The 122475-nt window shown below is 46.3% G+C and overlaps 1 protein-coding gene across 1 annotated transcript; it reads right to left on the bottom strand.

Annotated features, from left to right (window-relative positions):
* Positions 1 to 1553: 1553 nt before the first annotated feature.
* Positions 1554 to 121915, bottom strand: LOC120858571 (voltage-dependent calcium channel gamma-2 subunit). Its single transcript, XM_040234714.1, has 4 exons — positions 120506 to 121915; positions 21882 to 21965; positions 3618 to 3758; positions 1554 to 2255 (listed from the first exon to the last, which is right to left on the bottom strand). Exons 1-4 carry the CDS (start codon positions 120714 to 120716, stop codon positions 1720 to 1722), a joined length of 972 nt encoding a protein of 323 aa, XP_040090648.1. The 5' UTR covers positions 120717 to 121915; the 3' UTR covers positions 1554 to 1719.
* Positions 121916 to 122475: the final 560 nt, after the last annotated feature.

Genomic DNA, 122475 nt, shown 5'->3' with positions numbered 1-122475 from the left:
GGGGAACGGGATGGAAGGGTTTGGACTGAGTGTGTGACCCCATGAGTGATTCCACTGCTGGGCTTCGAGGACTGTGAGTGTGTGTGTGAGTGTAGGAATGGGTGTGCTATCTCCCTTGTGTGGAGCAGATCTCAGTGATGGTTCTCTCTCTTTCATATGAGCAGCACTTTCCCGAAGGAAGGAAAGACATCTTTTGTCACAGCCCCTTTGGCTCCCTGGGGCCTCTCCCCTTCCCCTCCTGTTTGAAGCCCAGCTCTCATCTCTCACAACAGCTTGTTTGTTTTTTAAAATGGATTTGTATGTTGTTTTCTGTTTTCTCTTTACAAGTTCCCTGCTAAATTTTAAGCCCCCCACCCCACCCCATTTTTTTTGTTTGTTTTCACAGTTTAAAGCTGGAAAAGAATTAAAAGAAAAATACTATCTGATTTTCTTGCAAGTAAATCCACTTATTATATATTTACATTTATTTATAGTCTGTGGTTTTTTTATTAAAAAAAAAATCACCACTTGTTTTTCCTTTTTCTTTTGTAAAAAGAAACCTTTTTGCAGTGTCATTGTTGGACCCGCTGGGCCCTGAGGGGGCTTCAGCGAGTCCAAGGACCCCCAAAGGGTCAGTGAGCCCCCTTCCCAAGGGTTTGGGGGCTGATGAGTCTGGGGGTCCACCATCGCCCCAGGGTCATTGCGTGGCCCTGAGGTGAGGGGTGAGGAGGGAGAGATGCTTTATATCCCCCCGGGGGGTGGGCATCTCCTGACCCCAAGGACAGGAGCTTGGGGCAGTGACCCCAAGAGGCTCACCCTGAGGATTCCGGGGTTTTCCAGGCATCTCAGCAAGCCACTAGCAGCCATCCCCTCTCCTTCCCTTCCCTCAAGGCCTAGGAAGTCATCACAGTGGGTTAAGGACCATAAGGACTGGGAACCCCAGGGCTGGGCAAGCCCCAGATGCACCCCCCTCCAGGCACCTTTCGGACAGGAGGGACCAAGGACTCTTGGGTCACCTGGAGGCCTACAATTGCCCCATCAATGCTGGGTGGAGCCGGCTCGCAAGCCACCGAGCTTGCCCAGCGTTCCTGGGGCACCCATCCTGAGGCTCCAGGGACCTGGCAGTGACCAAGAGGCTAACCTGGCCCCGGGGCCCCTGAGTCTCCACCTCCCCCACTCTCCCAGGGAGGCGGAGCCCGCTTGGGGTTAAAGGGAACAGAAAAGTAACTCTCCCTGCATTAAAAAAAAAGTAACATAAACCCCTGATAAACGCAAAGAACGTTTCCCTTCCTTTCTGCTCCTTCTCATTTTTTTTTTTTTGCTTTAATATTATCTTGGTTCCCTTGTATGTTTTCATTTAAATTGGTTTTTATTAAATGTTAAAATAATGGTACATGGGAAATCATGCATTTTCATTTAGATTTATTTTCTATTTTAAATTTTTATCCTCTCTTGCTTTTTTTTAAAGTTTGTTTTTCCTTCCCTCGTTTATATTTTTGCACATTTATTGTTTTGCCTCTTTGTTCCTCTTATATGTTGTTCTTTTTTTTTTTTTAATTTACTTGTTATGTTTTTTTTTTTTTTTTTTTTTTTTTTTTTTTTTTTTTTGCTTGCCTTTTGGAAGGTTTGTCCCCCCTGGTATGGTTTGGTGTCCCCCCCCACCCTTCACCCCCGGGCCCATCCCGCGGGCCGCGCCCCTCCTCCCGGCTTTGGGCGGCGCTGGCGAGGCCCCCGTGGGCTTCATACGGGGGTGGTCCTGCGGTTGGCTGTGTTGGAGTGGAGAGAGTCTTTGTTCTCCTTCTGGATACAGTTGTGAACTTGGAGGAAGCTGTTATCCCTGTCGGAGTTGTAGGTGGCGGTGGGCGTGGTGGCGGCCTTCAGGGGGTCCCTGCTGAGGGTGTACATGGAGATCTCCGTGGACGGCAAGGTGTTGAAGCCCTTGATGCCCACGGGGGAGGCGTCCCTGGAGTGTGAGGGCTCGGTGGAGCGCGAGCTGGAGCGGCTGCGGCGCTGGTAGCGGTAGCGGTAACTGGGGATGCGGGTGATGGCGGAGGCCTGGAGGTAGTCCGTGGCGCGGGCTGTGGCCCGCAGCTGTTTGTGCCGGTCGATAAACATGTGCACGGCCAGCACCCCGACCATCTCGGCGATGATGAAGGACAGGGCCCCGAAGTAGAAGGACCAGCCGTAGGAGTAACTATTCTTTTTGGAGTCGCTCTTGGAGGGGTCTCCGGCATTGGCAGATATGTACACTATAATGCCAATGATGTTACTCAGACCTGCGGGCGGGACGGGCGTGGAGGGGAGGCAGGGTGGAGGGGAAAGCAGAAGTAATGACGGTTAGTATCCAAGCAGGATGCCAGGCCCTGGGCAGGATGGCGGGAGGCGGACACCTGGATGTGCTTTCCCTGGTCCAGAGTTTTTGTGGAGAATGGATGGGCTGATATAGTGGGAAGTTGCAAGCATCACCTTACTGTCCTATCATTCTGTTTGGAGAGAGCCAGAAAGGGAAGAGCTGAAGGAATCACAGATATGGCAAGAAGGGAGAGAACAGCAGGACATTCTACAATATACTGAGTAATGATATTACTTATTGAGCATTTACTACCTGCTTTCACAGCTGAGTGCTTTGCAAAGGGTTTGCAGATGAGAAAACAGATTGCAGAGAGGTTAAGCAAGTTGCTTAAGGCTGCACTGGGATTTGAAGCTGTTGTAGCAGGGTGTTAGGGCTTCCCCGGTGGCTCAGTTTTAAAGAATCTGCCTGCCAATGCCTGCCACTGCAGTTCAATCACTGGGTCAGGAAGATCCTTTGGAGAAGGAAATGGCAACCCACTCCAGTATTCTTGCCTGGAAAATCCCATGGACAGAGGAGCCTGATGGGCTACAGTCCATGGGGTATGAAAGAGTCGGACACAACTTAGAGTCTAAATAAGAAGCACAAGCAAGGGGTTAAGTCTGGCTCCTGGAGCCACACTGCCTATATGCAAAGCCTTTGGCAAGGTAACCATCATCTAAGTTTCCATATCTGTGAAGTAGATATAATAATAGGGCTTACTTCTTTTAGGTTGGGAGAAGATGAATACATAGGAATACGTATGAGTTACTACTACATGTGAGTTAATACACATGAAAGCTGTTAAGAGTCTTCATGTAGTAAGTGCTGCTTAAACGTTAGTTGTTCTTATTAAATGGCTCATGCTACCACCCATGTTCTTCTGGCATCTGAAGCCAGTGTGACTTGTCACGTAGCTGTACTGAGAAATGTGGTTTTGAGTGCCTGCCTGCTCCCACCTGGGTAGGACAGGGAGGGAAGAGGGTGATGAGGACAGACCCAGCATCCTGAGAGGGTCTTGGGAGTGGGGTCTTCTTTCAGGAGGTGGGGGAAAGGTGAGTCACTGGGCTAAAGGTCGGGGTGTGGGGACAATCCCGGTGGACTCAGTGGAGGGCTCAGGCCTGGCTATGGCACAGGAGCCCAGCACAGCCTGCCTTCTGTGCGACTTGGCCTGTTGGAAGGTCCAGAAATCCCTCTCCTCTCTCCCCTCCTTTCTTTGCCAGGCCCCTCCAGTCACCAGGCCCCCCAACCTCAGCCTCCTCCCTGTTGGTGGGCCTAGCCTCGGGCCCCCTGGTGCAGCAGCTCTTACCTGCAGACACGAAGAAGATGCCGGCACTCAGAATGATGTTGTGTCGAGTCTTATAGAACTCGCTGGCTGCAATGCAGAGTCCGCCCATGAAGAGCAGAATCACACTCAGGATCGGGAAGATGCTCGAGGCCCTCACAGCCCCTGGAGAACACAGTGGGTGGGGAGAGAGAATGCCATGGCTGTGAGATGAGGCGTGGTGTGCCAGAGGGAGGAGAGGGAGGAGCTCACAGGGGCGGGGGCTGGGTGAGTTTTATGGACGCAGGACCAGAGTGGAGGTTGCTTAGCAATACTAGGGAGGGAGAGGGAGCACGCCACCGCTCAATTCACAGGGGCTCCCCGCTTCTGCAAGGATGAAACCCCAGCACTTCATGAGACTCACATGGCCCTGTGAGACCTGGTCTCTCCCCAGCCCCACCTTCCCTCCTGTCCAGCCACAACAAACTTCCCATGACATATTATTGCATGTTTCTGACTTTTGCCATACTGAGCTTTCTTCCTAGAATGTCTTTCTTGCTCTTTTTCACTCAGCCAACTTCTATTCATCCATCAAAACCCAGCTCAAAGTCCCCTCCTCCATGACGCCTTTCCTGATTTCTTTAGGCAAACTTATTAGCTTTCTCCTCTGCACTTTGGGGCACTTGGGGCACAGAGAAAGGCGGTGTGTTATAGTGGTTAGAGCTGGGTGGTTGGACTCTGCCTTTAGCATTTATTAGCTGTATAAGTTTGGGTAAGTCATCTCATTTCTTCATGCCTCAATTTCCTCACCTGTAAAATTGGCATGGTGATAGTTCCTGCCTCTTAACATTATTGTGAGGATTAAATGAGTTAATTCTGATAATGTACTTAAGATAGGTCTCTGAAGCCATATAGTAAACATTTGCTCAGGTAGTTATTATAGTAAATAGTTGTTTATATATATGCATCCACCATAGGTCATGGGATCCCATGAGAGAGAGGATTGTAGCTGTTTTTTTTTTTTTTTTTTTTTTTTAGTTCTCTCTCTTCATTTGTTCTGTCCTCAACACCTAATTCAAAGCCAGAGATACAGAAAGCCCCCGATACAAGCTTGCCTTGTGAATCAATGTGGAGAGGTGGTCCAGAAAGAGGAAGAAACTGACACATTGCAAAGAAAACAGAAGAGAATAAAAGCAAAAAGCAAATTAAAAAAACCTCTCAAGACAAGTTAAGAAGGAAGGATGAACAAACAGGCAGGAGAAAAAAAGAATATTTTAATGAACATTTTACCCTAGCATGGAGGAGAATGAGAGAGAGGCACAGATGGCTGGGGCGGGGGAGGGGAGGTGGTTGGGGGTACATGAGGGGGGCTGTGTCTGAAAGATGCCCCAGAAGCATGGAGTCTTTGGCAGTGTGTCTGGAAAGTAAAATATTTTTTTCTATCCAGATTCAAATAGGCAGAGAGTGACCTGAGGATCTCCGACCCCATGTCCTGGCCTGTGTGGACCAGGCAGGAGGCAGAGGTATCTGGTGGCTAGTATAAGGAAAAGGATGTCTTCCTGACACGTTGGGGTGGCTTGAATGGCAACCTAGGAAGGTAAATCCTTTTAGACTGAGAACCCTTTGGCTCGGCCCGGAGGGTGGTAGGGGGTGTATGCTTTGGAGGGGAAGTGCCTGCCCTACTGGCCCATCCCTGTTCCTTCTGGTGGCAGCATGACCACAAAGGATCTGTGAAGAAGAGAATTTTTCTATAGAACTTGAGGAATTTTTCTAAGAAAAAGTTTTAGGCCATTTACTGTGACATGTGATGTAAAACCCTTCTTTCCCTGGTGGATCTTCAGTTTACATTGCTCGTGATGCTCTTGAATGAGTGGATTATTTTGGGGGGACTTGAAGAAGGGTGGAGTTCTGTATTGCAAGTTGGGGGCACCTGAGCTGCTCATTTTGAAACAGGGGTAAGAGGGTGATGGGCAGCTGAGTTACTCTGCAGTCTAGTAGCCCTCTCCCCCGGTGGGCAAGGACTGGGCTGCCTCCTCTCCAAACCTGAGTGGATGCTTTCTTCCTGCAGATGTTTTCTGAGATGATATCTCTATCCCCAATTGGATTGACACCCCCCACCCCCACCATACAGGAACACATGCCCAGATGCGCCCATTCACAGCTACCTGGAGGCTCATCTCCATAAGTACATGAGGATGGCAAGAGCGTTTCGAAGACCCAGCTCACAAGAGATAGGATGGATTAAACAAACACACCGCGTTGGGTCTGACATACATGGTACAATTTAATCCTCATAATACCTTTGCAGGGTGTATTTTTTGCCCCAATTTATAGATGAGAAAACTGAGTTTCAGAGAGGTGATGTAGCTTGCTCAAAACCACCCAGTTAGTAAGTCAGGATTCAAGCCCAGATCAGTCCAACTTTTGGATACCCTGGATTCTTCCTCTGGGGTTTTTAAAGAGCCCAGGAAGCATCTTGCAGGATCCAGAGACCTGGGTTCTGCTCCCAGCTCTGCCCTTCCTTGCTCTGTGGCTGAGGCAGGTACCTTGCCCCCTCTGGTTTCCCCATGTTTAACATGGTGTGGACCATTAGATGATTTCTAATACTTTTCCTTCTCTGTGTGGCTATGATTTCTGACCAGCTGGAAACAGGGACAACAGTATAAAGAAAGATAGAGAGGCTGGGGTGACTTCCAAAGGGCAGCAGCGGCTGCTCAGATGAGCAGCGGGGAGGAAGGTCTCTGGCCTTTTCCCTGCAAGGAAGCAGGTTCTTCCTGCCCGCAGTGTGCTGCATTTGGCAGGCCAGGTCTGCATCCTCAGAGCTCACGCCTCACGGCAGCCCTGGGCCTGACGTTTCCGGTTCAGCCAGTCGGCTGTGGGAGCCTGGATGCCCCAACTCAACTTTCCTGGCAGCAGAGAGAGCACCAGCTGCGGAGGGAGATGAGATGCTGTGTGTGTGTGCATGCATGTGCGTGCACACGCGCGCGTGTGTGTGTGTGTACTGGGTTGGGGGAGTGGGCAGGCTGGAGGGAGACATTTGCTGTGTTGCAGCCAACGTGGAGAAAACAGGATCACTTCACAAGGTAACAAAGCAGCAAGCAGGCAACAAACAGAAGCCTCTTTACTCCAGCAGAGCCAACTCAGACACCAGCTTCCCTTGGAAGAGGCCTCTTTACCCAGAAAAAAGGTGATAGGGGCAGCTGGGAAACAGTACCAGCCTAGGAAGACTGAAGTCCTCAGGACCCAGATCCAGGTTGGCAGAAAGCCGGTTTCGAGCTGGCAGGGACCCCCACACTGAAACAGTCTTCTGAAGGAGGTCATTCTGGCTGGGCAATGTCACAGAGGAATTTTGGAGTTAGCCACACCTAAGTTCAGAGCCTGGCTTTGCCACTTAGTAACTGTAATCTTGGGCAAGGATCTTACCTCTCTAGAGTCTCAGTTTCCTTGTCCTGTAAATGGGACAGGAAATCTCCTGTTCATAGGAACATGTAAGGCCTTGCTGCTCAAATGGTAGTCAAGTACCAGCAATGAGGGCATCATGAAAGGAGCTTAGCAGAAATGCAGATTCTCAGGCCCCGCCCCATCTAGTTCAATTGTACTGAATTAAAGTCTGCATTTTGGATAAACAACAGGGTCCTACTGTAGAGCACAGGGATCTATATCTGATACCCTGTGATAAACCATAATGGAAAAGAATATGGGGAATTTTCTGGTTCTCTAGAGGTTAAGACTCAAGTGCCCTCACTGCCAGGGCCCAGGTTTGATCCCTGATTGTCAGACTAAGATCCCATAAGCTGTACAGCATGGCCGAAAAAGAGAAAAGAACATGAAAAAGCGTATATATGTATATATATAAAACTGAGTCACTTTGCTGTACAGAAATTAAGTGTTGTAAGTAAACTATACTTCAATAAAAATACATAAAAGAATTCACATTTTAAAAATATCTTTGTAACAAGACTAGTATGTGTCTGAATGTTTGAGACAGGCTATTGCAAGGACTAAATTGGATAATAACTGTTTTGTTTCTGATACTAGGAGGGCAGTAAAGGGTAGCGATTTTTGTTGTTTTTAATGTCCTTTTTCTTTCATGCCAGACACAGTTTCCTTATGAATTATCCTGACTTCCTAGTAACCTATATTACTGTATTAATAGCAATAGCATTGCTCAGTTCAGTTCAGTCGTTCAGTCGTGTCTGACTCTTTGCGACCCCATGAACCGCAGCACACCAGGCCTCCTGTCCATCACCAACTCCCAGAGTCTGCCCAGACGCATGTCCATCGAGTCGGTGATGCCATCCAACCATCTTATCCTCTGTCGTTCCCTTCTCCTCCTGCCCTCAATCTTTCCCAGCGTCAGGGTCTTTTCAAATGAGTCAGCTCTTTGCATCAGGTGGCCAAAATATTGGCGTTTCAGCTTCAACATCAGTCCTTCCAATGAATGTTCAGGACTGACCTCCTTTAGGATGGACTGGTTGGATCTCCGTGCAGTCCAAGGGACTCTCAAGAGTCTTCTCCAACACCACAGTTCAAAAGCATCAATTCTTCAGCACTGAGCCTTCTTCACAGTCCAACTCTCACATCCATACATGACTACTGGAAAAACCATAGCCTTGATTGGACAGACCTTTGTTGGCAAAGTAACGTTTCTGCTTTTTAATATGCTGTCTAGATTGGTCATAACTTTCCTTCCAAGGAGTAAGCATCTTTTAATTTCACGGCTGCAATCACCATTTGCAGCAATCTTAGAGCCCAGAAAAATAGTCAGCCACTGTTTCCACTATTTCCCCATCTATTTGCCATGAAGTGATGAGACCAGATGCCATGATCTTCGTTTTCTGAATGTTGAGCTTTAAGCCAACTTTTTCACTCTCCTCTTTCACTTTCATCAAGAGGCTTTTTAGTTCCTCTTCACTTTCTGCCATAAGGGTGGTATCATCTGCATATCTGAGGTTATTGATGTTTCTCCCAGCAATCTTGATTCCAGCTTGTGCTTCTGCCAGCCCAGCGTTTCTCATGATGTACTCTGCATATAAGTTAAATAAGCAGGGTGACAATATACAGCCTTGACGTACTCCTTTCCCTATTTGGAACCAGTCTGTTGTTCCATGTCTAGTTCTAACTGTTGCTTCCTGACCTGCCTACAGGTTTCTCAAGAGGCAGGTCAAGTGGTCTGGTATTCCCATCTCTTTCAGAATTTTCCACAGTTTATTGTGATCCACACAGTCAAAGGCTTTGGCATAGTCAATAAAGCAGAAATAGATGTTTTTCTGGAATTCTCTTGCTTTTTCGATGATCCAGCAGATGTTGGCAATTTGATCTCTGGTTCCTCTGCCTTTTCTAAAACCAGCTTGAACATCTGGAAGTTCACAGTTCACATATTGCTGAAGCCTGGCTTGGAGAATTTTGAGCATTACTTTACTAGTGTGTGAGATGAGTGCAATTGTGTGCATTGGCTGCGACAGCGCACGAGCGTGGCAGCTGCAAAGGCACACTAGCACGGCTGAGAGGAGCTATCCTGGGCCCGAGGTCAGGGGCAGCTGCCGAGAGGAGCTGACCGCATCAGAGGTAAGGAGCAGAGGCTGTGCTTTGCTGGAGTAGCCGTGAAGGGAGAGCTCACGTCCAAGGTAAGGGAAACCCAAGTAAGACGGTAGGTGTTGCAAGAGGGCATCAGAGGGCAGACACACTGAAACCATAATCACAGAAAACTAGTCAATCTAATCACACTAGGACCACAGCCTGGTCTAATTCAATGAAACTAAGCCACGCCCTGTGGGGCCACCCAAGATGGGCAGGTCATGGTGGAGAGGTCTGACAGCATGTGGTCCACTGGAGAAGGGAATGGCAAACCACTTCAGTATTCTTGCCTTGAGAACCCCATGAACAGTATGAAAAGGTAAAATGATAAGATACTGAAAGAGGAACTCCCCAGGTCGGTAGGTGCCCAATATGCTACTGGAGATCAGTCGAGAAATAACTCCAGAAAGAATGAAGGGATGGAGCCAAAGCAAAAACAACACCCAGTTGTGAATGGGACTGGTGATGGAAGCAGGGTTCGATGCTGTAAAGAGCAATATTGCATAGGAACCTGGAATGTCAGGTCCATGAATCAAGGCAAACTGGAAGTGGTCAAACAGGAGATGGCAAGAATGAACATCGACATTCTAGGAATCAGTGAACTAAGATGGACTGGAATGGGTGAATTTAACTCAGATGACCGTTATATCTATTACTGTGGGCAGGAATCCCTTAGAAGAAATGGAGTAGCCATCATAGTCAACAAATGAGTCTGAAATGCAGTACTTGGCTGCAATCTCAAAAACAACAGAATGATCTCTGTTCGTTTCCAAGGCAAACCATTCAATATCATGGTAATCCAAGTCTATGCTCTGACCAGTAATGCTGAAGAAGCTGAAGTTGTACAGTTCTACAAAGACCTTCAAGACCTTCTAGAACTAATACCCCCAAAAGATGTCCTTTTCATTATAGGGTACTGGAGTGCAAAAGTAGGAAGTCAAGAAACACCTGGAGTAACAGCCAAATTTGGCCTTGGAATGCGGAATGAAGCAGGGCAAAGACTAATAGAGTTCTGCCAAGAGAATGCACTGGTCATAGCAAACACCCTCTTCCAACAACACAAAAGAAAACTCTAAACATGGACATCACCAGATGGTTGACATCGAATTCAGATTGATTATATTCTTTGCAGCCAGAGATGGAGAAGCTCTGTACAGTCAGCAAAAACAAGACTGGGAGCTGACTGTGGCTAGGATCATGAACTCCTTATTGCCAAATTCAGACCAAAATTGAAGAAAGTGGAGAAAACCACTAGACCATTCAGGTATGACCTAAATCAAATCCCTTATTACTATATAGTGGAAGTGACAAATAGATTTAAGGGACTAGATCTGATAGACAGAGTGCCTGATGAACTATGGATGGAGGTACATGACATTGTACAGGAGACAGAAATCAAGACCATCCCCAAGAAAAAGTGCAAAAAAGCAAAATAGCTGTTTGAGGAGGCCTTACAAATAGCTGTGAAAAGAAGAGAAGTGAAAAGCAAAGGAGAAAAGGAAAGATATATCCGTTTGGATGCAGATTTCCAAAGAATAGCAAGAAGAGATAAAACCTTCCTCAGTGATCAATGCAAAGAAATAGAGGAAAACAATAGAATGGGAAAGACTAGAGATCTCTTCAAGAAAATTAGAGATACCAAGGGAACATTTCATGCAAAGATGGGCTCGATAAAGGACAGAAATGGTACGGACCTAACAGAAGCAGACGATATTAAGACGAGGTGGCAAGAATACACAGAAGAACTGTACAAAAAAGATCTTCACGATCCAGATAATGACGATGGTGTGATCACTCACCTAGATCCAGACATCCTGGAATGTGAAGTCAAGTGGGCCTTGGGAAACATCACTACGAACAAAGCTAGTGGAGGTGATGGAATTCCAGTTGAGCTATTTCAAATCCTGAAAGATGATGGTGTGAAAGTGCTGCACTCAATATGCCAGCAAATTTGGAAAACTCAGCAGTGGCCACAGGACTGGAAGAGGTCAGTTTTCATTCCAATCCCAAAGAAAGGCAATGCCAAAGAATAGCATTAGTATTAATGCTAAAACTTATCATGAGAGAAGAGAATATCTTATTTAGTCAATGCACAGGTATTTATTGATCTACAAGTAAGCGGATGAAACTGCACAACACCATTTTTGGGGTTCTTCCTACATGCCAGGCCCTACTAAGTACCTCCCATGGGTGAACCCACTTAAACCTTCTACCAACCCCATGAAGGTATGAGTCTTGGTTGCATATTATAAATAATCTCCAGGAATTGGCAACATGTTTCGGTAAAGGGACACATAGTCAAGGTTTCTGGCTTTGCAGCCATAAAGTCCCTGTTGCAACTACTCAACTCTGCCCTTGTAGCATGAGAATAGCCATCAGGAACATGTGAATCAATGAGTGTGGCTGTGTTCCAATAAAACTTTACTTAGAAAAACGGTGGGCCAGATTTGGTCTGCCTATTACAATGTGGCCTGAGAACATAGTGACCTGTACTAGGGAAAAGCTGTGTGGTCCAGAGTGGAGGGATGTTTTTCTTTTGACTATGTGGCCATCACCATGCTTGGTTCCAGGCTGGGCATAGGTTTATGGGTGGAAAATCAGGCCTGGTCCATGTCTTCATTGAGTTTAAGTTCTCTTGAACGACATATGGCACAGATGAACATGTAATTAACAATTCAGATGAAGTGCTATGCAAGAAAATTACCCATATGGTACCATGAGGGCAAGTAGTAGGATAACGTACTGCAAGGAGATCAAACCAGTCAATCCTCAAGGAAATTGGCCCTTCATTTGGAAGGGCTGATGCTGAAGCTGAAACTCCAATATTTTGGCCACCTGATGTGAAGAACTGACTCCTTGGAAAAGACCCTGATGCTGGGAAAGATTGAAGGCAGGAGGAGAAGGGGACAACAGAGGATGAGATGGTTGGATGGCATCACTGACTCAATGGACAAGAGTTTGAGCAAGCTCTGGGAGTTGGTGATGGACAGGGAAGCCTGGTGTGTAGCAGTCCATGGGGTTGCAGAGAGTCGGACACGACTGAGCTGAACTGAGTGTCACCTGCAGATGGCTGATGCTGACTGAAGGATCAGTGTGTGCTGGGGACACACACACTGTGGACCTGTGTGAACCTTTAGTTCTCATTTACAACTCCATAATTACTCCCATCACACACAGACTAAAACTGAGGCACAGAGAGATTAAGCCTTTTGTTCAAGCCCATGCAGGGAGGAAATGGAGGAGCTGGGTTTGTGAACCTAGGGAGTCTGACTCTAGGCTGTGCACCAAACCACTGCACCCCTGGCTGTCAGAGCACCCTTATAGCTGACATGGGCGTTGGAGAGGGCTTTCCTGAGATCGATGGACAAAGGGAAGCTAAGTGGGCAGAATAGAGGCAGGGCATTCTAGGGAGAGGATGCAACACAAGCAAGGGCTGGAAGACGCGTGGCTCGTCTGGGAACTTGAAAGGGCTGGTCACAGAGAGCTAGGGCAGGGCCTTGGGGAGCTCTAAGGGGGCTGAAGCAACCGGGCCCAGGCCACCCAGGGACTCACAGATAGCCTTTAAAGGTCTTAAAGCTAGCAGGGCTGTCACAGTCTGATTTGGATTTTAATTAAAATATATATATATATTTTTTTGGCTACACCCAGGGCATGTGGGATCCTACTTCCCCAACCAGAGATTGAACCCGTGCCCCCAGCATTGGGAGCGCAGAGTCTTAATCACTGGACCACTAGGGAAGTCCTGATTTGCATTTTCAGAAGCAAATGATTTAAGAAGGGTCTAGGGTTGCTGTAGGGCACCAGGAGGAGGACTGTTGCTCACCACATAAGTGATGGTGGTGCTTGGACCAGAGCAGATACAAAGAGTCTAGCAGAGGAGGGTGCATTTGAAGGGTGTTCAGGAGGTGAAGTAAAGCGTTGTGATGAATGGATATGTGTGGAGAAAAGGGTGGTGGTAAGGATAACTTGTGGGTCTCGGGTTTGCTGGCTGGTTGGATAAAACCACTGATGGGGCTTGGAGAGGATCAAGAGGTAAGGAAGAAAATCAAGGTTTGTTTGGGACACATGAAGGCTGAGGTGCTCTGGGGACATGCATGGTGGGCATGGAGTGGGAGGTGGATGTGTAAGACTAGGGCACAGAGGCTCAGTGCAGGCTGAAGCTGCAAGTGGGGAGTCAGACTCAGAGGTGAGCACAGCAGAGCCTGAGCATGGAAGAGTAGGGGGTTTACCTAGAGGCTTGGGGAGACCCCATATTTAGTGACTGGTTTGGGAAGACCTTGTGCCAATCTCCTGGTGTTGCTGAGGCCTCTACTTCCTTGTCTGTACAATGGGACTGAAAACTGGAAATCTGTCTACCCTATAGGGTGCCTGCTAAGTCACTTCAGTAATGTCTGCCTCTGCGTGACCCTATGGACTGTAGCCCACCAGGCTCCGTCTATGGAATTTTCCAGGCAAGAATACTGGGTGGGTTGCCATTTCCTCCTCCAGGGGATTTTCCCAACCCAGGGATTGAACCCTCCTCTCTTACATCTCCTGCAGTGACAGGTGGGTTCTTTACCACTAGCACCACCTGGGAAGCCCCACCTTACAGGGTGACAGTAATTAAATTGGAAGAAGACTGTGGAAGCTTTTGAAAATACAGAGCCTTGGGTAAACTAGGAACAGTGTATTATTGTTTTCTATGCTGGTGATGGAAATGAGGAGTGTCATAAGCACCCAGAAGGGAATATCATCAGCCTTTCGGAGCGGGTAGGCTCAGCCATAAATCCCTCACTCACTCTTTCTTTGGCCACGTTCTGTAGACAGATCATCTCCAATCCAGTGCTCTGTGGGCCCGGCACCCATGGTGTCCTGCTGTGGTGGGCACAGCTGGAGGACACATAGATGGCTGCACTCGGGGATCCTGCTTCCACACTCAGTCTGGCAGGGGAGGAGGGGAGTGGTGTGTAGGGTGGAGGGAGGTGGGCAGACCTCTGCCTAGTGCCCACTCTTTGCCTGGCTTGTCCTGAGGCCTGATTGTGGGCTTTCCCTTCTCTGGGTCTCAGGTCTGGCTCTGAGTAGGTGGGACCAGATGACTTGTAAGGTTTCATCCATCCCTGGTGGACCTGTGCCCTGCAGACCTCCATCAGGGACCACTCAGCCAGGCTGGCCGGGTGCTGCTCGTGCCTTTCATCAAAATAGTCATCATGATCAGGTATAGGGGAAGCCGGGGCTCCTTATTTTCTTGGCATGGTGTTAAACTCTTTATGCCTGTTATTCCCTTTGGAATTTGATGTGTTCTAACAGCACAAAGATGTGCTGAGTTGGGCGGAGCTTCTGGGCTCTGGGGCATCTCTCGGCCTCTCCTCCTGCACACTGAGCTGGATGAGGAGCCAGTGACTGTGAAAGGGAATCAGCTGCTGTAGATGCAGGTGAGAGTGAGCGTGAGAGAGTGAGTGTGTGAGGAAGAGTGACAGGAGAGAGGAGGAGCGGAGGGAAGAGGCAGGGGGACGGAGGGATGCAGGGAAAGCCACTCAGAGCGGTGGCTAGGGGCGTGGGCTCCTGCTGTGGGCTGCTTGGGGTCCCATCCTGCACTCCCCTGGCCTCCCACTGGCGGTGTGGCCTCTGTGTCTCACTTTTCTCATCTGTATAATGGAGACACCAACAGTGCCTACTTCTTCGGGTTGTTGTGAGATAAATGAGGGTAACTTATGGTGTCTCAGGCCAAGGGTTCCATGAAAGTTTGCTATATCTACTGACATAGGAAAGAGATTTCAGACCCCAGCGAGCTTCCTCTGGGAGGGCCACCTGTGCAGGTGCTGGAGGCTTTCTGAATTTCTGTGGTCTCTGGGGTCGGAGATGGGCTCAGGAGAGACGGCCTGAATGCATCCCATGTTGCCCCCACCCCACGAGGCTCAGTGGCCACCTCTGCTGCAGGACACACCCAGCTCCCAGGGCCACAATAAGGGGCAATGAGTCAACGCGTCTGAAGCTATGAGAACCGTGTCTGGTACCCACAAGCCCCAGGAAATGTTAGTTCTTACATGGCAAAGAGTATTATTGCTGTTTTTCACGGGCCTGGGGTTACCTAGACTGATGTTTATTAAAGTACAGGTCGTGGAGTCAGTGTGGTGAGAGTGGCATTGGGCACTTTAATAAACGAACCAGAACAGAACAGAAACTATCCCCGTGGGTGGAGGGCGTGAGGCGGAGGCGCTAATCATGAGGCATTTGCTCTGGCTGCCTGGATGTGAGTTAGTAGGGGCTCTAACTTAGATGTTCCCGACTGCAGGATGTGGTCATCACACCGCGGTGACCTCTGGAGGGGAAGTCCCGCATGACAATTTTGCTGAAAAGGGCTGCACTTCCTGGGCAGTAGACAAGAACATTTGGCCTGGATAACCAGGGAGGCAGGTGGTGTCCCAGGGCTTCCCAGGTGGCTCAGATGGTAAAGAATCTGCCTGCAATGCAGGAGACCCAGGTTCGATCCCTGGGTCGGGAAAATCCCCTGGAGGAGGAAATGGCAACCCACTCCAGTATTCTTGTCTGGAGAATCCCATGGACAGAGGAGTCTGGAGGGCTGCTATAGTCCATGGGGTGGCAAAAGAGTCACCTCACAGCTGAAGTGACTTAGCAGGCACCCTTTATGGTAGACAGAGTTCTGATTTTCAGTCCCATTTTACAGACAAGAAAGTGGAGAATCCCATGGACAAAGGAGACTGGTGGGCTATAGTCAATGGGGTCACAGAGAGTCAGACATGACTGAGTGACTGAACACGTGCAGGTGGCGTCCCAGGAACTGTGCTGGGCTGGGGCTGGCCACTGTCCCTCTCTGGGCCTCAGTGTCTTCCTCGTCTGTGAAATGGGCGCGTGGGGCTGGGTGGCCCTCGTGGCATGTCTGCTTTCAGCATTTCTGGAGATGGAAGGCTGCCTCCCTGAACTCTGAAGCTCTAGAGGGCAAGGAGAGGCAGTGGGCTTCCCTCAGCACTCCCCTGGGTTAGCCGGGGAGCCCAAACAAAGCACCACCCTAACCTTTGTCTCGTGGTATCCTCAGAATTGCCCCTCACCCCTACCTGGGACTGGTATACATTGAGGTTCAGAGAAGGTGAGTATCTGGCCCAAGGTCACAGAGCAGAGCTCATCTTAAATTCAGGCCCTTTCATTCCAAGTCCCAAGCTCAGGCCTTGACACCTGGTATCCCCCACAACCACGTGCCCCCACCCCCTGCCCCCTGGTCCTCAGGGCCTGGTGGGACTGGCAGAGGGAGATGGAGAAGGGGGAACAGGGGAGAGTGCGGGCTTTTCTGAGGCTGGGATGGGTGGCTTTGGCTCAGCTGGAGCCCCTCCAGCCTCATTCTGGGAAGAGGAGGAATGTGCTAGGCGGCTCTAGGGAGGGTGGTTCCTTGTATATTCATTCAGCAAATCTCTCCCGGGCCTGACTGAGGACAGGCCCTGCACTGGGTGGGGTGGGGTGGTTGGGCGTGGGTGGGAGCAAACTCTATTTGCAGCTACTCCCTTCAGTGTCCTCAAGCTGTTTCAGCATCCAGTGGGAAAGAAGACTGTAACAGAGTGGTCACCTCCCTGCGACCCAGCCTCCTCCACATCTCCGGCCTCAGAAGGGCTGCACTGTCCACCATCTCCCAGACAGGACACCTAGACGTCGCCTGAGTCTTTTCTCTCTCACCTCCCCACTCTACCTTGATGCAAGATGCCAGTAATTCCTGCTGGCTCCAGAACTAGTCCGCCTTCTCATCCACCTCCCTCACTTCCTCCCTGATCTGAGCACCATGTATTTCAAGCCTAGGTCATGGCTGTCATCTCTTGCTGGTCTCCCTGTTCCTGCTGAGACCCCAGAGTCAGTTCTGCAGGAGAAGCGGAGCAGTGCCATTAGCCTGGACCTCAGTCCTTTCTGCTCAGAACCTTCTCGCGGTCTCATCTCAGAGTGAAGCTGAGGCCCCCAAGCCCTAGTCTGGCTTCCCATCCACAGCTCACACCCTCAGACTCATTATGTGGCCACCTCCCATCTCCTGGACACAACACACACACACACTCACACTCACACACACACACTCTCACACACCATGAAGAGACCCATGTGCACACAAGCAGACCCACACATACATACAGGCACTTATATTCAGACTGACAGACGCTCAGATGCACAGACACGCAGGCATCAAAAGACACAGCAGCCAGCACACGCTCATGCCCCTGGGCACAAGACACACACAGACACACCAACACACACTAAGAGTCATCGGAAGTCACACCCTGGCCACCACCACCTCTTCTTCACCAGCTTGAGGTAAGGAGCTTTGGCAAGAAGAGAGAAGGCTACTGTTTTAAGGACAACTGGACTATATGAGGATCTTTTACTTTTATCCAGTTTGTTTCACTTTTTCTCTTTCATATTCAGTGCCCCCATTTCATTGTGCTTTCCAATTTCTCCATCTCTTCTTTTTTTTCATGTTCTTTCTCAAGCCTTTATCAAGCATAGTAGAAAAACTTTTGTATACATATATATAAATATAATATATATATTTTAGAAAACTTATGAATTTTTGCCTAACTAAAAAATTTGACATTTTGATTCTACTTGTTTGACTTATGTATGAATAGAATGCTAGATTTCTAATTAAAAAATAGATATGTAACAAACAAAAAAGGTTTACTATATAGTACAGGGAACTATCGTTGATATTTTATAATAACCTATAATGGAAAATAATATAAAAAATAATATATGTGTATATAACTGAATCCCTTTGTTGTGCACCTGAAACATTGTTAGTCAACTAGACTTCAATAAAATATATATATATATATTTTTTTTTTTTTTAAAAGAAGAAGAGAGAGGGCTAAGGAGGTGCCACACAGCAGACCCAGCTGACAGCCCCATGGAGCTGCTTGGAAAAAACCGACTGGTTACCATGACTTTGTGGGTAAGTTAGTGATAGGTGGGCAGGGCCTGTATTAGCCACACCTTTGTGGGGCCCAGAAGTCCAGTGACTCAGGGTGATGACTGGGACCAGTTAAGGCTGTCCCTCCTTGAACTCTGTGGCTGTGGAGAAGCTGGGGACCCCGTTGAATCCCCACGGAGACTGGGCAGTAAGAGCATTCATTCATTCACTCATTCATTTGTCCCGTCAGATATTAATTCGGTGCTTTCCTTCTGCCCCATCCTTCAAGAGGCGTTGAACTTGCCTGAAGCTTGGTCTGCTGGCTTGAGAACAAGTGAGTCCCACTTTCTCTGCTCTGTGCCCCTGGCCAGTCATGCCCTCCTGGCATCCTCCGCCTCCCTCTCTGCTCCAGATCCTCCATCCAACTGGTGGATCAAGGATGGCAGGGGTTACCCAGGCTACCTCACTGGCCACCTGTCCTCAGCTCCTTCCCCGGGGCTCCTCCTCCACCTGGCCTCCGAACCTTGGGGTCCTGGGGCTCAGATCCTGCACCTCTTCTCTCTCTGCACCACTTTCTTGGTGCTGTCATCAAGTCTCATGGTGCTAAATATTGTACCCCTTCCAACCTCTCTCAGACTCCTGTCTCGGGCCAGGTCCCACCCTGTGAGTCTCAGACTCTATGTCACCTCCCCAAAGGGTCTGTGGGCCTCTTGTACTTATTGTGGCCGATACTGAGCATCCATCCTTCCCCATCCCAACCTGCTCCCTCCATGGGCACAAACCTTGGAGTCATCCTTTATCCTTTCCTGTCCCTGGAAATCCACGTGCAACCTTTCAGAAGCTCCTATATACAGACCCTTGGGAATATTTTCAGGCTCTGACCCCTTCCCACCTCCTTCACTGCCACCACCTGCATTCAAGCTGCTGTCATCTCTTGCCTGGATGATTGATCATAACAGGCTCCTTGCTTTTTGCTTGTTTCCTCCATCAGGGTGTAACTTTCATGAAGGCGCTGACTTTATTTTGTCCACACTTGAGTCCCCATACCATCTACAGTGCCTTATGCATAGTGATAGTGAATATCTCCTGAGTGAATGAATGGATGGATGAATGCTTCTAGAGTCCAAGTCTCTGCATTGGTGCCACCTTCTCTAGGGAACACTTCTGGAATGATGGCCTCCAGTCTGGGTTAGGCACCAGGCTTCCTCAGCACCCCGGATCACCTTCTTTCCCTGCTTGAGGGATCTAGGTTAGGTTCTTGGGCCTGTCAACTCAAGTGGTAGGTGAGCTGAAGGTTTAACAGACTAAAACAGGGCAGGGCGGGGTAAGTTGACTCAGGCCCCACCCACCTGAGTGCAGCCCTGCCCATCTCCCTGGACCAAAAACCCATCTTCAGGAGAGGCTCCTCCCACCTTCCTGGGCACCAGCTCTGCCCACCACACTAGGGCAGGCAATCTTTCTAGAAGGATGTCTTTTGTCTTCTAGTTTCTCTAGCCAATCAGGTTAGAGGTTGATAGAGAATGATGGGAACTCACATCTTCCAGCTTTAAAAAATTACTTTTGTTGTCTAACCCCAGACTAGCATATTACAGATCAGAGGTCAACAAACTGCCAGATGAGGCCTGTTGCCTATTTTTGCAAGTGAAGTTGTTTCACTGGAGCAAACACAGCCATGCTCAGTTGCTTCTGGGTTTGCTTTTGTGCTACAAGGCCAAGGTTGAGTAGTTGAGACAGAGACTTTATGGTCCACAAAGCCTGGAATATCTCTTTTAGGAAAAGGTTTGCCAATTTGTTATAGATGCTCAAAAAATATTTTTGGATTAAGTCAACTCAAGTCAGACTCTCAGAAACCTCCGCTGCTAATTTGCATTCAAGTCTTCTGTCCAGAGACATCAAAATGAAACAAACACTAAACAATTTTCTTTAAAATTCGGGAAATAAAGGTATAGAGTAGGTAGGAATAGCTGCTGAAGAATCCTGTCTTTCCTTTCAAGTAGCGTTTATTGGGCACCTTCTATCTTCCAGGAACTGTTCTTGGTAGAGCAATGAATGAGACAAGGGTCCTCCCCCAACACTGGGCATCTGGCTGATAAAGTATCGCCCCCTTGCTGGGCTCAGCCAGCGTGGCTTTGTGCGCAGACTCCTGCTTGGCTCCCCCTTCCATCTTCTCTCTCGGGTGCATCTCTGCAGGACCCTGCCTCCCAAGTCCTGCTGTTTCTCTGAGGGTCCTCCTACTAGGCTGTGCTCTGCCTGCAGCCATGGATGGTGCCTCATTCATTCCTCTGGAACTCTCCAGCACTCAGTGCAGACTCTGACATACAGAAGGTGCTCAATTTGTTTCTATGCCCTCACCAGGCTCCTTTGAGAGCCCTAGACCTGGTAATAGGGGCTTCCCTGGTGGCTCAGATGGTAAAGAATCTGCCTGCAATGAGAGAGACCCGGATTCAATCCGCAGGTTGGGAAGATCCCCTGGAAGAGGGCATGGCAACCCACTCCAGTATTCTTGCCTGGAGAATCCCGTGGACACAGGAGCCTGGTGGGCTATGGTTGATGGAGTGGTTGATGGGGTCGAAAAGAATCGGACAAGACTGAGCAACTGACACTTTCACTTTCAGACCTCATAATGCAGAGGACGAACAAACGATCCTTCAGGAATTCCATCTGAGAGCAGTGTCGTGCAGGAATTCATAAAGGGAAAGGACGAGCCTAGTAAGATATTGCCCCTTCTCCTTTAAAAAGAGACCTATGAGTGACCTGATGTCCCCTTCCTTTTTCTTGCCGCCTGGTTGGCTTCATGTTCCATGGGCTTTGAAATGAAACCCAGATTTCAGGCTGACCTGAGAGCTGGGTTTGACGCAAGGAGTAATTATTGAAAGTGACAGGGGTGATCCATATAATAAAATGCTTCCTACATTTTTCATAGAAATGATCCAATACTAACCACTGCTGTGGAGGATGGGAGGGAGGCTTTGGCTGGGGAAGGGCACTTGGGAGCAGAGGGGGTGAGGGCAGGGGCAGGGAGGGGTGCTCCTGGGAGGAGAGCACACTGCTTTCGGAAGTGCTTTCTGAGAGCTTCGTACAGAGCTTTCAGCTACTTCTGCTGGGGCGGCTTTGCGGTCCCATGCATTAAGGACCCTCAGCCTCTCTCCTGGAAATCCTTTTCTCCTGGAACATTTTACCTTGTTAGTTTTCGCTGCTTCTTGAGAGATTTTCTTTGGGTCTCAAAATGCTTTCTCTTGATACTATGTCTCAGGTGGATTTAAGATCACAGCTATTACATCAGGATTTAACTTTGACTTGATTTGTGGGGAAAGAAAAAAAAACAATAATCTCATTGTTTCAGTAGAAGTTCCAGTCTGGCACTGCCTGGTGAGTCTCCTCATTGGATTGTTCAAGAAATATCTACGGAGTACTTTCTATGTGCCGGGCACTGGGCTGGGAATATAATGATGAGTGACATAGGTAGAGTTCTATCAGAGTTCTAGTTGAACTGGCAACACTATGAGGGAGCTGCTTGATCAAACAGACATGGACGCAACAGCATGATAAAGATGCTAGGCTCTGGGAACCCCTTCAGGGGCATAGAGGACTTCTTGGAGGAGGTGTTGTTTCACCGGAAACCTGGAAAATGTGTAGGAACTTGCCAACAAAGAGGGGAGGAAGGGCGTTGCGGGTAGCAGGAAATAGCACACCTGAACGTTTGGCCATGGCAAGGGGGGAAGACAGAAGGCTCAGCTTTTTCCTGCCCTTTGCAGTGACAGAGACCTCTAGATAGTTCTGGCCTTTGGCTCTTAAAGGATGGAAGGGCAGGACCCATCACCAGGAGAGAAATAAAAAAAATTGCATCCACTCACGGAGGAAATATTCTGCTGTGTCAGCTTCATAATCTGCATCCTCTGGGAAGTGATCGATTTGCTTGCAGAGACCTTTGAAGTTCCCTGGAAAACAAGGGAAGAAAGTGCTCGTGAGACATCCAAATCTCCAGGGACTCAGCGCCCACTGGCCTCTTCCTGACTTCTTGTTCTTCTGAAGCTGGCTCAGTCCTCTCCCTCACCTCCCCCCTCCCCCCCAAGGAAGGTATCGCTTTGTCTGTTTGGACATCTGCCCAGTGAATCAAAACACACACACCCGCGGTGCTGCAGAGAGGATCTAAGGCTTAAGACTTCAAAACCCAGCCTTCCATCTCTGCATCGAGGCTTCTGAGGATTAGCTGAGGCTTGGCGGGCGGTGGAGTTTGAATCTGGGCTGGGGACTGCCACAGAGGAGACTAGTGAATACCAGCGTGCCTGCCTCTGTGCCCTAGCTCGGCTGGGAGTCACCTCATGTTTTACATGCGAGAAAGTTGATTGTTTTCCAAAGAGGGCAGACCCCAGACCGAGGCTGGCAAACATTCCCACAGCTCTTTAGATGAGTTTGCAAAGCATTTTCCCATCTGCAATTGCATGGAATTCACTATACGAAGCCCATGAAAGTTCTGCAATACTCCTAGGGTTGAACACCCCACCCAGGCCTGGGTCACTAGCCAGACTTGTGGAGTATGACACAACCTGTGAGAGGAGTAATAGCATCTCCATTTTATAAATGAAGAAACTGAGGCTCAGGGAGACTGGATACAAGTGTGCTTATATAACTATTTTAGGTATTTCAAGCTATTACAGTATATAGGTAATTCTGTACTACATATTACAGAGAAGATGGTTGATCCTTACCCTACAACTCTCCCTTAACTGTCTCTGCAAATTCAAATGACTGAATAAGTGCTCATGGCCAGGAAATGATGGAATCTGGGCTCAAACAAAGACCTTTTGGTTCTAAAACTTTCCTTGGTGATTGCTGAGAAGGTGAGAGCCAGCTCAGATGAGAACCCTAGCCCGCTGTCCAGCAGGTCCCCAGCAGTGATCCCTAAATGAATGAGTGAACTACTGAACGCGATCTTCATAAACACTCATGTGGAGAATAGAATTTACAAGCATGGCTGCTTCATGACAACAGAGACTTTTGTCTGTTTCATTCACCATTTTGTCCTGAGCACCAGCACAGGCATGATGGATGTTGCCTGACTTTCTCTGAATGACTGGACACTCGAAACTGTGCAAGGAGATACGGCGACAGTGGGTGAATGGTATGTTCTGCAGCTGGCCTGCCTGGGTTTCATTCAGCTTCACGGAGATGCCTCAGCTTCCTCATCAGAAAGCAGAGATTGGAGTGATTCTTCCTTTGTCGATTGTTGTGGGGATGACATGAGCTAACACGTCTAAAGTGCTCAGAGCAGTGCCTGGCACATTAGTAAATGTGCTGGGGGAACTGAGTGAGAGAGAAATGAACCTTGCTACATTTAGCCCCTGACATTCAGGATTTTCCTGTGATAGAAGCTAATGCCACCTAATTAATACAGTGTTTAATATGTGTGAACAATTTATTTTCTTGTAAGATCCTGAGCCTTGTAGCCCATAAAGTAGGTTTTATTATGTATGATAGGTATTATTTAAGAATATTAAGTCATTATTACACATATACACAGCTGGATATACAGGATGTGCTCAGTTGCTCAGTCATGTCCAACTCTTTGCAACCGCATGGACTGCAGCCCATCAGGCTCCTCTGTCCACAGGGATTCTCCAGGCAAGAACACTAGAGTGGGTTGCCATGACTCCTCCAGGGGGTTTTCCCAACCCAGGGAACGAACCCAGGTCTCCCGCATTGTGGGCGGTAATTGTGTTTCTAGCTATTATGATATGTATAGGTAACACTGGGGATCCTAGGTGGTGCTAGTGGTAAAGAACCCGCCTGCCAAGGCAGGAGATAAAGGAGACATGGGTTCGATCCCTGGGTCAGGAAGATCCCCCAGAGGAAAGCATGACAACCCACTCCAACATTCTTGCCTGGAGCATCCCATGGACAGAGGATCGTGGCGGGCTACAGTCCATAGGATTGCAGAGTCGGACATGACTGACGCGACTTAGCATGCACACAGGTAGTTCTGTACTACATATAACAGAGAAAATGGTTGATCCTTACCTTACAACCCCCACCTCCCCTTAACTGTATTTCTGCCAAATTTGCTTCCTTTCCCAACTTCTGCAAGAAGAGAGATTCCCCAGAGCATACGGGGACTCCAGGTAGACAGAGTTTGGCTCAGAATGCTCCCAGTGGGGCAGGTGTCTTCTCTGTGTGTGCTGGACCATGTCTTCTGTTGCTTGGCACCCTCCCCACCCCATACCTTGCTGTGTCCCCCTCCTCTGTGGTCTTGAACACGTGCCCACCCTGTTCTCAGCATCTTGATGCATTAACCAGAGGCTTCCCCTCCCTCTCCTGACTTATCCCCCATCCAACCACAGACTCTTTTTTCCTGGGAAGAGTCTTCATTCCTACTTCTAAGAGGATAACATTTACCTCCCCATTGGTAAAACTACAAATCAGTATATTTGAAAACCACTTTGCAAAGCACTTTCCTTTTCTCTCAATTCAGTCTGACAAGTATTTTGTCAGCACCAACTTGGTGCCAGGCATCTTTATAAGGAATCTGTGCAGGAGGTGAGGCGCTGAGAATGGTACTGAAGTGCCCCAAGGCTCCTGACAAATTGGGGACTGTGCTCAGCCCCCAACCACAGGTGGTGCCTCCATGTCTCTCTTCGGACTTCTAGTGCAGCTGATCCCCACGCAGCCTGGCCCCAGCCCCTGCCTCCATCATCTTTGGACCACTGGGTCCCAGCACAGTGCCCCGCACAGGAAAAGGGCTCCAGAGATGCTTGTAGAGAGGCTGTGTCAAAGAATCAGCAGCCCAGACCTCTCCTGTGAGGTCCAGACCTGGGGATCCAACTGTCTATTTGATGTCTCTTGGTGGATGTTCTAAAAGCATTGTACACTCAGCAGGTCCAAACCGGAACTCATGATCTGTCCCTGAAGCCTGGTCTTCTGGAGGCAACAAATAGGTCAGCCAAGGCCTCTCTGTTGCTGCCTCATGCAAGCCTGAGCCCAGCCATCATTGCCAACATTGCTGCCTCTTCCCTGCAGGCTCCATCCATCACAACATCCTGTCTGTATTGGCTCTCAGAATCTTTCAAACCCATCGATTTTTTTCCCCAACAAGAGCAATACCCACTGCCAGGCCACCCTCCTTGCTTTTCTAGATGACTGCGGTAGCCTCCCCACTGGCCATTTGGTACCCACTCTTATCCATCTTTACAAAATAATCATAGTGAAACTTTGACAATGCAAATCTGTTCAAGCCACCTTCAGTTTGAAGTGCTCAACAGCTTCTTGATGTTCTTAGGGAAAATTTCAACATCTTTAACAGGGCGGACCGCTGCCTGGCCTAACCTCCGTCTCAGCGCACGTGCAGTCTCAGCTGTCCTTCCCGCCACGCTCACTCCTTCTCTGGGGCCTTTGCACTTGCTGGTCTAGCCTCCTGTGCCCCGACCGTCTCCTTTGTTGTCCCTCCCTCAACGTCTCTGTGTCCTCCCACACTGTGCTAGTCTGGGATCTGCCACTACTCTGGCTGCCCTGTGGTCAGGGGAGGTCTCAAGGCATGAGTGATGCCGGCAGGAATGTTCTAGCAGAGAGGGAATGCTTGATAGCCCGGGGAGGGGTGGGACAATACAGGAGCACTGTGAGGGTACAAGTGCAAGGCTGGCCTCACGTGGATAGTGGTGCATCCACGGCACCGTGGGGACGGGGCGGTGTGGATACGGATGCAGGGGATGGGAGGGCATGGTGGAAGCTTGTGGCACTTCTCTTTTGGTTGCTTCTATTTTCTGAATGAAATGGGAAACATAATTGCCAACTGAGAGTGAGGAAAGGGAGGAAGGAAGTGAACATTTTCTCCATGAAAGTGGAGAAGGTATGGGCCAGGCTTGAGACATGAAGTATATGTGTTGGTGGCCTGACAGTTCCTCCTGAGGTTCTGTGCTTTTTTCTGAACACATTTAGGATATGGGGGCAGTGCAGTGATAATAAAGAAGTTTTGCAAGGGGAAATGAGAGCCTTGAAGATGAGTGCAGTGGCCAGCCATTGGAAGTTGACAGTGACCCAATGAGAGCATCATCAAAGCTGATCCTCTTACAATTATAAGAGAAGTTGCTGGAGAGCTCAACACTGACCATTCTATGGTTGTTCAGCATTTGAAACAAATTGGGGCGGTGGGTGCCTCATGAGCTGATCATAAATCAAAAAAATCATCTTCTCTTATTCTGTGCAACAACAACGCACCAATTCTCTATTGGATTGTGATGTGTGATGAAAAGTGGATTTTGTATGATGACCAGTGACAGCCAGCTCAGTGGCTAGATGGAGAAGAAGCTCCAAAGTACTTCCTGAAGCTAAACTTGTACCAAAAAAGGTCATGGTCACTGCTTAGTGGTTTGCTGCCTGTGTCGTCTACTACAGTTTTCTGAATCCTGACGACATGGTTACATCTGAGAAGTATGCTCAGCAAATCCATAAGATGCACTGAAAACCTCAACATCTACAGCTGGCACTGATCCACAGAAAGAGCCCAATTCTTTACACAATGCCCGATCACACATCACACAACCAAGCCTTCAAAAGTTGAATGAACTGGGCTACAAGTTTTGCTTCTTTCTCTATGTTCACCTGACCTTTCACAAACTGACTACCACTTCTTCAAGCATCTCAGCTTTTTGAAGTGAAAATGCTTCCACAACCAGCAGGAGGCAGAAACTGCTTTCCAGGAGTTGGTCGAATCCTGAGGCATGGATTTTTATGCTACAGGAATAAACAAACTTATTTCTCATTGGCAAAAATGTGCTGATTTTAATGGTTCTTATTTTGATTAATAAAGATGTGCTTGAGCCTAGTAAAATGATTTAAAATTCACAGTCTAAAACTGCAATTACTTTTTCACCAACTATAATATACAAGATAATATAATACTAGCCTATAATATACGAGATAAAACCAAATAACTTCTATATAAAGACAAAACTAAATGTTCACTTTTATTTCCTATATACATCAAATACATATTATAAAACTGCTTACCAAGTTAAACATTGACGTGCAAATGATTCATCCAATTATTCTAATAGGCCCCAAATCAATGGTTGGTTTTTAGAAATTATTGGTGTGATCTTTTGATGATGAGTCTTTTACAAGCTAAATGATGGCCCTGTCTGGATGGAGATTTGACACAGGGAACCACACCAGATGCTTCTTGCCCTTCTCTGTTAGAGTAAGAGTCATTCTGTGTCAGTGACAGAGAGTTTTCTACTAACTTCTGCTGCTGCTGTTGCTGGTAAGTCGTTTCAGTCGTGTCCAACTCTGTGCGACCCCATAGACGGCAGCCCACCAGGCTCCCCCGTCGCTGAGATTTTCCAGGCAAGAACACTGGAGTGGGTTGCCATTTCCTCTCCAACACGTGAAAGTGAAAAGTGAAAGTGAAGTCGCTCAGTCGTGTCTGACTCTTTGCGACCCACGGACTGCAGCCTACCAGGCTCCTCTGTCCATGGGCTTTTCCAGGCAAGAGTACTGGAGTGGGTGCCATCGCCTTCTCCACTAACCTCTGAGGGACAGAAAACTAAGATCATGGCATCTGGTCCCATCACTTCATGGCAAACAGATGGGGAAACAGTGGAAACAGTGACAGACTTTATTTTCTTGGGCTCCAAAACGACTGCAGGTGGTGACTGCAGCCATGAAATTGAAAGACACTTGCTCCTTGGAAGAAAAGCTATGAGCAACCTAGACAGGATATTAAAAAGCAGAGACATTACTTTACCAACAAAGTTCCATCTAGTCAAAGCGATGGTTTTTCCAGTAGTCATGTATGCATGTGAGAGTTAGACTATAAAGAAACCTGAGCTCTGAAGAATTGATGCTTTTGAACTGTGGTGCTGGAGAAGACTCTTGAGAGTCCCTTGGACTGCAAGGAGATCCAACCAGTCCATCCTAAAGGAAATCAGTCCTGAATATTCATTGGAAGGACTGATGCTGAAGCTGAAGCTCCAATACTTTGGTCATCTGATTCGAAGAACTAACTTACTGGAAGAGACCCTGATGCTGGGAAAGATTGAAGGCAGGAAGAGGAGGGGATTACAGAGGATGAGATGGGTGGATGGCATCCCTGACTCAATGGACATGAGTTTGAGCAAGCTCCAGGAGTTGGTGATGGACAGGGAGGCCTGGCATGCTACAGTCCATGGGATTACAAAGAGTCAGACATGACTGAGTGACTGAACTGAGAGACAGAAGATCAGTGGTGAGGAATGATTGAGGTAAACTGGGACCCAGGCTGTAGTGGGATTGATCCCAGTGGTCTCTGAGGTTGATGGTGATGATGAGGCTGTGAGCTCTGGTTGGAGCATAAGGGGTCTCCAGGAGCACTGGGGGCTCTGTGGCTTAGGACCCAGTCTGACTGACTAAGGCGGTATTTAGGCTCATGAAGCAGTACCCTGGTGGTACCGCATTACTATTGGTAGAATTTAAGTTTGGTAGAACATCTATGTCTGCAGACATTACTACTAACAGTGAAGAGGGGTATCATCTTGTTTTCCGGATGCCAGTCTTGAGTTTTGCTGTATTTCTTTCTGGTTGGTGGCCATCAAGTCCAGGGATTGATTCAGCTTCAGTCACAGATAGATCCAGTGCTCAAATATCTGGTGTTTCTCACCATCTCTGTTTGTCTTTCCTCTCTCCCCAGGGTAGAGATTAAGGGATGACTAAATGCCTGGCTCTGGGGTGGTGGAAGGAAACCTGACCTGATCCTTGCCTTTCAGGGATGCATAGTTTCGGGGGGAAATAGATAGCACAGAATTTACTAGAATGTAATATCTCACATCCTATATTAGAGAGATGTAAGGCATCACTCCTATCACTTCATGACAAATAGATGGGGGAACAATGGAAACAGTGAGAGACTTTATTTTCTTGGGCTTCAAAATGACTGCAGATGGTGACTGCAACCATGAAATTAAAAGACGCTTGCTCCTTGGAAGAAAAACTATGACAAACCTAGATAGCATATTAAAAAGCAGAGACATCACTTTGCCAACAAAGGTCCCTCTAGTCAAAGCTATGGTTTTTCCAGAAGTCATGTACGGATGTGAGAGTTGGACCATAATGAAAGCTGAGCACCAAAGAATTGATGCTTTAGAACTGTGGAGTTGGAAAAGACTCTTGAGAGTCCCTTGGACAGCAAGTAGAGCAAATCAGTCAATCTGGAAGGAAATTAATCCTGAATATTCATTGGAAGAACTGATGCTGAAGCTCCAATACTTTGGCCACCTGATGGGAAGAGCAGACTCATTGGAAAAGACCCTGGTGCTGGGAAAGGTTGAAGGCAAGAGGAGAAGGGGACCAGAGGAGGAGATGGTTGGATGGCATCACTGGTTCAATGGACATGGGTTTGAGCAAGCTCCAGGAGATGGTGAAGCACAGGAAATCCTGGTGTGCTGGAGTCCATGGGGTCACAAAGAGTCAGACACGACTGAGCAATTAAACAATAGCAACAAGGCTTTATGGGCTTCCTCGGTGCCTCAGTGGTAAAGAACCCATCTGCCAAGGCAGAAGACCTGAGTTTGATCGCTGAGTGGGGAAGATCCCCTGGAGGAGGAAATGACAACCCAAGTATTCTTGCCTGGAAAATGCCATTGACAAAGGGGCCTGGTGGGCCACAGTCTCTGGAGTCACAAAAGAGTTGGACACGACTTAGTGACTAAACAACAACAGTAAGAACACAAAGCCTTATGGGGGCATAGTTGTTCAGCTAACGTGTATGTTGCAAAGACTGTATGCCATGTTCTGTGTGATCTGCTGAGGGCACAGAGGAAAAAAATTGACTTTTTGTCCCCACAGAGCTTGCCATCTATGGGAGACAGGGAGGAGGTGCTGTGGGGTAGCAGGATGTGTGTTCTGACATAGCAAGGTGTGTCTGAGAACACACAGAGGGCTGCAGATTCAGGTGTGTGCATGCGTGAGTGTTGACACAGGCTTCCTGACTCAGAAGGTGGAGGAGTCAGCCAGGTGAAGCAGGTAGGCAGGGATGTGTGTGTGTGTGTGTGTGTGCTAGGGCATGTGAGGAAGCAGTGGAGGGTGAGAAGGGATTCTAGGAAGAGGCAAGTCAGGGAAGAGCAAGGTCAGAGAAGTGCTGGGCACACAGGAGGGGGCAGAGTGTCTCAGGGCACCAGGCCAGTCCTCCAGGGCAGGTCCTCCAGGGCAGAGTTGGGAGTAAGAGGGAAACCCGGAGGCAGTGCTGTGCTGGGGCTGGCTTACATCTTGGGAGCTGATTGTTAGGGTCTCTTCTTAACTCACACGAGGAGCTTGAAATCAGCCACGGTGCAAGTGTTCACACCACGGACATTGGCAAACACTACAAATTAAGGTCCTGTATCCCTGCACAGAGAGCCAGCTGGTAAACATTTACCAGCAAACCCCCGGATGCAGGGCAGTCTCATATGAGAGGTCGCCTAGTGCAAAGACATGACATCTTCATGGGATTGGAGATTTACAGAAAGATTGATCCCAACAAGAAGGTTGGATGGGTGAGGGTGAGGGCAGGAGATGGCTGGGGACCAAGCAGGGATCTGATCCTGCTGGGCTTGTGTTCCAGGCTGAAGTGAGGAGGGGGCATCTCAGCCCCCACTCCCCCCAACAAGCACTGGCTTTGAGCTTCTGGAGGATGAGGAGATGGGGGAGATTATTCCTCCATGAGGGCTTCCCAGGAGGCCTAGTGGTAAAGAACCTGCTTGCCAGTGCAGGAGACATGAGACTTGAGTTCGATCCCTGGCTTGGGAGGATCCCTTGGAGGAGAGTAGGGCAACCCACTCCAGTCTTCTTGCCTGGAGAATCCCATGGACAGAGAAACCAGGTGGGCTACAGTCCATGGGGTAGCAAAGAGTAGGACATGACTGAAGCAACTTAGCACACACACACTCCCACCATGAACTATAGAGGATTTTTCTGCCAAGGGACCAACAACTGTGAAATCTCTACTGAACCCCCACTCCAGAAGGGCCAGCGATGTTGCACCAACCCAGAGCCCAGAGACCTCAAGCCAAGCCTTGGAGGGAAGGCCAAGGGCTGAGTCCTAGGCTGCCACAGCTCTGCCTCCAGGAATTCCCTGCTTCAGTCTGAGAATTTCAGCTTGCAGGTATTAAGTAGTTTAAAAGGAGGTGTTATCAGCTTTGTAAAAAGCACATTAATATCTCACAACACCAACTGCTGTCTCATTTCTTTGAGATACAATAACCTCTTCATAAACCTGGTCATTAAGGGTTGAACAAGCGCTGTTTTATTTTTCCACATATTCAGGAGAGGCTGAAAGAGTAGCTTGGAACCTGGAGGCCTCTCGGAGGGAGCCGGCTGACGCATGGGTAGGAAGTCGGCGAAGTAATTTTTTAAGTGAAGCAAATGAAGGGTTTGGTGGGAGCTGCTGGCGATGTGTTTTAAACCTTTTCTGCTCCTGGCTTTTTGCTGTGCTGGCAGGGCCCTCCCTGATGGCAGGGATTAACGAGACCCTGGGGCGGGTGGGCGAGGCCAGCCTCTCTGGGAACCTCAGCCCCCAAGCAGTGCTGGCGCTGGCGGCTTCTGGAAGGTTTGAAATAAAACTCTCTCCCCATTCATTCATTCATTCACTGAATTGTTTCCAACGGCTGCTGCGAGCTAGGTCTTGTGCAGGCGTTGGGTGGGGTTAGACTGGAGTAAGAAGACTGCCCTGCCTGCCTGCTTTCCTGAGTCCGTCCCCAGGTGTGCCCTGAGAGCTCATCTTCCGGAAGCCCTGGGTGCAGCACTGAGCACTTTTGCACACATCTCTGGGAGGAAGAAAAAGTGAAAGTGTTAGTTGCTCAGTCGTGTTCGACTCTTTGCGACCCCAGGGACTGCAACCTGCCAGGCTCCCCTGTCCATGGGATTCTCCAGGCAAGAATACTGAAGTGGGTTGCCTTTCCCTTCTCCAGGGGCTTTTCCTGAGTCTCTTGCATTGCAGGCGGATTCTTTACCCTCTGAGCCACCAGAGACTGTCCTGCCCTGATTCTTGTCAGCTGCTTCTTTTGTTCTTTCAGTGTGATATGGGGAAGAGACTGGACTCCAGACTCAGAGAGTCCCAGCCTCAAAGCCCAGCTCTGCTAGCTACCAGCTGTGCCGCCCTGAGCAGGTCATGTGACCGCTCTGTGCCTATTTCCTTCTTTGTAAAAAGGAAATTCCTGCCCTATGGGGATGATTCTAAGGACTCAATGAGAAAGCGCCTTGTACAGTTCCTAACTCAGAGCAACACTCAACCAATGTAATCCTTCCTTCTCTCTCTTCTTCAAATGACACCTCTTCAAGAAGCCTTTCTTGATTGCCCTTAGTTGGAAAGACTCTTTTTCTCCTCTATGCCCCTCTGAAGTGCGACTAGGTTTTAATGGGCATAGGAGTCACTAGGGGATCATGTTAAACCAGTTGCTGACTCAGTGGGTCTGGAGCGGACCCTGAGACTTGGTATTTCTTGCAAGCTCAAAGGCAGTGTTGTGATTCAGGGTCCCTGGTGGACTATATTTTGGGTTGATTTTGAATACTTTGTATCTGCTTTAATCCTATTTTGTGCTCTGGTATCATTGTTCAGGGGAAAAATGGCTTCAAATCTGTAAGTTCCTCAAGGGAAGAATTTCCTTGATTCTAACGTCCATGCACATTTCTGTGAAATTGGGATGTGTCTTACAATTGATGGTTTCATTTACTGCTGTGTGTCTCTCTTCCCCCCGAAAAATCATTATTACATTGATGGTGTGTCTTACAATTAATGATAATAGCTACACAACAAGTGTTTATTGAACAAATGGACAAATAAACAAATTAATCTGTGTGTGTCTCTGTGGGTGGAGAGTATTCTATACATTTCCATTCTCCCAAACAGATGAACATTATGCCAACTATTAGGATCCCTGGAGCACCAGGATCTTCTGTAGCTCTCTTATTAAAAGCCTATTTGAGGGACTTCCCTGGTGGTCCAGTGGCTAAGACCCCATGCTTCCTAATGCAGTGTGCCTGCGTTTGGTCCCTGGTCGGGGACCTAGATCCCACCTGAAACAATGAAGATTGAAGATCGATCCCATGTGACTTGGCCCAGCCAAATAAATAAATAAATATTTAGAAAGCCTATTTGACAGTCTCAAAATATGTGTATATCCCAAACCCCAGCAATATCCCTTAGAAATTTGCCTTGGGAAACCCTTAACTGTATATATGAGGAGGTGTATATGAGAATGTTCCTAACAGCAGTGCTTGGAACAACACAACCCTGGGAACAACTCACATTTTTCTCATCAGAAGAATGATAATAACTTGGAACACATTAATATAATGAGATATGACTCAGCAATGAATGGGAGTAGATTACAGCTACACTTGTCAACACAGGTGAATTCCACACACATAATACTGTACAGCACACACACAGAAACAGACTCACAGGCATAGAACCCAAACTAATGGTTACCAAAGGGGAAGGGGGGCAGGGATAAATCAGGAGTTTGGGATTAAAATATACACACTACTGTATAGAAAATGGATTACCAACAAGGACCTACTATGTAGATAAGGAACTATATGCAATATCCCATAATAACCTATAATGGAAGAGAATGTAAAAAATACATGCATAAAAATATACAACTGAATCACTTTGTTGTATATCTGAAATGAGCACAACATTGTAAGTCAACTATATTTCAACAAAAATTTTAAAAATACTGAACACAGAAATCAAGCCATGGATAAATACATATGGTATGATTCCATTTACACAAAGTTAAACATGTACAACTGGACAATAGATTTTTAAGAACATGGGTTCAATCCCTGCTCCAGGAAAATCCCACATGCTGCATGGCAACTAAATCCAGGCATCACAGGTATCGAGCCAGCGTTCTAGAGCCCCTGAACTGCAGCTGCTGAAGCCCGCGTGCCTAGAGCCTGTGCTCCACAGCAAGAGTAGCCGCCACAGCAAGAAGCCTGAGCACCGCAAAGGAGAGTAGCCCGCACTCTCTGCAAGTAGAGAAAGCCTGAGTGCAGCAATGAAGACCCAGCATGGCCATAACTAAATAATAATAAAAAGGAAAGAAAAAGGAAATGCATGGTTGTGGTGAAACTGTAAAGTCAAGCAAGCAGTGATAAACACAGAATTCAAGAGGGTGTTGACCAGACATGAGGGAGAAGGGGTAAGGGAGGGGACAGGTCAGCTTCAGTGTGCTGGGATGCTCCATTTCTTAAGCTGGTGGCCTTCATTCTATCACTATTCTCTGTACCTCACTATGGCAGAGACTACTGGCTGTTTCCTAATGTCCTGTCTTTTCCATCTTCCCATGTTTTGCTTGGACAGGTGGCTTCCCAGAATATAGACTTTAGTTCCCAGGGGCTCTTGAAGCTAGAGGGACCATGTGACCAAGCTCTGACCAATGAGATGGAAGTGGAGGGAGTGACATCCTTCAAGGTATGGCATGTGCCCTTTTCAGCCCTTTCCTCTGGGCACATGGAATAGAGAGCTCCAGTTGCCATCTTGGACCATGACACAACCTTGAGGATGGAAAGATGCATGATGGAAGAATCAAAGACATCTGGGCCATGCCATCAATGGAGAGTCTTATCTCCCAGATGTCATATCTCCAGAGACGGGCAAGGAGAGAGAAATAAGCTATCTTTTTTAGCTAAAAAACAACCCTTGTTGCCAAAACTAATTGTAATCTGTGTAATCATGCATGTTAAAATAGTCTTTTATATGTATTTAATATTAGATACTTTTTAAAGAACCCTGATGCTGGGAAAGATTGAAGGCAGAAGGAGAAGGGGATGACAGAGGATGAGAAGGGGATGACAGAGGATGAAATGGGGATGACAGAGGATCAGATGGTTGGATGGTATCATCGACTCGATGGACATGAGTTTGAACAGGTTCTGGGAGTTGGTGATGGACAGGGAAACCTGGCATGCTACAGTCCATGGAGTCGCAAAGAGCTGAACATGACTGAGCGACTGAGCTGAAAGAACACTTAGTCCTTGTGTAGAGCAGGTTCTCACTAAGTATCTACAGAATAATTGAGCAAAAGGATGAATTAGAAATTGTCTCAGTCTTCTTCACAACCCCTTTGTTCAGGATAAACTTTGCTCCGGTTCAGTGCTGGCTGTGGCTATGACTAAGGGAAAACATGGGCAGGGGCATTGCTGAGAACTGGGGTGCAAGTCAGCCTTAGACAAGGGAGCCAGGAAGGAGGTGCAAGAGAGTGGGTTTGACCTCACACAGGAAGAGTGAATGGATCCTGGTGGAGATAAGTGAACCAGGATAGTCAGTGCTTAGAGACCGTGGACAGACCCCCAAGGTGGTGGTCAGGGCCCTACACTGGGAACTCTCTGTGTCACAGGCAGGGGTACTCTTACTGGCTGGTGGCTTATGTAGACCTGACCAAGAATGAGAACTTGGGAGGATCGAGGTTCTGAACTTCAAGGCCCCGTCATCATAACCTTGTATCTCTGTCCCCCTGGCTCCACAGTGTTGATGCTGGAGCAGGCTCCCAGGGACAGGAAAACCTCATGTCCTCAAGTACCACCATGTGACTGAAAGCCTTGCACAATGAGGTTAAGGACCCTCCACAGAGGTAAGGAGCCAACCTAAAATGTACTCCATAAAGCAGGCCTGTAGGTTTGAGTGTTGTCAAAAGCCATGAAACCGTTCTCAAAAACAATTCTTAGTTCAGCTCCTGCTGCTAGAGAGGCAGGGAGGGTCAGTGGTTAGTCTCAGAGTCTGGAGGTGGGCAACCTGGGTTCACAGCCCAGTTGTACCACAAAACCCTTCTGAACCTCAGTCTTTTCATCTGTAACATGGGAGACAGTAGACCTATCTCACTGGGGCTGTGAGGATTGCTTAAAACCCTACATTGAGAGGGTTTAGCACAGTGCTTGGCACACAGTAGGTTCTCAAAAAGTGTCAGGTGCTACTGTCTGGGGCCCATGCTGGGGGTGCAGATGGATCACCCAGTCCCTGCTCTCAAGAAGCTCCGGGGCTAGTCGGGGAGAGTAGTGATTACTTTCCGTGTCAGCATTGCTTCCAGGTGGAGGCAGGCCTGGGGAGGACAGGAAGCTGATAGGCATAGGCCCTCTGGAACAGGACTGATCAAATGGCTCTGTCAACCCCAGGAGTGGGCAGGCAATGAATAAATACTGTCGTGTGCCAACAGCTCTACATTCATCTTGAGAGCCCGGCGGCGCAGTGGAAAGATGGCTGGGTGCTTAGTGAGAGAGTGGGTGCCTGCGCCGTCTTTCGGCTGTGTCTCAACCATGTGATCTTGGGCAAGTCATTGACTTCAGGATTCATTCAGTACTTCAGCCAGTCCTCATTTCTACTGGATGCCCATTAACTATAGTGATTGAGCTGGGCACCGTGGTAGAGAGGGGGTCAGTGTAACAGGACTTCCTCAACCCCCGGAACAGTGTCTAGGAGGCACTGAGACAGAGAGTCAATGTACCTGACCCCAGGTGAAAACAACAGCAAGGGCAGGGTGGTCACAGTGGGCCCCTTGGAGAAACTGTCAGGAGCGAGGTGCTGGGTTAAACACTGTACATTCAATCCTAAAAAACAAAAAAAATCCCTCTATTATTTTCCCCACTTTAGAGGTGTGGAAATAGAGGCACCGAGAGATGAAGACATGCACTGAAGGATTCACAGTGTGAGCCAAATAGCTGGGATTTGACCCCAGGCAGTGGGGCCGAAGAGCGGATACTTTCAAACTGTGGTGCTGGAGAAGCCTCTTGAGAGTCCCTTGGACTACAAGGAGATCCAACCTGTCAATACTAAAGGAAATCAACCCTGAATATTCACTGGAAGGACTGATGCTGAAGTTGAAACTCCAATACTTTGGCCACCTTATGCGAAGAGCTGATTCATTGGAAAAGACCCTGATGCTGAGAAAGACTGAGAGCAGGAGGAGAAAGGGGCGACAGAAGATGAGATGATTGGACGGCATCATTGACTCAATGGACATGAGTTTGAGCAAACTTTAGGAGATGGTGAAGGACAGGGAATCCTGGTGTGCTGCAGTCCATGGGGTTGTAAAGAGTCAGACACGACTGAGTGACAACAGTGGGGTTCTAGTGAACCACTGAGTGATACTGTTACTGCAGAGGACAAGATGCTGGAGGGTGGGTAGAGGGGGCATCATTTCGTCTGAGTGGTGGTGAGTTGTCAGGAAGGCTTCCTGGAAGAAGCTCCATCTCAGATGAGCCACGAGGGATAAGTAGAAATTGTCAGTTGAATGAAAGGGCAAGGAGGTGCTGGGGGAAAGAGCAAAGGTTAACCAAAGAAAGAAGATGGGATCCTGCTGCCAAGAACTTTGGTCTCTCTGAAGGACAGATGGTTGGGCTGGATATAAGCATGTGTGTGTGTGTAACCAGTCTTCAGAGATAGTAGTTGTGGTTAGATTATTCAGGACCTAATAAGCCATTAGAAGTATAAACTTAGGAGCGGTGGAGAGCAACCAAGGATTTTTTAAGCAGGTGGTTGATGCGACCAGACTTGTGATTTAGGGTGATAGTCTTGGTGGCTGCATGGGGTGTGGCCTGGAGAGACAAGCCTGGAAGCCATGAGCCCAGTCCAAGCCACCAGCATCTCTTGCCTGGACCATGGCAACAGGAGTAGTCCAGGTGAGAGACGGAGGTGGCTCAGGCAGGGTGGGGACAGTGACGGTGGAGAGACCTGCGTGTGTATGAGGTCAGTTGAGATTTATTTATCTGTAATATGGGGAAATGGGCCAGTCCTGTTTCCCTGAGGGTGTAATTGAATAGATGAAATGAGATGAAATTGAGAGCTAATAAACTCACTTGGTAAATTGCAGAGCCCTGTGCAGGGGTGCAGGCTGTTTAGCCCAGGCAGCCACTGGGGATGAGACGGGGCCAGACGCAATTCTCCTTCCAGATATGCTTCCTACTCCCTGGACAAACTGCTGCTCTAACATTCATTAGTTGTGCCTCCTTGGGTTAGTCACTTCCCCTTCTCTAAGCTTCTATCTTCTCCTTCAGTCAGTCAGTTCAGTCGCTCAGTCATGTCCGACTCTTTGCGACCCCATGAATTGCAGCACGCCAGGCCTCCCTGTCCATCACCAACTCCCGGAGATCACTCAAACTCATATCTTCTCCTTATGTTGTTGCAAATATGAATAAGATAATGTGCAGAGTACTTAATATTGTGCCACCAAGGAAGTGCTAGGAAATAAAAATCTTTACAGGGCTAGCGTCTCTTCCACTACTCCGTGTACAAAGATCTTGGGGCCTGGCTGCCAGGAGGTGTCCCACAGGCACTGTTGTCTGAGGGACCCTCATTCCTGCCAGCATCTCAGGAAGTCACCAACACATTGCCTAGATGCCCCCAAGGAATGAGAAAATGTCAATGGCCTTTCCTGCTTTGCAGAATCTGCCTTAAATTTTTGACCACCAATTTTCCCCAGTCCCCTTTGGTTCATTTTCATCTGCTTAAGTACATTCAATTTCATGGCAGAGATCCAGTCCAAAGTGGTTAAATGCCACCCAAGCCACTGATCCACAAGGAAGGACATGTTTCATGGGACGAGGATCCGTATACCTGGGAATGCCCATCTAACTACATTCATGTTTCCAAGCCAAACACAAAATTTAGAAATCTTGTTTTCCATTGCCTACAGCACAAAGGGCGGATATCTTCCAAGATTCCCAGCCATGCCCAGTTGGAACCAGAGCTTCCCACCTTATCTGCTTTGACTCTTGTTTCCCAGCTATGCTGGACTCAGAAAAGCATATAGGGACTTCCCTGGTGATCCAGTGGCTAAGACTCTGTGCTCCCAATGCAGGGGGCCTGGGTTCCATCCCTGGTCAAGGAACTAGATCCCATTTGGTGTAACTATCAGTAAGATCCGGCACAGCCAAATAAATAAACAAATTAAAAAAGAAAAGAAAAGCATCTGCCCCTTCTTCTTTCCTCATCATTACTTACGCTTTCCTTCCTCACAGAATCAAACTCTCCTCTCTTCCCTGTCTGAAACAATGTCTGTTTTACTCCAGAGGGTAGCAGTATACAAGCAGGACCAGGACTAAGATCAAGTGCCTAGGGTCCAAATTTCAGGATGTGCTCACCTTCAGGGTCGTGCAGGTTCAGGGAGCATCTTCTTCAGTTTTGCAGCTTGCCCTTAGCCTGGCCCAATAAAGGGGAGATGTCAGGTCAGTACCTGGGTGGGTGTTATGTTTTCAGAACTACTTCCAAAGGTAGTGAGCTCCCTGTCATTGGAGGGGTTCAAGCAGAAGGTGGTCAGCTGCCTCTTAGGGTTGTTGAAGGGGGCACTTCTGTACTAGCTGGGAGGTGGAGTAGATGCTTCTGAGGTCTTCCATCTTTTGGAAGTTAGGATTTATTGAGCCCTCCCTGATCCCACAGCTTAGGGCTGTCTATCCTTCTTTTCAACTCTGTGTTTACCTCCAAGATCACTCATCTGGCAATTAACCACAGGCTGCCTCGTGACAGCTCTTGTATTGCTGTCTTTTCATTTCAAATTTCACGATTGTATGTGTCATTTTCTGAATAGCATTCCACATGCACTGAGGACAAGGATTGAACTGCACACTTTCTGTTCTCTCTCAGTGGATATGAGAGCCTCTCTAATGTTTATTCAAAATCCTCTCTGTGCCGATACTTCATATCTCACCTAATTCAATGATCACATCAACCCCTTGGGTAGATCTTATTAACGAGCCTAGCCTATTCTATAGATGAGAAACTGGAGGCTTCCTGAGTTATTAGTAATATTAGTTCATTAATTAATATTAGCTACTGTTTAAAATGGAAATGCAGGAATGAAGGTATCAGAGTGGGTGTGGAGCTTTGGGCAAATTGCCTAAGGGCTTTGTGCCTTGGTCTCCTCACTATAAAATGGGATAATAACATCATTGATTTCACAGGTTCTTATGAGAGTTGAATAAGTGAACATACACATAAAGCTCTTAGAAGAATGCATTTCCTGAGCTTTCCGTGCACATTACCTGTTATTATTATTGTCATCATTGTCCATAATAATAGGAAAGAGGATGAGTAGAATGTGAGTCTTAGTATTTCCAGGTGTTTGAATAGATCTGGACCAGTCATCTAGATAGGAAGACAGGCCACTCACTGCCAGAGCTGGTGAATTTTCTCAGAATTGTCCCTCTCCCCAGGAGAGAATCCTGCCCAGGAGCCATTTGTAGACTGGAGATGTGGATCTCTCATGAGTCTAACTGACAAGAATCACTGCCACAGAACTCGCACCTTTGGGGAAACTTCAAAAAAGCATTTTCAAAACTACAAAGCTGAGGGCGAGTCTTGGTCTTCATTCATTCATTCATTCATTCATTCATTCATTGAGTAAAAACATGTTGTCAGGCTTCTGTGAGCTAGGCACTCTGCTAGCAGATGAGGATGGAAGAATCAGAATCTTTGCTCTGAAGCCTTCACAGTCTGGCGGATCAGTGGACTCAGTGATCCCTGGCCCCATAAAACCAGGCTGTGTTCAGAGAGGAGTCGAGAGACAGCCAGGCTGCCTTCTACCTCTTCACTACAATCCCAGAGAGGGAAGGGGTTCTTAAGGTACAAGGAAAATTACTGCGAGAAATTGCAGCTGATCCACACAGCTCAGCGAGGAGGGAGATCAGGAGGGAGGTGGAGATGGTTGTACCAGTTGCCAGGTGTGTGTGGAAGAAATGGAGCAAGTTCTTAGGGGGACCACCCAAACCTCTGTCCCCCTCCCCGCAGCTGAGCAAGAACAGGCTCTGGAAAGACCTGCCCTGCCTGCTAGTGCCTCTGACCACGGTTGGCTGCTAAAGGAGCACTTTCGTTGCTGTTGGGAAGCCAAATGCTGTTTGCCTTTCTGTCACTTAAAACAATGTGGTGTTGTGACCCTCTGGAATCCGAAGATAAATGTTTAATAAAAGGATTCAATTTGATATAATGTCAAAACTTAATTAGAGCCACAGTGCACAGAGGGCTTTGCAGCGCCTTTAATTAGGACCCATTTCAGGGTCTGGTCTGATAAATCCCTGGCACTATGGAGGGGCTGCATGGGCTGCGATGGCACCTCTGAGCCTGAGGCCTGCCGTCTGCAGATTCTAGTTCAAGGGCACTGCTTTCTGCAGCTCTAGGAGAGGTAATGTAGGGTCTTAGCTCACTCAGTGGGTGGAAATCTACATCTGCTAGGGTTGGGGTTGGAATGCATAACCGTAGAACGATGCAAAGGAACCCTAACCTGTGTGAGCCTCAAGGCTGTAACCCCAAGTCAAGTGAGGACTCCTTAAACAGGGGAGATGTCTTCAAGCCCACTTGGACCCTGACCCTAGGGGCAGAGTAGGTCCCAGCTGCTGGACACTGGTTGACAATCATGTTTTTGATCCTAGCCAGGGCTCACATTTTGCAGATACGTACTGATACAGCTGGGCTTCCCTGGTGGCGCTAGTGATATAGAACCCACCTGCCAACTCAGGAGACGTGAAAGATGTGGGTTCATTCCCTGGGTCAGGAAGATCCCCTGGAGGAGGGCATGGCAACCCACTCCTGTATTCTTGCTGGGAGAATCCCGTGGACAGAGGAGCCAGTTGGGCTATAGTCCATAGGGTTGCAAAGAGTCAGACATGACTGAACAACTTGGCATGCACACACTGATACAGCTATACTTGTGGTCTTACTGCATGGCAAACAGATGGGGAAACAGTGGAAACAGTGGCTGACTTTATTTTTCTGGGCTCCAAAATCACTTCAGATGGTGATTGCAGCCATGAAATTAAAAGACACTTACTCCTTGGAAGGAAAGTTATGACCAACATAGACAGCACATTAAAAAGCAGAGACATTACTTTGCCAGAAAAGGTCCATCTAGTCAAGACTATGGTTTTCCCATAGTCATGTATGGATGTGAGAGTTGGACTATAAAGAAAGCTGAGCACCAAAGAATTGATGCTTTTGAACTGTGGTGTTGGAGAAGACTCTTGAGAGTCCCTTGGACTGCAAGGAGATCCAACCAGTCCATCCTAAAGGAGATCAGTCCTGGGTGTTCATTGGAGGGACTGATGTTGAAGCTGAAACTCTAGTACTTTGGCCACCTCATGCGAAGAGCTGACTCATTCGAAAAAACCCTGATGCTGGGAAAGATTGAGGGCAGGAGGAGAAGGGGACGACAGAGGATGAGATGCTTGGATGGCATCACCGACTCAATGGACATGGGTTTGGGTGGACTCCGGGAGTTGGTGATGGACAGGGAGGCCTGGTGTGCTGCGGTTCATGGGGTTGCAAAGAGTTGGACACGACTGAGCGACTGAACTGAACTGCATGTGAGTTAGTAACGTGAATGCTGTCTAAGCACCCCAACTCCCTCTTCCCCCACTGCCATGGCCACACTGGCCCCTCCTTCAGGGTCTCCTGTACTGCTCCCGCAACCAGCTACTGAAGTGTGGGAGCCTGACGCAGGGTGTCACCAAGATGCTGTTCCAGCACCATGGTCAGTAGCCATGCATAATTCTGCCCCTCCCTCCAATTCTAGCCTTAAAAGTGGCAGCAGTCTTGGTGGCAAGAGGTTATAGACCTAGTAGTAGGAGCTTCAGAGTCAGACCTCAATGAATTCTGTCGCTTCTGCACTGCCAGCTATGAGCTGTGTTAGCACTCTGAGCCTCTTCTGTGAAGGGGGTTAATAACACCTACATCAAAACATTGTTGTAAAAAAATCAAAGAATGTAAACAATGTGGGTGGGTGTAATGGTTAGCACTTTAAATTCATACTCCAGCAATCTAAGTTCAAGTATCAGTGGGATGTTTTTAAAGGATGTAGAGTGTAGAGCATAACATCTGGAGCAGATTGTCTAGGTTCAAATCTCAGCTCTGCCACTTACTAACCATGATGACTTTGGTCAAGAAATGTCACCTCTCAGTGAATTTCCTTATCTGGCAAATGATATCATGAGTATCTATGGAGTTGTTAGAAGTATAAATAAGCTAATAGGCTGAGGAGAATATCTAGTGCAGAGTAGGAACTCAGTAAATGTTACTATATTATTATTATGTAAATACATGGCACAGAATGGGTGCTGAATAAATGGTAGCAGCTTATAACCACTTTTGAAAATGGTCTTTATCAGTATACTTCATCATCTTTATCAATGTTTTATCCTGGTTTTGGTCCTCCAAACCTCACAACTTCTTAGAGGAAGAAAGGCCACCTCACGGTGATGCTTCTTTTCTCATCCTTTCCAACTGGCCTGCAACTCCCTGTTTATTTGGCTTTTGATATAATCAACACAAGCATGCAGGCTGAAAGAATGCCCTCCCCCATGGCTCCCCAATCTTCGTTTCCCCAAATGTACCATGTCCATTATCCTTCAGGCTATGCTGCAACTTAGTGGGCATCCAATAAATTTCAGATCAATGAATACTGAAGGAAATTCAGATCAAGGAAGTTTTTCATCCTAAACTTGGGAGAGGATCTTTTTTTTAAGCTTTTTATTTTGTATTGAGGTTTGGCTGATTAACAATATTGTGATAGTTTCAGGTGGGCAACAAAAGGACTCAACCATACCTAAACATGCATCCATTTCCCCCCCAATTCCCCTCCCATCCAGGCTGCCACATAACTCTGAGCAGAGTCCCATGTGCTATACACTAGGTTCTTGTTGGTTACCCATTTAATATACAGTAGGGTGTACCTGTCCATTCCGAACTCCCCAACTATCCTTTCCCCTCATCCTTCCCCCTGGCAACCATGAGTTTGTTCTCTAAGTCTGTGAGTCTCTTTCTGTTTTGTAAGTTCATTTGTATAATTTCTGTTTAGGTTCCACAAATAACAGATGTCATATGACACTTCTTCTCTGACTTACTTTACCCAGGATGACAATCTCTTGGTCCATCCATGTTTGCTGCAAATGGCAATATTTCATGGGAGAGGAAGTTTTTAACCTGTGGTTTACTGATTGCAAACATTTCATCAGCTAGACATGCAGGAATATTGTTATTTCCAAAGTGTATTTTGCTGATGGCAGCCCAAGAGATACTAGTAAGGGATACACCATGATGGTTCCATTAAGCTGGAGCAATTTTGGGCTAAATGAGGTTAAATAGGTTTCTTTACTGTAGGGCTTTTCTGAGCCTTTACTATGCTAATTGCATTGTCAGACTCACCTGTGGGAACACAGTGCACAACCTTTCAAAAAATTGTGTACGTGTTTCATCTCGGGTGCAGATTCTTTGCATTGTCCTTTGGGAAACACTGCACTAAATTAATCTTGTATTTTACACCTGTGCTTTTATGCAGAGCAGAGGGTAATGAAAAAAGTAGAGTACAAAGGTTTCCAACACCTTTTTTTTTTCCTTAAGCACTAGCGTGGGAGGAATTTTTACACATGTCCCTACAGTATGCATCTGCCTCCACTGTGCCCTGTTGGCATCATTTGACCCAGCTGAGCTCTCCTGCCCCCTGATACATCCTCTTCCCTTCATGCCTCAGACCCCAGAGTTGCCTGGTTTTCTTCCTGCTCATCTTCAGACTCGTTTACAAGCTCCTTTTCCGCTGATTATCTCATTCATTTGGTGTCCTTGGGGCCCTCCCCTTGACCCTCTTCTCTTTTCATTCTATGTAAGTTCTTATAAGAATCTCATTTCACAGCTTCAATTTTCATCTGCATACTGATGATCCATGCATCTCTATATCTAACCCAAAACTGTCTTTTTACCTCTGACTTAATGGTGCACTGGCTTCTCGCCTCCAACAAGCATCCCACAGATATCTACACCTCAACTTGAACCCTCTTCTCAGAGGCTCTCTCTGGATAAACCATGTCTTCATCCAGCTGTTTTCCCAAGCTGCAAATATCAGTCATCCTTGATTTCTACCTCTCCATCCTCACTCTCGCCTAATCGCCAATTCTTTAAAACATCTTGAATCATTCATATCTCAGTCCAGACCACTCCTGACTTTTGTGCATTATCACAGCACCCTCCACCTTGCTCACATCCAACCACTTCCAATCTACTCTCCATTCTGTAGCCACTGTGATTTGCAAAAGGCGAAATCTGGGCTGCCCTTTCTCTGCTTGAAGACCTTCAATGGCTCCCTATTCCTACAGGATGGGTCTTTTTGTCAAGGCCTCCCTGATTCAGCACAATCTGACTGCCTCTTAAATCGCTAGCCTCACCTCTCTCCAGAAGCCATAGCCCAGCTACCCTGAGCTGCTCTGCCTCCTGTGAGCCTCTCCTTGTCCTGCTCCTATCTTGAATGTCCCCATATCCTTTCTGCATCCCTTCTCTTCCCTTCAATTCCCTCTTCTCTGCCCTACCCCCATGCCTCCTATCGGTGCTTCAGCTCTCAGTTTACTCATCAATTCCTCTAGGAAGGCTTCCGTGAAGTGTGCTCCTCCTTGCACACCACCCCAGAGAATGGGCTGACCCCTCTTTCCTTTCCTACAGCCTTCCATGCTCACCCATTTGGTAGCATTTCCCACACCATCTTGACACGCTGCTTTGGCCTATTTCCTTGCCTCTTAAAAACCTGCTGTGCTTACCCTCATGTTCTTAGGTGAAAGGTTGTCTGCCCACCTTCCTGTATCGCCAGATATACCCACGCACCATCTCAGCTCTCCCCAGGGAGCCAGCAGGGTATTGAGGATAACAGGTAATAGAGACTGTGAAGCCATAATCAATTTTGCTGAGTTAGTGGAGCCAGTGAAAGGCTTGTGGAGAAGAGACTGCAACAATTGACTCAAATGAGGTTTGGGGATTTTCTATGGTTTGCAACAATCCATTTGCCCATTACCAGTTGTGATGTGGAATTGGCAGCACTGACATATGGCCTGGGTCTACTGCAAGGGAGGGAGTGGGCTCGGGTGCCTGGGGGCAGAACTGATTTCTCCTGTCCCAACTTCTCTTGTGCCTTCTCTTATTCCTGGATCAATGCCAGATTGACAGCAAGGGTCTTTGTCACTAGGCACTGTGATTTCCTGTCTCCCTCATTAAATGATGCCCACCCTTGGAGCAGGTATTGCAGAGGTTTTATTCACAATATATTCCCAGTGCACAGCAAGGGCCTTGCCTTATACCAGGTGTTCTGCAGAATGAATGAATTGAATGAATGTGTTCACAGCCATAAGCACACGGAAGTTCACGGCTTTTGGAAGTGAACACATCTGGTGTGAATCTTGGTTTTATCACTCACAACTCATTTGAGGCCCAGTTTCCTCATCCAAAAAAAGGTGTGTAATCATATCTACCTCATAGGCTCATTATAAAGGTAAAAGGAAGAAATCTGTACAAAATCCCTATCTCTGGTATATCTAGTAGGTGTCCCATAGAATGTCCATCTCTCATCCCTCTTCAGTTCAAAAGGCAGTGTGTGTGGTGGGAAGGAGATGGGCATAGGAATCAGATAAGGACTGAACTCTGTGTTCATTGCATCTCTGAGCCTGTTTGTTCACCTGTAAAATGGATTAATAGCTTCTGCTTTTGAGGCTTTCTGAGAAGATTCATCCAGATAATTTATATTTAACACCTGCCTCATTCTAGAGTCTGGTAACTCTGTTAGTCATCAATCTAAAACTTAGAAGCTCAACACATTTTAGCCGTTTGCCAAGAGTATAAACATGACTTGCAGAGTCCACTTGACCATAGTGGCTGACAAATTAGCACGTGCTGAGTGACTGCTTCTGATTTTATGTGGCTACAGGGATTCAATCTCTGGGTCAGGAAGATCCCCTGGAGTAGGAAAGGACAACCCACTCTGGTATCCTCCAGTATCCTGGAAAATTCCATGGACAGAGGAGCCTGGCGAGCTAAAGTCCCTGGGGTCACAGAGAGTCGGACATGACCGAGCACACACTCCATCCTAGGCAGAGGGGGAGGGCAGAGGGAGGGGTGGATGGTGAAGTCTGAGCTGTGTGCTGGTGACACCTGGTGATTTTTGAATGGGCTCCAGGACTTGGGTCCGGGACACTGCCAGCCTCTCCTCTGTGACTTTGCTCCCTTGGGTCTTGGAAGCACTGACCTCCCCTTTCTTCCCAAAGAGGAACCCGCTGCCATATGGCCATGACTTCAGCTGGCCTGGAACCTGGGTGGAACCCGGAGGAAAGCAGCCAAGCATGCCTGCAGGGGCCCCTGCGAGGCAGCTGCTATTGTGCCCACATCCCGGGCTGGAGGCTGCCCCGATCTGCTGCCAGATCTCTCTCTGCCCTCACATGAGTGACTGGCTTTCCCCTTCCTGGGCAGACAGGTGGCGGCTATATGTGCTTGGTTCCCCTCCACTTCTCTGCCATTCTGCTGGCCTCTGATGCGTGCCTGGCCCTGCTCCTGATGAGCCAGAAAGAGTGAAGTGGGCGTGAAAAAGCAAGGGGTGTCTCTGAGAGTGGATGTGGCTGCTCACCCAGAACTAGCCTCCAGTTTTGAAAGAAGGAGGGAAACAACAGAACGGTGTGCAGAGAGAACTTAGAGAAAAGGGATGGAAATTCACTTTTAGTGAGTGCCTACTACATGCCTGGCACTTTCCATAAAAGATCTTTTAAAAGTCTTGCAACCAAACACTCGGAAATCAGAAAGACTGATAAGGGATTGCCCAAGATTACACAGCAGCCATGGGCCAGAACCAAGATTTAAACCCAGTGCTGTTCAACTCCCAGCTCTATGCTCAACCCAGTGCATCACAATTTCTCAAACTTGAGTAGTGTTTAGAGGGGTATTAAGTGAGTATAATTCTTTTAAAAAATTATTGTTTATTTTAAATTGATTTTTATTGGTGTGTAGTTGCTTTTACAATGTTGTGTTAGTTTCTGCTGTACAGCAAAGTGAATCAGCTATATTTTTACATACATCCCCTCTTTTGTAGATTTCCTTCCCATTTAGGTAACCACGGAGTACTAAGTAGAGTTCCCTGTGTTATACAGTAGGTTTTCATTAGTTATCTATTTTGTACACAGTATCAATGGTGTATATATGTTAATCCCAATCTCCTAATTCATCCTCCTCCCTTTCCCCCTTGGTGTTTATACGTTTGTTCTCTGTGTCTGTGACAAGTGAATATAACTCTTATGGCTCTGTAGGTTGACAGATTTTTAAAAATTCTGATATTTAAAATGTAAAAACGAATGTCTTATCCTCACAGCATATGAGCTTATTGCTCATATACAATTCTAAACCATAAACAAAATTACCAAGGAAGTACAGAAGGGCAGTACTAATCGAATTCAAATGAACAACATTGATTTAATGTGAAGAGTGATGTTGTTTTCCTGGAGCCTCTTTTGAGTTCATTATGCTTTGGCCAATACGTGCCAAGTGATTACTCTGTTTATTTTTATTTTTTTTTTTTTACTCTGTTTATTTACCGATGTTTTCACTTTGAATTATCTCAAGACCCTCACAGATACATACCACTACTAACTAAAAAAGAAGATACATATGAATATGTATGTAAACATATGAATATATACATTGATTATAAATATCTGGATTACTTGGGTGTACAGCCAAGTAATGCTGTGTTAGTTTCTGCTGTACAGCAAAGTGACTCAGCTATATGTTTACATACATCCCCTCTTTTTTAGGGTTCCTTCCCATTTAGGTAACCACGGAGTACTGAGTAGAACTGGCCTCAGTAAACCTGAAACTAACACAACATTGTAAGTTAACTATGCTTAAAAAAGGGCCCTGCCAACATGCCATTTGACCTCAGTTTACAGGAGCCTGTCATCCACGTTTGCTTCTTTGTTTTCTCCTTAGCCTATGACAATTAAGGCAGTAAATTCCTTGCCTAATGCTACTACTTTTGTGATGTAAAATTAAATTGATCAAATACTTTAAGAGGTGAAAGCGGTATTCTACAAGTCTGACTTCCCACTGCCACCAACCACAGCAAGAGAGAAGTTCAATCTTTGTCATGTAAAAGATTTCAACCCAAGGGCCGATTGTTGTCACTTGAAAGTGGGACATACCTGCCACCTCAGTGGCAGCTGGACATGTTTATCAACCTGTTAAAAGTTAAATGCTGTCACTTGGGGGTGGTTGCTCTGCGTGAACACAAAGGCAAGTTTCAGCACTGAATGGTGTTCAAAGATCCGTATAAGCCAGTTATGCATAAGTGGATTTTAAAAGATTATCATCAACTAGAAAATGCATACGCGTGTGCCCACACACACACACATACACAGAGCATGGACCGTGAGCCCAGGCAAGAGTTCACTCTGGGGAATCGTCCCTTGCCCTCTGTGACTGTCCTCGGATTAGATGAGCAAAGACAAGCGATGGGACAGTCACCTGTCAGCACAAATCTTCCAAATCTGTTTGCAGAAAGCAAGTGGCTCAGAGAAACATTCTCTTAATGGCAGGAAAACTTAAGGCAGGTGGTCCTCTGGGAGGCAATTGAATGACTCTCAGCCAAGTGACAGCACAACTCTCACTGCAGAGCGAGGCTTATAGTATGGGAAGAAGTGTGTTCCCACGGATGCCCTTGGAGGAAAAAGATACTGAAGTTTTTTTTCCCTTTTCCTTCAATGAAACAATTGCTACCTACAAAATCTCTTCTGGTTTCTTCTGTCCTTTCCTTTGTTTTATGATGTGGTGGACTGTTTGAAAGTACTGTAGACTTAGGAGGGAGGCATCTCGGATCTGAATGCCAGCACCACCATCTCCTGGCTGTGTGACCTTGGGCAAGTCACTTAACCTCTCTGTGCCTCTTTCTGCTCATCTGTAAAATGGTGCTGATGGTACTGTGTGGCCACCTACAGCGTTTGCTATGGAACTCACACGAGGCATCATATTAAATACTCAGTGTTTGGTCTCGTATCACTGAGTCCAGGAGCCAGTACAGGATCACATTGCATCATTCACCACCTTGCACCTGGCCAGAAGCCAGTAAGAGCTCCAGAAAGGAGGAATATGGTATTTGCTGTTCCAGTCCTTATCCTTCAAGGAGGCTGAGTTGGGTTGCACCTCCTCTAGGAAGATTTCCCTACTTCCGGAAGCTCAGCAAGAGAGAGAGATGTCTTCATCAAGTCCACTCCTGGCTGCTGGATTTGCCACCAAGTCTGTGCTTGTTTGTTCCAGTCACAAATTTTAACTTTAAGACTCTTTTCTTTAAAAAAAAGTATTTATTTTTGACTGGGTCTTCGTTGCTGCACAGGCTTTTCTCCGGTTGTGGTGAGTGGGGGCGTCCCTGAGTTTCTCGGGGTCCTCATTGCGATGGTTCTCTGGTTGCAGAGCACAGGCTCGACGGTGCTTGGGCTTCGGTAGTTGTGGCTTCCAGTCTCTAGAGCGCAGGTGCGATAGTTGTGGCGCTTGGCCTTAGTTGCTCCACGGCATGTAGGATCTTCCTGGTCCAAGGACTGAACCCACGTCTCCTGCACTGGCAGGCAGATTCCTTACCACTAAGGCACCAGGGAGGCCTTATCTTTAAGAATCCCACATCTTTTGAGATAGGAGCAATTTGAGGGCAAAGATGACTTTTTTGGACCAAACTTAATGAGGAATACTGATACTGCATAGATAATGAAATCATTCTTGAAATAGACAAAGGAGAAGTAAGAACAGAATGAATTCTATCACTAGTGCCCCATGTGCTTTTTACTGAAAACATCGAAGATTAAGTAGAGTTTGTGCAGGCATGTGCACGTGTGTGCACACCTCCGGCCCCACAGGAGCTTCCCCCTTCTGCTCCATGCACCGTGGGTGTGAGGACACGTGCCTGCCCCTCTGCTTTTCCCGTAGCTCAGCTGCATTTATCTCCTGGGACAGTGTCTTCTTCAACCAGGAATCACAGAAACAAAAAGATACTGGCAAATAATAGATGCTCAGTAACTATTTCTTGAATGGAGTTGAATTAAAGAGACAACTGGTACTCTAGTCATTTAAGACAAACTTGCAGGTTTGTGAAGCAAGCTACACTGTTTTCCATCCTGTTAAATATGCATGTTGGTTCATGTATTTGCCAACGACAACAGCAATTAAACAGCGGGTGACATTTACTGAGGACTCACTATCTGCTGCTCACTCTACTCAATACTTTATGTCTGTGATCTCATTTAGCCTTCCAAACAATGGTTACAAGCAGGCTCTACTACCATTCCCTGTTTGGAAGCTGGGAAACTGATACAAAGAGAAGTGAGGTGACCTGCCCACGGTTGCTTAACTAATTGATGGAGGTGAGGATTCAGAGCTTGCTGGCTGGCTCAGCCTATGCTTCCTGAATCCCTGCTATGCACTGGGTACACTCTAGGCTTGGTACGAATCACACCACCAGTGGCTCTCAATTGTCTGTGTGTCTCAGAATGTCCTGGAGGGCTTGTCAACATACAGGGTGCTGTACCCCAGTCGCAGAGTTTCTGATTGAGTGAGTTTGGGATGAAGGCAGAAAATCTGCCTTCCTAACAACCTCTCAGGTGCTGGTGGTCTGGGAACGCACTGTCAGTACCACTGGTCTCTTTCTTCCCTGACAGGGAAAAGCGCTGTTAGCAATGTATGCAGATACAAGCTATGGAACTGGGCTGGCGCCAATAAAATGCCCATTGAGAACAGAAATTCATCGCTGGGACTTGAGTGGGGAGAATGAACAATTTGCAGACCCTTCTTATGTGCCAGCCCTGCTTTGACACTAAGCTATTTCAAAGGCAAGGCATCTTCCTTATTCAGTCTTTACAATGTGGAGAAGTTGCAGAGGCATAAATTCGGAGAAGGTTTTGAAGTGCTAAGTGATATAGCATTTGGCATTTGTGGGCTGGGGCTGGACCAAGTCAGTAAAAATCACAGCTGTGCCCTTCCTAGTCAAGTCATTTTGGGCAAATGATGTAACCACCTTGTGCTCAGTTTCCAGTCTGAGAAATGGGGTTCTAGGAGGACCTACCTTACAATGTTCACCATGAGAGTCAAGAATGGCAGTGCCTGGCCCAGAGTTTGTCAATGACTTTGCTAATTGTTAGTTAGCACAGAAAGACCGAAAGAGTGAGGCTCAAGCCACAGAAAGGGTATTGGACTGAGAGTTAGAGAAATTGCTTAAAAACACATGGGAAGAACTTCGCTGCTGGTCCAGTGGTTAAGAATCCACCTGCTCATGCAGGGGATGCGGGTTTGATCTCTAATCTGGAAAGATCACACATGCCGCTGGGCAGCTAAGCCCATGCACCACAACCACTGAGCCTGCGCTCTGGAACCTGTGAACCACAACCACTGAGCTCACCCGCCTAGAGCCTGTGCTCCACAACAAGAGAAGCCACCACAATGAGAAGCCTGCATGTTGCATCAAAGAGTAGCTACTGCTTTCTGCAACTAGAGAAAGCCTGTGTGCAACAAAAACCCAGCGCAGGAAAAAAAAAAAAATCCCCAGAGAACAAAACAAGCTAAGCAACTAAACATGGCAACAATAACTGATGATAATGATGGCAATAATAAAGTATATTTGTATTTCTTATTGAGATATTTGTAGGCCAGTCACGAGCAAAATGGTTTACAGCAAAATTTCACTGAGTCCTCCTAGTATTCCCAGTTATTACCTCTGTTTTCAGAAGGGAGAGACTGAGGCTCTACCTGGCCTCGTCAACATGCTGTGTGACCTTGGGCGAGGTGCCTGACCTCTCTGGGCCTCTGGCAGGGGGGCGGGGGGACCTCAATGGTCTCTAAGGGCAGTGCTGCTCCTGCCTGGTGACTCCTCAGCCTGTATCATTAAGACACATCCGTTCTTAAAGCTTTGTGATCCCCACAGCTGGGAGCTCCTCTCCCTCAAGCTTCAGGCATCAAAAGTTCCCTAGAATCCCTGATTTGGAATTCAAGACACCTCATGAATCATTCCCAAACCATGTAGTACTTTTGACTGCTGGGCATCTGTGTGGGAGGTTGCAGGATGGCCAAGGTGAAGCTGTGAAACAAGCAGAAGTTTCTGGCACCTTCTCAGCCCACTCAGTGGTGGGAGCAATGACCCTTCTTACCCACTTGCTGGGTAACACACGCATTCCTGGAGGCTCTCTCAGCCTGTGTAGAGAGCCTATAAGGGAGGGGCATGGAAAGGTTTCCTTCTATAGATGAGAAACTGGCCCAGGGAAGTCAAGCTGCTCATCCAAAGCCACTCAGCATGAGCATCAGAGCCAGGATTTGAACTCAGGCTTGTCTGTGTATGAAGCCCATGTTAGTGACTACCACCCTAAACTGTCTCTCCGTGTTTATTTCTTCCTCTTTCTCCTGATTTCTAGTTGTCCCTTCACTGTGCTGGTCCCTCTCTGAACTTGCTCCTAGTGTCCCAGGAAAGATCTGATAAGCACCTTCAAGGTACTAAGAAGCAGCAAAGACACTCAACCCCCAGACTGATTTAGTAGCTCTGGGGTGAGGTGCTCTCCTGACCATGAACCCCAGGGCCAGATGATCACTGGGGTCCCTTCTGGATCTAACATTCTTTGAAGTGAGGTTCTGCGACTCCATTAGACTTTGCACAATTCCAGGTGTGGGAACTGTAGCACATTTCAAAAATTAAACTCAAACTTGTTCTTTATATAGAGGAAAAAACACTAGATATTGAGTCTGAAAACTCACTCTGACTCCCCCAGCAACTCACTGTGTATGACCTTGGGCAAGTCACTCCCCCTCTCTGGGCCTCATTTTAAATGAGGTTTGGATGAGATGCTTCTTCTTGGCTCTATAATTCGGAGATCACATCCTGCCTTCCAGTTGCTTGTATACCTGCCCACCCCCATGCTGGAGGGCAGGGTTCCCCCAGGAAAACACCAGTACCCTTTCTCTGCCTTGGGCAGTGTTTTCAGGGTCCAGACAGCGCTACTCACAAATTCTGTGTTCAGTCAGTGCTGTAGAACGAATGAATGGTGCTTCAGTGTATCTAGTAGGCTGTTCCACTCTGCACATGGTAGCATATTACATCCAGATAATCACCCACGATAGCAGCTAATCTGGGTTCTTAAAAAGGAATCGTATTCTGTTTTGTCTGACTTGATAAAATAGCTCAGCTTCGGAGACATTGTGTTTATCTTTAACTACAGTTGAAAAAAATAATTTCTAGTAAAACCTTCTGAAAGTAATTTGACAATCTGGGGTTTTTTACCTCTAGTCATTTTTCTTGGAGAAAAGCAAACAATGAAAACAAATGCTCCTCAGTTATAGGCAATGCTGCTTGGGAATTTAAAGTCACAGATAGGAAAAATGTAGCAGAGTGAGCATGCTGTCTTAAAACCTGGTTATATATTTTCATTGACATCTATAAAATTCGTGTCACTTGCAGACCAACTAAGAGCTTCAAATTCTAATGCTATTTCTCATCTTGACTTGTTTTAGCCTCTGAGCCAGTCACATAAATGCGCCGCCCCAGTTCGCTCTTTTGGCAAAGGATGTCAGCGCCGACCCACTTCCTTCTTGTGCCGCTGTTTCTTTCTCCTCTCTCTCTCTACATGTTTGTCTTTTTAAAGACTCATCCAATCCGTATCATTCTTCCTCATTTCACCTCCTCCTTCCTTCCTCTTTCTCCTCCTTTACCTCTCTTTCTCTTTCTTATTATTCAACTGGATAAAATGTCAGGGCTTTGTTGATCTGTTCTGTTCTTTATCAATGAAGATAATATTTATGGAAGAGCTTTGTGGATTTCATGGCAAAGGCAAGCTGAGAACCTCAGCCAATCAAGAGAGAGCTTTCTTAAGAGTCAAGTAATATTTTGCTTCTAAAACCTGATTCCCAGCCCTTTGTGAGAGTTCCAGCTCCAATGTTAAAAGGCATCCCTTTGGGATTTCCCCGGTGATTCAGTCAGTGGCTAAGACTCTGAACTCCTAACACAGGGGCCCAAGTTCGATCCCTGGTCAGGAAACTAGATCCCACATGCCCCAACTAAAGATCCTGCATGCTGCAACTAAGACCTGGCACAGCCAAGTAAAATAATAAAAATAAATATTAAATTAAAAAAAAAGGTATCTGGTTTTCCAAGCAGAAAAATCCTGGCTGATTAGGAGCTCTAGCTAAGGTGATCTTGGGCTCAGCCTTGGCTAGAGGAAGGATGGACAAGTTTAGAGTAAAACAAGGCCCAAGAGATGATCAGTGAACCTATGACAAAGACATTTATTTGCTGCAAGCTTTTGTCAGAGGTTTTTAAAATTAAGTATGGTGGACTTGGGGCTTCCCTGGTGGCTCAGAGGGTTAAGAATCTACCTGCAATGTGGGAGAGCTGGGTTTGATCCATGGGTTGGGATGATCTCCTGGAGAAGGGAATGGCTACTCACTCCAGAATTCTTGCCTGGAGAATTTCATGGACAAAGGTGCCTGGTGAGCTATCGTCCATGGGGTTACAAACAGTTGGACATGACTGACTAACAATTTCACTTTCATAGTGGATTTAATATGTTAATTTCTGCTGCACAGCAAAATGGTTCAGTTATACATATTCATACATTCTTTTTAATATTCTTTTCCATTATGGCTTATCACAGGATATTGAATATAGTTCCTGTGCTATACAGTAGGACCTTGTTTATCCATCCTATATATACCAGTTTGTATCTGCTAACTTCAAACTCCAGCTTCATCCATCCTCCACACGCTTCTCCTTGGCAACTGTTCTCTATGTCTCTGAATCTGTTTTGTAGATAAACTCATTTGTGTCATATTTTAGATTTCACACAGAAGTGATAACATATGATATTTGTCTTTCTCTGACTTACTGCACTTAGTTTGATAAAGAGATTGCATCATTAAATTGTGGTATAATCTTCCAAACTAGATATCCTTATCCTCGCTTTGCAGATGAGGGAACTGAGGTTCAGAGAGGTTAAGTGGCTTGATTAGGGCCATACGGACAGGAAGTGACACAGCCCTCTGACATCAAAAGCCTATTTCCATCAAAGTTTGTCTTCTTTCTGCTGAGCAATGCTGGCTCCTGGCATCAGGCTCCAGATGAGTGGATTGGAGCCATGGTCTTATCCCCCAGATAAGACCGAGGGATCAAGTGAAGACCCTTACTCCCACTCCTGCCTGTCCAGAATCCCAGAGGGAAGACTAGGGCTTCAGGTTGTGTGTCTGGAAAAGGAGAGGTGAAATGGGGCTCCTGGCTGTGTGTGTGTGGAGAGAGAGAGAATGAGGATGAGAGAACCAGGGTAAATACACAATTAAGTGGTGTTTATTTCCAAAATGAAAATAACATGGTTTACTTCCGATTTTAAAAGCAAGGCATGCTTGTGGTAACAGATTTAGTCTGTATAGAAAGGAATAAAAAAGAATGTGAAAACAGCCTATTACCCCCAAATCTAGAGATAATTGTGACCCACAGCTGGACTTTGAATTCTACAATAAGGTTTAGCTACCTCAAACTCACTTTGGTCTTGCCTGTTGGCAAGTTGCCATGGAGACCTCCAGAAAACAGTTAACAACAGTAATTCTGATTTTCAAATTTTGGATTCACTTGTCACTTTGGGGTAGCTGGGTTGTTGTCACCTGATAACTTCTTTGGTCTTATTTTCTCTAAGATGAATTGTAAAGCTAGCAAAAGAAAATGAGCCCATTAAAAGTCATGTTTTCAAAGATTAAGGAGATGGGAAAAGTTTTGTTACGATATTAAGAAGAAAAAGAACATAGAATCATGTATCCAATGTGATCTGAGTCTTGATTAAGAACAATAGAGAGCAAACTAGTGGTTACCATCGGGGAGAGGGGAGTGGGAGCAGTAAGAGAGGGATAAGGAATTAAGAAGCACAAACTACTATGTATATATAAAAAGCTATAGTGATGTATTGTATAACACAAAGAATATAGACAACAAGTTATCATAACCATAATGGAATATAACCTTCAAAAACTGTGAAGCACTATGTTGTACGCCTGAAACTTGTATAATATTGTACATCAGCTATACCTCAATAAAAAAGCTATACGTCTCATTCACAGAAAAAAAGACATAGAAATTTAGTGCTTTTCCTGAAATGTTATCTATATTTATTCTGAGTGAATTATTTTAACTGTCTTTCTTTATATTTTTCTGTATTTGCTAAAGTTTTATAGCAAGCATGTTCTGCTTAGACAGTCAAAGAATAATACTTGCTATTTTTTTTTTTAAAAGATAGACGTTTGGGACTAAGATATTTTTGAGATCCTTGGTGACTAGCTTGTGCAGTCACTGCTAGCATTAAGCAATTTCCTGTTGACCTTAATCAACATTCTAGTCTGGATGGATGTTGGGAGTGGGTGGCAGGAGTAATGGGCAAAGGGAGTGTTCATTTGAGTTTCCTTTCCTACAAATGCCTTAAAAAATCTGCACTATTTCTTATGAGTGGCAACATCAGTTAAAATGACCAAGCAAAAGTTTCTCCCTGTAGGAACCCCAGAAGTCTTCATTTATTGATAGGGTTATGCTTTCCCATTGAAAACTGATGATTTTGCCCATGAACATCTGCCAGAGATGAAACAAAAGGGACAGGTATGAGAAAATGGCTTGTAATTTTGGCTCTGTGGATGTGTGTCATCTAGTAAATTTCCTCAGCTTGGTGTTTCTGGTATGAAACTGTCAAGAACTCCTTTGAAAGCTCCCTCTGTTTGGGTCCACTGGCAGAGAGACTGGTCCCCAGTCCCTCCTGGGTGGAGCTGATATGTCTCTCCAGCCTCCCACTGCTCTGTCCTTTCCAAATGAGTGGTAAAGACAACAATAAAAACCAAGAATCCTTGAATCTCAGGAGAGAGTGGAGAGGTGAAAGAAGGTCTGTTTTATGGTACATCTTCAATAAAAAAAGATTTACAGGTAAGTCATTTTCTCTTCTTTCTAGGTGTTAGATTGAGAAGATCCAGTAAACTAAACCCCAGAGAGAGCTTGGTCTAAATAAAAAATTCCTACAGCTGTCAAAACAAATAGCAACCGATCAGAAATACGTCGAGGGAGACGCCAGTTCCCAAATAACTCAGAGAAGTGTTGGCCTGTTACAGCAAGAGTAAAGACTTAAAGGGACATTGGGAGGGGATTTAGAATGCCACCCTCCTCCTCCAAATCTCAAACTTGGAGGCTGATTGAGAGAAATGAGTTATATGGGTCTAAGTTCATCTCTTAAGGAATAATCAAAGCCCTAACTATAACTGAAGAATACTTTCTTTTCTTCATTTTCTAGACCGTCATTGAGTGCCTTCTCTGTAATGGCTGTGAGTTGGATGATGGAGATGCAGAATGGAAGGAAACAGATCCATTCCCAGGGAGCTTGTAGCACTGGGGAAGGAGCCATAGCTATAATTCAGGGTGTTACATACAGTGCTAGAGGCAAATGCTGGTTACTATTGTGGGAGATAGAAGAAAGGCAACTCTGTGTGTGTGTGTACAATCTGATGATTGGCAGATTTGAGTTTCAAGAATGTGAAGGAATTAGGCAGGTAAAGGGGGCCCGAGGATAAGCCTGTAAGTCAGACAGAATATCCATGTGTTCATTCATTCATTCAGCACATATATTGAGCTCTTATTGCATTCCAGGCACTGTTCCAAGACCTAAGTGAAAAAGACAGATGATGTCTCTGCCTTCAGAGAGTTGATATTCTAGGGGAACAGATAATGAACAAGTAAGCAAACAAATCTACAAAGGAGAGGCTTTCAACTATTGATGTGCTGTGAAGAATGAAAGTATAATGTAACCTGAGAGTGTGGTAGGCATGTAGGTGGCCGCACCCTGAGTCAGCAATGCAAAGACCTGAGGAAGGACACTCCAGGTGGAGAATACAGCAAGTGTTAGGGCTTTGGGATGGGAACAAGCTTGATGTCTTCAAGGATCAGAAGAAAGGGCTGTGAGTGAGGGGGATAGCAGAAGGAGGTGATGTGGTCAAGGTAAGCAGGATTCAGATCACAGAATGCCTGTGTGCTGTGGTGAAGACCTTAAGAATTGTTTGTAAGGAATGAGAGTGGGTAAGGTGACCGCTTGCTCAGCTACTGTGATAGACCCAGTGAGAAGCCACGGAGGCCTGGGCCAAGGCAGTGGCTGCGGACATGGACAGAAGATAGTTCTGGAGGTAGAATCAACATTATCTTTGGAAGCACTCGTTGTGATGGAAGAAGGAAAGAGAGGAATCAAGGATAACTCCTAGGAGTTTTGTCTGAGCAGCAAGTAGATGATAGCCATTTATAGAGGTGGGGAAGAGAAACTTGGTGTTATTTGGGTTTTGGTGGGGGTGGATGACAAGCATTTGAGGATCTGTATAGACGGTTTAGTATGACATAAACCCCCGTTTATAGAAAGGGACAAATGGTAGCTGGAGGGGCAGGGCTTGGTCATGGAGGATCCTATTAGCCCTGTGAGAGAGTCAGATGTAACCCTGAAGCCTCGTGTGTCGATGAAGGCCTTACAAAGTAGGGCAACACTATCTGGTTTCATTTTTTGAGAGGTGAGCTTCCAAAGCAGATGTTTGTTTGGAAGGATGTGGCAGAAGCAGAGACCAGTTGAGATGCTGTTGTAGCAGCCCCGGCAGAGTTGATAGCCTGAAGTAAGATGGAATGAACAGAAGTGGGCAGATTCTTGAGCTATTAGGTGGATAGAAGATGCAGGTTGTAGAGCTTTGTTACATGTGTGAGATGAAGGAGAGGGTGAACTCTTATTTTCTAGGTTTCTCAGTTCATGGATGGTGTTTCCATTCCCTACAGTGCAGTGTAGAGCATGGGGAGGGTTGAGAAGGAGGAGAGTGGTTAGAGACTCCAGTGTAATGGATACCATGTGCTGCTCCCCAGGTATCAGCCCTTCCTCCTCCTTCACTGAACACTGATTCTGTTCACAATTGCCTCCTTCCCCTTCATCCATATAGTCATGTCCTTCAGGGGAAGCTGATCCCACCCCCAGCTCCAGGGATGGTTCATGTGTCTAGGCAGGTAACTGGCTAATGATTAACAGGAGAGCAGTCACATGACTAACAGGCCATTGAGATAGGAGGAGAGGTTTTTTGGGTGCTTCTAGGAAAGCAATTTCCTTGTTTTTACCTGAGAGCACCTGAAAATGACCTTCTTGATTTCTCTGGGTGTTGTCCTTTGAGGATGTGTAGCCCTAAATCACTGTAGCTATCTCACTACCACCCTGAGGATATTGAGAGAAACATGCAAACAGGCTGGAACCACCTAGTTATATGAGCAGCCCATTTCCATATTGTGAAGCCAATTGGATTTTCTCTTACTTGCAGCTCAAAGCATCTAAACTGATAGAAGGGCCAGGGGGACCCCCTGGTGGAGATTTCCAGCAGGCACATGGGCTTTCTGTCTAGGCCTGGAGATCAGGCTGTGATCTGAGATGGACGAAGTACCCCGCTGCTCCCACTGTTCTGAGAGTTGTTATTAATAGAACTGCTTTTCTATTCAAATAAGATTTTTAAAAAAACCAAGGCGGTGGAGGAATGAAGGGAAGAATGTACTTGAAGAACACGTTCCATGGCATGGTGGTGTACAGGGGTGGGTTATGGAAGCTCTTTAATTAAGAATCTAAAGGAGAGAAGCTAATCATTAAAACGATTCAGACACTGTTCAGAGAGAAGCTGAATGACCTATTTTCTGAGATTTTTAGCAGAGGGAATTCATTTGGTGTTGGTTGCCCACGATGACCTCTAAGAGACGTAGCTGGCCCAGAGGACAAAGGATGGGCACCTTTGGAATCTGGCATACATGAAGGCCAAGTCCAGTTTCCACACTTTGGAGCTGTAGTGCCTCCCCAAGTTTCATTTGTAAAACAGAGGGGGAAAGTGGTCCTGTGAATGAAACTGGGGAGCTTAGAAAAATCCTGTACTGTGCCCAGAAAATGGTAAGGGTCAGAAAGCGAGGGAGGAAAGGAGAGAAAGAGAGAGAAAGCGCTAGAGCTTCTTCCTTCCACTCTCTCTCCATCTCTCCGCCTCCAGGCTTTCATCTCCAGCAACCTCTGCTTGTCACACTTGATGGCTAGTTCTCTGTCCTACCTTCCTTGACCGATCAGTGGCATCTGATCTGCACTCTCGCCTTGAACTTCTTCACTTGCCTTCAGGCACCCTCTTGTTTGGCTGTCTTCCTAACTCAGGCTACTTCTTTTCAGGCTCTTTGTTGGTTCTTCCTATCGTCCCCAAATGAACCGTGGAATGCTTGAAGTCTCCTTACCCCAATTCAGGTAGAGAGTCCAACACCCTCTTCATGGTCTCCATAGCTTTACCCAATCTATCCCATTCCCCAATCTTCTCTGCCACCTCTCCTACTGCTCTCCCAGGTCACCTGCTCTCCTTACTGTTTCTGGAAAATGCCAAGCCCATGCTCCCTTCTAGCTTCTCTGCTTACTATGCCCTCTTCCTAGAGTCTCACTATCTCCCTTCTTTCAGGTCTTTCTTCAAAACGTCATCACTTCTGAGACACCGTCATAGCCACTCTGTGTGATCCAACAACTCCCCTCCTTGTCAGCTTGCATTCTCTCTCCTTAATTTATCTTCACAGCTCTTAGCACCACTCAGTGCATTCTGTGTTTGTTTGTGCATTTCCCCCATTAGAGTGTCAGCCCCAAGAGAACAGAGACGTTGTTTTACTGCAGTTCTGTCTCCAGCTTCTGTAACTGTGTTTGGCACAAAGTCAGCTCTCAGTAGATATTTATTGAATGAATGTATTCATTGAGGGTTATGGCTACTGTTACTACTAATGTCATTATTTTCCCCAGCTTCAAGATACTATGGTTTATACCTGTAAAGCAAGAGGGAAACTTCCCAAGATTCCTTTCAGCTTCTCTACCCCAGGATCTGTAGCACAGTGGATGCTCTGTAAATTGCTTACACAGGAACAGATACAAACAGAATTACTGATGCTAAAGAGCCTCAGATCCCATACTCTTGGATGTCCTAGACTTCCTAAAAAGCCATCCTGAGCGATATGGTTAGACAGCCATTTAGACACGTCTGTTTTGACCTATGGTGAATGTCAAATGAAACAAAAACATTCTGACATTTTAAGAGCTTTAATTTACTCACGATAAAAAGCAATAGCTTCCGAATATGTCAGGTTTATAAGGCAGAGACTTTGGAACAAGAATGTGTGCCTACCTAATGTGAGGGCATGTCGATGAGTTGATTGACTTGTTGAAGGAGAACACTGGTAATATGTTTAGAAGTAACAGAGGTTGCATCTGCAAAATATACCTGAAACTTGGATTTAACGTGAATCCATCACACTCATTGCAATTTGAAGTTGGGTTAAATGTGAAATCAAAAATGGCTAAGTGAGTCAAATGCATGCATCTCAGAGACCCTGGCAGTACAGAACGCAATGGTTGCTGGCAGTTAGTAGGATGTGGTGGAAAAAGTATAAACTTAGTTATACAGGCTGGAGTTGGAGACCTAGCTCTCCTGGGCATCATCAGATAAGTTACTTAGCATCTCTGGACTTTAATTTCTTTCAGCTTGGCGGAGACTGCAATGATCACCCAAACCTGCTTTCCCTGTAGTCTGAACCTCATGGCATTTCTCAGCCCTCCTTGCAGTTAGGCGTGACCCCATGACTGTGTTCTGGGCAGTAAAAGGTGATGAATGTGATGTGTGTCACTTGCATTCCTAGATCATTAGAACCTCTGCCGGGCCATCTTCCATGCTCCTGCCCCTTCTGGTCTGAGGCAGAGGAACCTGGTCCCATGTGCTGAAGATGGTGGACCCACAGGTGGAAAGGCGTGTGCCCTTGAATCAGTGCTTCGAGGAAAGCTGCCTTTTTTGGACTTTAAGTGTGAAAAAACCAAATACAAGTGAGAAATAGACTTCCATGTACTAAGCCACTGGAATTTGAGTATTTAGTTGCTATATCAGATACCATTACCCTAATACCTTTGTAAAAATGAAGATAAAGATTTTGGGGGGGAGGGTTAATATATATTTTATTGAAAACTCCCAGAATATCTTAATATGTTGTTGTTTAATGGCTAAGTTGTGTCTGACTCTTTGAGACACCATGGACTGCAGCATATCAGGCTTCTCTGTCCTTCACTATCTTCCAGAGTTTGCTCAAACTCATGATGAGTTTGGTCTGATGTGCCAGACCCCACTACTCTGTCAAATGATGCCATCCAACCATCTCATCCTCTGTCACCCCCTTCTCCTCCTGCCCTCAATCTTTCCCAGCATCAGGGTCTTTTCCAATGAGGCAGCCAAAGTATTAGAACTTCAGCATCAGTCCTGATGAATATTCAGTGTTGATTTCCACTAGGATTGGCTGGTTTGACCTCCTTGCTGTCCTAGGGACTCTTGAGTCCTCTCCAACACCACAATTTGAAAGCATCAGTTCTTCAGTGCTCAGCCTTCTTTATGGTCCAACTCTCACATCTGTACATGACTCCTAGAAAAACCATAGCTTTGATTGTATGGACCTTTGTTGGCAAAGTGATGTCTCTGCTTTTCAATATGCAGTCTAGACTGGTCATAGTTTTCCTTCCATGGAGCAATTTCATAGCTGCATGAAATTGGTATGTAGCAAGGGTTTAATAGATATTGATTCTTACTATCCTCTTGTTAGTTAATCTACAATAGTCATTACATGTCGACCCTGAGATGGTTTTGCTAGACCCCAAGGAGATATCAAGAAGTGTAAAATACAGTTCCAGATCTCTAGTTACAGAAACTTATAATGTGGAAGACAATTACCCTTCAGGTGTATCTGTATCCTAAAATATCATATCTCTAGGATGGATCATTAGAATTCAGAGGAAGAAGGTACTTTTGGTTGGGCTAGTTAGGGAAGACAATAAATCATCAATATTGGAAGAAAGCAGTTACATAGGCTGCCACAAATAGTGGGCAATCAAAATAGAATTTATTTCATTTTGGACACATGGTATTTTTATTCTCTTAGCAGTTATCCATTGCTAACCATGTTAGCAATGAAAGCTATTTAGAAAATTAACCCAGAATATGGAAAAGACTATAAATTAGGACACGGATGTTCATTACTAGGACATTTATAATGTCAAATGATGAGAAACAACACAAATGTTCAATACAGGGAGAATGCTTAAGTAAATCATGGTATACTCTTTAGAAGTAATCTGTCTCCAGGATCCGATCAAAGTCCACAGTTTAAATTACCACCTGCACAGAATGACTCCTACATTGTAACTTTGGTCCTGACTTCTCCAAACTCCACTCCCTATCTCTCGCTACCTATGGGATGTCTTTATTTGGATGTCTCAAAGACATCTCATACTCAGTGTTCCCAAACCTGAGCTTACGATTCACACTCCTTCTCCATCCCTCCAAGCTGCCCTCTTCCAGCATCTCTTGCCTCACTATCTCCTGTTGTGAGAGTCAGGACTCTGGGAATCATCCTGGATCTTTCTCTCTTTTATCTCCAAATCCAATCTATTAGGTCCTAACTATCTTTCAAATCCATGCTCTTCTCTTCATCTCTGCTGTTGCCTCCTTGGTCTAAGCTACTATCTCCTTTCATCTAGACTGTGGCTTAGCTTCTCATCTGCAACCCAGGTTCCTTTCCAATCTTCAAGATCACATCTCATAAATTCACTCCTGCTGTTCCTCACCCCCCAAAACTCCGCAATGACTGTCCATGGCCCACGGAACACCTCACTGTCTGAGCCTTGCCTGTCTCTCCATCCTCATCTCTTTCTACTCTTCTCCACCTCCTTCTCTGCAATCCTGCCATAGGATACAGCTTAGCTGTACTTTCTGTTCAGAATTCACTTTTCAAACCCACTTCTCTGCCTCCAAATGCACTCTTGCAGGTCATGTCTACATATCTTCCAGATCTCATAGACTCAGTCACTTCCAAAATGCTGTACGTGGTTCTGCATCTAGGTCAGGCTCCTTTGGGACCTGCTAGGTACCTTATATGGGGCTTCCCAGGTGGTGCAGTGGTAAAGAATCTGCCTGCCAAGGCAGGAGATGCAGCAAGCATGGGTTCGATCCCTGGGTGAGGACAAGGACAATCCTTTGGAGAAAGGAATGGCAACCCACTGCAGTATTCTTGCCTAAAAAGTTCCATGGACAGAGGAACAGGGCAGGCTACTGTCCATGGCGTCACAAAGAGTTTGACACGACTGAGCACCATCACCATCACCACCACCACCACCACTACATAGCTTATAGAGATGGGGAAAAGGAAAAGGTGGCTTGGGGAGTTCTGGATGGTGAGGAGCCAGATGCCAAAAAACACTTATTGCTGATAATACAGAGTGGATATCCTACCTTTATACAACTCTGCGTCAAGCCATAGAGCAGAATTCTGATACTGAATTTGAATCAGGGCGAGTCACTTAAGCCAAAAATATTTATGATGTGCCAGACCCCACACTGCTCTGTGCTGTTTCCCCTACTCTTGTGTAATTTACCGCTTATTTAACACATTTCAAAAACCCGGATTTCAGGAAAGCAAATTCGTATTCAGGGAACTCTTGTGAATGTGTTTTATTTCCTTGAGAAAGACATTTAATTTTCTGGGTCTCTGCTGCAATAACAATGCTTGATGACTGCCTTGTGGGGACTGGGGCTGGCATTCATGCTGCTAAAATCCTTGGGCATCTTCAGGCCTTGAACGCGATGCTGAGGACAAGTGGGGCTTTGAATCCGAGCAGTTGAAAGTGTGGTTTTCCCGAGACCCTTCCTTGATGCCCTCCCCCCACCCTTGCCTCCACCAGAGGACTTGTGTTACTAAACCAGAGAGCTGAGCAGGTTCTGGCTGGCAAGGACCCAGGGATTAATATCCAGGGTGCTAACATCATAATTGGGCCACCATTGAAGGTGGCAACATCTGCTGTGTGAGGCTCTGATGCCAGAAGCCCCGTTGCACCCCTCTGGCTGGCCAGGACCTCTGTCTTGGGAGGCAGCTTGGGTGGCCTTAAGGCTGCACTTAGCACATGTTCAATAGCTACTCTCAGGTGTTGAAAAGCTCTCATTAGGGCCAAGAAATTGACTTGTGTCCTGGGCTTCTCGGGAAAACAATGAGGACCCATGGGAAAGGCTTTGTGCCTGAAGGAGCCCAGGGACTGGTAATTGAGTTACTGTTAAGGCGATGAGAGGCTGTGGTCATGACAAGTATCAGTGGCATGAGGCCGGCAGGCCAATGCAAGGCCATCCTGCATTTTCTCTTTGGCATGGGGTATATGGGGATTCATTCCTTCCTTAAAAATATTTACCAGGGCAGTAAAGCTCAATAATCAATAAAGGCAGTTGGAAAGTCAGACTACCAAAGTCTGGAGGTGGCAAATGGGGTGCTTATTTGTTTTGGGAGGGTCACTACATTCTACATCGTCACATCTCATTTAATGACAGCATTCCTGGGATGCTGGTCCTCTTATCCTCAGTTTCTTTCTAACTACCCACCTCCCCTCACTTTTTCCTGGATGACTCTTACTCAGCCTTAAGTACTTCTTACTCAGAGAATGTTCTGTCTAACCACAGCCCTCCCATTTGTACCCCCATACTCTCTTTATCAATTTGCAAATATTTTTTTTTCCTTTGTGATATCATTGGCTGTTAGCTTGTTTTTTGGTCTTTCTCCTCCTTTATTTTATGGGCAACTCAAGGTTAGGGACCTGGATGGTTCTGTTCCCCACAATCTCATCAGCCCAGCATGCGGTGGATTTCCAATAAGCACTTTTCAAATTTGTCAAATGAATCAATGGTTCTCAAAAACTGTTGGCATTGTCTCTGACAATGTAAATGCATATGAGCATATTTATAGGTGCCAGTTCATTGTAACTCTGTTTTCATCCATTTATTCATCCATGCGTCATCTCCTTCAGTATTTAATTAATACCAACTGGGTGCTGTACGGGGAGGGAGGAGGGAGGGGGGTTCAGGATGGGGAACACGTGTACACCCGTGGCAGATTCATGTTGATGTATGGCAAAACCAAAGAATATTTTAAAGTAATTAGCTTCTAATTAAAATAAATAAATTTACATTAAAAAAACGTAGATGATAAAAAGTGCCAGGCCTTCAGTAACTCAGCTGGGGGTGGACTGGTGAAGATGTGGAAACATAGGCGGTCAAAGGGCTGAGTCAAGTTTGGAGTGAAGTCTGAGTCAAGTCTCCAGGTTTGGATCACTAATCCTTTAGCTCCTTGATTGTGTGACCTTGGGCAAGTGACTGCATATCTTTGAACCCTGAGCGTCCTGTTGTACAATGGAGATAATCATATGCATCTTGCAGGATTGTTTTGATACTAAATTGAATGAGATAAATATGTAAAAGCAAAGCTAAATACAGAGAAAGTGTTGTTATTATTGTTTATTTTTATTACTTAGATAGGGCATAAAGAGGAGTTAGGTCAATTCTACCTAATTGGGTGGGGGGTGATTAAGGAAGCTCTTATAAATGAGTTAATGTCCTTGAGGGAAGGTAGATAAAGAAGGAAAGGTTTTTGGAGTGAGAGCAAAGAAGGTCTTCTTGGGGGATCTGGGATTGCGGTATTGTGAGAATTAGCGTTTCTCCATTTCTCCCTCTCCCTGAAGGGCACATGCCACTCTTTCTTCTTCCCAGAATTTGTTCTGCTTGTCTTTGGGGTGTCCCCCACTCACCCATCCACTCCTCTTCCCTGGCTCTCACCCTGTTCCCATCTTTGTCCTCCCCTCATTAGCCTGTACCTCTTGGTACCCCTCTTCTCTTAAAACTGGGAAGAAAGATGAGTTGGAAACATCTCTGTCATCCATCAAATAAAATTGAGAGTTGGCAGCTGTGGTTTTACTAATGACTACTCAATTCTTCTCTCCCAACATCTGGAAGATATGTGCCGCAGGACGGACAAGCCAGTGATACATGAGGAGAGATTTATCAGCAACTTGGAGATGGATGGGGACCTTGAGGCCATCTCATCCAGCATTCACCCTGGACAGGAAGCCCCTGGCAGCATTTCTGAGGGGGGGCATTCAACCCCTGCCTGGACACTTTCCAATGACCCCCAAGCTCATGTCAGTGGAAGTCAGCTCAAATGTGTATCACTAGTGTGAATTTTAGTCTCCAAGCCCAAATGTCAGTACAAAAGTAGTTGAAAGTCAACATCTCTTCGAGGAAGAAATAGTATGATGTTTAAGAGTAAGGGATCTGGGAACCAGGCTGCCAAGATTCACATCCATACCCTATCACCTTGTATCAGTTAACATAGCGTAGTCTCTGTTCCCTCATCTGTAAAATGGGAATGATAATTGTTCCTCTGTGCAAGCTGCTGTGAGAAATAGTTGCAGTAACAAGGGGTGCACAAAGAACACTGTTGAGTACATCATAATAGCCTGATAAGTGTTGACTATTATTACTGACTCTTTGCTGTTGCAGTTGTTCAGCCACTCAGTCATGTCTGACTCTTTGTGACACCCGTGCACAGCAGCATGCCAGGCTTCCTTGCCCTTCACTATCTCTCAGAGTGGGCTCAGACTCATGTCCACTGAGTTGGTGATGACATCGAACCACCTCATTCTCTGTTGCCCCCTTCTCCTCCTGCCTTCAATCTTTCCTGGCATCAGGGTCTTGGTGGAACCCTTGTAAAGCAAAGGCTAGAGTGAGATTATAAGGGCCCAGAAGAATCCCCAGCTTCCCCAAATCCTTCTTCTTCCTGTTCTATACTGAGTAAAATGTCTTCACCAAGAATCATTGCCTTTCATCACCTGGTAACAGAGAAACTTGTGACAGACCAAAGGGAGTCAAACCTTTGCAGCTGGGCAGCCCACAGTACTTGGTTTGGCTACCTATTAGCCAACTGGCCACAAGTAATTACCCATGTTTCTGTACCTCCATCTCCTTACCTGCAGGAATGGGAACCAAAAGCCACACATCAGAGGACAACGTCTGACTGATTAGCATCACCTCCCTGGTTCATTCCTGTCCAGGCTGCCTTCATTGCTTTCCTTGGTTACTGCAACTTCATCCTGATGGGGCCTCTGGTTACTGCAACTTCATCCTAAGAGGTCTCTCTTTCTATGCTTGTTCCCATATAGGCTGTGTTTCACCTAGCAGCCAGAGCAGCCTTCTGAAAACCCAAGAGAATTCATGTCGCCCCTTTCCCTGGACCCTCCAAGGACTTCCAACATCCTTCAGGTGAAATCCTCATCCTAGTCCACAAGCACCTCCATGTCTGGAATCCAATTCTTTCTACTTTTCCATCATGCTTCTCTTCATTTTCCCCACATTCACTCTACTCTCTCCACTTGCCTCCATTTGGACATGTGGAAAATCTCAGTGTCTTTGGACTTGCCATTTCCTCAACCCAGAAGCTTTTTGGCCCAGGTACCAACATGGCTCATTCACTCATCTCCTTTGAGGGTTCTGCTCAATTGTCAGCTCCTCTAAGATATCTTCCAAGGCTACTCTATCTCATATAGCATTTCCTTTAGCAAGGAGAGGTAACAAAGGCTTCCTAAGTGATCAGTGCAAAGAAATAGAGGAAAACAATAGAATGGGAAAGACTAGAGATCTCTTCAAGAAAATTAGAGATACAAAGGGAACATTTCATGCAAAGATGGGCTCAATAAAGGACAGAAATGGTATGGACCTAACAGAAGCAGAAGATATTAAGACGAGGTGGCAAGAATACACAGAAGAACTATACAAAAAAGATCTTCATGACCCAGACAATGACGATGGTGTGATCACTCACCTAGATCCAGACATCCTGGAATGTGAAGTCAAGTGGGCCTTAGGGAGCATCACTATGAACAAAGCTAATGGAGGTGATGGAATTCCAGTTGAGCTATTTCAAATTCTAAAAAATGATGCTGTGAAAGTGTTGCACTCAATATGTCAGTAAATTTGAAAACTCAGCAGTGACCACAGGACTGGAAGAGGTCAGTTTTCATTCCAATCCCAAAGAAAGGCAATGCCAAAGAATGCTCAAACTACTGCACAATTGCACTCATCTCACATGCTAGCAAAGTAATGCTCAAAGTTCTCCAAGTGAGGCTTCAACAGTATGTGAACTGAGAACTCCCAGATGTTCGAGATGGATTTAGAAAAGGCAGAGAAATCAGAGATTAAATTGCCAACAACTGTTGGATCATGGAAAAAGCAAGAGTCCCAGAAAAACATCTACTTATGCTTCATTGACTATGCTAAAGAATTTGACTGTGGATCAAAATAAACTGCGGAAAATTCTTAAAGAGATGGGAATACCAGACCACCTGACCTACCTCTTGAGAAATCTGTATGCAGGTCAAGAAGCAACAGCTAGAACTGGACATGGAACAACAGACTGGTTCCAAATTGAAAAAGGAGTATGTCAGGGCTGTATATTGTCACCTTGCTTATTTAACTTATATGCAGAGTACATCATATGAAATGCCAGGCTAGATGAAGCACAAGCTGGAATCAAGATTGCCAGGAGAAATATCAATAACCTCAGATACCCAGATGACACCAGCCTTAGGATGGAAAGTGAAGAGGAACTAAAGCGCCTCTGGATGAAAGTGAAAGAGGAGAGTGAAAAAGTTGGCTTAAAGCTTAACATTCAAAAAACTAAGATTATGGCATCCTGTTCCATCACTTCATGGCAAATAGATGGGGAAACAATGGAAGCAGTGACAGACTTTATTTTGTTGGGCTCCAAAATCACAGCAGACGGTGACTACAGCCATGAAATTAAGAGACACTTGCTCCTTGGAAGATAAGCTATGACACACTTAGATAGCATATTAAAAAGCAGAGACGTTACTTTACCAACAAAGGTCCATCTAGTCAAAGTTACATTTTTTCCAGTAGCCATGTATGAATGTGAGAATTGGACTATAAAGAAAGTTGCATGCTGAAGAATTAATGCTTTTGAACTGTGGTATTGGAGAAGACTGTTGAGAGTCCCTTGGACAGCTAGGAGATCAAACCCCAGCCAATCCTAAAGGAAATCAGTCCTAAATTTTCATGCTGAAGCTGAAGCTCCAATACTTTGGTCACCTGATGCGAAGGACTGACTCATTGGAAAAGATCTTGATGCTGGGAAAGATTGAAGGCAGGAGTAGAAGGGGACAACAGAGGAGGAAGTGATTGGATGGCATCACCGACTCAATGGAGATGAACTTGAGCAAGCACTGGGAGTTGATGATGGATAGGGAAGCCTGGCTTCTGCAGTCCATGGGGTTACAAAGAGCCAAACATGACTGAGCAACTGAACTGAACTGAACTTCTGTCAACATTCTCTACTCTTTATTTTTCTGCCTAACACCTATCATCCTCTGACAAATGTTTATGCATTCATTATTTTATTGCTTCTTCCTTCCCATTAGGGTGTAAAGCTCACAAGGAAAGGCTGTGACTTTTTAATCTCTGCTGGATCTCCAGTAATCAGTCATGTGCCTGGCTTGGTGTAGATAGTCAATAAGTATTTTTTGAATGAGCAATTGCATATAACACAACCAAAAGTAACATTGTTTGTGGAAAGGTGCCTGGTCCTTGTAGGTGTTGGATAAATGAGAGTTCTTAATTTCCTTCTTTATCAAACTAGAAAAAAACATTAAAAAAACAAATACCCATGGGAGGGGCAGCACACTGATTTAAATTCACAGGGGATTCCTGCAAAAGGGAGGCCCGAGTTGAGAGGGCAAAGGAAGGCAAGCCAGGGACTCTGTAGACCAACTTCACTCACTAAGCAATTTTGCCTCCGGCCTGCTCTGTTTATGTCTGCATGTACGATGATCCTCCAGGCAATTGAATTGCATTACCCTTTTCATTCTAATAATATGAACAGAATTCAGATGTGGTATTTGATGATGTCTTGTGTATTGAACAACTTCAGGACCGCCTGGCACATTGCAGCAAATTACTGTCAACTTGAGGGCCACTGTGCCTCTACCAAAGTGCCAATATTTCTGTGAATAATCCTGGTCATTTACAGTGATGTCTCAAAAATGAATTTTTATTTCATTGGCTTAATCTTTGGAGTTATCAGAAATGTGTTTATTCGCAGCAAGACTTCAAATGCGAGATTTTTATAACAAGACCAGAACTGGAAGATTTCCTGAAGGAGGAGAAAGAGGAGCCGTCCCCTGCCTGGTTGGAATTGCTGTGTGTACAATACCTGCTGAGAGAGAGAAGAGGGTAGACTGGATTACTTCCAGAAATCAGAAGGGAAGCTGATTTCAACTTGGAAGGGTGTTAATATCTTAAGACCAAGGCCGACAGACCAAGGGGAGGAAGTGGAAGTGAGAGGGAAGTGTGTGAGCATTTCCCCAGTTTTTACTGTTCAAACCAAATGCCTGGAAATGTGCTACATCCAGCAGTTCCCAGCCCTAGCACATTGTTGTTGGTTAGTCACTCAGTCGGATCCGACTCTTTGCAACCCCATGGACTGATGGACTGTAGTCTGCCAGGCTCCTCTGTCCATGGTATTCTCTGAGCAAGAATACTGCAGTGGGTTGCCATTTCCTCCTCCAGGGGATGTTCCCAGCCCAGGGATTGAACCTGCATTGTCTGTTTGGCAGGTGGATTCTTTATCACTGAGCCACCTGGGAAGCCCCACCCCAGCACAAAGTAAGCACTCAAGAAACGTCCCTCAAGTTGGAGTTGAATTTAGCTGGTGAGGGTTTGGAGGCTATGTTAGTTGCTATGATGTAGATGGGGATTTGGCCATGTCTCTCCCCTCCCAGCCCTGCCATGCATTCACGTTGCCTAATAGTCTGTCCCAGATAGAAGCAGCATTGAAGCCATTGGCTATGTCACAAGGAAGGATCCAGCCCTTCCCAGGGGAATCTCCCCATCACAGACATGGCACATCTCCGCCCACACACTGGGTCTCTGAGTCAGAAGGGCATGTTTTTGCTGAGACTAATTTTACTACTGTTGTTTCTATTGCATTGGTTAAATCTTGTTAGCTTTTGAGGGGAGGGGCCTGTTCTAGCTGAAATCTCAATATTAGTTATCTTGATAAAGAGGAATTTCTATAACCAGCCTCCAACTCTGCTTCCTCATTTACTGTCCTTAGACAACAAAAGAAAGACAGACTGTACTGTGAATAGCATCATCACTAAAACATCTCCTGCAGCTTGTCTGTCTGGCAAGGGCTTGTGAAATCATGGATGATTAGTGAAGCTGTATCAGCTAGCTAACCCAGCACCACTGCAAAGCTACTGGGTTAGTGATTGTAGTAAATCCAAGTAAAAGGATTGTTCTCAACATTAATTATGCACAAATGTGATTGCCTTGTACTGTTCTAGTATAGCAACACACAAAACAGGCAAAACTTGTTGCTCACTTGGGCTAATGATTCACATCTATCCATCTCATGCCGTGACCTGAAATGACACAGACGATAAAATTGCAAAAAGAATCAGGATCAAAGGATAGGTCAGTCAGAAGGCAATTTCAGCACCAGAGGAGAAGAAAGGGAATGTCAATTGGTGGCTCATAGAGTCCTAAAAAGTTGTCGGTGCTAAGTGGGAACTTTGGCTCAAAGTTCTCTGACAGCCAGGATGGAGAGGAAAAGTATGTCAGTGACATGAATCTCATTGTGCAGAAGGGGACATTGCTACTTTCCCTATTTCTTCTCAGAATAAATTCTGTTATCTAATCAGGTTACCTTATTTAAGCCTTAGAACAATCTTGTGTGACAGTGACCACTACTGGCCCCATTCTACAGTTGTGAAAACTGAGGCTTAAAAAGTTAAGGATCTTGCCAGGAATCACAACTGGAGAGTGGCAGGGCTGAAATGAATCTTTGGGCAGCCTAAATTCAGAGCCTGTGCTCTTAACCATATACTGCCTTTCCTGCAGGGTAACTTGGAAAAGTATACAAAAAGTCCTTTGGGCAAAAGCCCAACTGTCCTGGGAGATAGTCTCCTGCCAGGGATTGGGGTGATGAAAAACAAAAAGAAAGAGGAGAGAAGTAAATCCATATGCAGTGGGAGAATTGGATGTTAAGGATGAAATTCATCAGCTTTTAGGCTCAAAACACCCCAATAGTCTATGAATGGGAAAATCAGAGATCTCAGGTTCCAGGGCCAGAATGACCTGGGTTAAAATGGCCTGGCAATCTTGTCATCTTAAAATGATGATTTTAGTAAAAGAAAAGAGTAGTAAAAAAAAAAAAATCCCCATTAGCTTGTCTCCTGCCTGTACTCAGGCTCACCCTATTATCATGGAACCTTATCAGATTCCATGAGCTGTTATATGGGAGGGGAAATAGTTGGACGGTTCTCTCCAAGGTGCTAGCAAGCTGAGCTTATTTTTCTTTTTCTCATGTTGGCTTCTTGCCTCTGAATCACTATGCCTGGTAACCAGATGAGTGATTGGGGTGGGGGGTGGGGAGAGAAACACTTAAAAAAAAAAAAGATACAACTTGCATGACCAAGTTGAGAAAATGTGTCTATTTGCAAGAATTCAACTTTACTTCCAGCAATGCCAACCTTGAGAGGTAGTACAGAGTAAAGCAGAAGTCCCCAACCCCTGGGCCACAGACTGGTACCAATCCATGGCCTGTTAGGAACCAGGACACAGGGCAAGAGAGTGGTGGGCGAGTGAGTAAAGTTTCATCTGTACTTACAGCTGCTCCCCATTGCTCGCATTACTGCCCGAGCTCTGCCTCCTTTCAGATCAGTGGTGACATTAGGTTCTCATAGGAGCTCGAATCCTACTCTGAACTGAGCACGCAAGGGTGCTAGGTTGTGCATGCTTTATGAAAATCATCCTGAAATCTTCCCCCACCACCTCTCCAACCCTGGTCTGAGGAAACATTGTCTTCCGTGAAACCAGTATGAGTGTGCTAAGTCACTTTAGTCATAGCTGACTCTTTGTGACCTGACTCTTTGTGAACTGTAGTCCATCAGGCTCCTCTGTCCATGGGATTCTCCAGGCAAGAAAACTGGAGTGGGTTGCCATGCCCTCTTCCAGGGGGATCTTCCCTACTGAGGGATTGAACTCAAGTCTCTTATGTTTCATGCACTGGCAGGCAGGTTCTTTACCACTAGCACCACCTGGGAAGCCCCCATGAAACCAGGCCTGGTGCCGAAATGTTGGGGACTGCTGGAGTAAAGGCAGTCCCCATGGAACAAGACTATGTTGGCTCAGTTATTCACATGCTGAGTGACTCAGCAAATTCCTTAAATTTCTATGCCTCAGTATCCTCACCTGTAAAACAATAACAACAACAATCCCCCAAAGAATTGCTCTGAGGATCAAATGAGTTATAAGTTACTAAGCACTTAGAACAGTGCCTGGCAAATAAAAAAGTCCTGTATATGTGTTTGTTGAGAAAGTTTGTTGCATTCCTTAAGGCAAAATTGCTTGGTAATGGGGTCATCTCTGGGATGATAAACCTGGCAGAGTTACTTCCTGCCAAGAAGTAAATCTAGCCTTCGGGGGTGCAGCATTGGCAGATAACATGGAAAACAGTATCTTGCTCTCATCCCTCTTATCACATTTACACGACAAGACAGAAAAACATGCACCAAATCCAGTTTTATGTCGCCTCTTGGAATTTTGACTCCAATAATTTTCTAAAATGTTGAATTCTGTTTGCTACAGAATTTTTAAACAACAGCTGTTCATCCACCCCAGAGGTGACAGCGAGTCAGTATTGGGGGTTGTTCAATGTGAACCCACATCTCTTGGCTCCCTCATAGGGATGTTAGGGGGTCTAATTAATTACTGTTTGCAAAACATTGAGAAATACTCTAGTGAAAGTTGCTATAGAAATGCAAGATGCTGTGTTATTATTCCGTGTACTTATAATTGTTTTCAAGGTTTACTTATTGGGTAGGGAAAGAGGGAGATTATATTTTTTTCCTTGATGGGAGTGGATAAGGTTTTGTCAATCGGCATTTATGAATGTTAAATCACTTTATGGAGATGTTGCATCTCTAGAGCTACAGGAATCTCATAATGGGAGAACAACACAAAACATTTTTTCTTTCACTTTCACACCCCCAACCCTTATTCAACTCCTATTTTCACAGTAAAACAAATGTGAAAGGAAACATTATAAGAAGCAACCATTGAATCCAAACCTAAGAGGCCTAAATACATATTTCTACATAAAATTTCCTATATAATCAGTTTTTTTAATAGAACACTCCTCCCATTAATTTATGGTTAAGTTTGAGCAACATTAGATTGAAAAAATAAAGCAGAAACAAATATAATCTCCAACAATTACTATTATATGTTGGATTTTTCATCCTGAAAAGAATAAAATATGTTAACTTGGGCTTGATTTTGTAAAAAAAAATGTGTGAAATGACTAATAGCAAGTTTACATCTCAGGTAAATCTTTCCATGGTTATATGTGCTTTTTTGTTTATTATCTATTTCCCTCTGTTTTATGGGGACATATCTATTTTATAGGTATAGTTGGCCACTGTTAGATGAAACTTATTCATTTACTTTAAGGAATCTGTTTCCTAACTCAGGTTTGAGATAATTACATCAATTCTGGCATACTGAAAAAAGAAAATTCACTGGAAGTAAAATATAGCCCTACACAGGGGAAGAACATAAGATCTTGTCTGGGAGCTGTTCAAGTGGCGATGAAACCTGAATCAGGAAAGAATCCTATTATTGCTGATGTTAGCAGTTCCTCAGCCAAGTTTATCCATAGCTTTACAAAAATTGATTTGCAACCTGTTATATTTGCTTTCAAAACTCCCATAAAATTTCAGAAGCCAATTTTAGTCTGGAAAATGGAGCAAATAATTACCTCTTTTTTATGAATAAAATGTAAAACTCATATCTGGAATAATGATAATTTTCTTATTACTCCACACTTTGAGCTCTGGTCAAACCACTGTTCTCCTAGATATTCTAGTGTTAGGATTTTTAAATTCCATTTGGGATTCTAACCGGTTTTCCCTACATCAGGTTTCTCGGTCCTTCACCATCTCCCAGAGTTTGCTCAAGTTCATATCTATTGAGTCAGTGATGCTATCTAACCATCTAATCCTGTGCCACCCCCTTCTCCTTTTGCCTTCAATCTTTCCCAGCATCAGGGTCTTGGTCTTTAATTGTCTCAACTTGTTCTCCTGCCCCAGGACCTTTGCAGATGCTGTTACTTCTGCCTGAAACATTCTTCTCTTCCTCACCTTTCACCTATTTACCATATCAGCCCTTAAAGCTCAGCTTTCCCCAGGCCAACAAAACCTCTGGTTATACACTCTCTTAGCTCCCAGTACATTTCCCTCACAACACTTAGCACAGTTTGTAGGTGTGTGTGTGTGTGTGTGTGTGTGTGTAAACTTCATGACAGTAGGAACTGATTCAGTCTTTTGCTCCTCACTCTATTCTCAGAGCTCAGGCTCCCCTGGAACAAAGTAGGGGTTTACAATAATTTTGTTGAATGAATAAATGAATAACTCTGGGATAAATTTGAGATCTTTTTCTAACAAAGCAAGAGCCAGAGGAGAAATCTATATACTCAAAAGCCTATTTTCCAATTGCCAGGCAGGTGTGCATTACCCAGGTAACAGAATCTCTACTATTGGCAAGTCCTTGGTATCAACCTGAGAAATGATGCAATTCTTTTACCAGTGTAAGTTTAGTGCTTTACAGTATAGCCCTTTATAATATAATTTCATTAAGTTATGGCAAGTGTCCAGGAGGCCATAATGAAATGCAAATAAAAAATTTGAAAAGACCATATGATTTCCAAATCAAGCAACAGAAAAATATAATACCATACAATCAAACAATGATGATTTTTTATCAATGAAATAGATAACAAAAAATCCATTGGTATAGTGTGTCCTTGAGACCCATAGCTCTGTGTTGTTGTTGGTCTCTAAGTCATGTCTGACTCTTTTTGACCCCATGGACTCTAGCCCTCCAGGCTCTTCCATGAATGTGTTTTCCCAGGCAAGAATACTGGAGAGGATTGCCATTTCCTCCTCTAGGGGATCTTCCTGACTCAGGGATCGAACCTGTTCCTCCTGCATTAGCAGTCAGATTCTTTACCACTGAGCCACTGGGAAGCCCATAGCTCTGGGTAACATGAAAAAAATGACTCTCTTTTACTAGGCTCCTGCTGGTATCTCTAGCTTGTCTTGTCATCCACTGTTCATATCTTATATTCTAGCGTAGCCTGTTCAGAGGTCCCAAACAAGTCCACACTGGGAACGCATTGTTCCCTCTACCTCAAACCATCTACACTTTTCCTTCCTCCATCTTCACCCTTCAATCTCCAGGATCCCCTGGGTGAACATCCTTTTTATAATTTTCTATCCAAGTGCTGGGGTGGAAGAAGCACAAGCTAGAATCAAGATTGCCGGGAGAAATATCAATAACCTCAGATATGCAGATGACACCACCCTTATGGCAGAAAGTGAAGAGGAACTAAAAAGCCTGTTGATGAAAATGAAAGAGGAGAGTGAAAAAGTTGGGTTAAAGCTCAACATTCAGAAATGAAGATCATGGCATCTGGTCCCATTACTTCATGGGAAATAGATGAGGAAAAGTGGAAACAGACTTTATTTTTGGGGGCTCTAAAATCACTGCAGATGGTGACTGCAGCCATGAAATTAAAAGACACTTGCTTCTTGGAAGGAAAGTTATGACCAACCTAGATAGCATATTGAAAAGCAGAGACATTACTTTGTCAACAAAGGTCCGTCTAGTCAAGGCCATTATTTTTCCAGTGGTCATGTATAGATGTGAGAGTTGGACTGTGAAGATAGCTGAGCGCCGAAGAACTGATGCTTTTGAACTGTGGTGTTGGAGAAGACTCTTGAGAGTCCCTTGGACTGCAAGGAGATCCAACCAGTCCATTCTAAAGGAGATCAGCCCTGGGTGTTCTTTGGAAGGAATGATGCTAAAGCTGAAGCTCCAGTACTTTGGCCACCTCATGCAAAGAGTTGACTCATTGGGAAAGACTCTGAAGCTGGGAGGGATTGAGGGCAAGAGGAGAAGGGGATGACAGAGGATGAGATGGCTGCATGACATCACTGACTCAATGGACGTGAGTTTGGGTGAACTCCAAGAGTTGGTGATGGACAGGGAGGCCTGGCGTGCTGCGATTCATGGGGTCGCAAAGATTCGGACATGACTGAGTGACTGAACTGAACTGAACTGAACACCTTAAAGCATTTCCATAACCAGCTGAAGTTTCAGTTTCCCCTTTGCTATCTCAGTAAATGGCTCCATCTCCCCTGCATTTTCTCAAGATGGACCTCTGGGAATCATCTTTACCTCTTTCTTCTCTCTCCAGAAGCAGTCATATATCATCCACTGGCTAATCTGTCCCAAATCTGTCCCTTTTCTCCAGTCCCATAGTCTTCATTGTTACCCCCCCCCATCATCTCTGCAGAGGTTTCCCCTTGGGTCTTCTTGCCTCCACCCCACCTCTCCATTCTTCCCTCAGTGGTCAGTGTGTCTTCTGAAAGTAAATTAGATGGTACTTGAAACTCTTATGTGGTTTCTGATTTCATCTAGAAAAATATTCAAATTCCCCTCCAGGACCTCCCAAGCCCTACGTGAGTTGGTTCTTGTCTTTCTCATTTTATTACTGTCACCATCTTGGGACCTTTCCATCTGGACATCCTCACATCAGGGGTCACAAACTTGACATGTCCTCAACTGAGCTCCTGATCCACTCCAACTGCCCATCTGTTCCTCCCTCAGCTTCCCACCTCTCAGGAAACAGCAGCTCCATCCCTCCAGTTGCTCAAGCCAGTGTTGGGCGCTTGTAAATATGTTTCTTATAAATGATTCAGGGAAAGAAGAGACTATGCATTGGTCAGTCTGCCAGTGATACCAAGTTGGCCCCCAAATAGATTCATCCTTGACTCCTATCTTCCTTCCTAAACCTCAACAGTCCCTAACAAATCCTGTGAGCCTTGCCTTCCACACATAGCCAGATCCAATCACTTCTCATCACCTCTTCCCAATCACCCCAAGGCAAGCCACATTCTCACTCACCTGGATTGTTACAATGACCTCCTGAGTGGTCTTCCTACTTGTACTCTGGCCCCTAGGGTCTGTTCCCCACCCAATAACCAGACCATGACCTTCCTCTATTCGAAATTCTCCAATGGCTTCCAATGTGCTAAGAACAAAAGTCAAAGAAAGTCTTTTCAATATGTCCCTACAGCCTCCCTGACCACTTCAGCTCCAGGAACACTGGTCTCCTAACACTTTTCAGATGCACTGAGCACCTCCTTTTTCCTCCTTCCATGCAAGGCTCTGCTCTAGATACCACTGTGGCTCTTCCCTTCACTTCTTCCCTTGGCCTCCCCAGGTCAAACTGGAGCCCCTCTGCCCACCCTCCCTGGCCCCCTTCCTTGTTGAATTCTTCCTCATAGCACTTACTTCCATCTGACTTGCATTTGGCTTTTTGATTTGTGTATGGACTATCTGTCTTCAGTACAACAAGGGCTCTTCACGAGGGTGAGGACTTGTGCTTGCTCTATCCACTCTGTCCACCTACCATGGTGCCTGGCACAAAGCAGTGTCTGACTGTGTCTGTGAAATAAATGCCAAACGCTCTCCCAGGCGATGGGTGGTCGCTTCCATGTGGCACGTGCCTTGGTTTCTGATGTTTGCTATGATCCTGCAGAGATGATTGTGTATATGAGTGGAATGCCTGTGGCTTAATTATTGAGGATGAATGTTTCATTCTTGCCTTTTTGCTTTATTCTGGAGAGGCCAAGCGGCTCTGAGCATGGAAGGAGAGCTGAGCAAAAGGGAACCCAGACTTCCATGTCTGCAGTTCAGTAGAAGATGAAGACCACTGAAGGTGATGTTTTGTGGTTAGACAAAAGCGCCACTGGCCCTGGAAGACACACATAGCTCATATGTCAAGGACAGAGAAGCTTGGTGCAGGTCAGGAAGCCTCTGCCTGCAGGGAGGAGAAGGGTTATAAAGTCTGCTCTAGAAATCAGGTTGGGGGACCCTGAGGCTGGAATCACCTCTACTTGGATGAGGAGTGTAGAAGATCTCTGGATGGAGTAATTTATCTTTATAAGATTCTGTTTCCTAAATTGGATGGGGCTGGACACTGGGTTTATACTCTGCCTATAATTTTTTTACATGTATAAAGTTTTCATTTTTATAAATCTTAAAACTTTATTTTTATGTTTATTTTTTTTACTGGATGTGGTAAGAATGGTCTGTGAACAGACAGGGCTGTCATGAAGAAGGAGGTACTGAGGTTTGTGTGTTTCTTTTGCCACAACCCAGGGAGTAGAAACTTCTGAGTCCAGCATATAAAAGCAGACACAGAGAGCTCCAGGACCCTAGAGAACCAGGCAGGTGGCACAATCATGGCATGGTTTTGGTGCCTGAGGGCACAAAGCGATCCTCTAGTCCTTGCCCACTTCCAACTGCTCTGTGTGCAGAGGGCCAGAGAGGTTTGGTGAGACAGCGGGCCAGCAGAGACTTTGTTTCAGAGGATGAACCTGTAGACTTGTCATTTCAAGAGGGCTGTCCAGCACATTCTTCTGGATTGTCATAGGTAAGTGTATGACCACAGGGTATTACAGCAGGCACTGGTTTGCAGCAGGTTGTCAGCAAGGTCTGTGGGAATCCTGAAGTTGTTCGAATGGATACAGGGGCAATGAATATGAACCAAGTCCTCATAAAGCCACAGGAGGGAAGAAAAAATGGCTGGGGAACTTGAGGTGGGCAGGGTAAAGGGAAACCAGTCTCACCTGGATTGGGAGAAAGGCAGGCCCTGGGCTATGAATTTCAGACCAGGACAAGAAGCAACATCAAGGCAGAAGCTTCCTTTGACATTAAGGGAACGTGCTGTCTGACCAGAAAGGATAAGGGAGGGATCTTTGGCATCATTGGACGGACTGCTGGACACTGTTAAGGGACCTGGGAGAATGAAGATGAGAAGAAAGAAGCACGCACTACATACTAACCATTTCACACATGAGAACACTTAAAAGTCCTGTACTCAGTACTCAGTAGGGGGTGGGGGCCATGTGTCAGACTCTTTGTGGCCCCATGGACTATAGCCCACCAGGGTCCTCTGGTGGATGATCCTGGACCATCCCCTGTCTTCCCATGGCACAAGCTCTGATCCCAGATCAGAGACAAGCTGGGTGAAGCCATGAGGGAGTGGGTAGCGGATGGGGGCCATGTGTGGCTGGGAGCCCACCTACAGTGGAGATGCTGAAGGCATTTCTCATGGACTGGAAGAGGAGTGGGGGAGGGAGGGTAACATGGCTGAAGCCTCTCCACCCTGAACATCATGTTACCTGATTCAGGAGCCTTTCCTCCTAGAGGGCTCTCCTGGCTTTGCCTTACAGGTGGGGAAACTGAGGCTCAGAGGGTAAAGTAACTTGCCTGAGATCGCTCAGCTAGTAAGAGTACATATGGTTTTCTGACTCCAAACCCGTGTTCTTTCCTGTGAATCAGGCTGGGGGCAGCAGATCAGCTGGGTTGGGGAGGGATGGAATCAAAGAAGCAGAACCTGGGGTTATTCTTGGGGAGGGAGTGGTGAGGGGACAACTCTGGTGTACTGGGGTGGGCTTTGCTTTCATGATTAGATGGACCCATATTCAAATCACCCCTGTGTCAGCTTCTGGAATCTAGCAAGTAAAGGGAGTAGCTGGAATAGCTCAGCTCCCCTGCTGCCCCTCCCCTAGGCCGCCATCCAAAGAGGAGGCCCCCACAGACCCTCTGCCTTTCAAGGCCTGAGCTTGCAGTCCCCCAGAAGAGGCTGACTCATTTGCTGTGGCTCCCTGCCACTGGAGCTGCAGAACAGTGGCCCAGTGGCCCCGGTACCTCCTCAGCTTGGTCTGACCGCTCAGCCTCCTCTGGGTGACAGACCGGGAGAATCACCTCATGACTCTGATCCTGGTACCTGCTAGGAGCCTCAGCCTCCCAGGTCTCCTCTCATCACCCAGCACACACCTGTACCACTTGATCGTATGTGATCGCATATTAACATGTCACCCTCCCTCATTAGACTGTGAGCTCTTGCAGGGTTGGAATGCGCCTGAGTCATTTCTCTCCAGTGCCCATGACAGGACCTGGCTCAACGTAGGGGCTGCTCAGCAAATATTTGTTGAATTCCCTTTTGAATAGAACAGGAAATCCTCCCACCCTTGCCTGGGGATGATGCCAGTGGAGCCAGCTTTCCCTGACCACCCAGTCTGTGAGCTGTGCTCACCCCGGGGGACACAGCACTCCCTGCAGAGCACGCGTCAGCATCCACCACATTTCAGCGTTGTTTTCCTTCTGATGCTTTCAATTGCTGGTTTTATTCCAGCCCGTTCTCACTTTCTGTCTTGGAAAATCACAAGGAAACTCCACGCTGCTCCTGAAATTCTTGCCAACACGATTCAAACAGACTCGAGCACATGGTCGAGTTCCCGCACAAACAAAGACGTGGCCACTTCCAGCTCCGTGGCCTCTCTCCCTCTGCCAGCCTGCCCCCTGCTCCCGCCACCTTGCCCGAAGAGAGGTGGTGGCGTGTGTGCCCAGCTGGCCCAGTTTTCACCCACATGGTGCCCCATGGTGGGCGCACTCATGGTTGGGAGGTGTGGGCTGTGAAATAAACATGGACGTGAGTTGCCCAATGGGAATATCCCCATCAATCACATCCTGATTCCCACTCGCACCCCCTGAGGCCTCTTTCTAGCTTCTCATTCATTGTGTGGCTTGGAACAAATAACCTACTCTCTCTGTGTCTCTATTTCCTCATCTGGAAAATGGAGATGTCATAGCACAAGATGGCTATGAAGACCAAATGAGATATGGCTAGCATGATGGTAGGATGGTGCCAAAAAATTACTTTACTTGACCAAAATGAAAGCATGGAAATGTAATGGATATTTATAATGCAATGGGGTCACGCATCACTGTAAACATAGAATAAACTGTCAATTCAAAAAATGTATAACATTTATTTATTTTTGATATAACATTAATGCATGTTTATTGATAAAAATGGGAAATACTGAAAAGCATAAAGAAATAAAATATGTCAGCTTTTAACCCAGGGAGAATCACTATTGATATTTGCTTTCTATCTTATAGTCTTTAAAATGTATGCATATTTATGGTTTATGTACTTTATGACAATACTGTATGTTCTATATTGTAAGCTGCTTTTTTTACCCCCATTTATATAGATCCTATTCTTCATATTCTTAAATGTTAAGTACATGATTTTAAATGATTATTATTCCATTTTTTCATTTTTAAATACAGCTATAAGGAATGTCCTCATACTCTTCTCCTTGCAAAGAGATCTGGTGACATCACTCACTGTGCTGGGTGGGCAGTGAGCTTTCAGGAACTGTTGGCTGAGATGCCTGTATCAGCATCAGCACGTGTTCTCTGAACTCAGGCCTTCATAGGGAACTATGTTCCTCAGTCATAAGCCCCGTGACTGTGCAATCAATCACCCTCGTGCTTGGACCTTCCCAGGTGCACAGTTGGAGAACAAAGTTGGATGAAGTCTCCAGAGTTAAGGGATGACATGAGAGGCTGGGCTAAGACATGGACTGGACACATTCTTGGCCTAGGCATGGCTCTCTCCTGTCCTTCCATGCAAGTCGGAAAGAAAAATTTCAATGCTGGGCTCCTGAGAACATATTTCAGAGGGAAACATATTGCCTACTTATTTGGAAATTACAGGATGAAGCAGGAAAAGGGTACTGTTGGTATCACCCCTCTGCACCTCTGAGCTGAATGACCTGGGACAGAGGACTCAACTTCTCTAATGCCTACGTCCTCATCTGTGAATTGGGTTGAAAACTGCACCTACACCAAGGGAGTCAGTTGGATTTGGCATGGTCTTGTGTGTCAGGGGCTTAGAAAGTGGCTGAGGGGAACTTAAAATTGAATTCTGTCCCTAAGAGTAGCTGCCTAAACCAGTGATATGGCTGCCTTAACCAGTGATGCAACTGCCTTAACTAGAGATGCTGTCGCCTTAACCAGGGATACAGCCACCTTAATCAGTGATGCTGATAACTTAACCAGTGATGCTGTCATCCTGACACCCCAGAATTCTCCTACGTGAAGAGTGATGGCATCCCCAGGGGAAGGCAAAGCTGTTTTGGAACTAACTCCATTTCATGCCATCAGATGAAAGGGACACCAAAACTGAAGGCCCCTGGGTCTGGAGGACCTAGTCCAGAACTTATCAGAGGATGAAACTTCTGTGCTTGGACTCAAGGTGGTTTGATGGGCTTGGGCCTTGGACTGACTTGATTTGAAGAGTTTCTGCCCTCACTCCCTGTGGAGCCTCATACAAGACCCTTAACTTTTCCAAGCTTCAGTTTCTTTGTCTGGAAAATGGGCATAACAATATTTCTTCAGCAGGTATCTTTGTGAGACATCACCTAGAGAGGGAGGGATTCAAACCATAGTAATGGAATGAATCCCGAACACTCGTGATGCATTTCTAGAATAATCATAGTTTTTCTAAAAAGCAGGTCTCAATTAAGTATCCCTGGTTCCCAACCTCCTCGCTGGTTTAAGACAAGTTCTCATGAGGAGGGTAAGCACTATAAGGGGCTTATTCCAGTGCCTGGCACAGAGGAGGTGCTCAGCAAATATAGACCAGCTATTCCCTTTTTCTAGGGGATCTTCCTGACCCAGGGGTCAAACCTGGGTCTCCCGCATTGCAGGCCGGTTCTTTATTGTCTGCGCCACTAGGGAAGCGCATGGAGTTGACAGTTAGGTGGATTTCTCCCTCTTGTGTAAGACCTTAGACAGTTCTGCTCTCTGTGGACCCAGTCTATTCTGAGGGCTCTGAGCCCAGAGTTCTTTGTTTTATGCTAAGGGATATGTTCGGTGATCCCTGCTTTCCCCAAAGTCAGAGAAATCAGAGTTCTAATGACTGCTGCATGCATAAGCAAGAAATGAAATAACAAAGTGATACGAAAGTTACAGTGCTCAGAATACCCATCTTCTCCAGGCATCCTGAGTTTTTCCTTTTTAGAGCAAAACCCTGCAATATTAATAAATGACAGAGAGAAGGCTAGAAAAATGACTCTTTCCCTTTGACATGGTGAAGATCACAGGGACTAGAGGGACCTTTAATCTTTATTAATGTGTCGCAAGGGAGCCTCTCCCGCAAGCTGTGGGAAGCAGACATCCAAAGAGTTTGCATCGCTCGCAGTCCTCAGCATCCCTGGGTGCTTTAGATGACTGTCTGATACTGTTCAGAGTCTAGCAGGGCCACGTCATGGGGACCTGCTGTGTCCTGGGCAAGAACAAGGCAGCTCTAACCCAGCTCCCATCTGTGGGGGGCTGGAAGACAGGAGAAATTCAGGACATGGGCCTTGGTCACATGGGCCCGCTTCTAACCAATGCCCCGAAGAGGCTCAGAAGGAACTAGGCTGTCACTTGCAGGGACAAGCACAGAACATGCCCAGAAGGGGTCACACCTGAGTTCAGTACGGAGCATACCCTGGTCTCCACAGCTCTGCTCTTCACTGCCTGGCTAAAGGCTCCTTCCCACGCTTCCTTCCTTATGGCTGGGCGTGGCATGAGGGTGGCCAAAAAAAAATCTGTAACTTGATATCACATGGACCTCATTCTACTGACTTAGTGAGCCTGGAATTGCAAGGTAGTTTCAGGAGAGCATATGTGTGCATGCTCGGTCACTTCCATGCCCAGTTGTGTCCAACTCTTTGTCACCCTGTGGACTGTAGCCCACAAAGCTCCTCTGCCCATGGGATTTTTCAGGCAAGAATACTGGAATGAGTTGCCATGCCCTCCTCCAGGCCATCTTGAAAAGGTTTACAATAAGGACTCAAAAGCCAGGAATGTGGCAAGGTCACTTCTCTCCCCCCATCCCCCCCCCCCCACACATACTGAGAAATGGAGAGGCATATTTTGACATTCATTCATTCATTTAAAATGCTTATTAATCACCCACTCAGTGCTTGACACTGTTTTGGGCACTGGGGATCCAGCAATGGACAGGATCACCAAGGTTCTTTTTGCCCTAGAACTCATTCCAGTGTTCTAGAGGGAAAGTCTCTCCAGGAGCCAGGACTTCACAGGGTTAATCTCATGAAAGCCACATTACCATGCAAAGTAGGTGGAGGCCACCTGAACCCCCACTTTCTGAGCAAAGGTTCTAAGCTCAGAGAGGTCAGCCTGTTCAAGCTTGTAGACCTGGAATCTGATTCTACATTCCAGACACCTTTTCTTTCTACTCGTTGCTCAAAGCTGACTAAGAAAGCTGAGCTGAGAGGGACGATGCCATCCGGGAGGCAGAACGCGGCTGAAGTGTGCTCAAATAAGGCATCCCCTAATTCGATTATGTTTGCAAGACTGCAATGTAATAAAACAGAGTTCTCTCATAAGCATCAACTCCTCATGTGTACAGAACAAGAAAGCAAAATTAAGATCAGAATTTCCAGGGAGAAAATCATGAGTTGGAGGCTGAAATGTAGAGAATAGACCCAGAAGAAATCGATTCCTGATTATACCTCTCAGCTCTGATGAGAGGATGCAGGTGACCCGAGAGGCTGGCACCCCATGAAAAGCCAGGCTGGTGCCCGGAGGGAGATGCTGAGAATGGGAAGTCCCCCTGGAAGCACACCAGGATGGAAGAGAGGGGCTGATGGAAAGAAAATTGTTAAAAGGCAGGAGAGTGGGTGGAGGCAAGCGATAGTGAGGATCTGGGTGACCTGCTGGATTTATTTCAAACACTTCCTTGACTCAGTCTAAGCCGCCTCCAGCTTGGTCTCCAAGTGTCCACCTTCACAGGCAGGCAGAGTGGTTTTTCTAGCAACAGTAGAGAGGGGTAATGAGCATGTGGCTCCTGGAGCTAAGTTGCCTAGTTCTGAAGCCCAGTGTGTCCCTTCCAATGGTGTGTGACCCTGGGGAGACTACTTGCCCACTCTGGACACTCATTTCCTCATCTCTAAGTGAGGGCTGAAGTAGTGCCAGACTCATGGTTGTCATGAAGCCTGAACGAATCAACATTCACGAAACACTTAGAACAGTGCCTGGCACGCAGGAGATGCTCGATCAATGCGAGGCGCTGTCATTGCTTTAAATCTGAGTATAGTAGACCCTTTCCAGAGTCTCTGGGTGGAGGTTCTTGGTTGTCCTCCGAGAAAACCCTGGCATCTGAGGGGTTTCGCGATCTGGCCTTGGCTGGCCCAGCTAGTTCTCTGCATCACACCCCCTCTGTCCATCCCTACTTTCCTACTGGACTCAATGACTAACAGCTCCTGCCAACACCTTGCTTTTTCACCCTCTGGGCTTTACTGCTACTTCTTCCTCTGCAAGGACCCCTTAACCCTGGCCATAGGCAATGCAGAATGAGTTTTAAAATGCAGCATCCTCTGGAGAAGGGCATGGCAACCCACTTCAGTATTCTTGCCTGGAGAATTCCATGGACAGAGGAGCCTGGTGGGCTATAGTCCATGGGGTGGCAAAGAGTCAGACATGACTGAGTGACTAACATTAACACTCCACCTTGGAGAGAACTTTCTGAACCTTTCACCCACCCTGAAATTCACCGCTTTCTTTATTGTGCCTGTACTAAGCCCTCCCAAGGTTCTGGCCTGTCCCCTCATGATTGCATTGTTCTGAGCCATTCACATGACTGCACCCACCACTCAACAGTTAGGGCCCAGGCTCTGCCAATTCTGAACTCTTGTTCTGCCTAGTGCTTAGCACCATGCTTTAGTCAGCGGCTGCTGAATGGATTTAGCCATTAAAAAAGGAGAGGGTGAGGGCCAGAAGGCCTCCGTGACCTGCTATTATTATAAAGTAGGCACATGCTTAGTGACGGGGAAATGTTGAGTCCGCACAGAACCTTGAAAGGCTGTTCAGATTATTTCCCTGGTTGAAACCCTTTGAGACGAATGAGCTGGGAGAGGGAGGGAGGCCTGCCTTTGCCTGCACATCGCCTCTGGAACCCAGAGGAATAAAGCGAGGGTTCGTGTTTCTCCTTCGAGAAATTAGGTCACTGGGTGTTGTTAAGTGTGCCTTACAGAGCTATGCTAATCAGTTCTTCTCTGGCCTAAATATCTGGTAATTATCTTGGTTTTTTGCTTTGCCAGACTCGGCTTCCTAAAACAGTTCATCCACGCTGTTACTTCTCAAGAACTTCAAGGAGGAAACTGGGTTGTACCACCAAACAGCCAGTGCCCCAGCTCCAGCCTGGTGCCGGGGGTCTGTTCTAAGTAGCCCTGAGGCTCTTCTGATCTCTGCACAATCTAGGAGGCAGGTGATATCATTATCCCCAGTTTACAGGCAGGGCACCTAAGCTCACTGATTCGGGGCCATTGGCACCTCTGCGTGGCTCTCAGAACCCCCCTCCTTCCCCACCCTTGTTTCCCAGGCCCCACCCTGACTACTTGTTCTGGTTAGGCAGGGCACGTGGCTTCCCAGGCACAGGCCCTGGCTCCAGGGTTATGGTAAGCCAGGTTCCTGCCTCCCTGTGCTCTTGCCCACCCCAACACCCCCGCCCCCATGCCTGCCTGTTTCTGGTCCGTACCCCCGATGCGGCCTCCAAGACATTGTCTAGACTCTGCCTGAAAATTTTATCTATATTGCCCTTGCCCTTGGGGTCCAAATCACTTGCTTTAATGTTTGGTGGTCCACGGGTGGTATGCACAAGCACGCATGTGTGTGCTTGTTTGTAGGATCATTTTCTTTTCATATTGAGTTTATAAAGTATAAGAATGTAGGGATCAAGTTTCTTTCTGCCTCTCAGCCTCAACAGAACATAGATCTAACAGAACATTAATCTTAATCCTTATAGCTTTCATTCATTAAAAAAACAAAGGACTTCTCTGGTGGTCCAGTGGTTCAGAATCCACCTTCCAATTTCCAGTGCAGGGTATATAGGTTTGATCCTTGCTCAGGAACTAAGACCCCACTTGCCAGAGGGCAGCTAAGCCCTTGAATCACAACTACTAAGCCCTCAAGCCACAGCTAGAGAAATCTGCGTGCCTCAGTGAAAGATCCCTCATGCTGCAACTAAGACCCAACACAGCCAAATAAATAAATACTAAAAAATCAACAGCAAACATTTATTAAACACCTACTGTATGCCAGACACCACAACCAGCATTGGGCTGGGCTAGACTCTAATTGACTATTGATGGATGAGCAAATGTGAAAAGAGAATTAAGAAAAATCTAATAGATTAGTGCCCATGCATTTATTGCAACCCAAACCTTCACAATCCCAAATCTTACCTAACACACCAAAGGATACAATCAGTCACAAATAAAATTAAATATGAAATAGAAATACAGATTATGCACTTAGGGTTTTCTGATTAGTTGGCTTGTTGGGAGGGATCTATTCTTAAGTTTGTATCTTTATAACGGGACAGTCTTGCTGGGCTATGAGGCAAAGAATAATTATCATAATAGCCATATAACTGAACTTTTAAAATAGGCTTTACTTACAATGTGTTTAATGTCCAGAACATTCTCCCAAGGCAGGTCTTCTCCTACCCATCACTCTGAAAGGGGAATTGAGGCTCGCATGGGTTTACACCATTTGCCCAAGGAGCAGGGAAGCCAGATTGCAGGCTAGGCCCCAAATCTATATTCTTTATTGGCTTCTATCTCTCAACATCTGAAGTTCTAAAATTATAGGGATAGAGAGATATTTTGACCTTGTAGTCATATATTTTCGGTAAGGCCAGAAATAAATAAGTGAAAATTAATCTGACAATCTCTAAGCAGATTGAAAAATACCCCTCTGTTCCCCTTGGATTCAACCTCCATAATTGTTCCACTCATTGGCAGCTGATCCATTTAAATAACTCACAGCCTTTCATGAGGCCTATCGCTTGGAGCTGGCGTTTGCTTAATGAGGGTTCTGACTGATGGGAGATTGCAGGCTGATGTGTTCCAGAGACAGACACAAACTGTCACCTTACCCAGAATCTTAAGGCAAATCTCTCTTAAGAGCTCACTCTTCTGTAAAAAAATTTTTGAATATTCTGAGATATACGTGTTTTCTCAGTCTTCCTGTGACCAAGGGAGAGGGTAGACCGTGTTTCCTGGGACACCTGGAGACATCTGTGTTCTAAGTTACAGATCTGGCTGGAGCTGTGGGTTGTAAGGGTCTGCGTGGAGCCCCTGCCTCCCTGCCCTCAAGGACAGAGCTCCTGTCGCCTTTCCAGGCCCACTGGGACTCAGATCTCCTGTTACTAAGGAGAGGGACTCTAGTTTCTCCCAGCCACTTGCTGAGGATAGAAAATTCTACTAGTGGGCAAAGTGGCCAGGTGTTTTGAAGAAAAGAGAGAAGAGGTATATTTCTGGACATAAGAAGTTAAGGATGGGAAGAGGGGCTAGGAGGGAGTAAGATAGTGGTAACCTGAACAGACAAGAGTGAAGAAGGACTCTGAGGAGTGATGGGAAGAAAGCTGCTGCTGCTATTAGTTACTAGTTGTGTCCAACTCTTTTGTGACCCTGTGGACTGTAGTCCATCAGGTTCCTTTGTCCACGGGATTCTCCAGGCAAGAATACTGGGGTGGGCGGCCATTTCCTCCTCCAGGGGATCTTCCTGACTCAGGGATTGAACTTGCATCTCCTGCTTGGAAGGCAGATTCTTTACTACTGGGCTTCCTGGAAAACCCAGAAGAAAGAAACACACCCAATTCTCAGAAAGGGAGAATTCCCTCAGACCTGAGTTGGACCATAAAGAAGGCTGAGTGCTGAAGAATTGAAGCTTTCCAGCTGTGGTGCTGTAGTAGACTCTTGAGAGTCCCTTGGACAGCAAGGAGATCAAACCAGTCAATCCTAAAGGAAATCAACCCTGAATACTCATTGGAAGGACTGATGCTGAACCTGAAGCTCCAGTATTTTGGCCACCTGATGTGAAGAGCTGACTCATTTGAAAAGACCCTGATGCTGGGAAAGATTTAAGGTGGAAGGAGAAGAGGGTGACAGAAGATGAGATGGTTGGCTGGTATCACTGATTCAATGGACATGAACTTGGGCAAACTCTGGGAGATGGTGAGGGACAGGGAGGCCTGGTGTGCTGCAGTCTATGAGGTTGCAGAGTCAGACACGACTTGGCGACTGAACAACAACTAGGTAAGAAATACAAGGTGACAACAGGCCTTGAAGCTACACCTGTTGAAAGGGAAGCGTGGAAGGGAAACCAGGAAGGGGCGCCAGGTGGGACCACCTTCTGAATAGGGCGGGAGGGGGCTGAGGGTTCTGCCACAGGTTGGCTTCAGCCAGGCTTTGTGCAGATTGTGGCTACTTGAATTAGATGCGTCTTAAGATGTTGGATTCCCCAGCTTGTTGGGCTGACCTTGAACCTGGAAGCAATTTCAGCTTTCAGGATCAGTCCTCCTTTCCAAGAATCTCTGCTTCCCACATCCTCACCGTCATCGTACATCACTGGATTCCCTACAGCAGGGCCCCACCCTAGACCCACTGAACCTGAATCTGTGTTTGAACCCAACCCTGCATGACTCAGATACAGTGAAGTATGAGAGGCAAACTTGAGGACTGTGAGCTTGATGTGTGGGTGCAGGGTGGTGTCTACCATGCTGACTGTTCTGATCCCGAAGTATAAGGCTGGACATGCAAAGAGACCTTAAGAAATGTGCACTGAAGGCCTGAGCTCGTGAATCTCTGCAGAAGCAAGGATGATGGGGGTGGGGAAGGGGGTCTAGGGAAGGGAAGAAGGGGATCAATCAATTTGAGTTCGCTGCAAGGATTAGGAGAGGAGAGAGGCCAGAAGCCAGATTCTCTGAACTCTAATAAAATCAGAACTGTTGGTAAAACTTTTATTTTTTATTTTTTTTCTATTTTTTTCTTTTTGGCTGCAGCCAGCAGTATGTGGGACTTTCATTTCCTGGCCAGGGAATGAACCTGGGCCCTCTGCAGTGGAAACGTAGAGGCTTAACGACTGGGCCATGGGGGAAGTCCCTGTTGGTAAAGCTTTTATGTGGACGGTAGCCTGTCTATGAGAAAGCCATCCTGCAGGACACACGTATTGATCTCTCTTACAAATTCTTAAATGTTGCAAAAACCTGTCTCCATGGAGGGGTCGTTCCCCTGGAAAGAACAGCCCAGAGCAGACAGATGGAAAGGCAGGAGTAGGGGAGAGACGAGAGGTTTGGGTCTCAAGGCCGGGGAGAGGGCAGATGGGAGGAGGCTGTCCTGCTGCTGCACGCTTGCTGAAAAGACTGAAGAAAGGATAGAGCAGGTAGCAGAAGCGGGGCATGGCCTTCACCCAGAGGTTCCAGGCTCTGAGGCACATGAGTGGTGCACCTTAAAGCTTACAGAGTTTTTGCCTATATCCTCTCTGCTTTTCATTCCCAGGAGATGAAAACACTCAGGCAAGTGGGACAGGTGGCAGCATTCGGAGACACGTTCAGAAGGTGGACTTGCTCAGGAGTAAGAGGGACAGGGTGAGCTGGTAACAGGCAGGTTCCCACGTGAGTTCCCAGACTGCACCTGATTGCTGGTGGGTCATGGGGCTTGGGGCAGCTGCTGGCCATCCCTCCTTCAGGATCAAGTAGGAGAGAGGCTGATGGTGCCTGTGTTTGGCTGAGTCAGCCCTGGTGATGGAAAAGATGGCCTGATTGGTTCCCCAGTTAGCAAATAGCAAATGTTGCAGAGAGCAAATGTTGGTCTTGGCTCATGGTGTCACGTGGAGGGCTTGGGCCCGGCTGTATTCCCAGGTCCATCACTTACGAGCAGGGGGAGGGGCGACTATGGGAAACCAGCTTTACCTCTTCCAGCTCCTGCCTCCTCGGGGTAAACCTGTCATACACTCACTCATTCCATTTAATTCTTAAACCATGCCTGTGATGGAACCTTAGTGCAGGACACAGAAAGAGCTGGATTGCACCATGCTCTGACCTGCTGCGTTGCGCTGCAGGGGAGAGGGGGCTACAGAGGCCCCAAGTCGGCCCTCTGGAGCCAGACCTGAATCCTAGCTCCCTGCTAATTAGCTGTGTGACCTTGAGCAAGTTACTTCATCTCTCTGAACCTCAGTTTCCTCATCTCTAAAACAAGTTTAATTATAATAGGCATCTCAAAAAGTTGTTCTGAGGATTAAAATGAGGTGCATAAGTAAGTTCTTATGCCTGGAATTAGTGCTCAATAAATTCTCACTCATTATTCATAGGCTTGGTGGGAGGATGGGATAGATTTATGAGATCAGTGATCAAATTTAATAGCCCTTTCCCCTCTCCTCCTTCTCGGACCCTACAGGTCACTTCTGGTCAGATTCTGAAGCCAGGCAGGAGGGAATTTCATCCCATAACACACACACTCCACTTTTTTATATTGACTCTTTTCAAAGAGCTGGGAGTACTTCCAAGATGGTGAGCCTCACTGTATGGATAATGGTAGTAGGAATTATATCCCATCAGACAACCACAGGACCTGCAAGGCTACCTTAAATTTCTGGTGTCACCCTGCCAGCGGCAGACACAGCCGTCACAGTGGTGTCAGGACTCTAAAGTGCCCAGCTTATGGCTCCCTCATGGCTGTGCCGCCCTCCTGCCTTCAACCTGTTCCTGAGTTGTCATAGCATCCTGTTCCTCTCTCCCTGTACGGAGATATTTGAGAAAGAGATAGAGGAAAGCTGAGAAAGGCTGGTTTTAATAGTCTGTTACTACCATCAGCAACAGTAAATATCAACAATAATAGCAGGGTGATAGGAGCAGCCCCTGCTCTTATAGGGAAGTGCGCCATCGGCAAGATCAAGCTGAATCTTCGCAACGACCCTAAGAGGTCGGCGTGGCCACACCCCTAATTATAGGAGTCAAAAGGATGAAAGAGCTTTGTGTCCACAGGGCTGGGCTCAGCAGTCACACTTGGCATCTGGGACACCAAGGCCACCGTGGGTCTCCACTCCTTTGTCCCACGCTAGCTCTTGGGAAGGCCAGACAGCATATTTGCCGCCCTATGTGCATTTTCACAGACAGAGTTGCTCTTGACCTCCTTTTACGATAACTGTCTTGGCTGCAGCAGATTCTTCTCTGGTGGCTACCATGGGCCTCTCTTTAGAAGAGCATCTGCCACCTGTAACTAATACAAACAACTGCTACTTATTAGTCCCTACTGTGTGACAGACATATATCCTGGTTCAGGATCTCAGGAAGCAGCAACCGCACTCATTTTGCAAATGAGAAATGTGAGGTACAGCAAGGCTAAAACACGGGCCTAAGGTCACCAGCCGGCTCCTCTTTTAAGTCATTTGATTCTCAGATCCACCCTGTGGAGGCCAGGTCTCAGAGCATGTGTTGACATCTGAAATGTTAAGTGGATCTACTCCCTCTGTTTTGCAGAGGAAGAAATGGAGGCTTAGAGTGGTGAAGAGCCTCGATCAAGGTCATCACACTCAAAAGTAGAAGACACAGGCTGCCTCTAGCCCAGACTCTCTGCCCTCACCTCCAGTGCCACTTCCTTTATCCCACTGCTGGGAACATCTGCTGGGCCAGCCTGGGTGAGTGCCCTGGAAAGATGGCAGGGACCTCATTTCCCTCCATTGCCTGTTGGGAGACTTGTCTCTCTTTCTGCTTCTTGTAATATAAAGTGTATGTGTGAGTGTGTATGTGCGTGCACACACACATGTATTTTAAAAATCTTCTGTCAGCACCAAATTCATCTGAAATTGCAGCAGGAATAATACTTCAGTGTCCTCTTTACTCTCCCCTATTCTAACAATCTTACAGTATCAAACAGCCTCCGCTTCAAAGCAAAAACAATAATGAATGACTTAAAATAACTCTGCTGAAGAAACTGAAGGTTTGATTTGAATTGCAGAGGGAATGACTCCCTTTTAGTTCTTCTTTTTCTTCATTTCCTGGCAAAGGCTTTCAGAATATACTAGATCCTTCTACATTCAAAGATTCTGAGAGTCAAGAAAAACCAGAGTCAAATTATTTGAACTAAAAGTGTATATGTTAGGTATCTATCCTGGTAATTCCAAAATACCACCAATGTCACCTTAAGAATAGGAAGTATTGATGTTTTAGTCTCTCTTTGAGGCTTTCTCTGGTCCATGGGGAATGATGTGGTCTCCCCACCACTGTACTGCCTACACAAGCATCTTCCTCTGCGATGGGTCAGAGTGGTCCATATGCCACAGAAGCCTATTACAAGCTTATCCCATTAATCACTGTGATCCGTATCAATAGAAGGGGATTCTCAGAAGAAGCTGAAATGCAGATTTAACCAATGTGGCCTCGAGCAGATTCATTATAACTCCTTGCATAGGTCCCCAGGGGACATGGCAGGTCACGGGTATACTATGCGCTTCCTTAGAAACCCTGCTTAAGCCCCATGGGCATAAATGAAGCTGAAATGATCAGAGAAATATACACTGGTGTATGCTGGCCCTGTGGCTCTGTTCAATCATAATAAAGTTTTGTGGATTTAATCAATTTTCTCTGTAGAGTGTCACAGCAGACAGAGCTGTGAATTGCACATTCTGTTTTGGCTTTGAGAATAGTTCTATTCAACCAAGTAGCCAATGGGAGCACAGTTAATTAATAAAAGTACATTCCTTTTCAGTACAATTTTGAGTATTGCTATGATTTGACTGCCCCATGACTACATAGATTTGAACAATGGCCAGTTTGAAGGCCACTCGAATGAACTTATTACTTAGCTCTTATTTATGAAATGTATTTTGAGGCTCCGAGTCATGGGGTGATCATGCAATGATGCCAGTGGTTGGGAAAAAGAGAGAATTGCTGTTGAGTTTGTTGATGAGTGAAAACCCAAAGGGAAGATGGTTGCTCACTGGGCTTATGTCCTGGGTAAAATGAGGCCACATCAAGTTATGGAATTGCTGCCTTCCCAAATGCTAATCTGGGTTGGCTTGCAAAGTGCTGAAGAATGAGTTACACCTTGTCTTGGAGGAGACTCAAGACACTCAGTTTGGGGTTGGAGTAGGAAAGCCTTACTTTGTCTAGTGTTACTTGAAGGAAGTCAATGGAACTGAGAGGCAATGAGCGTAATTCAGAGAAGTTCAAGATTTAACCCCTATGTAGGTCCAACCTGCTTCTTCATCCCCCTTCCCCTTGGGTCCTGGAGAATTAGCCCATTCTCCACATCACCTTCCACTACCCTTTCTCCACACACATTCACACTTGACCCAATTCCCCCTTCTATCCAAAGACTCGACCCAATTCTCGAGCCTTCTCCCCCACAGTTCTGACCCAATTCGCTCATCATTTCCACAAAGACGTGACCCAATTTGCCTCCATCCTTCCCCATGCACATGCGATAACATTCCCCCCACACCTCCCCACACTACAGATCTGACCTAATTTCTACCTCCATGCTAGTCATTCACACCTGTTCCCCACCCGCCACCCCAATGGGCTACAGCCAGACACATTACCTTCTCCTCCTGCACGTGGGTCATCAGCCCCTTCTCCAAAAACCCTGAAGACACCAGCTCAGTTGTGCACAGCAACATTTTCTCTCCCCAGGTACCCTCGCAGGGGTGTGATGTGACCTGATTCTCCCACTTCTCAAACCTTACTCAGGTCACCTATTTCCTTGCACCCTCTCTTCCCAAGGACATGTGGTCAGTGCCATTGCCGGAATTTCCAGCTCTCTGACACAGCCGGTGTCCCCAGTGAAAGTTTGTAGCACAACCCAGAGTCGGCAATTACTGCGGCACCTGGCATGGCCAGCGGAAACTACACAGCTGCCTGTGCCTTAATCTGATATTCAGTTATTAGGTTATTTTTAAAGAAATCATTTTGTTGACAGCATATCTGTCAGCATTTTCAATTTTCTTTTTTTTTCAAAACTATGATGGGTGAATAGTTCCGGTGAAGTGGGGCGGACTGACAGTCAGGGGCTAAAGGCCTTTGTAGGAAAATGTGGAAAAGAGCAAATAACTGCATCAGCCACCGAATACTCCCTTCGCTATGTCAGTAGAACTCCTTAAGAGGTTATGGGAGATGGCTCTCTGCGGACTCCTCGTTCTCAGCTGCTACCTAATTAAAAAGTAAATATGTGTCAATTATCGCAAATGATTTTTACTTATCCACTGGAACCAGACCACAATCATTTATGCATTTTATAAAAGCTACTAAGCAGCTATCAGGTGACAAGGGCATTTTGTACTATCAATTTTGGGCACTAATTTGGGTGAATAACCTTGGGGTAGGAGCGATTGGTTGAGGGAAAACTGGGGAGGGCTTTTGCAACATTGCCCTAGTTTCCATAACTGTCTGATTATCCTTGTCTAACTGTCCACTTACATTTGATGGAGCAAGCCCACTGCACTCCTTTTTCTCTCAACTTGGATGAGATGGGATGACACTCAGGGTGGAACTAAGATTAGAAACAGTTATTATTTTGAAAAATCTAGCATCCTCTTGTGAACAGTTTTTTTCTTCTAAAATGAAGCAATGCAAGTTGAAAGGCTTTGGGTACTGTGAAGAATGTTGCAAATATTAGCCATTGTTATGATGTCAATCCCTGTTGCCATCACCATCAGCAGCAGCAGCTCGGTAACCACCAGATTCCTGACAATTACAACCACGTTTGTCACCACCACCACCAGCACCACCATCTTCACCACCATCTTCACTGTTACTACTGCCATCACCACCACCAGATCCGATCAACTGATCCTCCTCTTTATCTCTTAAATGCTTTTCTCCTGGCAACCTCCTTACTTATGAATTTGTCCTTTACAAAGAATAAGAGTCAAAAATAAAAAAACATCATTCCTATCTTTACTATTTGAAGAATGTTTATCTTTCTTCATGAGTCAGTTAGAAGCTCAAAACCTGCCTCTATTTATCTATCTAATGATCTATTTATCTGTCATCTTTCTACTATTTCTATCTTATTTTTGTTCTACTTTTGGTTGTATTTCTGAGACTCTTCCCTCTTCCTTTTCCTCATTTCTCCACCACCAATTGCAGTTGGTTTAGCTCTCAGAGCCTAAAGTAATTGCTGCAGTGGCTGAGACTATAGAAAATGCCTCACAACACCCTAGTAGAGATACCAGACTGTTCCTATTTGAAAACACCATGGTGAAGAGCAACTAAATTACTTTATCTTTATATGGGAGAAAGAGTACAACTCTATTCAGAAAAAAGGTTTCTACAATGAAAGAAGGCAGTAAATCCAAATCTTTGATCAGCTCCTGCTGCTTTAGCCCTGTTATGAGCACATTGGCGACGTCGTGAGAATGCTTGTTGAATTGAATTTGAGTGTCAGCTCTCAGACAGGGAAGGAATTAAATTCATGGTCCCTTGGGTCACCTTTATTCTCAGTCTTTCAGGCCATATCCTTAATCTCTCCCACCTCTTTTTGTCTTATCAAAATTCATGATCTAGCTGAAGTAAAATTGACCATTGATGTTTGGAATCCATTGGGTGGACTAGGGTTTAAATCCCAAGTTCACCAACAATTAGCCAGAAAAAAATGATGTGACTTCTTTTAGTATTAGTTTTCTCATCTGTGCAATGGTAAATCACTGCCATACAGGAAATGTTGTGGAAATGGAATGAAATATGGTCTATAGAGTAGCTCCCAGTGTGTTCAATGCGTGGGAGGGGTGTGCTCGGTACGTGTACATTTCATGAGAAATATCACTTCCTCTTCTTCCTATGGTGTCCATTTCTGGTACAGCAAAAGGATGCCTGGGTTCCATGTTCTTGGGGATCAGCTCTCCCTCTACAATCAGTTTATCTCCACAATGCTCAGCCATTAGGAGAATTTGATAATTGGTTTAGGAAAGAAGAGTGACAGAGGCAGACCACGAGCAAAATTCCCCAGTGAATTTGCTGCCCTTTTACTCAGTGCAGGAGCCCTACGAGACAGCCTGTCTCCGTGGATGGGGATGGTTCCCACAGCTTGGTGGTACTCAGAGAAGGAAGCTCCATGCTGGAGTGAAGAGGGCAAAAGGGAAGTTGTGAACCTGATTCTCACCTCTGCACCTGGTAGCTTTGTGATTGTGAACAAGGTATTAATATTTCAGCTCCCAAGTTTCCTCACTGGCTTCATAGGGATCTTAAGAAAGACTCTGCATATTGTTCTGAGGATAAAATAAAAACATTTGGCACACAACAGGGTGCTTAATAGATGCTATTTTTCTACTTTTCCTTCCTTCTCTGCCCTCTTTCTTTTTGAAGATTTCCTTTTTTTAATCTATTTCCTCTTCTTCCGAGGTTTTGTGGTACAGATTTTGAGAAATGCTGGCTACTCATGGTGGCTTATATGGAACCTGCAGTCATTAAGAGAATGGCCACTGAAAAAATCTGGTAAGTGATAAATGTTTGATCGCCTAAACAAGCACAGCACAATTATTGGGGATCACTATTAAACTGTGAGATTAAATGAAACCAAAATAATACTAATTGTATCCAAAGTCAGTGGACAGATTCACTGTCTAATTTGTTTGAAAACACTACCCTAGTTTACTATTGATGCTCAATCATGCAGTTATTAAAAAGAAGACCTCTAAACTGACAATACTAATAATGGTGATACATCTTCCCAGTACGGAGGGCTCTCACTTCATTTTAATTGAAGGGAGGCTATGGAAGTGTTTTCCCTTATTTAAAAAAAAAAAATCTTCCTTTTTTTTCTCAGACCATCTGTCTGGCTATTAAAATCTCATCAGCTTCATTGCGAGAACGCTTACTTCCCCCACGCCTGCCATCCCAAAGCGGGCTCTCAAAGCCAAGGAGTTCATGATGGCCCAGGCCCCTCCAAAGGAAAGGCCTGCTGCTCCCTAGTCCTCCTTTGAGGCATCCTTCCTTCCTTTCCTGGGCTTTCTATTTTTGGCTACACAGACGCTGTGATTCATTTCCAGTTCCCCACATTAATACTCAGAAATTAGTTTATATCTCTAATAACATGTTGATTCGTTCGACTGTTTAAGAATTGTCTCTTCTCAGCAGTCGAGGCTCTAACGAGACAGTGCTGGATCTTCACAATAAACAGGCTTGGGGTGAAATTCATGGCTTCAAGTTCAGAGTATGCTTTGCAGATGAGGGGCATGAAGCCTATGAAGCACAGTGATGAAGTCAGGACCAAAGGTATGGAAGAAAATACCCGTGTCTCTCTGCTCTGACCCAGCACCTGGATTCCTAACCCTTGAGACTCTTGGGCTTACCTGTCGCCTTATTTCAAAGCCTTCCTATATTTCCCCAAGTCCTTCTGCCATTACAGTCATGGGAGGTAGTTTCTACTACTATTAAAAGGCTCTTTTTTCTTCCCCACTCCCCACTGCCTCTTCCCTGGGGTACAATCATTACTGAGAAATCTCACAGTACTTCACACCAGGGGCAAATCCTTCTATGTTCGAAAAACTATCTAGCACAGAGAAAGAAATCCCTTCCGCTTTGGTAGATGCAGAGGAAATAGCTAATTGTGTTCACTCTGGTGGTCTTAGTTGTAGTGGTATAGTGTTAGTTGCTCAATTATGTCCGACTCTTTGTGACCCCATGGACTGTAGCCTGCCTGGCCCCTCTGTCCATGGGATTCTCCGGGCAAGAATACTGGAGTGGTCTCGGGAAGGGGCATCTCCTGAAAACCCTGCCGGAAAATGAAGAGAAAACTCTCCAGCTCAAACCAGCATGTCTACTGGGGAGGTATGCTCAAGAGCTCTTTTTCCTTGGGCCATTGTTCACACCATTGTCCTTTCAAGATGGAAGAATCAGTCAAAATGCAGCCAGGAGCTGAGGGTTGCTGATGCCTCAGAACAGCTCTTGTAGTCCAAGCAATTTTTGTGGATTGGCCCCTGACCTTCACTTCACTTTTCATCCCACTGCCCCTTTATCATCTAAAGAAGGAAACTGATGAGTAATGGGGATGGAGGGACACCAGCCTCTCCATCTCTTTCAAACATGGTGGATGGTTTATTAGTCACAATGGTGATTCTGCGAAGTGAATGATGGACTTTTGTGCTATAGAGATGGATTTATATTTCATTGGTGTAAGGATGAAGGTTTAAATGAATTTAAGTGGAGTATTATCAATGTGTGTCAAAACTTTAACCAGTTTATTTAACCAGTGATTCCTTAGATATTATTGCTTAGGATGAGGCTAAAATGGGATCAGTTTAAAGAAATGTGTTTGATTCATAACAACGTAGGTAGTCCCTGGGTATGGAAAAAATAATATAGGTAGTACCCCATGTGCTGAAGGATGAGAAATCTCGCTTTAAAACAACATCCACCATCTTTCGAGTCCCTGTTCTGTGTGCAAATCCTTTGTACAGATTATTTGTGTTTTTACAACACATTTCTTGATGAGCATTATTACTCCTGTTGCAGACAAGATACAGTGATTCAGTGAGATTAAGCACCCTGCCTGGGGATGCGGAGCTAGTTGGAATTCAAACCCAGACCTGTCTTATGTCCAAACAGAGCCCTTTCTGCTGGATCCTGCTGCCCAATCAACTGGGGAAGAAACTAGGGCAGAGAGTGGTTGGGTTCTAGGGAAAATCTATGGTCCTAAGCTGCTCCGACCTATGGTCTTGTCTGGCCTGTAATTTTAGCCCGAGTCCTGGCCACAGGCTCTGTGGCTTCATCGCTCAGTCCACAAGAATTTACTCCCCTGCCTGGCAGTTCCCTTCTGTCTCCAGATCCACATTGAGTGATCCTTCCAGCAGTGTTTCTGGGGCTGCGAGGGGTGTCTGTTTCTGCCTGGGACAGGTAGGCCCTTCCCCACTTTCTGCTGCTGCTTCTCTTCCCTCTGACCAACTGCCATGGTCTCTGTGGCCTTTGTTTCCAACTGCTCTGAGAGGGGACAGCAGCCCCAGTGCCCAGGCAGCCTCGGCGCATCCCTTCCAAGTTCTCACCCCTCCCCCCACGACCCTGGTTATGCTGAGCTCCTGCCTCCGTCATCCTCCCCCCCAACACTGACCCCTCCGTCGTCGTCTCCTGCTCTCCCGGGGCTTGAAAAGCCACTGGCTTAGGCATGGGGTGGGGGTGGGTTTCTTTCGCTCTGCATCCCTTTTTCCCTCGCCACAGCCCTCCCTCCCACCCATTCTGCCTCTGGCCACATCTCTCTAACCCTGGCACCAGGTACGGTGGCAGCGGAGGCCCGTTGGGAAGCCTGAAAGGCACAGCGCTCTGGGGCTGGAGGGGAAGCCCTTTGAAACAGAACTTCCGGGCCAGGTTCTCTGGTTCTCCTGTGAACTCCGTCCTGCCGGGAGGGATTCTCTATTCCAGGACTGAGGCCGGGAGAGCCGCCTGTTCTCTGAGCCGCTGCTTCCAAGGCCAGCCAAGACTCAAACTGATTTCTTCCTCCCTCTTTCCCTTCCTCCATCTGTCCTTTCTTCCCTTCCTCTTCTTCCTTCTGTCCCTGAAAAATTTTGCTGAGAGCCTACCAATGCCAGACATTGCCTTAGCGGCTTCATTCTGACTTATCAACCAGCTCCTCATTTCTTTTTTCTTTTTGATGTAGACCATTTTTTAAAAAGTCTTTTTTGAATTTACCACAATATTGCTTCACTTTTATGTTTTGGTTCCTTGAATGCAAGGTATCTGGGATCCTAGGTCCGCGACCAAGGATTGAACCCACATACCCCGTACTGGAAGGCAAAGTCTCTACCACTGGACAGCCAGGGAAGTCCCAAACCCCCCTCACTTCTTATCCAAGTGCCCACCACATGCCAGGCACCACGCCAGGCAAGGTGCACAGAGGCAAACCCAACACTGGTCTCAAGACCCTTACTGCCTGTTTCAAGGGACCAAGATTTGAAAACAAAGTACAAGAGAGGACCACATCTTGTCTGTCTGAACTGGCCGGGGTGGCACAGACCTGACGGTGGAGCTCTTCTGGTGTTTACAGCCCATGGAAAAAGTTAAGAGTTGCCACATGTCTCCTGGCTTTGACCAGCCCCCATCCCTCACTTCACTGTTCAAAAATAAAACTCTGAAATACCAAGACAATAGAAGCAGTTTCCTGCCACAGTCCACCACAGATATAAAGCTCCATCTCTAAGCAGATGTCTCCCTGTCATAGAGAAAATCCCGGAAAGGAAAAAAAGCCCTCCACGTCTCAGTGCTATCTGAGGCCTCTCTTCGGCCAAATCCTACCGCCCTTTCATGTGACTTTGTGGATAGATAGAGAAGCCCAGAGCTTATCCAAGGATACAAGTAAGGATGTAAGCTGGGAGAAAGGAGGATAAAGAGACCCAGGAATGCAGTCGGATGGGCCTGCTAAAGGCAGAGTTTCATCTGCCCTAAAGCATTGGCAGCAGACTGTGTGGTCCAGAGGGGAATGTTTGGTGCAGAGGATAGCAAAGTCCCTTCAGTTCCATAAGCATAACTCAGCTCCTACCATGTACCTGGCTCTGTGCTAGGCGTGTGTGTGCTAAGTCGCTTCAGTCTTGTCCGATTCTTTGCGACACTATGGACCATAGCCCATGCGGCTCCTTTGTCCATGGGATTTTCCTGGCCAGAACACTGGAGTGGGTTGCCATGCCCTCTTCCAGAGAATCTTATGGACCCAGGGATCAAACTTGCATCTCTTATGCTCCTGCATTGGCAGGCAGGTTCTTTACTATTGGTGCTACCAGGTGCTTGAGGCTAAATGCTGGACAAGGACTGGGGGTGTGGGTCTTAGTCCCAGCACTGTTGCTAGTTGGCTCCATTGCACCAGGTCCCTTCCCTCTCTGAGCTTCAGATGCTCACTGGGTCACGAGGTGAGGGTCTGGACTGGGTGAGCTCCCTGGATATACCACTAATTGCCTTCCTTCTTTCCTTTTTTTTCCTTTTTTTTTGGTGGCAACAGAGCCTCTCATTTTTCACCAGGCATGTGGCCACCTGAAATAAACATTTATTTTCCAAGCTTTTTTATAGTTAACATGTAGTCACATGACAAACTTCTGGCCAATAATACCAAAGCCAAAATGTTGTGTGATATGTTCCAGGAAACCTCTCTATGAGTCATGTACCAGGAGACTTCTGTCATTATATCTTGATGTCATCCTCCACCTTGATGCCTGGAATGTGGAGGCAGTGGCTGGATCTCTCGCAGCCACACTGGACTGTGGGGTCAAAGGCCATACTTTGGATGGTGGGGCAGGGAGCTGGTAGGAGCCTGCATTGCTAACCAGTTTGTGGAGCCTCCAGACCAGCCTTGTATTTCATATCTCCAGACTGGTTTCCTTGAGAGAGAATGAACTTTTTGTCTTATTTAAAGCACTGTTAATTTTCTCTTCCTGTTGCTGTGGTCAAATCCAATCCTTCTTGATACAAGCTCTAAAATTCCTTCCAGGGAATTTCCTGGTGGAGCAGTGGATAGGAATCTGCCTGCCAATGCAAGGAAAACGGGTTCAGTCTCTGGTCTGAGAAGATTCCACATGCTCATGTGTGACAACTACTGAGCCGTATGCGGCAAACACTGAAGCCTAGGTGCCTAGAGACTGCAGTGCAACAAGAGAAGCCGCCACAACGGAAGCCTGTGCACTGCAATGAAGAGTGGCTCCCAAGAGCAGCAATGAAGATCCAACACAACCAAAAACAGACAAAACAAAGAGCAAATAAAATCCTTTCCAGGGGAGCCATTCTGAGCTTGTGATACTAGGGGACTTCTTTAAGCACTCATTCCCTGTGCTAGGCAGAATAATGACTTGCCAAAGATGTCCACATCCTAGTTCCTATAACCTGTGAATATGTTTCATATATTATGACAAAGAGCAGTCAAAGTTGCAGATCGAATTAAGATTGCTAATCAGCTGACCTTAAAATAGAGAGATTATTCTGGATTATTCAGGCCTAGGCAATGTAATCGCAAATATCCTTAGAAGTGGAGGAGGGAGGCAGAAGAAAGAGCATCAGAGGGTTGCAACGTGAGAAAGACTATGTGATGCTGCTGGCTTTGAAGATGCAGGAAGGGGCCACTGGCCAAGGAATGTGGACAGTTTCTAGAAGCTGGAAAAGGCAGGGAAACAGATTTTTCCCTTACAGAAGGAACACAGCCCTGCTGACACCTTGATTTTAGCCCAGGGAGACCGATTTCAGACTTTAGACCTACAGAATTGCAACACAAGTTTGTGTCATGTTAAGCCATTAAGTTTGTGGTCATTTGTTATAGGAGCGATAGGAAATGAATGCACTTACTCTGGTTTCTTACTGGCAAAGTAAGAATCACATGGCACCCATATTATAGAATGCTGTGTAGCTTATGGAAGGTGACATCTGAGTGGTCCTTAGGACAGGGCCCACCACACAGGAGGCTCTCAAACAACATTAGCTCACAAGGAAAATCATCCCTTCCTCTGACACCGCCATGCAATCACCTTTAGCCATTAATGACAATCCTACCTGAAACATACTGATATGAAGTGCTCAGGGCTGAGCTAAGAGCTTCACCAACTCCAGGAACTCTGTATTGACTCAGTGCCTGGTAGGAAGATTATCCTCCTCCTCTCAGAGGTGAAGAAACAGGCCCAGTTGGCCAGTGGCAGAAGTAGGATTTAGCCCATGTTCACCAGAGCACCCTGGAGAAGGGAAAGGCTACCCACTCCAGTATTCTGGCCTGGAGAATTCCATGGACTATAGTCCATGGGGTTGCAAAGAGTCAGACATGACTGAGTGACTTTCACTTTCACCCAAAGCCCACTGGCCATGCTCCAAAGGTGTGCTTCTTAAAGTGTGGTATCAGAGACTTGCCTGGGACCTAGAAACACAGGCTTAGCCTCCACCTGGATCCCTGCATCAGGATCTGTGTTTCATTAAGATCTGTGGTGATCAAGGTTCACATCAGAGTTTGACGAGTGCTCCTCTAGACCCGGTAGTATAGCAGTCCCCAAACATTTTGGCACTAGGGACCAGTTTCATGGAAAGCAGTTTTTCCATGGACCGGGGTTGGGGAGGATGGTTTGTGTGCATTACATTTATTGTGGACTTTATTTTATTATTATTACATCAGCTCCACCTCAGATGATCAGGCATTAGATCCTAGAGCTTGGGGACCCCTGCAGTAGTGCTCTATTCTCTCCTTGACCTTACTCTTTGGGAGGCAGCCTCAGGTGACTTCATTTCCTTCATCTGCCTTGTGCCTTTCTCTTCTGTTCTACTTGGCCAACTCCTATTCATCCTCCAAAACCCACTGCAGAGGGCACTTCCTTAAGATCCCTTCCAGATCTTGGCAAATAGAGTTGTTCTTATGTCTGGCCCTCACACAGGCCTTCCTAGTGCCTGAGCTCACTGGTAACGGTCTCAGTACCTGCTTGTCTCTTCTGATCTTCAGAGAAGGGGTATGTTTTCTATCATCCAACCAACCCTAACTAAGCACCTGCTAGGTGCTGGGTGCTGATCTTATTCCTGGGGCTATGGCAGAAAATAGGATAGAAAAAGATCCTGGCTTCACAAAACTTACATTCTAGTTGGGAAAGAAGTAATATACACTGTAGACAAATTCAGAAAACATGAAATGAAGAAAGGGAGACTGGGAAGTGGAGGGATGCTGTCAGCCAGGGGGAATCCGGGCAGACCACTCTCCGTAGAAGCTGACTTGTTTCTGTGCCCCACAGATTAGCACAGAGCCTGACATGCCCAGCATTCAAAAACTGTCAGATAGGATCAGATCTGAGCATTCTCCCAGATCAAACGCAAGTCTTTAAGTTCATGTCCCTTCCCAGCAATTGCTAGACCATATTTTTCATACCAAGAAACTTGTGATGTTCCTCCTTTCCCTACAGTCTTCTGAGCTAAAAATTTAAAGCAGAGAATCTCCCATCCTCTGGCAACGCCCCCACCTCCCCTCTCTCCTCAGCCAGCGTGGATTACGGGACTGTCTCCCCAGCGCCTGCCATTTAGTTATTGAATAAAGCACACCACGTGGTTGGTACACGGGGTGCATTTCCCGAACTGGGGTCAAGGTCAGAAAATGTCAGCCTCTGAAACAGAAACTCCAAGGGTGGTGTGAACTGGGTGAGCATCTCTTTTTTTAAGCAACAACTTCTCCTAGAGATGCTGAGTAAAGGGAAGTAGATGAGGCTCGCCTTCCATCCGAGTTTTATCAGCAAGCCCTGCTTGGGAATGTTGGGTGTTTATGCATTTATTTCCAGATGCATGGCTTTATTCACTGTGTTAGCTGCTATACCCAGCCTAGGCTGGTGGTATTTTGTGTACATTTTCAGAAGACAAAGATTCTGCCTGTAATTTGCCATTGGCAGAGAGGAGCCTTTACAAACTAGGATGCCTACAGAGGCCAGAGGAGGGCCAGAGCAGCCCAGTAGCCTCAGAAGATACTTGGGAGCAGCAGAGACTTTGGGGAGCCACAGAGAACTTGCTGCATCTGAAGGGACATCGCTGCCCTGCTCCTGTTGTTTGTTGCCAAGCAGGAAGGGGGCCCAGGGTTACAAAACTCTGTTTTCGTTTTCCTCAAGGGAGGCCAGAGACAGGTTTTTTTTTTTTTTTTTTTTTTTTTTTTAATAGGAAATGTCTTGATTTGTAGAACATTTTGAGGGCCAAACACAATTCACTTGCAGGTCACTCTTTGCAACTTTTGTTATCATCAATAATAAACACCCTAGTGATAACAGCATCTGGCATTTATTGAGTGTTTACTATGTGCCAGCACCCTGTTAAGCACTTCGCACGGAGCATCTCACTAAAATTTCACAACCAGCCCAAGCGTGAGATACAATTTTCCCCGCTTAGACATGAGAAACTGACTTAGGGAAGGGAACATTCCTTGGTCAAGTCACACAGAACTGGTAAGTGACAAGGTTGGGATTTGAACCCAGGCTGTCAGATGCCAGAACTGGCACAAACTCCAGGCCTGGCTACAACATAATGCTGATCGTGTTCATTATGGAGATGCTAGGGGGAATCTGAGATTCAACACATGACAAAATCTAGCACCTACTATGTGCCAGGTCCCAAAGTTAAAGGTATCACCTTCTTCCTGGGGCAAATGTCTCCTGTGTGTCCCGTCTCAGTGAAGGTCACTCACTGTCACACTTTACTCAACAAAAGTGACAGCCCTGGGTCCTATGGATCCTCTGATGTCTGTTCCCTTGCTCGCCAGCTCCTCTGCCCACCCCTGCCCTCCCCATCTGAGGTCACCTGAGTCATTACTTGCTGGGCTGTGCAGCCTTCTCCTTTCTGGACTCCCTACTCCATCTTCCTCTTCTTCCCATTTTTACATCACACAACTTCCTGAGCCATCCTCCTAAAATGCACATCTAATTATATCATTCCCTTGGGAAAATTCTCCTCTTAGACCTCTTTGCAAGTGAACCATCCCTTCATGATGTGGTCTCTGTCTAAAGTCAAACCTCAGTATTAATACCTTCCCCTACCTCCCCTCCCACACTTGTTCCTCCAGCAATACTAGAACCTTCGTGTGGACCCCCAAACACCCCATGCCCTCTCACATCTCTTCCTGAAACAATCTCTCCACTCCTGGGTGTTCTTGCTTGGGTCCTCCAATCCCCCGCTGGGGCATAAGGCCCTTGAAGGCAGGGGTGGTATCTGATCACTTTTGTAAACCCAGAGCGTAGAGGGGTGACTGACACACAGCCGTGACTGAGTACATTTTGTTGAAGAAATGGACCTGGGGACTCATGGTCTGGAGGTGGAGGCAAAAATAGAAACAGGCAACAGAAAAGATGGAAGATGCTGCATCGGAGACATGCAGAGATGCCGAAGAAGGAAAGAGGGAGGGAGTGTGAACCAGGTGGGAGCAGGGTGGGAGGTGGCAGAGCTAAACCCTGAAGGAAGACAAGTGGGATGTGGTTGGAAATGGCCCTCTAGGCAAGGGTGGGGAGAAAGAATATATGTATGCCTTCACCTCCTCCCCCTCCATGAACTAGAAAGGGGGTTGTCTATGCATTTTGAGGCATCCTTCTGTACTCTAAACAGTGGGAAAACCTGGCAGGCTCTCCACTTCTCCCCACTGTGCCCCAGGTAATAAGCATATGCTAATTTAAGCTTCAAAGTTTTGAACACTTCATCATGCATGAATTAGAAATAGCAATTTCTGCTTAGCCTTGTCTTCAACTTCTCAAAGTAATTTATTTACAGATTTGGGGGCCAGGGGAAAATTGTAAACATAATTAGTGTAATAGAAGCCGTGCACAGGTTTTTGCATTGGACAGGTTTGGGTTGGAATCCCAGGTCTGCCACTTGCTATGTGACCTTGGACAAGTCACTTAATTTTTCTGATTCTCTTAAGATGGAGATAGTGGATATCATAGCACATATCTTCAGAATTGTGAAGATTAAGTAAGAGCAACCCTGGGAAACATCTAAATAATGCTCAGCACACAGGAAGGATTCAAGGAATGATTAGTTATTATTATTGTTATTATTAGTGAGAAAATGATGCCAGAGAGTTGTTTTTCAGGATTACTTTCTTTGCAAAATACTTTGGAGGAAAATTGAGGAAGAGAGGTCTCAGCTTTAGGGAAAATTCAAGAAGGATAAAGAATAAGACTTGTGCAGACAGAGATAACAGTTTGAGGGGAAAATGTGGCAGAAAAGAAGGAATGATCCTTTATGCCCGGAAAGTGAAAGAAGAGAGAATGGGGCAAAACTGAGATAAAGAAGGGTCTAGGGATCAATGACAGCTGGTCACCAGTGAGTTTTACCCAGTGGCAAGGCCAGAGAAAGAGACTGGTGCTGGGGTATGTAAACTGCACATTGGATGGTTGGCAAACAAGATGCTGAACCATTCAATGAGGCCACGGCAAGAGTGCACCTGCGATCTCGCACCTAATCCGTGGCATTCTTGTTTGCAGCTGGAAGACTACCCAAGGTCAAGGAAGTTCAGGAAAGAGTGAATAAATATAGTGTCCATAAGGAGAAAGGGGAGGCAGCTCCTCTGAGGCCAACTCAGGGCTGCTAAGTTGGTACCTCTGAGCCAGGCGATAAACATGAGGATTTGGATTGAGAGAAAAGGTGATAGTCGCCCAGAAGGGAACAGGCTCATGGTGGCTTATCAGCTTCCGGAAGCTTTGTGGCAGAGCTGTGGCCCCGAAGATGCTCCAAGAGCATCCCAGGTTGCAGGGTGTGTGGGAATCCCCTTCCTGTTCTCAAGGGCCTTTCAGCCAAACCTCAGAGAGATGACTGTCAAGAGGAGTCAAGAGGCATTTTTAAGAGTCCACCTCCCTCCCCTGTGGCCTTCCCTGGTGGCACAGTGGTAAAGACTCTGCCTGCCAATGCAGGGACACGGGTTCTATTCCTGGGTTGGGGAAGATCCCCTGGAGTAGGACATGGCAACCCACTCCAGTATTCTTGCCTAGGAAATCCCATGGACAGAGGAACCTGGTGGGCCGCAATCCATGAGTCACAAAGAATTGGAAGGACTGAGTGTGTGTGCACACACACCACACACACACACACAGCCTCCCCTGATGGGAGGTCCCTGAGGGCAGGCACTATTGCCTTAATCATTTACTCGACATTTAGCTCCTAAACACTCTTTGTGCCAAGGCTGACACACCCCCAGCCCTCACAGTGCTCACAGGCGTCTAGAGGGACACAGAGCCGTAAGCAAGTAAATGCTAAAAAGAAAAGTCAATGTTAAGATGTTAAAGAAGGGAATACAATCGGGTAACAGGATGGTGGGCTACCTTAGACGGGATGGTCTGGAAGACTCCCCTAGAAGGAGAAGATGATGTTGATCAGAGACTTTTTGCATCCCTGTAGCCCCAGGGAGAAAGAAATGGCAACCCACTCCAGTGTTCTTGCCTGGAGAATCCCAGGGACGGGGGAGCCTGGTGGGCTGCCGTCTATGGGGTCGCACAGAGTCAGACATGACTGAAGTGACTTAGCAGCCCCAGGGCCCAGCCCAGTAAAGGCTTGTTCTGCTGGGAAGGCAGGGCCTTGAAGCACCTTGATTGTATTCAACACATCATTTACAATCTTCTCTCTGTGCCCCCTTTCTCTCTGTTCACTACAGCCAGCTTAGGGCACGTCATCTGGTCTCTGCCAAGACCTTCTGCTGTGCTTGCCCTTCTCAGTTAAATTTCACCAGCTCTGCCGGGCTGGGATCCCATCCACTAGGGTCACAACAGCCAGCGATCTCACGAATGAGCAAAGCCACCTGTGACCATCCCTCGCTTACCATCTCTCTGGGTCCCCTTTCCTTCCATGATGAAACATATACTATTCCACAAGAGCCATTTCTGTCCCCGTGGGGTCCCATCCCCTCTGCCCACCTCCCCCGGCCCACCAAGTCCCAGCCTTCTGTGCTCCAGCCACACAGGACTGTTGGCCTGGCTGCTCAGGTGTCTGTGCTTCTGCACTTGCCGTTTCTTCTGTCTGAGGTACACTTCCTCTCCCCAGCTTTCACATTCCCATGCATCCTTCTGAACCCCGTCATCCCCGGATCCCCTTCTTCCTAGTCTCCGTGGTCCCAGAACGCTCTGAGCTTAGGCTCCTTGCTGCTTCGTCATCATTGCCTGCTCACTGGTGTGTCTTCTCTTCTAGATTAGAAGTTCCTTGAGGGTAGATGGTGCTATTGCCTCTGTCCTAGCTGCTCACACAGTACCTGGCAAGGACTCAGGGAGCAGCTATAGAGCAGAGATCAACAATCACCCTTTTCCTTGTAAAAAATGTGCTTGTAAGACCACACACTTCTCCTACCTGCTTCTTGAGTCGCAGGACAGACACTAAGGGCACTGGAGAAATCCCTTGGGCTCTCCCAACACCTTGCCTGCATCTCTGTCTGCCAGCAAGACAGCCATCTTCCTTTGATTTCCAAGGCACATATTTTAAATTTTAAGTTTTCTGAAATTAAAGTGTGTTTTACAACTGGTGTTATATTAAATCTGTTTTCCCCTGCCCTGAAAGCTGTTTAAGTAGCTAGTTCATTTTTTATAACCAATGGCATCAGTACTGGGAGATCAGAGCCCTTTATACCTGCAGGGAAAAGGACCAGGGTCCTGGCGAGGGCAGAGAGCTCACTGGCGATCCCACAAGGGCTGACATGCATTCCTTGGCCTTGGGGAGCACAGTTCACATCTTTCTAGTCTCATTCCTATTTTCAAAAAGTCTGGAGGATTTAACTGAGCCTCATTCCAATTCCAGCTCAAATCCTCGATGATCCTAACTGATTGTTAGAGACGTCTCAGAGAAACTCAGGGAATCTCTCTGAGTTTGTGGGAGGGTGATAAGCTGAGGTGGCAGCAGGCTATGCCACATGTCTTGTGTGAAATGGAGTCATTTTGTAAGATGCTTGTTCTTTGGGATTTCCTGATGGGACTTGCCCATCGGCTCCTGAGGGTAGGAGGTGGGTCTTGTTCACTTCTGCCTCCCTGTGCCCACCTACCATCAACACCTCCACTAAGCATATTTTGAATTTCTTAGTTTGGAGTTGAATCAATCTATTTCTTCCCTTCCCTGGGCTGTCATAAGTTTTCAGGCCAAAGAGCCCACCACACTCAGATCTAGGTGGGATTGGGAAAGTGAAGAAAGTGAAAGTCGCTCAGTTGTGTCCAACTCTTTGCGACCCCATGGACTATACAGTCCATGGAATTCTCCAGGCCAGAATACTGGAGTGGGTAGCCGTTCCCTTCTCCAGGGGATCTTTCCAACCCAGGAATTGAACCCAGATCCCACACATTGCAGGCAGATTCTTTACCAGTTGAGCCAAGGGAAGAGCATGACAAAGAGAAGGGAACGGCGCTCTAATCCTCACAGCTTTAGGGCAGGCATCATCAGCTCCCTTAGATAGATAGGGTGAAGGAGGTACTGACAGAATTAACTAGCTCAAGGTCACACAGCTTTTAAACAAGAAGCCAGAAGTCGAAGAGCAAAAGTCTTTAACGAGACTAGTGAGGCTCCGCACTGTTGGGTCCTCCTTCTGCACCCCCCGACTCCATCCAGCACCATCACCACCCCCATTCCATGTCCATCTGGACCCTCCAGCCACCCTGGCCTCCTTCCAGGACTTGCCCCTTCTCTCCCTCACTGGTCTCTGTACTTTCTGCCCTCCAACCTGAAATGTTCCTTCCTCCTCTCTTCACCCAGTGACGCATCCTTCAGATAACCATTTACATCTCACTTCCTCAGGGGAGCCTTCTCAGATTAGATCTATCTTCATATCATAAACTCACAGTCTCATGTGACTCCCCTTGAGAGCACTATCATAGTTGTAAAATACATACATATAAGAGACACAGGTTCTGTCCCTGGGTTGAGAAGATCCCCTGAAGGAAGGCAGGACAATCCACTCCAGTATTCTTTCCTGGAGAAGCCCATTGAGAGAGGAGCTGGGGGGCTACTGTTCTTAGAGTTGCAAAGAGGCAGACACAGCTGAAGTGACTTAGCATACACGTGCATATGTATATATGTGTGTGTGTGTATATATATATATATATATGAAGAGTCTTTGAAGTAGCATCTGTCTCTTCCAGAAGGCTCTGAGGGCAATGACCTTGAAGGGAGTTGCTGCCCACCATGACCCCAACCCTTGACCCAGCACCTGGCAAGTTGCAGGGACTCCTCAAAGATTTAACCAATAAAATAAATGAATGAAGGAATTGCTTAATTTGTCACTGTAAACTAACCTGGAAACTTAAAACACGTATTTCATCTGAATATGGAAGATATTTTTTTATGTTCAAGTCTAAAAATGACCATTGAATTTTGAACTATTTAACAATCTCCTGCATTATCAGTCTGAGTACATATATCCTCCTCCCCCACTGACCTGAAAGCTAACACTCATGGGAAGCTCTCCCCGAGGACCTGTGTGACAGACGCTCTGGATGATGAACAGAGAGGAAAGCGTGGCAAGTGTCTATTTAGAGGATATTCCCCCCGCTCCACCCCAGCACTTCCTTCTCAGGCACTTACTTTTTTATTATCTTTCTTTGTTATTGCCCCTTGTGTGTTGAAACTCTCTCCCACTCCTTCTCCTTCCCTCTCTCTCCCTTCTTTCTGTGTTGACTCTATTATTTATTTTTCGGAATGTCAAAAAAAAAAAAAGATGTTTCAGCCACCATCGCCACTAGTGTGCAATTTAAAGAATAGTCCTTTGATGATGGGAAGTGACCTCCGTTCCTCAATGCCCACCCTGTAGCAGACAGTGGTGGCTTCTTCACTTGCCAGCTAAGATAAGTTGATATCTTGTGCTATCACACTTGCTGTGGTTACAGCAACAGGCAGAACAAAGATCCCTGCCCTCATGGGGTTGACAGTCTAGTGGTGCAGATAGATAACAAGTAGTATGAGTAAATTTCATAGTGTGCTAGAAGGTGAGACATAGTCTGTAAAAAAAAGTAAAATAAAACAGAGCCAGCAGTACAATGTATGAGGTTGTTGACTGTAATTTTATACCAGGTAGTCAGGAAAGAAGGTGACAGACATTTGTGACTTCATTCCAACAAGCTACTCTGTGAGAAGGCTGTTAGACTTCCTGTTTGTGGAAAGGGAAACTGAGGCTTGGAGAGGTAAAATGACTTGCTTCAAGCTGCACAGCTCAGAAGGCTGCAGCGCTTGAAGTGGACCCGGGTCTGTGTGGCTGCAAAATTGTGTCAGCTGCATCACACACCACAAAGCTGCCTCTGAAAACTTCCATTACTTCAGGGGACATAAATTTGTTAGTTTCTGAAAAATGCTGGCCAACATAAAACCCATGGAGAGTTTACACTGAGACACTTCCAAAATAAAAGGGCAAAACCAAAGAAGCACATGGTGGGTCCAGCCTGAAGTTCAGTGCTGCGTCTCCTCAGCCTCGTGGGAGTGAGGGGATTAGGACAGAGCTGTCACCTTGTAAGGTGTGGGCAGCTGGAAGGAGTAGCATGTCAGGGAGTCAGCAGGTCAGAACTTCGGTGTCCTGACATGCTTGGGTCAGGCGCTCAATGAGGATACTCAGTGGGATACAGACAGAATAGAATCAGCTGCTGACAATGAATGTGAACACAAGGCCACAGAGGCCAGGGTCTGTGCATAGAGCTCTCTGGAGTTTCCAGGATGAAAACAAGAGGCCTGGATTCAAGTTCTGGCTCTGCCCATGTGGTGCGGTGTTACACCTGGCACCTGTAAAGTGAGGGCAGGAGGGCAGCGTGAATGGGCTGGGATTTGCAGGGCTGGTTCCTCAGTAAAGGAGTCAGGCTTGTCTTACAAGGTGAGAAGGGATAGGACTGTGAGACCTGCCTCTATGGAAAACTGCCAATCAGAACCTAAGGGCTTGGGCAAAGTTCTTGAGGTCTAGGGAACTGGGTGGAGAAGTTTGATAAAGAATTCTGGAGAAGGTTTTGGGGAAGCTACACAGGGATGGTCTCTGATGCCTGCTCTCTGCCCGAAGTGTCTGTTCTGGTGAATATTAGGATCAAACTAGGCTTTTGCATACCTTAAACAGAAAAGGGAAGAAAATCAGTGGGTTATTTTTTTCTTCCCTGTAGAGACTGAGTGTACTGACAATTTTTCTTTAGCTAATTAGGAGCTGGGCAACCCAATGACTGACTCCTTTTGAATGTTCTTATTTTACAACAATGAATTCATGACTCATTATTATTCTTTAAAAAAAAGAAATCCCATGACCCATATGGGAAAAAAATCTGAAGGAGACTGGATATATGTGTATGTATAACTGAATCACTTTGCTGTATACCTGAAACTAATATAGCATTGTAAATCAACTACACTCCAATATGATATAAAAATTAAATAGAAAAGAAATTCTAGGAAAAGCAAACAAATCATTCTGGTTTCCTCACCCCTTCCCCTCTCTTCTTCTGTCTCAATAACTTGCCACATGTCCTTATGATTTTTGAATTAATTTCAATAATTTTAAGAATTTCTGCATCAGTCCATTGATACATATTTTTACTGTACCAACTGTGTGCAAAGTACCTAGAAGGTTAAAATATCTCGGGAATTATGGAGTGATATGTACACAGTATGTAGGCCCATTAGTAACTTCTAAACTCAACTCTTCCACCCTTAAAGACAAAAGTGTCCAAGAAAGGCAGCTGGCATTGCTAAAATAAAAGAGATGTACCTTCCTTCTGTGGAACAAGAGAGCCGTGGCTGAACCCAGTGTGAGGCACTTGCCACCTTGCAGGCCAAGAAAACGTTATGAAATTATGAACTTGGAAAAAAATAGTTCAAGAAAACCCAGCGACTTCTTATGCAGAGAGAATGGGGATGTAGAATGGATGGCAGAGCCCCTGTGAGTAAGCAGCTTGAGGAGGAGAAGAGAGGAAGAGAAGCTCAGAAATTCAGCAGAGGGAACCAAACAGTCTGGATGGAGAGAAAGATTACTGCTCTGCCTCAGCAAGGAAAAAGGTGAAAGAGGGAGTGGGAAGGAATGGGGCGTTTCTGTTAGGACCACAGTGTACCGTTGCTAGCTCCTCCTCCGCAAGGCTGGGAATCCTTTGGGGAAGACATGGAGCCCAGACAGAGGGGAGAAATGTACAGGAGGGAACAAACACAAACAGTGAATTTCTTGCTGCCCCTGGAGATGATTTCTTTTGGGGACAACAGAGGTTAATATCCTGAGCAGCAAGCCACCACATGGCCCAGAGACAGCATGCTTGGAACAAGCTGTTTTAGTGTCCTGTTGTAGATTTTATTGAATTCTTCTCTGAAAGGGCCAATTCATCTCTCCATTTGGAGGCTCTTAAAGCAGCTTTCCTGAAAAGTTCAAGAACTTCTCCCATCACTCTCCATTTACATGGGATCCATGAGCAGACAGATCTGCCCCCCACGCCCTCAAATCCCAGTAAGGACACTAGCTTGCCAAGGGTCTCAAGTTCACACACAGAAACACTCCTGCTGCTCACTCTGCAGAGGGAGAGAAGAAAGGCTGTGATTTCCTCTGGATTCCTCTCCCCCTCCTGCTGTGTCGGCCCCTAACAGGTGGTCCTGTCCCCTTCTCATGCCTCAACAGACGAATTCATTTCAAAAACAGTCATGGATGCAAGGAAATGTTTTTTGATTCTTATTTTCACCAAGAAGTGAACAGAAAAAAATCATCTCTGGGGACAAAAACCCTTAATGAAAACCAGGTAGCCAAAGAGACCAGAAGAAGACAGGAGGTAGTTTTTCATCTGGAGTCATTAGCAGCATCTTGGGGAGAAGACTAGAAATCTGTTCACAACTTTTTGGGTACGAGTAGGAAACCTAACAAAGAGGTGATGGGAAATCTTTTCTGAAAGTACAGTTTCTCACCAAAAACAGAGGTTGGGAAAACCAGACAACTTGGTTTCCATAAAGGCTGATCCTATTTGGAATGCTCAAAACAGCAAGTACAGGAATGCCCCACAAGAACCATATATGCCAATCTGCAGAAATAAGTGCACTTATAATCTTTGGAAATCAGTGCAGTTTTTGAGAATATGTATCTTTAACACCTTCAAACCACATCGTAATTGGCCAAAGCCCAGCTTCCTAAGGGGAGAGGGTACAGTGTCTCAGGCCTACAAAACCCCATATGGACAGAGGTTTTGGAAATTAACAGTCAGGTTGAACTGGAGCCCTGAGTACCAACCCTTCCTGCCTGGGCTACAAGTGGAAAAGGAACAGCAATCCCCAAGGCAAACTTGGCCCAGCCCCCGACACGCATGGTCTGGAGGCCTCAATCCTGGGGAGAAGAGCGAAACCCCGGGCTTCTGGGAGCATCACACAATCCTTGGGACATGTTGCAATACTAACTCTTTCAGGGATGATTCTGGGAGCGAGGTGGGGTTACAGCTTGGAGAGAAAGTTGAAGGGGGTGGGCAGCACATTTGGGGATGTGGACACCAAACAGATGGAATTTTAATGAAAATATTTAAGCCTTTTAACACACAAGTTACCCCAAGCCACCTCTAGTCCTCTTCCCTTACGGGAATTAGAAAAATGTTTAAAAGATCATAGTATTAAGAATTTTCAAACAAAACCCTGATAAGAAAGTATATTTATTCCAAGTCACCAATGTCTGGGAATATTTCTTCTAAAACCATGTCCTGTCTTTAATCTCTTGGCTGTATATCTTCGTCCGTCTAACTAAAATCCAAGCAAGGCAAATTGCTTCTATGATCGTGTTCCCTAAAGCAACCCTCATTCACTTTGCTTTTCTTCTCTTTTGGAATTAAAGTCTGCCATAAATGTTTAATTAAATGGAAGTCTTTCCACTGTTAATGACTAGCTGCATGAAAGGCTCTTCATTTTTTAAAGGAGGGGTGTGTTTAAAACAGCGCCTATTAATTTCCCGATATTGATTCTCTGGCTGGGGAAGAGCATATAGTATTCAGCATAGAGCTCCTCTGCAGACTATGTTCAAGGCAGCGGTTTGGATTGAGAAAGGGCACCAAATGCAGTATGCGTCAAATAGACCATTGCTCAATGAAGTCACTTAGCTATTCAAAACATGTTCAGCCATCAGTCAACCATTTGCACCAAGACTGTTGGGAGGGGGCATGGAATCTGTGCTCTTTCCCCAGGCATAATCATTTCCCAAAGAGCAGCTTTTGCTCAGTTTGGGCTAGACTCTGGGGCCACATCAGTTCTCTTCCTCTTAGTCCGTTTCCCTCTCTTCTCCCCTGTCTCCTGGCTTCAACTCCCTGCACCACCATCCCATGTTGAGCTTAACAAACAATCCTGCAGTCCCCGCTTCCCGACGCTGCTCAAACGGCCTCCGTATTGGTTCATATCAGAAGCAAAGCACATCAGCTTTTCTTTCCACCCAGAAACATGTATCTCTCTGTGTATGTCTTTCTATGGGTGGCTGTAGCTTATACACACAGACACAGATAGCCACTCACATGCAGCCCCTTATATTAAAGTCTGTTGCTAAATGCAGGTTGTATGACCTGCAGGAGTTTCCTAGCCCCCTCCCTGTGTTTATTAATGTGTCTCAGAAGCACATGCTTTCATCCATACCCTGATCTCCCAGCCTATCCTCTGTGGGACCGCTTTGCCCACAGCACATACACAGGCACACATGTCCCAATGACCCTGCAAGATCAAGGTAAACAGCTGACACTCCTCCCCCCCCCTCACGGCTCCCTCTTGTCCCCCCACAACCTCCCCATGCTCTCACCTCCCTCCTAGCCTCCCTGCTCAATGTCTGATTCCCCAGCTGGCTGCAATGCTGACTCTACACGCTTCTGGATAACAGACATGTCACTCTGCGTGGAAGTGAATTGGTTCTCAGCCTAACCTGCAAGTGAATTGCTGTTTATTAGAACTTGGGTTTGTTTCCTGTTAGAGACGTACGTATTTTTAGACTTTGTAAACGTTAAAACACACATACACATGCAGCCAGTTGCCTCGAACGATATGTGTGGCTCATAGACATTACGAAATGCTCTTGAACTCAGCTTGCGATCCTGGAATAATTAGGATTTACCAAATAAGGCTTCTTAGAAACAACAGATTTTTTTTCAAAAAAAGGAGATTTGCAGATGATGATGTGTCTTGGACTTTTGGGGAGTAAGGGGAGGAAGAGGGAAAGGAAGAACATTTTGGAATTCTTCATTATGAAAAGAGGAGCAATGTTGAGAGAGGCAATTGTTTTTTTATACCCTCATAGATGGGCATACTACATCAAAAGGCAAATCCTAATGATTCCAAAGCAGGTGGAGCACATTTGACTTTTTAAAAACAATCTCTTGTTTTCATCATATCATAGATTATTCCAATGAAGAAGGTTGAAGGAAGGGGGGTAGTGGAGGCTGGAGAGTTGAGTATGGTTTTTGCTTATTGATTTTCTTTCCTCTGAAACTCACCCAACCAGCCTTGATCTCTGGTGGAAGGAGTGAAGTAAGAAAATGGTGGAATGTAAAGGGGACTTATTTGGAGGCGGGTGGGGAAGGGGGAGTGAGAAGGGGAGGGGAGTGAGGAGGGGGAGGAGATGGGAAATCAAATACCTTCTAGGCAGCAGGTTCTCCATAATCCAGAATGGGTCATAACTTCCTCGTTCTTTTTGCTGGTTTCATTCTCACTGACACTTTTGGTCTTGCAAACCCCTCTGGAGTAGAGCCAATAGTCGGTTCCCACAGCAATGGTCATCAGACTGAAGGCAGCGAAAGCACCAACCGTGGTTAAAAGCATTTGAACACCTCGATCAAACAGCCCCATAATTCTTCATTATATAAACACCCAACCGACTTCGGGTTCTCAGGAGAGTGTGTGTGAAGGTGCGAGTACTAAAGCAAAAAATAAAAATAATTCCACTACTAATATAAAGGATATATGTGTGAACAGAGGATGTGGAGAGATATAGAAAAAGGGAGGTAAGAAAAGCTCACGGAAAAGAGTGTAAATTATAAAGATCACACGGGAAGAGAGGCTTGCCTTTTGAGATCAGAAACTGTTCCAGTTGCAGTGATTAAAAAAAAAAAAGGAAAAAATAAAAAGACACCCCCCACCCCCCCAAGTGAGATGCCTTAATCTCTTTTCCTAAAATTCTGGTCTCCAGTTTCCATATGTGATAGCTAATTTGGAGATGGCTTCCACAGTGAACCAGGGAACAGCCGCATTCTCAACACAATCTCTCATGGTCGGGACCTAGACAGTTAGAGATTGTAGAAGCCGAGATGCAACCTTCCGTCTTCGCTCTCGGCTCTGCGGCCTGCGCCATGAAAATCCTTTGCTTCGCCAGTTCTCTTCCTTGGGGGGTCTCGGGAGCTTTCGTTTCAGACCAGACTTCCCAGTATTCTGTAAGCCCTTGATCTCAGCTGAACAGGTGCGGGGGTCTCGCCTTCCATGGTTTTGCCCCGGCAGCGGCAGCGGCAGCGGCAGCAGCAGGGCGGGCAGGCGCGGCGGCGGCGGCGGCGGCGGCAGGACGAGCAGCGGCGGCGGTTATTGTTGTTGGTGGCGGTGGTAGTGTTGGCGAAGTGGGGGAGGGAGGGGGTTTCTCCCAGAGAATCGAGGCGGGTTTCCCTCCCCCTATCTGCAAAGCTCCTGGAAACAGGGGTGCCGGCGTCTTGCTGCAGGATGGGCCGCCCGCCTGCCCCCCCACCCCACTCCCGGCCGGCTCGGCCCCCGGAGGAGGCGCTCCCACCTACTGCATTACCGGGTGGTGCTGAACTGGACAGCTCCTTGCGCCGCCAGCTTCGCGCGCTCCCCGGCTCCCAGGGCGGCCCGCCAGGAGGGGGGCGCCGGCCGGAATCCTCCCTGCCCTCGGGGGCAGCAAGGCCGGGGCAGAGCGGGGGCTGCCTTTTCCTCTTTTCACCCCTCTCCCAAAATCCTGAAACGAGCGCTCTCCTGGGCTCCCGGAGCTTAGAGAAGGCGTAGCTAGAGATAGCTCGGCTCCCTCTCTCTCTCTCTCACACTCTCTCCCTTTCCCTCCCCCCTCGGTGTTTCTTCTAGCTCAGCCTCCTTCTCATTCCATCTCTACGTGCCCAGAGCTTCAAATACAATCCTCCCATCACAGTCAGAGGGGCACAAAACTTCAACCAGCCGGTTCTTTGCCTGGAAGCCCTGAAAATATAACCTGGATGGGTAATTACAAACACGGTCTCTATGTGTTTTTGAAATCGTCGCTTGCACTTTGCCGTTTGGGGGATCTGTTTTGTTTCGTTAGCTGTGTCGCTTTTGGTCGTTTCTCTTTCTTTTCTGTCTCTTTCTGGCTAACAGGGGATGTGCAGCGCACTGTGTGTGTCTCTCTGTAGTTTTCTGTAGAAATCCTGAATCTTGCTCCTACAAGCAGACATTTTGGAAAGAATATTCATGGAAAAGGGTGCAAAAGGGTGACTGGCGGCTAGAGCCTGGGCAACGATTTTCATCTCAAGGATAAATATGTTTGCACGGGAAATGGGTGAAATGTGAGTCCTTCTAAGTTTCCCGTGTCATTCGTAAACTGGGTGGAAAGAGATAAAATCTCCCTGCTGTGAAT

Source organism: Oryx dammah, unplaced genomic scaffold (genome assembly GCF_014754425.2).
Source record: "Oryx dammah isolate SB20612 unplaced genomic scaffold, SCBI_Odam_1.1 HiC_scaffold_29, whole genome shotgun sequence".
In the NCBI taxonomy this organism is placed as follows: Eukaryota; Metazoa; Chordata; class Mammalia; order Artiodactyla; family Bovidae; genus Oryx; species Oryx dammah.
The sequence above is the reverse complement of the archived record's forward strand: the minus strand, read 5'-3'. Positions and strand labels throughout refer to the sequence as shown.

Coding starts and splice junctions, on each gene's coding strand:
- LOC120858571 (XM_040234714.1), bottom strand. CDS start 120,716: ATGGGGCTGTTTGATCGAGGTGTTCAAATGCTTTTAACCACGGTTGGT. Junction 21,966..120,505: donor GAGAACCTGCTGCCTAGAAG/GTATTTGATTTC, acceptor CTTGTTTTCCAG/GGAACTTCAAAGGTCTCTGC. Junction 2,256..3,617: donor CATCTTCTTCGTGTCTGCAG/GTAAGAGCTGCT, acceptor TCCCGCCCGCAG/GTCTGAGTAACATCATTGGC.